The sequence below is a fragment of the Strongylocentrotus purpuratus genome, unplaced genomic scaffold (genome assembly GCF_000002235.5).
Source record: "Strongylocentrotus purpuratus isolate Spur 01 unplaced genomic scaffold, Spur_5.0 spur5_scaffold_17, whole genome shotgun sequence".
Lineage (NCBI taxonomy): Eukaryota > Metazoa > Echinodermata > Echinoidea > Camarodonta > Strongylocentrotidae > Strongylocentrotus > Strongylocentrotus purpuratus.
The window spans coordinates 19,465,998-19,610,176 of NW_022145602.1; the positions used below are offsets into that span (position 1 = coordinate 19,465,998).

The following is a 144,179-nucleotide window of genomic DNA, read 5'->3' on the forward strand; positions in this document are numbered from 1 at the left end:
TATTCATGAAGTGACTTTTACACTTTCTTCCTTCATCAGGTGGTCATATAGATGTCATTTAGAGGACAAAAAAGACGTAAAGATCATGTAAGGATAAAAGGTACATCGAAATGACCAGTAAGATATCACGTCAAAATTTGATGTCCATACAACGTATACACGACGTCTGTAGGACGTCTTTCTTGGGTAAAAGTTGACGTCTTAAAGACGTCTTTCTTGGACCAATAAGACCAGAAAAATATATGACGTCCATACGACGTCTTCCATGGTACAAGTTGACGTCTTAAAGATGTCTTTCTTTGACTAATAAGACGTTAAAATCACGACAAAATATGACGTCCATACGATGTCTTTCTGTAGTACAAGGTGACGTCTTAAAGACGTCTTTCTTTGACCAAAAGATGTAAATATGACGTCCATACGACGTCTTTCTATGGCACAAGTTGACGTCTTAAAGACGTCTTTCTTTAACTTATAAGACGTAAAAATCACGTCAAAATATGACGTCCTCACGACGACGTACGCGGGTGCAAGTTTACGTCTTTTTGACGTAAAGTTATGTCGTCTTAAAGACGTCTTTCTTTAACTAAAAGACGTAAATATGACGTTCATATGACGTCTTCCTATGGTACAAGTTGACGTCTTAAAGACGTCTTTCTTTGACTAGTAAGACGTAAATATGACGTCAAAATATGACGTCCTCATGACGACGTGCGCGGGTGCAAAATCATGTCTTTTTGACGTTGTGTTATGTCGTCTTAAAGACGTCTTTCTTTAACTAAAAGACGTAAATATGACGTTCATATGACGTCTTCCTATGGTACAAGTTGACGTCTTAAAGACGTCTTTCTTTGACTAGTAAGACGTAAATATGACGTCCATACGACGTCTTCCTTAGGTACAAGTTGACGTCTTAAAGACGTCTTTCTTTGACTACTAAGACGTAAAAATCACGTCAAAATATGACGTCCTCATGACGACGTGCGCGGGTGCAAAATCATGTCTTTTTGACGTCGTGTTATGTCGTCTTAAAGACGTAGTACAAGACGTAAATATGACGTGATATTTACCAGTCTCTGCTATCAGGGTACCAATCCCATTCCCATAACTTCTGCTTTAGCCTTTTGACAAGGCCTCGTGACTCTGGCTAAGCGGCTGAGATGAGTCTAGATACCCCGGGTGAACGCGCGACCGAGTGACGAATGTCACGAGGCCTTTTGCAAAGTGGGTTTCACTGCTCCGCATGAATTATTCATAGATACATATTAGCAGGCCAATACGCCTACTTTGGATTTATTGACCTATCAGAACGGCGATCTCCCAGTTGGCTTTGTTCGTTCCCTGTAGAGGTCAGTGGTCTTAGCACGTACGTATAGTAGGCATGTAGGTCCATATTCGCACTGCGTAGAGTTTACTGTGTGTGTGTGTGCGTGTGTGTGATGGATACTATATGCTGACGTCGTGCGAGGATACGTACGCTGATTGGACACTACGTTTTCTGAAGCGAGTTCCAGTCGGAAACAACGGTTAACATAAGAAATCCAAACCAGATTGATAAAAGCCACAGGTCTGGCCAGTTTCGTAATGTATTCAGAGACCTTTAAATCGCATAACGTAATCGGAAGGTCGGACAAGCAAAGAACTCGCGGTGCGTAGCAGACTACACTTTGCGTGCATACCATACATGACTGTGTTCGCTAGGTATGATTGTATCGTTTGTTTTCGCTATTTTGAGAGAGAGAGAGAGAGAGAGAGAAGAAAAAGGAGGCAGTTTCAAACTTGAATAATAAATATCTTTGAGATGTGATTTTGTTCTTCATACATTTGATCTTTAAAATCGCTGAGTCTTAGGCAAGAATAATAGAAAAGCATTGCTGGTACAGAACTAGCGATTCACATCTTGCAGCTAAACCTGTTCGGCCAAGTCCCCGGTACAGGCAGCGCACGATACCCCCTCAAAAAGAAGAAAAACGAGGTCGATGATACAAGCGATATTGGCTTGAAAGCCAGTGATAAGACAGAAAGCGAAGCACCAAAATATAAGTTAGCTAGCCGATATCGGTAATTTCCATTCAATTTTGCATTTACCTTAGCTTGAATCTGAGTACAAATTAGGACGTAGAAATGAAAGAAGTGATGAACTATTTTCCACTCGTTCGCACACACAGTCACCTCTGCTTGCAGACGCGTGCGCGCGGACCACGTGTTCGTGTAGGCGCGATTCACATTTTCAAAATGAAAACAATTTTACGGATTAAAAAATGTTTGTGAAACGCCTCGATACGGACTATTTCAAGGGGGACGAGAAACGGCTAACGAGATCGAACCAAGCACTGACCGCAGAATCAATATTATTAACAAAAGCAACGAGAAATAATGACAATAAAGGTAATAATATAATATATAAGGTCTTTGTTAATAAAATAATATTTATAAAATAATATCGTCCGATGACAGAGAGCTAGAATAAGAATGATGAATAATGATAAACAAATAATTTTGAACGGAAAAAATGAAGAAAAACAATGAACAAGGAAAAAGAATGTTAGAGCAATGGAAAAAGGGAATAATAAAAGTAATAAAAAAAAAAACTTATGATGGCAAGGAAGAAGAATCAGGATGATGAATAATTTTATTGTTTAGAATAAGATTAGGAATTAAGTTTGATTTTCATAAAATAAAAGTTAATAGTCTAGCATTAGACTACAATTATGCCGAACCTTTGTTATTCAACTTCAAGAAGCAATTATTATTATTTTAAAAAAAAACATTTAAAAATAAAACTGTTATTACATTTTCTATTAGATCTAGACTAGTCTAGACTTCTACTTTTTATTTGTTTATTATTTATATATTTGTTCTTTTTGTTCAAGTTGGTATGTTCTGTCTTTTTGCGTCGGTTTGACCTGTATAATCTAGTCACAAGTCGCTATCATAAGCTGCCGAGAGCTAACTAGAGGGAGGATTGTACTCGAGCTTTTCTAGGCCACATAATATGGCCATCGGGAAATATCAATCGAAAGTCTTCAAAACCTTTAAAAGCCTTCAGTTTTCGACGATCATAAATGCATGGTCCGCCATATTCTCTATTAGATAATTGAATACGTCATAGGTCCCAAAGTCAGGAATATCGTCAAACTTAAGGGAGGTATGTAACTAGTTCACTTAACGAAAATCCTGCCCGTTGTAATTTCCCGATACAGTCACGTCTACCGAGTGACACGGAGCCCGTGGGTCATGGGCTACGGGCGGGCTAGTCCGCTACTGCGGACGCTAATTTAACGAGTCTTTTCTCGGGTGTATACCGTAGTCGAAACTCCTCTTTTTCTTAGAAAATATTGCAGCTGCCTGAAACTCAGCTTGATGAATGGCAAGTTGGAAGACATTTCCGGCCAAAACAGAAATTCATATATATACACGCAGTTTTTATAGAAAGATATGAATGCAATTTAACGGCAAGAACCGACAGTCTAATACACAATGCACAGATTCAAAATGGTGATTTGACAAAGCTTGTCGGGCTTGGTTACAGTAACCGCGCATTACGTAACCGCCGAAACTGGCCTATTCCGTGCGTTCATTCAGGTTTTCGCGATTAGTCTCTTTTTAGTCGCTCGGCGTCTATCAGGCATGTGGCCTTGTTTAAAGGCTACTTCTGCTTTCGCTTAAAAACGGGGTAAAGCAGAAACATGGATACTTCTCTGCAGTTTGATAATGTCACAATACAAATCCCAATCTGCTATTCTTGATATGAGATTGTTAACAAAGTGTGACTGTACCCACAGCTAGTCACGTGTTATTCACCTTCTAAATATGTTTGTTTTGTTTGATATGATTTCTCTCCTCTTTGTAGTTAACTGTACTGGTGACCCATGCATGAACGGAGGTACCTGTGAGAACAGAGCATGTACATGTCCTGCTCCTTTTACTGGATCGTTGTGTCACGAAGGTATGACAATATATCATTATCACTGTCGGATCCAAGTGGGCACTAATCGGCACCCAAACCCTTTTTCACGGCCTAAAAAGGGGTCGGAGCCAGAGAGAATGACAAAAGAAAATAAAGAGAAAATGATATTTTAAGGCCACAGAGACAATAAGAGGAAAAGCACCGCAGAGCGATAGAAAGACAAAAAAGAAAAGAACGATTAAAACAATCCCAACTCTAAGATTCGGGTCGGCAAACGTATTGGAAGCCACTGCAAGCTTTGCGTGATAGTATAACAACTAGACATTAAATTCGTCACGGAGACGAATTGGGTGATCTGCTTCTTTGATCGAGACACAATACATGTAGAAACTCGGTGGGAAATTTGGCCTTTAAGAACAAATCCACCCTCTACTCATATAACACACCTAGGCCTATGTACAAGCTTTCTTGTGGTACTGCGAGATAGGTATTTTGTATAGTCACGCAACTGATACCAGACTGATTTGGAGACGTATTGAATTTGTTGAGTTGAAAAGCACACCGAGGTTACGAAAGATATGAATAAACAGCAATAATATGGCTAGCACGGGTGATCGAAGTAATATTTGAATGAATCTTGGAAGTCCTAATTGGTACAATACAAACATGTTGTAAGATAAATTTTCAAGGAAGTGTGAGTTGAATAGATTATGAACATCCTGTAGACAATGGATTATAGATTGCTTTGGTAAGTTTGAATGAAGTGAGTGGTCAGGTTTGGATGAAGTTTTAAGAATGGTATAAGTACATCATGAAACTTACGATTAATTAAACATCCTTTACAATTTGACAGTCCAGACATTCAAAACTGCGTAATCCGAACGACGTAACCTGAACATTATCTGAACAAGTTTTAATTATTTGAGTTATCAACGGTCAACATCTTTTCTTTCAACGTTCATGAATCATCCGTAAGATCGTTTTGACGCTCAACTAATTTTGATTTATTTGTACTTGAGAGATTTCTGACCGATGTATTTACTGTACGAAACAGAAATCTTAAAAATTAAAAGACTAATGTTTGCAATTCTCCAATTTTCGATCACCTAATTTCTGGACCAACGTCAGGAACTTGTTACCTTTGTTATACTAGGGAAGTTTGACATAAGAAATCAAACAACATTAAACGACAGTGATGAAAAATAAAAAGAGAGCAACTGGAGATATATGCCGAAATATTAAAAAGTAAAGAAGAGTAATCATAGTGATAGCAGTGTAGAATAAATCACACTTAAAAAGAGAACGTTCTATCTATTAAAATATCAACAATAAAAACAAAGGTACACTGTCGCTCATAAAGTTGGAATATTTTTGTTTTTCCCCAATTTGTGGAATTATTTAAAAAATAATTTAAAAATAATAGATCTACATAATAGTATACATTCTTTAATGCCCTACAAAAGGGCACTAATAAAGCACATCGACACAAATCCTCTTGGCGGCCATGCATTACGGCTAAAGGCATGGGCAAACCGAGGATTTTTTATGTTGGGGACAGAGGTAAAGTGCAATGAATTATTGAAAAGTTATTACATTTTCTGTTTTGTTTTTTTTAATTATGGAAACTGCCCCCTACCCTAGCCCCCACTGCGCACAGTCATGGTTCAGTGACAAAGCAATGGCCTCGTAACTGTGAGGCCCCAGGATCAAAACCGTGTCGATGTGCTTTATTAGTGCCCTTTTGTGGGGCATTAATCCTCATTACTGCCATTTATGAATTAAGGGCGTAGGTCCCCTAGTTGATAAGCATAGTAGCATACACATGCTTTAGCAGTCACGCAAAACACACATTGTCAAATTATTATTCAATTAAATCTAAGAATGTATACTATTATCTAGATCTATTATTTTAAATTATTTTTAAAACAATTCCATTAATTGAGGAAAAACAAAAATATTCCAACTTTATGAGCGACAGTGTATGTGCAACTAGTGATTGGAGATGCATTCTGAGATAACAATAAAAGGTGTGGTAGGAACAGGTGCCAGTAACCGATCCCGATATAGGGACACCGAGGAAGAACATATCAATGTTGTTGGTTGATCTGAAGGGGTTGATCTCTCGATCTTCATTTTATTTTTTTCTTGAATAGTCTTTGTATGACATTTGAGTGTTTTGTTCTTATATGTTTAAGATGTTAGTATTCGTATTTAATGATCGTAAATAAAACCAAATCAAACCATATACCAATCCCATTCCCATCACCACTGGCCCCGCGTAAAAACGGGGTAAAGCAGAACATGGATACTTCTCTGTAGTTTGATAATGTCACAATACAAATCCCAATCTGCTATTCTTGATATGAGATTGTTAACAAAGTGTGACTGTACCCACAGCTAGTCACGTGTTATTCACCTTCTAAATATGTTTGTTTTGTTTGATATGATTTCTCTCCTCTTTGTAGTTAATTGTACTGGTGACGACCCATGCATGAACGGAGGTACCTGTGAGAACAGAGCATGTACATGTCCTGCTCCTTTTACTGGATCGTTGTGTGACGAAGGTATGACAATATATCATTATCACTGTCGGATCCAAGTGGGCACGAATCGGCACCCCAACCCTTCTTCACGGCCTAAAAAGGGGTCGGAGCCAGAGAGAATGACAAAAGAAAAGAAGAGAAAATAAAGAGAAAATAATATTTTAAGGCCACAGAGAAAATAAGAGGAAAAGCACGGCAGAGCGATAGAAAGACAAAAAAAAGAAGAAAAGAACGATTAAAACAATCGCCACTCTAAGATACGGGTCGGCAAACGTATCGGAAGCCACTGCAAGCTTTGCGTGATAGTATAATAACTAGACATTAAATTCGTCACGGAGACGAATTGGGTGATCTGCTTCTTTATTCGAGTCACAATACATGTAGAAACTCGGTGGGAAATTTGGCCTTTAAATACAAATCCACCCTCTACTCATATAACACACCTCAAGCTCATTTGGTAATCAAGGATGTAGAAAGAGTAGAAATGATTTCGCTGACTGTTGTTTGGTACAACATTGTTACCATCAACTTAATGACAGGAATAGACGAACAAACAACAAAATAACGTGTCGTTAATAAACTTTTAGTACTGTCCTGTACTAAATATGTATTATAGGAATAGGTCGGATCGTACAGAGCAGCAAGAAAGGAAATGAACCGATTGGGAATAGTAAGAACCAAGAGGCATTCATCGAATCTGACCATTAAAAACACAAAGGCAAGACTGCATGTCTAGATTTACGACCCAGCCAAGTATCATGTTTTGACGGCAGTTTGGGTGGGTTGGTGAAAAGAATAGTGAGTAGAGTGAGTGTTAATCGGCCGACTACCTAATAACACAGAGTCAATGAGAAAGCAGAACATATATGTGAAGTGCCAGCTCTGATGACAACTGGCCAATCAGTGCGCAGTCACAATGAGCCTTGCCCAAGAATGTTTGTTCTTCACAATATGACATTCAAGTAAGATATGGGTACCTGATTCTTACAAATTTACAATTATTTTTCCATTTCCTGGGTTTGGGTTTGGGTTTTGGTTTAGCGTTTGGTAAACTGTTTGGGCCATAGTTGAAGTAATCTGAACGACGTAATTTTGAACATTATTTGAACAAGTTTTAAGTTATTTGAGTTATCAACGATCAACATTTTTTCTTTCAACGTTCATGAAATGATCCGTCAGATCGCTTTGACGTTCACTTAACTTTTGATTCATTTTAACTCGAGAGGTTTCTGACCAATGTATTTGCGAAACAGAAAAATTAAAAATTAAAAGACTATTAAATGTTTGCGAGTCACCTAATTTCACGATCAACGTCAGGAACGTGTTACCTTTGTCATACTCGGGAAGTTTGACATAAGAAATCAAACAACATTAAACGACAGTGATGCAAAATAAAAAAGATAGCAACCGGAGGTACATTCCAAAATATTGAAAAGTAAAGAAGAGTAATCATGGTGATAGCAGTGTAGAATAAACCACACTTAAAAAGAGAACGTTCAATTGAAATATCAACAATCAAAGCAAAAGTATGTGCAATTAGGGATGGGGAGCATTCTGAATGTAAAGGAGATAACAATGAAGGGTGTAATAGAAACGGGTTTAACCGATCCCGACTCATATATGGACCCCGAGGAAGAACATATCGTATGATCGGAAGTGGTTGATCTCTCGATCCTCATTTTAATTTTTGTTTTCTGGAATAGTCTTAGATGATATTTGAGTGTTTTGTTCTTATATGTTTAAGATGTTAGTATTTCATATTTAACGATCGTAAATAAAACCAAATCAAACCATATACCAATCCCATACCCATCAACCCTGCCTCCGCGTAAAAACGGGGTAAAGCAGAACATGGATCCTTCTCTCTAGTTTGATAATGTCACAATACATATCTCAATCTGCTATTCTTGATATAAGATTGTTAACAAAGTGTGACTGTACTCACAGCTAGTCGCGTGTTATTCACCATCTTAATATGTTTGTTTTGTTTGGTATGATTTCTCTCCTCTTTGTAGTTAACTGTACTGGTGACCCATGCATGAACGGAGGTACCTGTGAGAACGATAGATGTATATGTCCTGCTCCTTTTACTGGATCGTTGTGTGACGAAGGTATGACAATATATCATTATCACTGTCGGATCCAAGTGGGCCCGAATCGGCACCCAAACCCTTTTTCGCGGCCTAAAGAGGGGTCGGAGCCAGAGTTCAAGGTCGAGAATCGTGAGGAGACAATGTGCAGATGAGTTTTTAAAGGCCATCTGTCCTACTTGTAGCTACTTGCTCCCTTTATATAGAAAACTTCCCCAATCGGTGCCTGTTGGTCCCCCATGATCCGCTTTTTCTTATGTTAAATGAGAGCTGAGTTAATGAGATAGCCAAGTGTCACAGTGACCTCGCTGGCTGGCTGTGTGGTCTAATCCCTTCTGGCTGAAGAAGTAAAGCCTACCTTTAAAAGAAAGAAAATGAACCGATGGGGAATAGTAAGATGTTTTTTTTTTTCGTATTTAATGATCGTAAATGAAACCAAATCAAACCATATACCAATCCCATTTCCATCACCACTGGCCCCGCGTAAAAACGGGGTAAAGCAGAACATGGATCCTTCTCTGTAGTTTGATAATGTCACAATACAAATCCCAATCTGCTATTCTTGATATGAGATTGTTAACAAAGTGTGACTGTACCCACAGCTAGTCGCGTGTTATGCACCTTCTAAATATGTTTGTTTTGTTTGATATGATTTCTCTCCTCTTTGTAGTTAACTGTACTGGTGACCCATGCATGAACGGAGGTACCTGTGAGAACGGAGCATGTTCATGTCCTGCTCCTTTTACTGGATCGTTGTGTGACGAAGGTATGACAATATAACATTATCACTGTCGGATCCAAGTGGGCACGAATCGGCACCCAAACCCTTTTCAAGGCCTAAAAGGGGTCGGAGCCAGGGAGAATGACAAAAGAAAAGAAGAGAAAAAGATATTTTAAGGCCACAGAGACAATAAGAGGAAAAGCACCGCAGAGCGATAGAAAGACAAAAAAGAAAAGAATGATTAAAACAATCCCAACTCTAAGATTCGGGTAGGCAAACATATTGGAAGCCACTGCAAGCTATGCGTGATAGTATAACAACTAGACATTAAATTCGTCACGGAGACGAATTGGGTGATCTGCTTCTTTGATCGAGACACAATACATGTAGAAACTCGGTGGGAAATTTGGCCTTTAAGAACAAATCCACCCTCTACTCATATAACACACCTAGGCCTATGTACAAGCTTTCTTGTGGTACTGCGAGATAGGTATTTTGTATAGTCACGCAACTGATACCAGACTGATTTGGAGACGTATTGAATTTGTGAGTTAAAAAGCACACCGAGGTTACGAAAGATATGAATAAACAGCAATAATATGGCTAGCAAGGGTGATCGAAGTAATAGATATTTTATTTGAATGAATCTTGGAAGTCCTAATTGGTACAATACAAACATGTTGTAAGATAAATTTTCAAGGAAGTGTGAGTTTAATAGATTATGAACATCCTGTAGACAATGGATTATAGATTGCTTTGGTAAGTTTGAATGAAGTGAGTGGTCAGGTTTGGATGAAGTTTTAAGAATGGTATAAGTACATCATGAAACTTACGATTAATTAAACATCCTTTACAATTTGACAGTCCAGACATTCAAAACTGCGTAATCTGAATGACGTAACCTGAACATTATCTGAACAAGTTTTAATTATTTGAGTTATCAACGGTCAACATCTTTTCTTTCAACGTTCATGAATCATCCGTAAGATCGTTTTGACGTTCAACCAATTTTGATTTATTTGTACTTGAGAGATTTCTGACCGATGTATTAACTGTACGAAACAGAAATCTTAATAATTAAAAGGCTAATGTTTGCAATTCTCCAATTTTCGATCACCTAATTTCATGACCAACGTCAGGAACTTGTTACCTTTGTTATACTCGGGAAGTTTGACATAAGAAATCAAACAACATTAAACGACAGTGATGAAAAATAAAAAAGAGAGCAAATGGAGATATATGCCGAAATATTGAAAAGTAAAGAAGAGTAATCATGGTGATAGCAGTGTAGAATAAACCACACTTAAAAAGAGAACGTTCTATCTATTAAAATATCAACAATCAAAACAAAGGTACACTGTCGCTCATAAAGTTGGAATATTTTTGTTTTTCCCCAATTTGTGGAATTATTTAAAAAATAATTTAAAAATAATAGATCTACATAATAGTATACATTCTTTAATGCCCTACAAAAGGGCACTAATATAGCACATCGACACAAATCCTCTTGGCGGCCATGCATTATGGCTAAAGGCATGGGCAAACCGAGGATTTTTTTATGTTGGGAACCAAGGTAAAGTGCAATGAATTATTGAAAATTTATTGCATTTTCTGTTTTTTTTTAAATTTATGGAAACTGCCCCCTACCCTAGCCCCCACTGCGTACAGTCATGGTTCAGTGACAAAGCAATGACCTCGTAACTGTGAGGCCCCAGGATCAAAACCGTGTCAATGTGCTATATTAGTGCCCTTTTGTGGGGCTTTAATCCTCATTACTGCCATTTAAGACTTAAGGGCGTAGGTCCTCTAGTTGATAAGCATAGTAGCATACACATGCTTTAGCAGTCACGCAAAACACACATTGTCAAATTATTATTCAATAAAATCTAAGAATGTATACTATTATCTAGATCTATTATTTTAAATTATTTTTAAAACAATTCCATGAATTGAGGAAAAACAAAAATATTCCAACTTTATGAGCGACAGTGTATGTGCAACTAGTGATTGGATGCATTCTGAGATAACAATAAAAGGTGTGGTAGGAACGGGTGCCAGTAACCGATCCCGATATAGGGACACCGAGGAAGAACATATCAATGTTTTTGGTTGATCTGAAGGGGTTGATCTCTCGATCTTCATTTTATTTTTTTCTTGAATAGTCTTTGTATGACATTTGAGTGTTTTGTTCTTATATGTTTAAGATGTTAGTATTTCATATTTAACGATCGTAAATGAAACCAAATCAAACCATATACCAATCCCATTGCCATCACCCCTGCCTCCGCGTAAAAACGGGGTAAAGCAGAACATGGATCCTTCTCTCTAGTTTGATAATGTCACAATACATATCTCAATCTGCTATTCTTGATATAAGATTGTTAACAAAGCGTGACTGTACTCACAGCTAGTCAATTGTTATTCACCATCTTAATATGTTTGTTTTGTTTGGTATGATTTCTCTCCTCTTTGTAGTTAATTGTACTGGTGACGACCCATGCATGAACGGAGGTACCTGTGAGAACAGTGCATGTACATGTGCTGCTCATTTTACTGGATCGTTGTGTGACAAAGGTATGACAATAGGGGCTGTTAGATTTGCATGTCGACAGCAACGTGTGACGTCATTTTAAGGCACTGCGCATGCTTTACGTCGTCTCAGTCGGCGATCGAGAATGCATCAACTTTGATTTTCCTAAATCTAGTACATACATAATGATATTTATATAGCGCCTTTACATGCTCAATGTACTAGTTGGTTGATCTGAAGGGGTTGATCTCTCGATCTTCATTTTATTTTTTTCTTGTATAGTCTTTGTATGACAATTTTGAGTGTTTTGTTCTCATATGTTTAAGATGTTAGTATTTCATATTTAACTATCGTAAATAAAACCAAATCAAACCATATACCAATCCCATTCCAATCACCCCTGCCTCCGCGTAAAAACGGGGTAAAAAAAAAAAAAAAAAAAAAGAGATTAAAACAATCGCCACTCTAAGATACGGGTCGGCAAACGTATTGGAAGCCACTGCAAGCTTTGCGTGATAGTATAATAACTAGACATTAAATTCGTCACAGAGACGAATTGGGTGATCTGCTTCCTTGATCGAGTCACAATACATGTAGAAACTCGGTGGGAAATTTGGCCTTTAAATACAAATCCACCCTCTACTCATATAACACACCTAGGCCTATGGTAATCAAGGATGTAGAAAGAGTAGAAATGATTTCGCTGACTGTTGTTTGGTACAACATTGTTACCATTAAATTAATGACAGAAATAGGCCCCGAAATAGGCGAACAAACAACAAAATAACGTGTCGTTAATAAAGTTTAAGTCCTATCCTATACTAAATATGTATTATATGAATAGGTCGGATCGTACAGAGCAGCAAGAAAAGCGATGTTTAAGGTCGGGAATCGTGAGGAGACAATGTGCAGATGAGTTTTTAAAAGAAAGAACATGAACCGATAAGGAATAGTAAGAACCAAGAGGCATTAATCGAATCTGACCATTAAAAACACACAGGCTAGACTGCATGTTTAGATTTACGACCCAGCCAAGTATCATGTTTTGACGGCAGTTTGGGTGGGTTGGTGAAAAGAATAATGAGTAGAATGAGTGTTAATCGGCCGACTACCTAATAACACAGAGTCAATGAGAAATCAGAACATGTATGTGTCAGTTCTGATGACAACTGGCCAATCAGTGCGCAGTCACAATGAGCCTTGCCCAAGAATTTTTGTTCTTCACAATATGACATTCACATAAGATATGGGTACCTGATTCTTACAAATTTACAATTATTTTTCCATTTCCTGGGTTTTGGTTTTGGTTTTGGTTTAGCGTTTGGTAAACTGTTTGGGCCATAGTTGAAGTAATCTGAACGACGTAATTTTGAACATTATCTGAACAAGTTTTAAGTTATTTGAGTTATCAACGATCAACATTTTTTCTTTCAACGTTCATGAAATGATCCGTCAGATCGTTTTGACGTTCACCTGACTTTTGATTCATTTTAACTTGAGAGGTTTCTGACCAATGTATTTACTATACGAAAAAGAAAACTTAAAAATTAAAAGACTAATATTTGCGAGTCTTAAATTTATCTAATTTCATGACCAACGTCAGGAACGTTTTACCGTTGTTATACTCGGGAAGTTTGACATCAGAAATCAAACGCCATTAAACGACAGTGATGCAAAATACAAGAGAGAGCAACCGGAGATATATGCCGAAATATTGAAAAGTAAAGAAGAGTAATCATGGTGATAGCAGTGTAGAATAAACCACACTTAAAAAGAGAACGTTCAATTGAAGTATCAACAATCAAAGCAAAAGTATGTGCAATTAGGGATGGGGTGCATTCTGAATGTAAAGGAGATAACAATGAAGGGTGTAATAGAAACGGGTGTAACCGATCCCGACTCATATATGGACCCCGAAGAAGAACATATCGTATGATCGGAAGTGGTTTATCTCTCGATCCTCATTTTAATTTTTGTTTTCTGGAATAGTCTTAGATGATATTTGAGTGTTTTGTTCTGATATGTTTTAAGATGTTTGTATTTCGTGTTTAATGATCGTAAATAAAACCAATTCAAACCATATACCAATCCCATTCCTATCACTTCTGCTTTCGCGTAAAAACGGGGTAAAGCAGAACATGGATACTTCTCTGTAGTTTGATAATTTCACAAAACAAATCCCAATCTGCTATTCTTGATATAAGATTGTTAACAAAGTGTGACTGTACTCACAGCTAGTCACGTGTTATTCAGCTTTTAAATATGCATGTTTTGTTTGGTATGCTTTCTCTCCTCTTTGTAGTTAACTGTACTGGTGACGACCCATGCATGAACGGAGGTACCTGTGAGAACAGGACATGTACATGTGCTCCGAAATTTACTGGACCTTTGTGTGCCGAAGGTAGGACAATATATCATTTTCACTGTCAGATCCGCCTTTTTGGGCGGCCTTAAAAGAGTTGAGGCCAGAGAGTGACGGAAGAAAAAAAAAAAGAGAACTAAATATTTTAGGCCACAGAGAAAAAAACATTAAAAGCACAGAGTGATAGAAAGAGACAAAAAAAAAATGATTAAAAAAAAGAAATCGGTACCTGGCACCGCGTTAGAAGACACTGTAAGCTATGTGTAATGTAATAATTGGGGTGGGGTGGGCCTGTCAAGAATACCCCTACATATCCTCTGAGTGTCGTAAAAGGCGACTAAAAGGGGACCATTCAGCATAAGGGGGCTGGTGGTGGTACTGGGTGGCACCAGTAGGACCAACAAAAACTTGCATCCCGTAAGACGTTGAACTGGGAAGGCGAGTTTAGGCCGCCTTTAAATAAGCCTAGCTTGCTCTGCATTGGGCAGCAGCGATGCAGTTGGAGTGTTTCAGCGGAAGATCCTTTTAGGACAACCCTCTATTCATATAACACATCTAGGCCTATGCACAAGCTCATTTGGTAATCAAGGATGTAGAAAGAGTAGAAATGATTTTGCTGACTGTTGTTTGGTAAAACATTGTTACCATTAAATTAATGACAGGTGTAAGCGAACAAACAACAAAATAACGTGTCGTTAATAAAGTTTTAGTACTGTCCTGTACTAAATATGTATTATAGGAATAGGTCGGATCGTACAGAGCAGCAAGAAAGGAAATGAACCGATTGGGAATAGTAAGAACCAAGAGGCATTCATCGAATCTGACCATTAAAAACACAAAGGCTAGACTGCATGTCTAGATTTACGACCCAGTCAAGTATCATGTTTTGACGGCAGTTTGGGTGGGTTGGTGAAAAGAATAGTGAGTAGAGTGAGTGTTAATCGGCCGACTACCTAACACAGAGTCAATGAGAAATCAGAACATGTATGTGTCAGTTCTGATGACAACTGGCCAATCAGTGCGCAGTCACAATGAGCCTTGCCCAAGAATTTTTGTTCTTCACAATATGACATTCACATAAGATATGGGTACCTGATTCTTACAAATTTACAATTATTTTTCCATTTCCTGGGTTTGGGTTTGGGTTTTGGTTTAGCGTTTGGTAAACTGTTTGGGCCATAGTTGAAGTAATCTGAACGACGTAATTTTGAACATTATCTGAACACGTTTTAAGTTATTTGAGTTTTCAACGATCAACATTTTTTCTTTCAACGTTCATGAAATGATCCATCAGATCGCTTTGACGTTCACTTAACTTTTGATTCATTTTAACTTGAGAGGTTTCTGACCAATGTATTTACGAAACAGAAAAATTAAAAATTAAAAGACTATTAAATGTTTGAGAGTCTTAATTCACCTAATTTCATGACCAACGTCAGGAACGTGTTACCATTGTTATACTCGGGAAGTTTGACATAAGAAATCAAACAACATTAAACGACAGTGATGCAAAATAAAAAAAAGAGAGCAACCGGAGGTACATTACGAAATATTGAAAAGTAAAGAAGAGTAATCATGGTGATAGCAGTGTAGAATAAACCACACTTAAAAAGAGAACGTTCAATTGAAATATCAACAATCAAAGCAAAAGTATGTGCATTTAGGGATGGGGAGCATTCTGAATGTAAAGGAGATAACAATGAAGGGTGTAATAGAAACGGGTGTAACCGATCCCGACTCATATATGGACCCCGAAGAAGAACATATCGTATGATCGGAAGTGGTTTATCTCTCGATCCTCATTTTAATTTTTGTTTTCTGGAATAGTCTTAGATGATATTTGAGTGTTTTGTTCTGATATGCTTTAAGATGTTTGTATTTCGTATTCAATGATCATAAATAAACCTAAATCAAACCATATACCAATCCCATTCCCATCACCCCTGTCTCCGCGTAAAAACGGGGGAAAGCAGAGCATGGATCCTTCTCTGTAGTTTGATAATGTCACAAAACAAATCCCAATCTGCTTTTCTTGATATAAGATTGTTAACAAAGCGTGACTGTACTCACAGCTAGTCACGTGTTATTAACCTTCTTAATATATTTGTTTTGTTTGGTATGCTTTCTCTCCTCTTTGTAGTTAACTGTACTGGTGACGACCCATGCATGAACGGAGGTACCTGCGAGAACAGGACATGTATATGTGCTACGGGATTTACTGGACCTTTGTGTGCCGAAGGTATGAAATATATCATCACTGTCAGATCCGCCTTGGGGGGGGGGGGGGGGCGGGTTTAAAAGGGGATTGAGGCCAGAGAGTGACGGAAGAAAAGAAGAAAAAAAAAGAACAAAATATTTGAGGCCACAGAGAAGAAAACAGGAAAAGCACAGAGTGATAGAAAGAGACAAAAAAAAATGATAAAAAAAAGAAATCGGTACCTGGCACCGCGTTAGAAGACACTGTAAGCTATGTGTAATGTAATAATTGGGGTGGGGTGGGCCTGTCAAGAATACCCCTACTTATCCTCTGCGTGTCGTAAAAGGCGACTAAAAGGGGACCATTCAGCATCAGGGGGCTGGTGGTGGTACTGGGTGGCACCAGTAGGACCAATAAAAACTTGCATCCCCTAAGACGTTGAATTGGGAAGGCGAGTTTAGGCCGCCTTTAAATAATGCTCTCCGATCGGGGTTAATTACAAGGAATTAGATCTTCGCCTTTTAATGAATTTGAGAAAATTAAGGACGGGTTCATGACTATTTATAGCAAGACTGTTTGAATATTTTTAAAGGCACTCATGGTTTGTCTGATTCTTTTCATTATTAACTCAGTAATAACGTGCACCGTACCTGAATTTGACGAATTGGTATCTTCTCGGACGTGTTCAACCGATGAATATGTGATCTACAATCAACAATGCAGCTTCTCTTGTCCGACTGGTTATAGCCGAGCGGGTCCGTCGTTTGTTATCTGCACGGGCTCAGGAAGTTTCTCGCAAATGTTTCCTCGTTGTGTGAGTAAGTGTAATTTCGGAGCACTGTGGTATATTCCTAAAAGTTCGATCCTTGCTCGGTGCTTACATCCTTGGACAAGCTGTTTAGCCTCCATTTCGACCTCACTGCTCAGGTGAAAATGAATACCTGTCATTGTTGGGTAATTAAAAATTAATACTGATATGGCTACCCTTAGTAATTAAGAAACAATCAATATTTCTTTCCTTATTATTTTCGAAAAACAGTCAGGATGACAAATATGGTCCGACCATGCAATGCGGTGTGTGTATTGGGATTTTACAGACGTGTATCAATTAGATATGATTATGTAAGTCTGGGGGACCGACCTTTTAAACGACACCATCCGAAAGACGTGACTTAGTTTCGAACCTGCGTCCTCGGCTGAATCAGTTTGTAACTTCCATTGTTAGCTGGATTACATTTTAAAGTGAAATTACTGACCAGTGTATTTACAATACGAAACAGAAATCTTAATAAGAGTCATGTTCGCGAGTTCTCAAATTTTCTATCACCTCATTTCATCTTTTCATGACCATCGTCAGTAACTGAAGTATATAAATAAACGTAATAATTTGTATAATATGAAGGTTAGACATATATACGAACTCAAACAACGTAAGGATATTAATGCATACTACAAAAGAGAGCCAAGATATTGAAAAGTAAAGAAGGATAGTGATGATGATACGAGTGTAGAATAAACCACAATAAAACATGGACACTGACCAGTGTATAACATATTTTATATATTATTTTGCAGAGTGTGATCCCAACGGCAGCGTTTGTCCAAAAACAGGTATGTTCCTCTCTAACATAAGTTAAACCGCGGATAGTCATTGTCCGACATGTTCATGTTCGCGATTTACCCATGATTTAACTTTTAATATGGCCCATAAATAATCTCTCTGTGTCTCTTAAAGGTATTATGTCCCATTTGCAGGCCAAAAAATGAAAAAGCTAAATTCCAACTGCATTTGAAAGATAATACTAATTTAGAACTTTAGAATATTTGTCATGGGATATTTATACTTCAGGCTTCAATTTTATTTAGCCGTTGACCTAGAAAACTATGATATATATATATATCTATCTGTCCATATGTCCCATAGCTTGAGTTTAAGCTGTTGGGGCGACAATGAAATTAAATGGACCTTGAGAGACAATGTTCTCTTTAACTTTCTTTCTTCAGCCGCTCTTGATAGCTGCTCAAATGACATTCCCGGCCTGTCCATAAAGGTGTTTAAAAAAGTAGAACGGAGCTAACCAAAGATTGTTAATTCCGCAAAGCCATTGTGTTGCATAAAGCGATCCCTCCGTCAGTTGGTACATAGACTTGTACCGGTTTGCACGTAATGGCGAACGAGCGATCGTGGCGATAAGCGCTGATGACAAATACCAGACTCGAGTGGGTTCGCCTTGCACGCTAAGGGACGGCTTTTTTCGGTATATTTTATAGTTATTATTTCTGCACAGGTTTGGGAGTCAGGTGGGAAGGAGAGAACCCTATAACTTTTTCTTTTTTTCTCTCTGTTTATTCTGAAAAAAATCCACTTTAACCGTTTATCGGTAGGCTTATAATATAACATTGTGTGGTTGTACGAAACTTGCTCCTGCGACAATTAACATAATTCGTTTGAGGTCCTTCTTTGCTTTAATTTTGTACACGTGTTCTCGATTAAATTAATTTATAATCTTTATATCTTTGTATACTCGAATATATATATTTTTTCTTTCGTGGGCGTCTTTCGCTGGTCATTGACAGAAATATGTTGACTTTATAAAGTTGTTTTTGGTAGTATCCTCCAGACCTCTACTGTTATTCATTTTCGAATTATTTACTTAATCCATAGCTCAGGGCATGAATATGAAATCATGCTCTCCGATCGGGGTTTATTACAAGGAATGAGGTCTTCGCCTTTCAATGAATTTGAGAAATTTAAGGTCGGGTTTATGAATATTAGTAGCAAGACTGTTTGAATATTTCGAAAGGCACTCATGGTTTGTCTGATTCTTTTCATTATTAACACAGTAATAACGTGCACCGTACCTATATTTGACGAATTGGTATCTTCTCCGACGTGTTCAACCGATGAATATGTGATCTACAATCAACAATGCAACTTCTCTTGTCCGACTGGTTATAGCCTAGACGGTCCGTCATCTGTTAACTGCACGGCCTCAGGAAGTTTCTCGCAAATGTTTCCTCGTTGTGTGGGTAAGTGTAATATGGGAGCACTGTGGAATATTCATGAAAGTTCTTGATTCTCCTATGAAAGGTTCTGGGTTCGATCTGTAATCGGCGCTTACATCCTTGGACAAGCCGTTTGGCCTCCATACCTCTTTGCTCAGGTGTACCTGTCATTGATGGGTAACAAACACTTTCAGGGTCCACAGGAAGAGTACTATTACGACTGATATGGCTACCTTGGGTGAATAAGACACAATGAATATATTTTTCTTATAATTGTCGAAAAATGTCAGGGTCATTAAATTGGGCCGATCAAGCAATGACAAATATATCCAACTATTAAAGGCTTAATTTCCGTAAAATAAAATGCTGTTTTTGTTCTTAAAGATACACTTGAGTACTGGTAAAAAAAAGAAAATGAATTCTCACAGAATCAAACGGAACTTACACTAAATGTTGAAGATTACAAATAAATGTCATTTGCCAAACAATTTTGGTAGAAAATGTATACTGGCTGAGTAATGAGCATAGAAAGATAAAGAAATCAAAATGAGTAACCCCGACACGATTTGTGTATTCCCGCATACATCTTCCTGTATGCAGTGCTTGTTACTTTACCAAGACTGGGCCAAATTTATTATGATTTTGATGGCTCCAGCACCTTGCAGAACTCACCTTTATCTTTAAATTCAGTTCGGGGGAGAACGATGGTACGTGCATCCTCTAAAATGTTAAATGCGTTTTGCAGGATTTTTTCTTGTGTAGCCTGATTTTTTTTCTCGATAATATTAAATATTCTTATCTGATGGTGACATCTTGGAAATTCCATAATCTATAATAAACTGTTCATTCAGGATCGAGCTTCCTAGCCCCACCCCCTCCCTAAGAATTTTAGATAACACAGAGGTTTGCAATGAATCGCTAATGGCATAATCATTATTGCATGCACATATTGTTAAAAACAGTCGACAACTTACCAATCAAAAACCTTGTTTCAAATTTGAATTGACCTGAAATATTTTTGTTACGGGGTCCTGTTGTGTTTCTTTGTTTTGAAAAATCCAGTATCGATTGAATTTATCGTGAGCAAACCAATTGAGAATGACAATCGAAGAAAACGTGCAGATGTTCCCATCGGGTCAACAGTGGTACAGAACCTGCTGGATTCAGTAAGTGTTACATTGGTCATTTCTCAAAATAAAACCTTGAGTTTGGGAAACTCTCTATTTTGTTCATAAATAGATTAGTGAAACGATATACCGTCTTAGCAGCAGTGAACCAATTTGATTTGCACTGCTGGTGTGACCAACTGTCAACAGCTATATGTTGATGATACCTAAATTTGTTACGTTTTGCAAGCGCGCAAAAAATGCTTTGAAACTATTTCTTTTTAATATGTCAAGTGTTGTTATGTTTGTATAATTTTTAAAAAATTGAATAACTGCATCATGAAATGTATAATTAATTTATCTTTCTAGATCTTGATTGCTGTTAACAGCCTTCCAGAAGTAAATAGCGTAAATGGAAGAGCCATTTCAGCGGATGATGACGTCATTGACCTAATCACAGCAAGGGTCAGACTGAACGTGACCTTTAGGACTGACATCACGATTCAACAGTTGACATCACTCGTGATAGCCTCTATCAACAACATCCATGGAGTCGACGTTCAAAGTGAGTCACTACATTCGCCACTCTCCACCCAGGTGTTAATGGGTCTGGTAGGAAGCGTGGTGGATATGTGCGCTATAACAAATACCCATTTTTTTTTCTTCTTCATCTTATTTTTCTTCTCCCCCTTTTCTTCATTTTTTCTTCTCTTTCTTCATTTCTTCATGGCTCAAGTAAAGCCTCGGTTATAAATGCCATTACGAACTGCTACCGAACGCCGTACGAACGATTTTCAGACAATGGAAATTCAGAAAGACAATGGAAAAACAGGGAGATTCGTACGAACCTTTGTGACCGTAGCATAAGTTATTACGATCGCTCTTTGTCCGACGTCCATTGTCGGTAAACCTTTTCATATTTTCAACTTTCAAATTTTCGGATTTTAACCAGACTTGGAAGGAATCTTCCTCAGACGATTGTGATCAACATCTGTTCAAATGGCGTACGTATCCCACAGGGAGGCCTGGAGCAGCGCCCCCAAAGTTCATCAGTGACATTAATTGCACATTTTCTTCTTAAAAACACATGGCTGGATTCTAATCAACTTGTAAAGGATTCATCTGCAGGAAAGGGAATTCCAACGTTGTTCAAATGAGTTCTTGAGCCCAGCGCGATGTAACAGACCCATCGCCATATTATAAGTAATAAGTATCAGTTCTTCTGCACTGCGCCTAAATTGATAAAATAATTCACAGAAATGTTTCATTTTATGTTCGTATTCCCACATACCCGTTATTGTTCCTATCCATTTGAGGTTTTTTAATTTTGTTATTTGACTGCTAAGAAATCATCATGTGTATGCTTGTAAGTAAGCAACCAATTGAACGACGAACGCATCGACTTGGTTTCTAACCCTGGACATCCCGGTTACGAGACCACTGCTCTACCACTCAGCCACCGCGCCTCCTAGTGCTCTAACACGTTTAGCATATACAATTGTTAACATTTCATGAAGCAAGGCAAACGTTCCGAATCATTTTTATCCGCAGGTTTTGAGTTGCTGCCTGACCCATGTTCATTGGACAATCCTTGTGGTAATGAAGATACATGTGAAAGGGTCGATCCCTACTCTGCGAATGTCACCTGCATGTGAGTTTCTTCTGTTTTTATATTCTTTAAATAAGCCTACATTTTCTATACATCAGCAGGACAGGGGCGTTACGTGAGTCTATCCATTTAGGGTGCCTGTGACAGGGGAGGGGTGTGGGGACACGGTCATACATGTACTTATTAGATGTAAATTAGATGTGAATTAACAAGGCTATTTGATGGGGAAAGGGTGTGGGATATGGTACAGGCGCGTTCTTTGCCCGTCATTTTCTCTTATTCCTTTTCCTTTCTCTATTTTGTTTTGTTTCTTCTTTCGTTTTAATGTTTTGAACCCCTCCTCCCACCACGTGCCCCCTTCCCCCATAGCTACGTCACTACAACGGGCAAGTATCTGTAAAAGACGACCCACATGCTTTGGTAGTATAGTTTTTCCCTGAGTCCCTTAATTCATGTATGTATCACTTTCTAGTTTTCTCTATATTTTGTATACATCATTTCACGTTTCAACGGTTTCGAAGAAATTATAGTTCTTTCGATGGAGTCTAATCTAAGTAATTAAACATCGTGTTTTTCATTTAATTTCTCTTATGTTTCGATAGCTGGAAACTTTATTCCTGAACAAAAGTAACTCGATGTTTTGTGAACATTGATTATTCCAAAAGCTCACAATATACACCACTTCCTATGTGCTACATAATCAGCCTTTTCAAATGCTTTCAGATAGTTTCATTTATATTCGATCACGTGACCTTTACTCAACTTTGTCTTAAACCTTAGTCCTGACGATGACGATGACGATGACGATGACGATGACGATGACATAACAACCACTCTCGCCATCGCCCTGCCCATTGCCTTTCTACTTCTTGTTGCCATTGGTTTTCTTGCATTCGTCTACCACCGCTATGGAGTGATCCGCGGTCGGAAAGGACGTGTTATTACGCCCGAGCCCTTGGTGCAGGTTAGTCCTCAGGAGCGCTTTCACGATTTACACAAGCAGGGGAAAAAAAAGGATTACACCCTTACAAAAAAGTACCATGGTTACTATGGCTTTTTTGTCCAAATTACCATCCACCATGGAAACCATGGTAATCATGATACCAAACAATGAAATACACTGTTTGATGACCCTATGCTTATCATTGTTTGACAAAAAACCATGGTTATTATGGTACTTTTTTTATAAGAGTAATACGGGAGCGTGTGGGGCACGATTTATCGTTATAGTGAGCGTTTTCGTAATGGATGAAACCTGACCAGACCTTGAAAGTAAAATTGCTTAATCAAATTGATATCTTTTCTAGTTTCTGGGCATGCTACCTAAATTCCTAAAACCATTGCTATATGAACAACATGCATTTGATAATGTGGGATTAATATTTTTGTTAAAGTGCATAAAAGACCGACTCGTCTGTTTGGAGCCAGAAGGGCCTTATTAAACCCATATACTTTAACACAGAAATAACGCCATTCTGGCTCTAAACAGACGAACTCAAACTCGTTCATAACTCACAAGTATTCAAAGCTGGTGATATTTTGATTAGAAAGTAGAAGAACCTGATGATGATTTCCAAAGGGGCGCATGTTGTACAACCCACTGCATCAACTAATGTACGCGAACATTACAATGATGTATTACAATATCCGAACGTCGTTTCCAAGGGATATACAAAAGGGTATTGAAATTGCCTTTAAGGTGATTCCTTGACAAACATTGTATATAGTTTTTGGGACCAACACCCTTGTTTTATACCATGCATTCGACATTCACAGTGTGATTAGTTGATATGCTTCTGAAGGCTCGTTCTAATTTGACGTATAACCACCTGAAAAAACAAACGTCCGTTCTTTATTCATTTTTTTTTTTCTTCAAACGTGTAAATGAAGGCAAATGCACACAAGCTAGGAAGTACGTGTATTCACTGTGCTACGTCTTATAAGATACAGATATGTAAAGCTTATATGTACTTTATGTCATGATATTATAAAACCACCATTCTTTATCCATCTGACTTATCAGGAAGGCACTTCGGGAGCAGGACTACAGCAGAGCAGCAGTGTCGGCCAACTGCCTTCAGGAGACATCAACCCTCCATTGGCGCACGAGTTCAACGATGGGCTAGAGATGGACTCTAGATTGAATAGTGATGAGGTGGATCGCCATGATGCCGAAGTCAAGGGCCTGCCCTATCGGCAGACAGTAGATGAACATCGAGCATCCAGTGGTAACCGGGCAAAAGAGTCCGACTTAAATGAGGTCCCCCAAAAGGAATTGCGAGTATAAAGTCTCCCATGGATCTCTTGACACCTACTTCTAAACGATTCTGTAAACCAGACATGGAGATTCTGCCGTTTTTATATTTGGGGTGGAGTGTGGAAGTGACCTTTAAATGCATGCAGTAGCTTATCCAGGGTAGAATTGGGCTAGCAGAGCCCCCCTCCTAAGCTGTTTAGGTTCTTTGACACACAAAGAAATACTTCTTCTTGCCGTCAGGCCTATGTCTTTCTCATGCTGGGTTTCCATTCCCTTTCGCCTGTCCCTCTGGTGGGGATGCCCCCACCATTGCTGGATACGCCAATGTGCTTATCTATTCTTATGCTGTCACCTAGCTCTTTTGCTATGGTTTCTTTTATGTCTTTCATCGACTACTGTTCACGGTATAAATATAAGCTTTATAATCAACCTTGCTACCATTTGTATGTTGAACTACACAAGATGATAGCCGGGATTACGCCCGTGGTTCGATTTGTTACATCACTGGATGCAGCTGATTCGAGATTATTTTCACAATGAATTAACTTACGATAACATGATATCAAGAATTTTGTGTACACAGTATTGTAAGAAAAAGCCTTAACCTTAATGTTACTAAAAGTGCCGGCTTCTACTTTCTATTCTTACATTATTCATAGCTTATATTTCTGGATGTTTTGTTAGAATATACGTTTACACGTTGCATACATTTTATTTTAGAGTCAGGGTAATCTATTGACAGTACTTCAGATTTACGGATATATATTATATAGTATGGATGAGTGTGTTTGAATATATGTATTTTTGTTTTGTTTGTTATAGTATGTTTTTATTGTATTTTTTATTTAATTGTATGTTAATGGGCCCCATTTACAAGCTTTGCTTCTCAGGGGTCCGTACCAGTACCAGTGTGATTGTTAATTGTTTTTAATGATTGGCTGAATAAATTGAAGTGAATTTTACAATGAATTTTACCAAAACAAATTATCATATATTCTTGTTAATTCGGATGAATAAAATAATTTAATTGAATTGAATCTATTGCTCACTATGTCCCGACGTGTCGACAGCCGTGTCCCATAATGCATCACCAACTGCAGAAAACGTGCATGATGATGCGTGGGTACAGGAACCAGAACTCGTTCCATGTACGCAATTGAAAATATATTACAGCAGTGGTAGCAGTGTCAGTCAATCATCCTGCCTTTGAAAAGGGATTTTTTTTGTGTGTGTGTTTTTTTTTTGGTGGTGGTCTTTCTACTGTCTCAAATTTAATGGAGGCATATCTTAGCTAAACTTGACATTTACTTTAGGACCGCTACCATGAAATCCCACATGTCGCATATAACCCGCTCGACTTCACTTCTGGAAGCTTGTGAACATTACAATGACGTATTGCGTAATTTGGAAAAAAATTAACGTGTACATAGGCAATACTACATGGTGTATTGAAAACGCTCTTAAACTGATTTATTGAAATAATGTTAGCAGTTAGGGTATTCGTTATTATTATTGTTGTTGTTATTATTATAATTATTTCAAATATCAATATTATCATCATCAAAATCAATGTTATCATCGTATATTGTTTATTCAGTACTATTTTAATATTCTATTCATATTAAGGTGTGATTGTTATAAATGGGGCGTATACTTCGTTTTTGTATTAAAATGAAATGAAAAAGATTCTAGTAATATTATTTTCATCATTTCACTCAGTCATGAACGTAAACGATAGATTATTAAGAAATAATACTCGGTCATGATACAACATTGTATCCTACGCTACCAATAGCAAAAATTATTAAAATCAAATGTGGTATTCTCATAAGTTAAGCCGAGACTAAGTCCAGACTAAACAAGAATTTTAGTTCACACTTCTATGGAATGCTAGGTGTCATCTTCCTCCTTCAATATTCATGACAAAGATAATCTACCAAAGACTTTTTGGAAATTCAGTTCATACTTATATTATCTTTTTCTTCCCATTTCATTGCAAAATTAATTTTTTGGAGACTTTTCATTGAAGGATTAAAATAATCTGTACAGGATAAATGAGTTGACAACAGGCACTCCATAAAAGTGTGGACTAACTTAGTGCGCGCTAACTTAGTACGCGCTACCAGAATACCACCCATCCCTGTGCCTCACTTTTCGAAATGTGCAAACATTACAATAACGTGCACTGCCTTATATATTGGGTCTTTATATATTTACATAGAGCTGAAATAAACATAACTGTGTCTAGTCATACTGTTGTCCAAATGAAGTCAACATGTGGAGAATTACGTCTTTCAAAATTGAAAACGACATTCATTTTCATTGCCTTTTGTGGGCAGTGAATTTCGGAGTAGGTTACCTGTTAATGTCAGATTGCCAAGGTCTAGAAATAGGTTTTGGGAGTTCATTTACATTTGTTGATCAAATCATGAATGAAACTCTTTGTAAATAGTGTGTATATATACAAGAATTATATTTCATTTTTATAAGGTTGTATATTGTTAGACATTGTTAAGTATTTTTTAAAGCCCCACTGCACTTTTTATAGCTACTGCGCCCTCTATATAGCAATTAATTCCTAATCGGTGACCATTGGTCCCCAATGATCCCCTTTTCCTTATGTTACTTGAGAGCTGATTTGATGATAACCACCTGTCAGTGACCATGCAGGGAGGTCTAATCTCTCCTGGCCAAACTAGTGCAGTGGGGCCTAAAAGTATCGATTGTAATAGTAATTTCATTTTTTTGTTTTGTTTTGTTTTCTGAAATTCACTTGTAACAAAATACTTTGTGTAGCTGTAAGGGCCCTAGTGGTTAGGCTTGACTAGCACAACCATGTGCTTTAATCTGGCCCCTTTTACCCCCAAAATGGTTTCTCTTCGTGTGTATGTAAATATCATTGTATAACATGTTGAGCTCAAATTGCTGAATTGTTGTTGGTAATTAAATCAAACCAAACAAAAATATAGCCATCATGTCAGAAAGAAAACATTGCTTTTGAATGCATTATGATTTTAGTCTATAATATAATTGATAATTACATTCAGAATGTAACGGAATGTAATTAATGCAGTCATGATTACCATGTAATCGTATAATTACGTTCATCACGTGGTCATGATTACCATGTTACATGTGATTATGATTATCATGTGATCTTAAAATCATGATAATCTTGTAATTGCGTAATCATGATGACATGTGGTCGTGTAATCATAATCATGTGATCATATCATGTACATTTATATAGCGTGGCCGCGACACAAAATACCCTACTATGCCAATACAGAGTATACTTTTACTACCGGCTGTAGCACAGTCGCCATGATAAGGCGGTAAAACAGTTTATGATTTTTTTTCCCCCTATCTGGTACCCATTAGCTTCACCTGAATGGAGAGTGGGAAATGTAACTCGATGTCTTGTCAAAGTACATTAGTACCGCGGTGGGATTGGAACCGCGAATCACGTAATCTTGTTTACATGATCATCCTGTGATCGGGTAATCATGATGATTCATAGTTATAATTATCGTCGATATTATCATTTGATCGCTGATAATAGTTAATACAATGATTTGGCTACACTTAAAACAATGTGCTTAAAACTCCGGTCGGTTTCTTGAAAAGTTATACGGAATACACAAAGAGACAAGGATATTCCTACCGTGGACACCACTAATGTACAATGAGTGATATTTAAATATAAGACTTAAGCATGAAGTGTGAAAATAAAGGTATGACATCCACCGAGTGACATTATTATGGCTCGTTAGTATTAGGCGACACACGCCACCTCTCGACCGGTTTCTGGCTGCTTTCTGTTTTATGTAAGCCCCCATTGACAGCGAACTGCATCAGTGTTTTACAAAATACAATTATACACAGAGCTTCCATATTGCAAAGCTATTCACGTACTTAGGCAAGGAAAACCCGATGTCGGATATTCATGCAGAGGAAAAGAGATGTAGTAACTAAATCCCTTTTCTTCTGCATGTATTGTTAATATTACAAACTGTTTGTAATATTTACAATACAAAACTTAATTTAAAAAAAGTTATACGATCATTATGCGGAACCCCTGATATGAATTCAGTGTAATGTTAGATGATAATGATGATGATTACGACAATGATGGTGATGGTGATATTGATGATGATGACGATGATGATGGTGACGATGACATTATTAAATTTGACAATGAGAACACTGATGCTGCAAACTCAGCAACATTGCCTACATTCTTCCTAGAGTTTCGAAGCACTTCTAAAAATCTACCTGATATGAATAAAACGGGAAGCGAAGGTTTTTATATTCATAAATATATGGGCACCAATCTTGCCATTCAGGGATGGGACGGCGATGATGATGATGATGATGGTGATGGTGGTGGAGGTAGGTGTATTGATGCTAACGGTGGGGTTGTTGATGATGATGATGATGATGGTGGTGATGGAGTTGGGTGTATTGATGATAACGGTGGGGTTGTTGATGATGATGATGATGGTGGTGGTGGTGGAGTTGGGTATATTGATGATAACGGTGGGGTTGTTGATGATGATGATGGTGATGGTGGTGATGGAGTTGGGTGTATTGATGATAACGGTGGGGTTGTTGATGATGATGATGGTGATGGTGGTGGTGGAGGTGGGTATATTGATGATAACGGTGGGGTTGTTGATGATGATGATGGTGATGGTGGTGATGGAGTTGGGTGTATTGATGATAACGGTGGGGTTGTTGATGATGATGATGATGGTGGTGGTGGTGGAGTTGGGTATATTGATGATAACGGTGGGGTTGTTGATGATGATGATGGTGATGGTGGTGATGGAGTTGGGTATATTGATGATAACGGTGGGGTTGTTGATGATGATGATGGTGATGGTGGTGGTGGAGTTGGGTGTATTGATGATAACGGTGGGGTTGTTGATGATGATGATGGTGATGGTGGTGATTGAGTTGGGTGTATTGATGATAACGGTGGGGTTGTTGATGATGATGATGGTGATGGTGGTGATTGAGTTGGGTGTATTGATGATAACGGTGGGGTTGTTGATGATGATGATGGTGATGGTGGTGATGGAGTTGGGTGTATTGATGATAACGGTGGGGTTGTTGATGATGATGATGATGATGGTGGTGATGGAGTTGGGTGTATTGATGATAACGGTGGGGTTGTTGATGATGATGATGGTGATGGTGGTGATGGAGTTGGGTGTATTGATGATAACGGTGGGGTTGTTGATGATGATGATGGTGATGGTGGTGATGGAGTTGGGTGTATTGATGATAACGGTGGGGTTGTTGATGATGATGATGGTGATGGTGGTGATGGAGTTGAGTGTATTGATGATAACGGTGGGGTTGTTGATGATGATGATGGTGATGGTGGTGATGGAGTTGGGTGTATTGATGATAACGGTGGGGTTGTTGATGATGATGATGGTGATGGTGGTGATGGAGTTGGGTGTATTGATGATAACGGTGGGGTTGTTGATGATGATGATGGTGATGGTGGTGATGGAGTTGGGTGTATTGATGATAACGGTGGGGTTGTTGATGATGATGATGGTGATGGTGGTGATGGTGGTGGTGGAGGTGGGTGTATTGATGCTAACGGTGGGGTTGTTGATGATGATGATGGTGATGGTGGTGATGGAGTTGGGTGTATTGATGATAACGGTGGGGTTGTTGATGATGATGATGGTGATGGTGGTGATGGTGGTGGTGGAGGTGGGTGTATTGATGCTAACGGTGGGGTTGTTGATGATGATGATGGTGATGGTGGTGATGGAGTTGGGTGTATTGATGATAACGGTGGGGTTGTTGATGATGATGATGCTGATGATGGTGATGGTGGTGGTGGAGGTGGGTGTATTGATGCTAACGGTGGGGTTGTTGATGATGATGATGGTGATGGTGGTGATGGAGTTGGGTGTATTGATGATAACGGTGGGGTTGTTGATGATGATGATGGTGATGGTGGTGATTGAGTTGGGTGTATTGATGATAACGGTGGGGTTGTTGATGATGATGATGGTGATGGTGGTGATTGAGTTGGGTGTATTGATGATAACGGTGGGGTTGTTGATGATGATGATGATGATGGTGGTGATGGAGTTGGGTGTATTGATGATAACGGTGGGGTTGTTGATGATGATGATGGTGATGGTGGTGATGGAGTTGGGTGTATTGATGATAACGGTGGGGTTGTTGATGATGATGATGGTGATGGTGGTGATTGAGTTGGGTGTATTGATGATAACGGTGGGGTTGTTGATGATGATGATGGTGATGGTGGTGATTGAGTTGGGTGTATTGATGATAACGGTGGGGTTGTTGATGATGATGATGATGATGGTGGTGATGGAGTTGGGTGTATTGATGATAACGGTGGGGTTGTTGATGATGATGATGGTGATGGTGGTGATGGAGTTGGGTGTATTGATGATAACGGTGGGGTTGTTGATGATGATGATGGTGATGGTGGTGATGGAGTTGGGTATATTGATGATAACGGTGGGGTTGTTGTTGATGATGATGATGGTGAATATGAAGTTGACGATGAGGGCACCCTTTCTATGTTATTCGATAAAACCGGAAAAAATTATTCCTCAAAATCTCAGTAACCGGACCATAAACAATTATTGAAAGGATTGCAGATTTTTCGTTTACAACTTTAGATTGCTTTGAAAAAAATTGTGAAGGAAAGTTCTTCACCACAGTACATTAGCGGCTAACTGAGCTTCAAAGCAGATAATTGAAATGGCGACCAGCAAGGGCCTTGCGCAAGGTTCACACGCTATAGCACCGTCAGATCGGGCATACCGGAACAACACCGTGACGCTAATGAACATTCCTGACCCGGAGACAAGCCTGTCATGATAACAAAATCGAGAAGTACCTCTTTCGAAAAAAAAACATTGTAACGAGACCAGAAATGTATCAGGTTGTAGTAAATTCAATCTCTACTACGAAAGTTCGAGGTATTCAGAAAATGTCGTCGCCAATTTCGACGTGAATAATTCGCTATTTCGTCTATTCGCGATGTCCCTTCAGGGCTACCATATGTACGTGGCCTTTTAACTGTGTTTTGTATAGTGTATCTTTCATCGCGTCTCAAATTGCTCCTATTTCTATTATCCATCGGTCTAAGGAGATGTTTTTTTTATTCCCCAAAAAGCTTCCGGATTTCTTCTTAAATTTAAGCATGATGGATTGTGAAAGACCCCTCCCGCCGGTAGCCATTAAATACGAAATGTGAACATACCAGTGTCAGTGTCACTTATTAAAGTAAACAACTGGGAAAATATATTAAACATTTTTACAAACTTGAATCATTATAATGAAGGAGATAATTAGTATTGCTCTCTCGTATTATAAAGCAACCTATATAGGCCTAAACATAAATTTCGGAATGGTTTAATAATATATGGTTACTAATTGAAAAAATGCATTAAATGCTCTACATTGTTGTCCAAAATGCTTTTTTTTTACAGTACTAAATTTGTTATCGCTATGGATGGAGGATTCGATCTAGTTCATGTTAAAGTTCTGTTTGAAAACAAATTTGTAAAGATGATATTAAGTGTACATAAATAATTTATATGAATAAAAACGTAAATCTATTTAATAGATTTTGTTTTAAATTAGATAAAATGCACGGAAATCTAAAATCTTTCTTCAGTACAGACCGAAATGGGAGAGGTCTTTGAGGTCATCTTACTACTTCCTGCTCTGATGTATCCCAATTGTATAACTTTTTTCCCTCTGTTTTGTTCTATAAGCAAATATATTAGTTGCTACTTGCCATTAATATTCTTGAATTTTGGTTCAGTTCCTAATTATTAGGTGGTGTTTTTTTTACTTTCATGCTCGCGTCCTGTTTCGAAATTCATCAGTATGCTCTTCTTTTTCTATACAATATTCGTTTAAATGTTAGTTGAACAGTCTGCCGTAAACGTCATCCTTTTTTCGTGCTATAACTTTCAATACCCAAGATATTATCTTTCAAGCGAGAATTCTTGAAATATGAAACTCCCGGATGTCGAGACAGATGTTTGACGTGATTTGAAATGAGGATATGAACCTCTGGGTCAGACTGTCGTCAATCATGCGACCTCACCGTTCATCATTTATAAGAAACGTTCATCTCAAGAGAAATGTGTCCGAATTCTATCAAGTCAAACGGCTGGAACTCGTCTGGTTAGGGTTGTGGTAGGGGTGGTAACGACCGATTAAACAGAGAAGATCTCCCAAGTAAAGAGAAAAAGAACGTTGTTTTTAAATAAGTGCGGAAAATATAATAGATGAGATGTTCCCCGAAAAGAGGAACTCTTAAAACTGCCCTCACATTAAAAATGTAATGGGAAATAGCTGAAGAATGGTCGGGGCACTTACTCCCCCTCTCTTTCATCATTTATGTTGCCATTCAATGAATGCTGGGTGGGAGGGGACTTGCCCCTTGTGCCCTCTCCGTAGTAAGCTACCCCTAACCCTCACCTGTTTATGAGGTAATTTATGATAGACTACCTCGAAGTAACAAGGCTTTAATGTTTAATACAACATCAATAGGGTCATATCCGCCCCTATCTGTTACATCGCCGAGATAATTCATGGTATCAGGGGACTTCCCCGTCTAGTGCTCCAAAGATATCCACACACTCGTGCCGTTCATAGCTGGTTGAGAGAGATAGTTATGCGAGTGGAAGTTGCTCGTGGTTGGACAGTCGTTTCATGGGAGCTCGAAGATTAAAGGTACTATGTCCTATTTGCAGACCAAAACAAAAATTAAAGTTTAAATTCCAACCGCATTTGAAAGATAATACTAATCAAGAACTTCCCTCAAAACGAAAGGCCTTGAAAATGTCTTTCAAGGGAAAATAACGACCATTAGATGTTGAATCAACTTAAGTAATTGTGATCCATTTAGTAATAGTCTGATTTTCAGAACATTGTACAGAATGGTCGTATGCTTTGTGCTGCGCAAAGATTTAATCAGTATTAATTTTGGCCATTACAGAAGTGGGTTATTGATGTAGAAAAATGCTCATGAATCCATTTCAGCTCATTTTCTGTATGTTATTACCAAATATAAAAAAAGAAGTCAGTCAGTCACTCAATAGTATCTGACAGTGAAGCTTAGAGAGTAAACGGGTTCCCTTGCATGATTGGAATATTAGGACACTGCTAACGTTTAAATTTCACAGAGAGGACATACGTGACATATTCATAATTCCTGCAAAGTTCTACAGAATTTAATGTTGGCTGCAAATGGGACTTTAAACCTATAACAGCGCTCGTGTATCTCTTTTTATAAGTATCTTACTCAATGCGCTATGATCCTAGTCCGCAATCACATGCTCTAATTTAACAACATACCACAATTCCTAACGCCTTGAGCAGCGCCTAACTCTGTTAGTTTCTGGAAATGCAGAATCAGAAATGCATATTCTCATAGTACAGACTTAACACAACGACTTAAGGGTTGCTCCTGCAAAATATAATGATTCCTTTAAAGGATCATAACTCAATCAGCCCAGGGAGAAATCGCTTTCGAGAGAAATATCAACAACCATCAGATGTTACCGGGAGATAAGGACCTCCCGGGTCTTCCAAGAAACTGACATGCCCAAGAATTCTGCCATTTATCAGTTCCCCTTTCCGTTCAAGTTCACACAGGGTCACATTAAAGATAAACTTTAGTACTGGTAATGCGATTGCATTGTGAAAGAAAAGGTGTGGAATGGATCAGAAAAGTTGATCATATAGCATGTAAGTAATGGTGTGCACTGCAAGGTTCTGGAGTCATCAAAATCATTATAAATTTGACCGAGTCTTGGTAAAGTAACAAGCACTCACATAGAAAGCTATATATGGGACAACACACATGGTGTCGGGGCTAGTACTACCTTGATTTCCTTGTCTTTCTATGCTCATTACTCAGCCAGTATATATTTTCTTCCAAAATTGTTTGGCACATGTCATTTATTTGTAATCTTGAACATTCAGTGTAAGTTTCGTTTGATTCTGTGAGAATTTTTTTTTTTTTACCAGTACTGGAGTTTATCTTTAAGGACCGAGGGGCTATTCCAGAAATACCCCTTTTGGATCTCGTCAAACAACTAGTCATATCTATCAGCTTTCTGGTAGAAGATTAAAGTTGTGAAATACTGCTTATAAGATTATATTTCTTTAGTAGGTGATACGAACGTAGTTATGTATTACCTATTGATTTCGTCAAGATTTTTCTATTTTCATTATTTATTATTCTGCCATATTTTGTTCGCAGGATATCTCAAGAATGAATAAAGCCATCATCATGAAACTTACCATGATGATAGATATGAGTGTACGTCATCTAGGCGCCATTTTGTGAAAATCAACTCATGATCATATCTTCATAACGGAAAGTCATTTCTCCATTCATATTGCATGTTTCTCTATCTCTACAAATCATTTTTTAATATTCCTTGATATGAAATTATTGCATCATCGGCGTATGTGTTTTTTGGGGGGGAAGTGCTGGGAGATTGCGCGGTAACGTATTCATATACATGATAAACATCAAGTGGCCAATTATTGACCCTATGTGGCACCCCATACTTTAAGTGACTCGGTAACATTGTTGAAGGTTGATGTAAAAATTGCGTAATTTGTGTATGAAATGTTAGTTGTTACCTTATATATTCCTTCTACTGTACTAATCCTCTAACATGCAAATAATCCTGAAAAATCTTTTAAATCACATAGATATTTATGTTTTTCTTTGACTGTGCAAGCTATCTAACAGTTAATTCTCCCAACCATTTTTAAATTTTCCAACATATTGCTCCGATTGTCTCATTTTCGCTCGCGTGAACATTGCCAGCACAAACCACTGACCTCTACCTCCTGGATGGATCATCGCCCATTCCCATTCACTATACGTTACGTACTAAAAGGCTGTATTGTCTGACCGTTCATGAATATTCATGTTTTGGCTAAACTCGGCAAAATGTTAGCTTTTACTAAATGGAAAAATTACGGTGGGGGGTTGGATGAAATGGACATAATGAACATAGCAGAAGTGATAATTGATAATTCATGCTCCTTATCCTTATCGTGCTTGACCTATAATCTTATAATCGCTTGGCAGACTGAGTCCAAAGTTCGACTTGTTTCACATGTGTATTATAGGCAATGGCGAGCTTGCAACCTATTTTGAAAAATTACGGTGGGTGAACTTTCAAAAGTCAATGAGACATGAGGGGTCCAATGAAAGAGCTAGTGATAACGTACGTCGGGGTGGATGTGCTTTTCGTTTAAACAAAAAATGAATTTTTAACGATTTAAAAAAAAAAAAAAAGCCATAGGCTAACATGTTAGGCTGCTGACTCTGACGATAGGGGGCGTTGCGAAATGAGACTAAACGGAGCAATATGACGATTTTTCCATGAAATAAGACATAAGACAGACTTTAAACAAAATATGTCAACACTTAAATGTCTAGAATGGTACATGTATATAAAGCCGATTCATTGCCATGTGACGATTTACATTCACCTATAAGATGTAATTTAATTGTAATAATATAGTTGGGAGAATTAACGAATCGATCAAATCAGTTTTTCCCAATTTTTATCATTAATAATGGTCTGTTTTCCCTCAAACTTTCAGATTATCTTTAATTGTACATCTAGCATTGAAGTCACTACCTTAGCACCATTTCCTCTCATCTGAACAAAGTTACCAAGTCCGTGTAAGAGTCTACACAACCTGATCTTATCACAAAGCTACAAAAGAGAGCAGCAAGAAATATTCTTAATTCCAGATACCCTCGAAAAATGTTTTTACACTATGAGTTGAAATGGATGCCCTTTAAAGGTAATACAAAGTTTTGGGAAATTTTGAAAATGGGGGGGGGGGGGGTAGTGATTCTTTACAATTCTTTACAATATTTGGATGCCCCTGTGGATGCATTATAAGCACTAGAAAGTTTAGCCCTTAAAACACTTCTGCTTTCGAGAAAAACTGAATATAAATTTTTACCTGTGCTTCCGGTAAATTTTGATACATTTCGATTAGCGTCTACGGCCGTACAATGGTAGCTGCAATCATGAAAATCTCAAAATATGTAGTTATGATATATGATTTCCAAACAGGAATAGCTAATCGGTCGATTTTAGTCAAGAAACATTGTTTTATAGCTTAATTAATACCTGGACCTTGAGAGGGAGCTATACATCATAAAGAGTTTATTATTTACAAGTTCATGACTTTAGACTCGATTTCAACCGCGACAACGATCACTGAATATTGTAGGATCGCATATGCTTCCAATAATTATGTTCATTTGAAACAAATTCACGACCCCATACCAAAACTTTGTATTACCTTTGATTAATGGACGTGTCAGAGAGTTTCGATGTGTGTTTAATCTATAAATGTATTCATGGTTTATCCGCTGATTATTATTCCAATTTATTTCATGAATTAGGTGACGTATTCAATAAGCATACAAGAACATTTGTCAGACGTGACCTTCTACTCCTAAATGCCGCACTGAGTATCTAAAGTATTAATTATGCTCCAACAACCCTATATTATTATTACTAATTCAGTTAAACCCGACCTTGGGTCTGAGATCACGTTTAACAAAGAAAAACTAACCCCCTTTGTCGAACAGAGGAAAAGAGACAAACAAAATAAATGCTCATTATATCATGTTTTTTATGATTCTTTGCACGTGACTAACATGAGATTACCATGCAATAGAATAAAGTATACATTCCTGCAAACAGCTTTAAAGAGAAGGTTGAGTTCTGGGAAGAGGTGAAAAATAATTTGTGAGCATTACTCATTCTTATTATGCAAGTGTGGATGTACATCAGTTAAGACATGTTCCCTGAAAAGCATGGCTCTTCAAATGCCTTCATATTCTAAATGCATGTAACATCGTAAAAATCGGGGGCCGGCTTTTTACGCCACGTGTTCGTGTAGTCCCATATACATCTTTCTGTGCAAGTGTGTGTAACTGTACCAAGACTTGGCCACATTTCTTATCATTTTGATGATTCCAGAACCTTGCAATACACACAAATTCTTATATGCTAGATGATCAACCTTTTCTGGTCGGTTCCACACCGTTTCTTTCACCATGCAATCGCATGACTAGAACTCAATTTCATCTTTAAACACTTTTTTTAGGTTGTATTTCCCATGTTAATAATTCGTATACTACACGTCTAACCGTAAACTCTAGACGAATATAAATGGTTATCAAAGGATCGTCCCGTACCAGACTACATGGCAAATACGATTGTAGACATAGTCAACTGTTATTTGTTGTCGGCAAAATATCCAGACATCTTTACAAAGCGCATGAACGTGATGATTTCAGCATTCTCTCTTATCTTCCGAAGTCACAGACTAGATGCATGATTTATTACCAGAGAACAGACAGTAGCAAATCAGTGTACATGACTTTTGTATATTTAAAAAATCATGGAGCCAAAATGAGGGGATTTTTTTTTAGGGATAATATTTGACCTTCTTGAGATCTCCTTTCACTGTTGTTAAAGAATATAGAATTAATTAATGACGGAACTTATAACCGAACTTACTGTTCAATTTGAAAGAAATGTGCAAGACGCACGTAATACATACAGAAAATTGGAAATAATAACAAATTGGAAGAGACTTGAAGGCTACGTCTTGGTCTTCTTTGAAGAAATGGAAATTGGGGCGAGAGGTGATGAATGTAGACTCAAGGCTTTAGGTGTTATGTGTGAATGCGAGGTCAGATTCGGGGTAATGATTGATGGGCATGAGCAAAGCAAACTCTTCTGGCATCTTTTGTTATTTGCTATGGTTGGAAGGATTAATATTGGAAAAGAGCGCAACATGTATTTAGAATAGTAAGATAAGAACATGGAAGAACATTACTTCTACTTCTACTTCTACGACGATACTCAGCAGGATCCATAAGTCAGGATGTAAAGTGCTGAGGAATAAACTATCAGACTCACATTATAAACATTACAGACTCACTTAAAGGTACTATGTCCCATTTGCAGGCGAAAAAAATGAAAAGGTTAAATTCCAACTGCATTTGAAAGATAATACTAATTTAGAACTTCCCTAAAAAAGGTGGGGCTTGGAAATGTCTTCAAGTGGGAAAATAACGACTATTAGTTGACAAATCGACTTTAGGGCTATAGAGCCCAAAAGTAATAGTCTTGATTTTCAGACAATTGTACCGAATGGTCATACGTTTTATGCTGCGAAAAGATTCAATCAGTTTAATCTTGGCCATCACAAGAAGTGGGTTATTGATGTAGACAAATGCTCATGTACCCTTTACAAGTCTTTTCATGTATGTTATTACCAAAGAAGAAAAAAAAAGCCAGTCAGTCACTCAATAGTGTCTAACAGTGAAGTCTAGCAAGTAAACGGGTTTCCTTGCATAATTTGAATATGAGGACACTGCTAATGTATAAATTTCACAGATAGGAAATACATTCCGTATTCATAATTCCTGCAAAGTTCTACGGAATTTGAGGTTGGCTGCAAAAGGGACATAGTACCTTTAACTTATTATTTGATCAACATTTTACCCAGGCTTCTCACAATTTATCTTACATGTTTAAATTATGAGTTGTTAATGCTGATATGTATTCTGCTATTAAATATTCCATGATTTCCATTTATTATTGAATCTTTGTATTGTTTCTTACGTTTTGTATTCTATGATGCATCGCACAAACCTGCCTTGAACCCGAATAGGTCCATTCATTAGAGCACTTTGCAAATGTTTGTTTTGCTAAACTTTCTTTTGAAGTATGAAAATAGTTAATTCAACCATTAAAGACTGCAATTTATTCTGATACCTTCTGCTTTATAGATGTGATTGGCACACAGCGAGTCACGTGATATCGATTGCGAGGATTGAAATCCTTATACTTTCCTGGCCAGTCACATTGGGTGGTTATAATGACCAGCTGGTCATTACAAATGAATATATTTTTAATCAATGCATGCATGTCGCCCTCTTGAGGACTGTATGTCACCAATTACATTTTCTTGTTTTTATAACTTTTCTGTTTTTTACATAAATATCATTGTTGAACATTATATTTGTACTATTCAACTGTATTTCTTCCATGTCTTAGTAAACAATAGAAATAGAATGAATAAGACAGTGCGATCACGTAAACGAGTTATTTTCCCATGTTGATAGTCCAGTACCAAATAATCAAGCAAAACCCGAGCCAGATGCAAATAAGGGTAAACCTAATGACAATAGTTAACAACATATTGTCTTTTGTCATGAGTTTATTCTCTTCTTTATTCTTCTTCATGTATTAATTTTAAAAAAATTCGAATGTTTCCTTTTTTTGTCTTGACAATATTTCAGCAACGAATCGAGAGTTTGGGTAGACATCTTGAATGTGGGATAGCAATAAATCCTTGGCAAACGACGTATTGCAAAAGATTGTCAGGATAATAAGGACCAGAATGTTACCACTAGACATACTACTAGATGTACTGCTAAACTACTACCAAATTTATTTACCCGCCGGTACTAATGGTCATTTATTTGCCGAACACCGTCTGGATGCCATGGAGGGACACAATAACTTTTCCCCCCTCCAATACGTTAGGAAATATTTAGCGGCGAATCAGCCAGCCAGTTAATAAGGGGGGGGGGGGGGGGGGTAAAGGCACTATTTTTTTTCTTCAATATTTGTTTGCCAATTCGTGAGATTCTGTATACAAAATCGTTGCTCCCTGGTGGTCCCCCTTCTTTTCTGAACATTGGGGGGGGGGGGGACATTTGATATGATGTCCCCTTTGGAAAAATCGTGGGGGGGGGGGGACGTGTCCCTTTGTCCCCCCGGATTGACACTTAAGCATTTAACGCTAACAACGCTAAAAGAACAAAGTACTACAGCGACGTTCATTGTCTTCAAAATATTCAAAAAGCATTGTAGAGACGTTGAACAAATAAGAATGAGAATAGGTCTTCGTTAACCGCTAGAATATTCCTTTCATCTATGCCTCTCTGCTTAATCATCCGAACAGTGCAACCAACCGCGTGTAATTCAGCTGTAAAACGAATCATTGGTTGGGTGGTTACGTTATATACACGGCCTTTCGTGAAATGAACGCGGAAGATCATGTAAAGACGGTTCATAGATTTGCCCAGGGGCGGAGATCTCCCCCCCGGAAAAAAATGAAAAAGTGCATTAAAAAAAAATGTACAGCAAATACTGACTGAAGACTGCAACACACTTTTAGGCTCTGGAGGGCCCAAGAATGCAGCGTTTAGACTAATGAAAAATGCAAAAATCTTCTCGCTCGGTCGCTACACTCCCTCGCATAATATCCTTCAAAATGTGCAAGTAAATAATGTAGATCTGTATTCCGTTGGTATCACGTAAGCACAGTTAACACTGTATGTATGCCCAAGCTCCCTACTTACTAAAATGTACCTATGTGATATTTACAACCCTTCGGATTGCACACTAATTATCGGTAAAGTAAAAGTGAAGTGTGAAAAAAAGTTTAATGTTTTTTTATACTACAGTTTTGCTAAGGAATGTATTTTTTTGATCAATCCTTCACAAATCTGTGAGGAGGTAGTCACTTCCGTTACCTCCGCCCCTCTCGTTCACTATGCTCCCTGGACAAAGGCACGTTCATTTCCCCAATCATATTGCTACAGAAGTCCGGGGTTCATGCCTTGTGACGCTACATACAAGAGCACCACAATGTTGTTAATTGTTGTTGTCAAAATGTTTTGACTTGCACTAGATTAGGATTACGTGCTCAATCTTGTAATTGAAAAAAAAAAACTGAAAAAAATCTTGGACCCAACAGGATCTACCAGGTGCAAGCCATACATGTCTTAACAACAATTGAAACTCCTCTCAGGAAGCCTAATATTATTTTGTTGTGTTTATTAAAATAGCTTTGTAGAGATGATGAACAAATACAATTAATACAACGTCGTTATCGTGAGAATGTTCAATGCTATCTCTCTCGGTTTAATTCAAGCGAACAGTGGAATCATGCAAGTGGAATCAACTGTAAAACGAATTTATCTCGAGTCCCGAAATATTAAATTGCTCATCCATTTCATGGATGTATTAAAGGGCGATGGCGAATAATTGTTGCTTAAAGATAAACTTTAGCACTGTTAATGCGATTGCATTGTGAAAGAAAAGGTGTGGAAAGGATCAGAAACAGTTGATCATGTAGCATATAAGTATTGGTGTGCACTGCAAGGTTCTGGAGTCATCAAAATCATAATAAATTTGACCGAGTTTTGGTAAAGTAACAAGCACTCACATAGAAAGCTATATATGGGACACCACACATGGTGTCGGGGCTAGTACTACCTTGATTTCCTTGTCTTTCAATGCTCATTACTCAGCCAGTACACGTTTTCTTCCAAAATTGTTTGGCACATGTCATTTATTTGTAATCTTGAACATTCAGTTTAAGTTTCGTTTAATTCTGTGAGAATTATTTTTTTTTTTTACCAGTACTGGAGTTTATCTTTAACATCAGCAACAATCATCGTTAAGATTCCTTTTAGGCCATAAAGCTAGAAAAAACTTTGATCGACAAAAATGATTTTGTCTTGAACACGTTTAGAAAACATTGGAAAAGAATGAATAAGACATACATGTGATCTTGGCAGCTGAGGATGACGCACTTGATTAGAGTTTGACGAAAACGAGTGCGAAATGATGAAATTGATTCGACAAAGTTCCAAAAATGAACGAACAAGGACGTAATTGACTATGAGATGTGCAAAATTAGGAATGTCCGGGACGAAAGTGAACAAAAATGTATGACATTGATTGAAAAGGTGTTAAAATGGACGAGGAATCTTAATATACATGGTTGTTAATCCTGAAAATATTAACTAAGAACTCTTTCCCTCTTTGCTAAATCCTCCGAACACAAGTTAGGAATATTTTAGAACGAATTTCCCTTCATTATGAACGTTGAAGAGAATTTAGATACTAGAAGGGTAAGAGCATTGACATATTTACCAGCTTCTGAATATCCAGATAACATTATAGAGCACTGTGGTATATTGGTGAGGACTCTTGACTCTCATACAAAAGGTTCGTTCTGTATCAGTGCTACTGGTTACATCCTTGGGCAAGGTGTTTTGGCCACATATTAGGGACTTTTAGATTTGCGTGGACTGATACGTGTGACGTCCAGTCAAGGCAGTGCATTAAAAGGACGTCGATCGTAGCAAATCCCATTGTCTTCGTGCGAATCTAAAAGTCCCTATTCCTTCTCGACCCAGGTGTAGCCTACTTGGTAACGATGGAGTATAATAACAATTGCAAGGCCCGCAGAAAGAGCAGTATTAATAATGATGTGACTATACCCTTGGTAAAGTAGACAACATGTTCACATGATCACAATTGTCTGTTTATTTTGCAGGCAAGAGTCGGGAACAATAATAGCGACTGATCAATAGCGCATGTAGATATATCACTCGGTATGAAAACAGAGTATGATATTATCATTGCATCGTGTTTTTCATGTGATATTGACCCATCCTAGATTTCACTGATAAGGCAAGTATATACAGTGTAAGAAAATATCAATCTAGTCTCTTGTCGTGAAGAATTTACAAAGATATCGGACAACGTTTCTACATGCAAACGTTTTATTCTCCCCGATTAATTTCACGTTGTGGCAACCAAAGACAATTCTAACGTTACTGAAAATCAACGAATCATAATTCCTGTCTAATCTTCTTTCTATATAAAGGATCCCTTGATATAAATTAGAAATATTGGAATTCACTCTCGAAAGAGTATTTGAAACCACCACTTTGTGTAGATTCCACTTCAATTCGGAGGGAAGCCAACACTATAACAAAGTGATCCCTAATTATGAGTCCTGAAAGAGTGAATAGCCACCCCATATCATAGTTGTATCAAAGAGCAGCAATGGCAAACGATTGTTGCTCAAATTCAGCAACAACCGTTGTTAAGATTTTTTTTTCCTAAATATTATACCACATTATAATCAAGGACATTTATGGCCGGAGAATGATGCGTGATTCTTGTGTGTAATTGTCTTCTCAGTGACTATTTACATTTATTTTGTCAGCATCTGCGTCAAGTCAAGTACCAATATTGCTCGTGTTGTACAATGGTATTAAAATAATAATTCGTTTTTATATAGCGCTTAATACGAATGTCTCTAAGCGCTTTACACATATTACCCCGGTCATTGGATTCAGTGCTTGCCCGCACACACTGTTTGCACAATCTCCACTCCCTGGGGAGCATTCCAGCCATGCGTTACTTGACGGGTACCGGGTACCCATTTAACGCATGGGTGGAGAGTAGCAAGTGCAGGTTAATATCTTGCCAAAGGATATTAATGCCGTGTCGGAATTCGAACCCATGACCTTCGCATTTCCAGTCAAGCTCCTTAAACCACTCGACCACGACACTCCCGATATTAGATTACGACGTTAACCAACACTTCGTACATCAGATAGCGGTATATACGGAAGTACTCAAAACGTGATTACGTGAGTAATCGTTACAAGCCCTTTAAAGATACAATGACCCTTTTGCAGCCAACATCAAATTCTGTAGAACTTTGCAGGAATTATGAATTATGTCATGTATGTCCTATCTGTGAACTGTAAATGTTAGCAGTGTCCTAATATATTATATTCAAATTATGCAAGGAAACCCGTTTACTTGTAAGACTACACTGTCAGACTCTATTGAGTGACTGACTGGCTTTTTTGTTCTTGTTTGGTAATAATATACATAAGATGAGCTGTAAAGAGTACAAAGTATTTGTCTACATCAATAACCCACTTCTTGTAATGGCTAAAATTAAAGTGATTCAATTTTTGTGCAGCATAAAACGTACGGCCATTCGGCACAATGGTCTGTAAATCAGACTATTACTTACTGGCTCTATAGCTGTTAAGTCGATTCAACATCTAATAGTCGACTTAAAGACATTTTCAAGCCCCCAATGTTTAGGAAAGTTCTTAATTAGTTTCATCTTTCAAATGCCGTTGGAATTTAACCTTTTAATTTTTTGACCTACTTTAAGACTCAGTTTAATTTTCGCTATGTATTGTGAGCGTGGATCAATTTCATGCTTGAATTGTGCTATGAATGCAGCGTAATGCGATATAAATCACTGATGATGAAAAGACACCTCGTTAAAAATGCCTGTGATGGATTAGAAACATTCTCCAGAGTTGTGTAAGGTTTTTCTTTTCAATCTCATTCCGAATCTCATGTTGTCAATTGTTGGAACCCTTCGACTTTAAACAGCATTATGAATTCTTCTTCTTCCATACAGAGTATTATCGTATTGTAGAGACGATGAACAAACACAAATGATAATACATCGTCGTTATCATGCGAATGTTCAATGCTATCTCTCTCTGTTAGTTTATGCGAAGAGTAGAATCAACCAAGTGGAATCAACTGTAAAACGAATGCATCTCGAGTCCCGAAATATTAAATTGCCAATCCATGTCATGGATGTATTAAAGAGTAGTAATGACGAATAATTGTTGCTTAAATTCAGCATTGTTAAGACTTCTTTTAGGACATTAAGCTAGATAAAACTTGGTCGACAAAAATGACGATGTATTGAACACTTTTAGAAAACATTGGAAATAGAATGAATAGACATAGATGTGATCACGGCAGCCGAGGACGCCGAACTTGATTTGACTTTGACAAAATCGGATGCGAAATGATGAAAACGATTCGACAAAGTTACAAAAATGAATGACCAAGGACGAAATTGACTATTAAATGTGCAAGATTAGGAATGTCCGGGACGAAAGTGAATGAAAAGGTATCAAATTGATTGGAAAAGTGTTAAAATGGACGAGAAAATCTTAATAAACATGGTCGTCAATCCTGAAAATATTTACTAAGAACTCTTTCCCTCTTTGCTAAATCCTCCGAACACAAGTTAGGAATATTTTAGAACAAAATTCCCTTCATTATGAACGTTGAAGAGAATTTAGATACTAGAAGGGTAAGATCATTGACATATTTACCAGCTTCTGAATATCCAGATAACATTATAGAGCACTGTGGTATATTGGTGAGGACTCTTGACTCTCATACAAAACGTTGGTTCTGTATCAGTGCTACTGGTTACATCCTTGGGCAAGGTGTTTTGGCCACATATTAGGGACTTTTAGATTTGCGTGGGCTGATACGTGTGACGTCCATTCAAGGCAGTGCATTAAAAGGACGTCGATCGTAGCAAATCCCATTGTCTTCGTGCGAATCTAAAAGTCCCTATTCCTTCTCGACCCAGGTGTAGCCTACTTGGTAACGATGGAGTAATAACAATTGCAAGGCCCGCAGAAAGAGCAGTATTAATAATGATGTGACTATACCCTTGGTAAAGTAGACAACATGTTCACATGATCACAATTGTCTGTTTATTTTGCAGGCAAGAGTCGGGAACAATAATAGCGACTGATCAATAGCGCATGTAGATATATCAGTATCGGTATGAAAACAGAGTATGATATTATCATTGCATCGTGTTTTTCATGTGATATTGACCCATCCTAGATTTCACTGATAAGGCAAGCATATACAGACATTTTCAAGCCCCCAATGTTTAGGAAAGTTCTAAATTAGTTTCATCTTTCAAATGCCGTTGGAATTTAACCTTTTAATTTTTTGGCCTACCTTGAGACTCAGTTTAATTTTCGCTATGTATTGTGAGCGTGCAACAATTTCATGCCTGAGTTGTGCTATGAATGCAGCGTTATGCGATATAAATCACTGATGATGAAAAGACACCTCGTTAAACATGCATGCGATTGATTAGAAACATTCTCCAGAGTTGTGTAAGGTTTTTCTTTTCAATCTCATTCCGAATCTCATATTGTCAATTGTTGGAACCCTTCGACTTTAAACAGCATTATGAATTCTTCTTCTTCCATTTTGAGTACATACCTCTTTACAGAGTGTTATCGTACTGTACTGGGGAGTGCAGGTAGACCACTACACCGGGGTTCCCCCTATACTCATATACGAATAGTGCAAAGGTAGTGAATGTGACCATACTTAAACCTAAAAATGAGAGGGAGCGAGAGAAAAAGGAAAATGCTTCGAAACTGAATCCAGACAACATACTACAGTTTATATCATGTTATATTACGGCCCGACCCCCCCCCCCCCCCCCCCCCCCCACTCAGAGGTCGGAATGACCGCATGCGTGTTGCCAAAATGTCCGGTAAAGGGGTACTTTTCGTGCGACAAAGTCCGGCCCGAGAATTGTAAAAAAAAAAGGGTGTATTTGATTTGACTTTTCACCCGGAGATTTCTTTAAAAAGGGGGTGTTTTTCTTTTTTTCTCTCATATCTTTAGACTCCTGAGAAATTTAGGGGGGTACATTGAGCATTTTTCCTGATTTAGGGGGGTCTCCAAGGCAGGAAAAGCCCGCGAAAAGCCCGCGAAAGGGGGGTTGGGAAATGTTGGCAGTCCTCAGATAGGGGGTGCTTTCAAAAAGAGGGTACGAGCATATGCGTACCCTAAATAACACTGAGTTGGGGGGGGGGGGGGGGGCGGGTATTACGGCCATACATGTAATGCAAGGCAAGCGAATCAGTGGCTGAGCGATTTTACTCAAATAGACTACGAAACTTTAGAGACCTGCTATATATAAAGACAAGCGGGTCCCAATTCCGATCATTTATAACATCAGTCGCCGCAGTGAATGAACGGAAACTTGCAACTGAAACTGTAACTCCACTTCGAAGTTATATCAATGTGTATTATCTCATGCTTCAAGTTGATAAGGATGAGTGGATAAAGAAGAATAGATTATTTTATCTCTTTCTGTATGTTCTAAATAGTGAAAACTTTGACAAAGGAGCTCGTGGGCGAACCACTCGGAGTTGCTCGCATTCTTACCGGTGGTTAGGTGGTACATGTATACCTGTACAGCAAGTCGAGCGCACAACGGGCAGAGATCACGCCACACTGCACTGCTTGGAATCTCCTGCCTGCGAGAGCTAGAAGTTACCATTTTAATTTAATCAAAGAGCTGAGTGAAGAAAGTTTATATATTTTATGGCAATTTTAGTAAAATGTTCTTATTCTTTTTTTAATGTAAACGTGACGCTGTGAGTTTAGCAAGATTAAGTTTGCCTGTACAAGGTGTGCGTCTAAATTCACACTGCATGTACTCTCATCCAAGGAGTCGTTTTTCAGAAGTGTGTACGCTATCGTCACTCGTGGAACTCGTAAGGTCGTCGATCAATTCAATGCATGTTTGTTATACAAGAAATCGTGAATTCTCTTCATAATTCTACGAGTTTCTTTTGCATGAAGTCGCATCTTTTCAACGACATACCGAAGTGTCTGCTTTCGAATTTGCTTGACTTAGAACAAAGTCTGATTTCTCCTGCTTTCATCCAGCTACCCGAAAGAGTTGTAACATTTTTAGCCTCACCTTAAATTTGGACATCTATTTCTTTAGCCATTGCTGTGATTTATAAAGACATAGAAAGATCAGAGCTGTCGGTTTGGATTCTAAGCCACCTTGAAGTTTTATTTTGGACAAATATATTTGAAGTCGAAGAAACAGAAAATGGCAACATCGTCGATAGCCGTTGTTGTAATCCTCTTCGTGGTCGTATGCCAACTCGGGACAGTTCACTCATCAGGAGGTAAGTCAACTCTTTCCAGTTTTATCTCTCTCAAATCTCACATTTGTACTAGTAGTACTATATATCAACGGCTCAACCATACCATATTATATATATATATAGTCATAGTTATATCAATTTCCCGTCATGATAAAGAGAGCAATATTGTGCATATCTTTTTGTTTTAGTATATACTTTAAAAAGAGAGCCACAAAGGCGCTAGAGTCATGTGTATTAACGCCTTTCTTGCTCTTTGCAAACGGATATTCTTTATTTTATTAATACGTCATGCTAGTACAATTGCAAAGTTGATCAGCTCAATACTTACATCTTAAATAAAAACTATCAAATATACTTAGAAAGGGCGGATGGTCAAGCGTCGACTAAGTGGTTAATGGTGTGAATATCACTCTTCAACTCTTTTTAATCATGTTAATATGTCATGATAACATATGAATTTATCTTTTTTAAAAAGAAAACGCGCATTTCATCGGAGGGATATCAGTTACGTCATTTTGTAGTAAAAATACTGATAAATGAAAGGGCTGTCAACCTGCCGGCACCTGTATGTCATTTATTATTGCTTATGAATAGATTGGTTGTTGAGTACAAGGTAATCGTCTTACTCTAAACCTTTTTGTCTGTACGTGTATCCTTGTTGCACTCTCAATACTGACATGTTTTAAAGAATAACCCTGAATTAAACGGGAGAATGTTCGTCGTTGCAGACATGTGGACTCGCAAAACGTTATTAACGGTATTTGTCAACCTTCACTGTTATAAGATACATATAAATCATGGCTCGGAATTGCTGGGTTGGATTCGGTGTGGAGTCGGTCTCGCGGTGTGACTGAGGTGTTTTATACATTCCTCAATCACACAAACGAAACCGAGAACAGTCCGACTGAAGACCGTGTGGACTGTGGAGTCGGTCTTTCGGTGTGACTGAGGTGTTTAATACATACCTCAATCACACAAACGAAACCAACAACAGTCCGATAGCAGACCGTGTGGACTGTGGAGTCGGTCTTACGGTGTGACTGAGGTGTTTAATACATACCTCAATCACACAAACGAAACCAGGAACAGTCCGATAGCAGACCGTGCGGACTGTGGAGTCGGTCTTTCGGTGTGACTGAGGTGTTTTATACAAACTTCAATCACACAAACGAAACCAAGAACAGTCCGATAGCAGACCGTGTGGACTGTGGAGTCCGTCTTACGGTGTGACTGAGGTGTTTTATACATACCTCAATCACACAAACGAAACCAAGAACAGACCGACTGCAGACCGTGTGGACTGTGGAGTCGGTCTTTCGGTGTGACTGAGGGGTTTTATACAAACCTCAATCACACAAACGAAACCAAGAACAGTCCGATAGCAGACCGTGTGGACTGTGGAGTCGGTCTTTCGGTGTGACTGAGGTGTTTTATACAAACCTCAATCACACAAACGAAACCAAGAACAGTCCTACTGCAGACCGAACAAACAATGACATTACCCCCCCCCCCCCCCCCGAATGATCGAAGATTCGGCGGTTTGGGGTCGATGTGGGGTCGGTTTGGCGGTCTGTCTGAGGTATCAACCACTCGTCGTATTCAAGCTGAATACATCAGCCGCAAACTCAACTGGATTCTGGAACAACTGAAGAAGAACAAAAGATTATGTATTCTTCCAGGACAGTATAATTTCAGCAACCTCTAAACAAAATGTTTTAGGGGCCAGAACCCATATTCATAAAATCTTACCAAGCTAGTTGTCAACTCAATACATAGGCTATTGTAGTTGACAATAGGGCTTAGTAAGGTTTTTTGTATATCGGCACTTGGCTCTACATTACTTGCATGTGCAATATCAGAAGGTATAAAGTGACGCAAAATCTAGGTTGAAGGTCTTAATGTTAGTCAGGATTCAATCATTTTATAAAACATTGTTTCTTAGAGAGCGCGTTATCAGACACAGACCAAAGCGTATTTCATTATTACCCTTACCTTTGAATTCAGTGACTATTATGCACTATACAATGCACACCCTCCACTCTATTGGGAGCATTTTATCCTGTTGCCTTTACGGACAATGCACATGTATGCTAATAATAAAAGCTTTACCAATACCATGCAGGAACGTTTTGACATTATTTAATCCTAACTGGCGTTGCATGCCTTCGTCCTAAGCCTCATTGAGCCACTTAATCATCCTTAAAGAGAAAATAAACCACAGTGAAAAATTATTGTCGGGTTATAAGAATAATGATAATAATGTTGGCTTCTTATAAAGTGCAACAGCTCCGCCAGGCATGACTCTCATGGCGCCTCACATACAAATACGAAAACAAAAGAAGGTACAATATATCTATACAACAAACTCGGTAACAAAAATCCTGGATTTAGCTCATACTGCAATCATAATTTAACCTTTAGGTCAATCAGGAATCCCATGACTTTTACAAGCCGATCGCCAGTCTGATTATCAAGATAATTACGATTGGAAATCGAAATTTCATTTTTCCTTTTCCTAACGTGTTTTTTTGTCACATTACAGTCTGTTGAGGAAATGAGTATGGTAATACCGGTCACTCAAAGATTGTTACTTTTTTGAGGCACTTGATGATCATTTTGAGGCGCAATTTTGTTTGGGCTTCAATATTACATCATATCACAGACACTGATAACACGTTGGGCCGTGCATCTCAGATTTAACATTGTTAAATGATGCCTTTCCATATTGAACTTAAAACATTAAACTATAAAGAGCATATTATCAAACACAGAATCATGAATAGAACTCACTTTTCATCAAGTTTATGACGAAAGTTTGTTATTTTGGAGGGGTATATTTGTAGACAAAGTTCATACTAAGCCCAAGTTTGCGAACAACTATACAAATTGTCCAGCAAGCAAGATATCAAGCTGAAGAAAAAGGTTTTCAAAGTGCATAGAACTGGCAACAAACAATTAGGACAAAAATTGAGTTCTGGTGGGGGTTTTGGAATCATCACATTGATAAAAAAATAAATCAGTCGTTCTAACATGTATGCGTACTTTACACTGGAATTGGTAGATGGGACTACACACAATAATGTGGTATGAGTCCTGCGCGACTGTCTGGTCCGAACTTGTAACCGTTTCTTGTTATATTTAAGCTATTGTTCATTTGAAGAGCACTTCTTTCTTGGGGTTATTTCTACAATTATATTTTTCCGCGCATGAAAAAGAACGAGAAATATCACGAATTATTGGTCCATATTTCCAAGAATCAACTTTCTCTTAAAAAACTTGTTGACGGAAATTATTGAGGCATAGGTTAATTCTATTCTGACTTTACTAACGTCCCCTGAGCAATATAAAATGCTTTTACCCATCCCAAATGTTAAAAGGCGCCATTTCATGTTCTGACGGTTCACCCGATCTTGCGTGAAATTTGGGAAGGATAAAACCTAAGCCTGACGACAGCATGCATAGATGCATTTAAAATGTTTAATGAACGAGGTTCATTTAGATGACATTTCCCCCTTTTATTTACAGGAATTGCCGTTGGCGCCGAGAACATAATGTAAACCTAGCATTGAATATAAGGGCGCACAAAAGTAATTTATCCACTCCCAATGCATGCCAATGAGGCGTAGGAAAAAATACGTGTAATGGATATGAAGTCATTAGAGAAATTATAAACTCGATTATTCTCTTGCGTTTTAAGAACGTTAACATGTTCAATGATGTTTTATAGCAATAGGCTTCTAGATTTTAGCCTTGGGCTGAGGTTAGCTTTTTTTGACAGGAATCATTATTTCAGTGTTTTTCCACTGTTTCAGGCTGTTGGTGAAAGTTGTTGAAGACTTCTATGTATTTGACGCAGTTAGTTTAAACACCATCGCAAAGGCTTTCAATACACTATCAAACTCATGTACGGATTACATGGTAACCTATTTGTAACTTTTCACATTTCGATAGGCGATGATCAAGGCCGCTGAAATTGGATAAAGGTAAATATTCTCCCAAACCTTTTCCCCTATAAACTCTTTGCTAAATTTAAATGACGAAGAATCATGTGTGGCGATTGATGCCATGGATTTGGAATTCGGGCATTGGTATGTTCGCAGTGGTAGGCGTACATCGGTATTAGGGACTTTTAGATTTGCGTGGACTTAAACGTGTGACGTCCATGCAAGGCAGTGTATTAAAAGGACGTCGATCGTAGCAATCCACGTTGTCGTTGTGCAAATCTAAAAGTCCCTAGTGATTGCTTCTTGACCAGAACTTGCGGATAAAACCATGGACCTATACTAAGTAGGTCCATGATAAAACACCCACTGATCAGTTCTTCTCATGCGTGCAAGCTTCATTCACTCGACTCGCAAGGCTGTAGCAAAGTGTATCCAGGCATATGATTGACGTGTATGCCTAATAATGGTGTAATTATTGATAAGTGCTTCAGGATCCTCGGTTCTTGCGCACGAAAAGGCGAAACTGAAAAGGATATTTAGACGTAGACATAGAACAATCAGACCATGTAATTCATAATTGACCAACCTCAACCCCCTTCCCTACTGACCTTGCCCTTGACCATTTTGACCTTGGGTGTTTTGATGGTTTACCTGATTGCTAAGAAAACATCTCTCAATTCCTTCACAAAAATATCTAAAAACTCACCTCTTCTGTTAACAATATCATCGTAAAGCGCATTTGAACATGTAACTGGAAAATGTGCTATATAAATACATTATTATATATTAAGGTATTATCATGATGATTATTACTTTTATGTGTATACTTGACGAGCTTGTACGTGATCAACCAGTAGACTGTACGTGATCAACCAGTGGACTGATGCCTTTAGGTCACCTCCGAGGGACTTAGTAGGTCTAACGAGGCAGTTGCGCATCGATTTCGTAACGAACCTGGGACCTGGGAACAAAAAGAAAGCGAAGCAAAATAATGGGAATACCGTTCAAGACAGTGTGATCACATCCGGATGACATTGAATGATGAGAAAAGTGCGTCTACAGTAAATTGTCAGACCGGGGAAAATGCTACCTGTCTCTTGGCAAACAATAATCATTACCGGTCCAAGGCCCTCCAACCGAAATTTCAGATTTTACACTAATATAAAAGTATTTCCTTAGTTTAACAAGGTGGAAGTAAGCGCTTCACATGTAGTTATCATTGTCATAATTCTTGGGGTTTACGTTTGGATTAAAGCTTCTGGTCGAATGCCCTCCTTTCATGTAAACTGTCACAGTGGTATAGCTAAGGATGTGCATGGGGGCAAAGTTGCCTCTATCGAATCGCGGAAGTAAAAAAAGAAAGAGAGAGAGAGAGAGATCATTTTAAGGATACACTCTAAGAAAAAAGGGTGCAAAATAAAAGTTTGCATATTGCATGCATATTCATGATTACTGTCCACGTGTTCACTTAAAAATACATTTATCATATGATTTGTTAAGCAAATTATGACAATGCACATCAATTTTGTGATTTGTATTTTCCTTCGGCAATCATTAACCAATAGATTATTTTGTCTGATCATGTTACAATTACATTCACGTTTTAGCAATATATATATTGATTATAATTATGATTACTAACCAAGAAACATCATGTATGTTTATTTTGTGTACGAGCAAATGTCACGAGTATTCCTCGATGATGGGTGCAGGATTGCACCTTTTAAAGGGTGCAGGGTTGAACCCCTTAAGGTGCTGCTATTGTATCGGTTTGCACCCCTAAAGGAGCAGGATTGAACCATTAAGGGTACCTATGTCCCCTAAAAGGTTCAATCTGGCACCCTTTTAAAGGGTGCAGGATTGCACCTTTAAAAGGGGTGCAGGATTTAACCCCTAAAGGCGCTGCTATTGTTGCATCGGTTTGAACCCCTAAAGGTGCAGGATTGAACCATAAAGGGTACCCATGTCCCCTAAAAGGTTCAATCTGGCACCCTTTTAAAGGGTGCAGGATTGCACCTTTAAAAAGGGTGCAGGATTTAACCCTAAAGGTGCTGCTATTGTTGCATCGGTTTGAACCCCTAAAGGTGCATACAGTAGTTGCACCATTTTCCTAGTGTGTAGATAGAAAGAAGAGAGGAAGAAAGGACAAATAAAAGGCAAATGATTTGATTAGGCCCTATGTTCCCCTCTAGTCCACCTAACCACAGCCTTGTTTTTCTCATTTCAACGAATAAGAGCAGTGCCCGGGTGCTCACAAAGACGTCGCACAGTGGGCCAGGGAGGAACCAAAGTGCGCCCAAACTCATTTTGGGGGATTTATTTTTTATAAATCCAGAGGAAATGTTTAGATTTCCAGGTATTTCCGCTTAAATGTTATTGTTGATACCAGACTTGGCTGTCTGAATCTGCCCGTTATTATGTTAGAGCCGTTTTCCTTGCAACATTGCCCCAAAAATGTGTTCATTTCAGAACAAGTGTCACGCGCCCCACGCGTCGTGATTTATGACCGCGAATCCTTCATGATTCAGCCGCCGACCAAAATAAACTCATTTTTCGGGGCAATGTTGCAAGGCAAATCGGCTTTAACAGAATAAAACGCAAACAATCCGCAGCCAAATCTGGTATCAACTTTATGCTTAGACATCAGAGAAAATGTTGGTAATCCAAACATTTCCTCTGGATTTATTAAAACAACATGGATGATTAATCCATTTTTCAGTGAATTATCCTATAATATGTTATGAAGATTGTGTTTCTATCCATTTTAACCCATGAATGCAGTGAAATGAACTATCAGGAGAATGTGAGAGAAATTTCATACCAATAACTTCAAAACTTCATGTTAAATTGTAAGATGTATAAAATAAGTCACTTTTGAACTAAAACTGTGAATAGGCCTATGTAAGATTTTGTTGTTTGAAGGAGTACATTTATACCTTCATTGTGCATACTGGAATTCAATATTTTACTGAAGTATTCTTTCAACTGGGCAAGAAAAAAAATTTAAAAAATAAATCACCCAAAAAGAGTTTTGGCGCACTGTGCGCCGGTGCCCCCCAAATTTCTAGACCCAGGCCACGCCATAATCCGTAATGATTTATAATTGCCATGGTCGCTGGAAGTAAAGATTTATATTGCCCGAACAAGCAAACTGAATGTCAATCATTTTCCACATGGAATGACAGACCTTAGATTTAGATTTAGGATAATGATCATGAATTTGAAAAAAAAAGTATGATTGGAACAAAAAACATAAGCAACAGAGACGAGATAATTTCATATATATTAGATCAGTGCGTGGTCATAAAATATGTATTACGAAGCTAGGTGAGCTAGGAACAAATGAACGTGTTAAGAAGGTGACATACCTATCATTAACAAACTGATTTACAGACCGTCAAATCTTGTTAAACCATAATTTCAAATGACAGAGAAGAGTACGTTTGTATGTATTGAATTGAATTTGAATTGCAACATGAAAATTACATCGTCATCGTCATCATCATCATCATCAACAACAACAACAAAAACAAACTTATCAACAACAAAAGAAAGAAGAACATATGAGTTGAATTAATTTGAAACATAATTATAACAAAAGAAACAACAAACGCAAACTGAAACTTGTTCATAATACAATATGGTTTATTACAGTGTTACCATTAGTAAAACCACGCACCACTTAAAGAAATACTTTATATTAAAGATGTCTTTGATAAAGTATGTACCTGATAACTTGTATTTTTTTTACGTACTTAGAAAAACATAGATAACATCCGTGACTAAAATGATGTGATTGCTTTCTCCTCCTGCAAATACCAATCAAACCCTTCTACTTTTTACTTACAATGTACACTTTAAAAGCTTTAAAAAATATTATTGCAAATGCTATGATATGACACGGGTTAAAAGTTGTGTAATGCCGTGGTCTTGGTAGCTTATCCTCGATTAATTCCCCGGTTTTAACGTCTATTTAATCGTCGCGTACCTTAATTACTGTTTGGATGTTAAGAAATTGACCTGCGTTGCACTACAGTGGGCCAAGTGTCGTACTATATATACCAATTAGGAAGACAGATGGTACGTGAATTGATGAGCCTCTTTAATACAAAAAGATTAAATGAACCGAATGTCATTAGAACAGACGCTTTTGTAATCAGTGTAAATATTTATCCTCAAGTTCATGTATTCGTGCATTGCATTCCTCTGACAGGTTTCGTCTATTTCCTGTTATTTTACTCGCCCTCTTGACTACACTTTCCATTTTCCTAAAGTCATCATTCCTACATGCACAAAACCAAACAACACAGTTGAAAATAAAAATACCCTCGGAGTGTAATATCCTTTTGTACACTATAAATGTGGGTAATATATATCTGTAAAGCGCTCAGACACGTCGTTGTGTCGATGTATTTGGCGCTATATAAAAGCGGATTATTATTATTATTATTATTATAAAGTGACCGTCAAGTCATTTGTAACCAAACTCAGTCGGTAGATTCCCTTTGCCCATTACTGAATATTTTGAATCAACCTTGTTTGATACTTATCTCGTATTGTGATGTTATCGTTCGTTTTAAAATTGAATGAAAAGTGAATTGTATGGAAATAAATAATATTCTCAATTTAAACGACTCAATAATACCATAAACACAAAGCCTATAAATGCCCTAAAGGTTTAGGACTAGGTACCATGCCTACGCTTCCTATACCGATCTGTCGCTATTCTTTGAATTTGTTAAATGCTTGTTGAACTTGTTATTTCCTCCCACGCAAAATCGGTGAAAAAGATTTGCACCCGCCTTAGGAATGGTAAAATCTAAAAGGCCTATGACCAAGCATCATACTCGAAGGAGTTTAATATTGGAGTAATATAGACGTCAGTTATCAAGAATATACATTCAGTACACGCAGAAATCAAAATATAGTTACACAAAATCTTCGATTCATCAAAGCCTCATCAACTACAGGTAGGTAAAATATATACTCCCCCAAAAAAGAATTGTGATTAGACGTTTTGTACTGCCGATTTTTCTTTTCCTATTGCATCACATTCTTTCATGTTACTCAAAGTAAAACCATTAATAAGTGATGGGGAACAACCATTACCAAAGGTAGCTAATTTATTCAAGAGAGAAAGTGATTGAGATTTATCGAATGCACGATGCAAACCTACAAAGGCTACTTCATTAAAATTTCCGTTGTCCACATTTTCCGACTATTTATTAACCATGCATAAAAGGGCTGTTTTCGGAAGCAATCCAAATTGTGTCTTATGAAATAAAACTTAATGCGATAGATATTGGAATGCATTTAAATAAACCTTTTCTTTAATTATTCTCGATAAAAATGGCAATAAAGAAACAGATCTATAGTTGTTTTTTTAGTGGTTGTATCCCCTCCTTTAGGAATTGGTATTTTCCAGGCATCGGGATGTACTGATGTTTGTAGAGATAGATCGAGTGTATAATCTAAACTTTTTATTATCTTAGGAGTTTTACAAAATATGTTTTGCTAACCACACAGTGAGGTAATGATATCCAGTTTCGTTCTTACAAGAAAACGGTTTTATCTGTTTAATAACGAAATCGGCTTAGATATTTAAAAACAAAATAAAGGAAATTGTTTTTTTGTAGATTTATATTTATTTTCTTGTGGGTTTTACATACATACCACTTACAGTTTCTCTATCGAGTTCAATTTCTTCAGTGAGCTTCGTAAAGGAGTCAATTAAAATGTATTAAAACATTCCACTCATTCTCTTGCATGTGATTTTTCAACATGAACAACAAGAATTTGAAATCTTCTACTAAAACATGATAGGGAATCTTTGACAATTTTGGTAGAACCATGTTTCTTTATTACAAACTAGAACAGAAGAAAGGCAATACGAAGCTAACTGCTGGTACCAAAAACGTTATAGCTCGCTTACCAAATTACAATACACACGTTGTCTGACATCAGAATTGTTCAAAGCCAATCGATATATATCAAACGTATAGAAAAAGCATACCTTAAGTCCATGGTCGTTATTTCTGATTTCGGAATTCACACTCTTACCAATGACTAACTAGGCGGAAACTAGCGATGTCAAATCAAAGGCCACCTAAAGTTGATTGCTAGTTTCTCGTCCGGGTTCTATGAGGAGGAGGGAGTTCCATAGTTTATAATTTCCCTGTATATAATAATGCAATTCAAGTCAATTTGTACAAAAAACATATCAATTACATTTCATTTTAAAACAAGGTGTAATTGCATTAGGCTATATTATTTTTTTTATTTTTATAGACACACTTTTCACAGCCACACTCCATATTGCCGAAGGTTACAACAGCTGCCTTGCATTGAAATTTCGCGATAACATTGGATCGAAAAAAGGAGAGAGGAGGGGACGAGAAACTATAATTTCATCTTATTTGGCTTAACATTGATTTTGATAAAAACTCACTTACCCAAGTATTTTGTGCTCATTATCTGCTTGGCGGTCGAAACGTATTGATATAATTGACCTTCAACGTACAAAAAAAAAAATGTCCTTGACCTTGATCAGTGTCCACTGCACCGTGAACAAATGTTGGCGTTAACACGTGATAGTAAGAACACGTGTCTATATATTTTGTTGATCAGGAAGAGGGTACCGGAAAATATAAGTGTTTTCATTGACATTGGTATGACATGTGGTTAAAGGTATATAATATGCTGCGTCTATATACTCAACTACTGGTTTTATAACCAGTCAAAGGCCAGCTGAGCCGGATGCGAAAGTTAATGTGGTTAGATCAAATAAGGTGCGCTTATAAAAATGACGCCCGGCTGGAATGCTCACCAGGGAGTGGAGAACGTGCATACATTGTGTGCGGGTAAGCCTGATTCCGATGACCGGGGTAATAATATATCTGCGTTTTGAGAGGGCCCGCGATCCTGAAATGCGCTATAAAAGAACGAACTATTATGTCCCTTTTGCAGCCAACATCAAATTCTGTAGAACTTTGTAGGAATTATGAATAAGTCATGTATGTCCCATCTGTGAAATTTAAATATTAGCAGTGTCGTGATATTCAAATTATGCAAGGAAACCCGTTTACCTTCTAGAGTCAGTGTCACTGTCAGACACTATTTTCGCCTTTAAACCACATCCCGGAGACCTGTGTGTGTTGCGTTTGACGTTTACACCATACCAAAGTGTATTAAAGGAAATGATCTTTCCCGGTTAGTATTTTTTTGCCCTACAATCATAGGGATGGCATGTCAGAAACTGTTGCAATATTCTTGCTATGTTTTAATACTGTTAAAGGTGAAAGACCGGTAGTGGTAAAATTGCGGTTCAAGGGTTTTGGGTGCAAAATATCCATTCAATATTGTTTAAATATTGCCTTCAGAGGTTTAGATGGCAATACAAAAATATGCCAAATGTGTTAAATGTTCAAGTGCATTCGCGATATCTATCCAGGCCGGATCGATATGATAATCTACCAAATATATCAATTAGTAGGTGGTTTTCCGGCAAAATTTGTATAATCACGTATTAGAAAACATATCCTTTCACATGATAGGTGATAAGAGCTTCCATTTCATTTTTTGAGGGGGGCGTTCCAAAAACTGGTCTATACATTTAAGACTGAATTCGCCTTAAAGTCTTCAATGTAAAATAGTGAAATATAGGTCAGGAATCTGAGAGAACCCAACTTGACGTAAATACATTTAGGTCATTCCCAAAAGTCTAAAGATATAATCAATATAACATATTAAATAAGGCATATCATTAATTTCTAATTTTTATTATCATTATTATCTTTATCACATTATTACTAAGATTGTCATATTTCAAATATTAACATTCCAACATGCTCAAGGCTCTTTGGAAATGCAGATGGAACATATATCATTATGTCCATGTATTATAAAGCCTTTTGATTGATCGTAAGGTTAATATTGAGCGTAAGTCTATGGCTCATCTTGTATTTATCAAATGTAAGATCTTTCGTAACTCTTTATAATACACGGCCTATGTGATATGAGCTGTACAAGAACGAAATGTTATAGTTTTTAAAGATTATTTACCCTAATCAAGGCATGATCCTAGGATCTTTCATTCATGAATTTGTTTCCCATTCAGATGTTCGACTAGAGGTAACAGTTTTTTTTTCCAGGCCTTAAGATAACATAAAGTTGAGTTCATACCCTTCACATTTTTGTATCATTAAACACATGGCTATGTGAATGAGGACGTAGGGCCTTTCTATCAAGCAGTTTCCAGTCACTTTAAAGATAAAGGTGAGTTCTGGTCATGCGATTGCATTGTGAAAGAAAAGGTGTGGAATGGATCAGAAAAAAGTTGATCATGTAGCATGTAAGTATTGGTGTGTACTGTAAGGTTCTGGAATCATCAAAATCATAATCAATTTGGCCCAGTCTTAGTAAAGTAACAAGCACTGTACACAGAAAGATGTATATGGGACTACACACATGGTGTCGGGCCTACTTACTTTGATTTCCTTATCTTTCTATGCTCATTATTTGGCCACGACGGCCAGTATACATTTTCTACCAAACTTGTTTGGCAAATGACATTTATTTATAATCTTGAACATTCCGTGTAAGTTTCGTTTGATTCTGTGAGAATACGTGTTTTTTTTTTTTTTTTTTACCAGAACTCAAGTTTATCTTTAATATGAATTCAATTCATTTTGTTTGGTTTACGCTCTCAATAAACGAGGTAGACCTTTAACCCATTCCCACTGTAAATATCCACCTTGCCATTTAATGGACTCGTGATGTGAGAATCTCACTCATATTTAAATGACTATGCTTCCAATAACTTCCGATTGGACAATCGGTCAATGCCATTGGTGCGTTATGTCACTTATGTGCCTTGATATCGATGCCTATCAAGGATATCGTATCGGACGATCGACTGGAGGGTAAGAAAACTTCAACAACAAAAACCTTTCCTATTTTTTCGAATTATCCGAAAATGTCAGTGGTCTCTTTCTCTTATTTTACCGCTTCTTTGAAAGGGGAAGTCCACCTTGATGTTCAGTTTACTTTAATATAAGAGTTAACATGAGAGGAACAGGTCAGTGAAAGTCTGAGCAAAAATCGAATAAAATTAAGAAAGTTAGGCTTTTTTTTCAACTCAATGACACTTTTATACCCTATATGTATTTTATGTCCCATAGATATCATGTTCAGATTTCGTAGTACGTCATTGTCATGATCACATGTTTCAATAGATGATGCAAAGAGCAGATCAAATTGCCTCGGGTTGATTTTTTCAAAAGTAGTTGCAATCGTGTTATTAGATTTTCACCGAACGGTCCAAAAAATGTGAGTACTTTGTAGCGATTTATACAAGCCTACAGGGGCGGATCTAGCTTTTTGCCAAAGGGGGGGAGGGGGGTTCTGACCCAGTGACAGATCCAGGATTTTCCAAAAATCGCGCCGGTTTACTGTTTTACTTTCTTTCTTCTTTTTTTCTTCTTCTTTTCTCCCCTTTTTTTCTCCACTTGGCGGCCCAAGGGGGGTTTAAACCGCCGAACCCCCCCCCCCTAGATCTGCCCCTGGCTTATGTAGCGATTTATACAAGCCTAGTCTACAACAAACCGATATTCACTGTGCAAAATCAACATGCCGATCAAAACATCCATAGTCGACGGGATCCGTTGGTTTACTAAACGCTTTTAAAGTACCATGATTTGTGTGAATTTGTACAAGCTTAATTAAAATCGGTAATAAAAGATCAGCATACAAAACGTTATTATTGTAATCTCCGGTCAACACACAAACTAAATCAATTTATGACGCTATTTTTAAAAAAAATTTTGTGTGTAAAAAGGCAAAGTTCTTTTCAAAGGTTTCCTCCAACTTTTATAGGTCTTTTAAAACTTTTTTTAGAGTCGGTTTACAAATCGTAAGGTAAGATTTATTTTCAATATAAAAATGGCAAGGCTTTGACCATATAGAGTATTGATTACGGAGAGTTCCCGCCGACTCACGAAATTAAGAGGTTTCTTATTTCCCATTTCTTCTTTCTTTACTGCTGGTTTACACCGTTAAAGGGCCACTCTAACCAAAACGGGCTAAAAAAATTTAAAAAAAAGACATTCAGAGCTGTATTGCGCAACTATTTATGACGTCACTGCAGGCGCCTCTCCGGTGAAAAGGATTTAAATGTCTTTAAAAAGGCAAACTATGATATTATTTGGAACAAAAAAGACATTTATCCGAAAAATGATATGCACTTGAAAATCCCAATACGTTTCTGGCAATTTCGTCATTCCTAATGTAAAGTCGTTAGTTGTATAGGTCAAATCGGACATGCCCGCAATGACGTCTAATGTGTCATCACATTAGGGCCCAACAAGCGTGAGAACTGTGACAAATGGATGGTTATTATCATTTTGGAAAAATCAGAGGCTGGAATATTAATCAGTAGAGGTGTATTCATGTTTTGAAAGGCTATGCACCATATGGAAACGTTTGCTTGTATTTGTCTCATAAAAGAATTTGACCACAAACTGACTCCCACACGGTGTTGAGTGCTCAGGGGTCACAGGCCACTGGCTTCATCGGGCAGGTAGTTCCATTATGTGAATGGGTAAATTAACTATTACAAAATGAGGGGACACATCACATTGTACAATAGGGACACACATTGTTTTTATTGTGCAGAACATACTCTTTTATTGACTTATTGCATGAAACTATAAAACCAAAATGCATTTTGTATTCTAACAATTGGAGTACAAAGAATAATAACAGGTGAATGAAAGGCATTACACATCACAAACACCTGGGGAGGAAGCATTCATAAATTTGAATACATTATAGTTGATAAACGACTCCGATGAAACTATAAAACCAAAAAGAAATTTGCGTTCTGGCAATTGGAGTACAAAGAATGATAGCAGGTGAATAAAATGCTTTAACAGCAACACAAACACCTGGGAAGCTAGGAAGCATCCATAAATTTGAATAATTTAGTTGATAAACGACTCCGCATGTGAACGTTTGTTGGAGCAGAAAGCAGTGGATTCTTAACAACACGAACCCATTTAACAGAATGTCGGAACGTAAATTAAATTTGGCGCGGTTGAAAATGCATCTTTATACACTGCGATTTTAATGGTACGATCCAGTAAATTAAAACAGTAAAATGGCTCTTATTTTAAAAATACTCATTAAATAAAACCCAAAACTTCAGTGATATCAGAAAAAATATGTTATATCCTACTAATAATTAAAAAAGATGTATAAACATTGTGAAAGTGTCGCATTTTACGATAAAAGACACCGATTTAGCCAAGATGACCTCATTAGTGCGCTTGCATCAGGGAATTCAAGGTCAAAAGGTCAATTCAGACGCTGATAAGTTATTGGTCGAGCCTTTTTGTTTCCTTTATTCTGACATAATTATACAATCAATCAAAACAAGTTAAATACCAGAAGAAAGCTAACGATTAGTATTTTCATTAACCGCTTGCCCCAAAGTCGCTTGACCACAGTGAAACGAGTGAGAGCTTGCGAGAGCGGCCAAAGTGTGATTGAAACTCGCTATTTGTTATTCTTCAACGTAAAAAGAGACGACATTGTGCTGGATAAATGTATTTTTCCGACGAAAGTACAGAAAATTTGCATATGGTCTTTTTATATTATACTTTATGAAATGTTACCCGAGTGACTTCCGGGCGCCCCAATGCTGGAAAGAAACGCACATTTTAGAAAACTTCACTTTTTCATGGAAAAATGCTTATTTGTTCTATGCACGCAAGTCAGATTGAGCGGATGATAAAACGTTTCCATATGTACGTCTGAAAGTGGACTGAGGCCGGCCCCGGAGGCGGCTCGACGTATGTGTAACACCAACTTTTTTTGAAAAGCCAGACTGAGGCCAGGTGGACTCAGTCCACCTCTGGATGTGGTTTGAGGCCGGCCTCAGTCCCGCAATCAGTAGGTGTAACACCAAAGTGGACTCGGGGCCGGCTTATAGGCGGAAGTGACGTGACCTGTCATCATAATCAACATAATACATCGGGCGCCCTTTGCCACCTTCTCTTATGTTATTCTTTGTTTTTATCATTCTATCACTTTCTCTTTCTATCTTTCCTTATGTTATTCTTTGTTTCTTCCTTCTATCACCTTCTCTTATGTTATTCTTTGTTTTTATCATTCTATCCATTTCTCTTTCCGTCTTTCCTTATGTTATTCTTTGTTTTTATCATTCCATCACTTTCTCTTTCTGCCTTTCCTTATCTTATTCTTTGTTTCTTCCTTCTATCACCTTCTCTTATGTTATTCTTTGTTTTTATCATTCTATCCCTTTCTCTTTCTGTCTTTCTGAAGTCCGCCCCAACTTCAGCTCGTGAAAAGGCGATGTGAGGCCGGTCTATGTGTAGCCTTTTGACAAGGCCTCGTGACTCTAAGCGGCTGAGATGAGTCTAGATACCCGGAGTGAACGCGCGACCGAGTGACGGAACGTCACGAGGCCTTTTGGAAAGTGGGTTTCACTGCTGCGCATGAATTATTCATAGATACATATTAACATGCCAATACGCCTACTTTGGATTTATTGACCAATCAGAACGGCGATCTCCCAGTTGGCTTCGTTCGTGATTCGTTCCATGTAGAGGTCAGTGGTCTTAGCACGTAGAGTTTACTGTGTGTGTGTGTGTGTGTGTGTGTGTGATGGATACTACTATGCTGACGTCGTGCGAGGATACGTTCGCTGATTGAACGCTCCATTTTCTGGAGCGAATTCTAGTCGGAAACAAGGGTTAACATAAGAAATCCAAATCAGATTGATAAAGGCCACTAGGATGGGCTCCTCGCTCTCGCGTTCACTTGGGTTTTCGCGATTAGTCTCGTTTTAGTCGCTCGGCGTCTATCAGACAAGTGGCCTTGTTTAAAGGCTAGTCTATGTGTAGACGCAAAATTGCGGGCCCGAGATCATGGTTTGATGATCTCGAGGCGGCTTCAAATCGCAGGTGTGAGGCCGCCTCCGGGGCCCGCTTTAAAAGCCGACGCATGTGTAACAGTTGGGTTAGACTGGCCCTTTAACTATAAAGGGTATTGTGACATAATCCGCTCGAATACAAAATTACGTGCCAAAGCAGACATTAAGAAACTCTAACTGCACAAGGTCTATGTGACGGGTGTTAGGGAGGGGGTCCAGATCTGCCGTCCCTGCTTTATTGAGCTTGAATGTGTTGATCGATCGCTGCAATGTTTGGCAGGTATTTCAGGAATCATAACATTATGCCATCTTCTTTGTTCTTTTCTTCTCAATCAATATCTTCAATTTAAAAATAAAAGAAGTAAATAATATGTTTAAATATAGTCTGTATATGATATGGCAGTCAAATTCAGACTCTATATAGAAAGGACTTCAAATGTACCAAAAATATTGAATCTTTAAAGTTCACGCAAACTAAGGGATCTAGGATCCACAAAACAATTGAAAGAAGAAAACACATTGAAATTGTCATTGGATTTGTTAAAGGTGTACACTTTTTAAGCAAGCAAGCAAGCGAAAACACATAACAAACGAAACAAAATTAAATAATTTAATCAGGGGCTGGCATTAACAAAAAGACCCTTGAAAAAAGGGGTACCTTCAAAGGGAAACCACAGGGAAAAAAATATATAATATTTTAGACATTGGCATATGTGTTTATATAAACCCCCTGCATTGTGATTAATAAATTTAATACCAGGGTCATGGTCCAAGATACTGCTTAAAGGGATCCGGTAACTTTGTCTCAGATTCTGAAACAAAATTATGGATTTAGCTCATGATGCAATGATAATTATAAACCTTTAGGTCAGTCAGGAACCCCATGACTTTTACAAGCCGATCGCCTGACTGATTATCAAGATATTTATGATTAGAATTACAAATTTTGAAAACCGTTCGCCTGACGGTTTTCATTACACTACAGTCTATTGGGGAAAACGAGTATGGTAAAACCGGTCACTCAACGATTTTTACTTTTTGAGGCACTTCTTGATCATTTTGAAGCGCAATTTTTTTAGGGCTTCAATATTACACCATATCACAGACACTGATAACACGTAGGGCCGTGTATCTCAGATTTAACATTGTTAAACAATCCCTTTAAAGGGACTATGTCCCATTTGCAGGCCAAAAAAATGAAAAAGTTAAATTCCAACTGCATTTGAAAGATAACACTAATTTAGAACTTCCCTAAAAAAAGGTGGGGCTTGAAAATGTCTTCAAGTGGGAAAATAACGACTATTAGTTGTCAAATCGACTTTAGGGCTATAGAGCCCAAAAGTAATAGTCTTGATATTCAGACAATTGTACCGAATGGTCATACGTTTTATGCTGCGCAAAGATTCAATCAGTTTAATCTTGGCCATCACAAGAAGTAGGTTATTGATGTAGACAAATGCTCATGTATCCTTTACAACTCTTTTCATGTATTTTATTACCAAAGAAGAAAAAAGCCAGTCAGTCACTCAATAGTGTCTAAAAGTGAAGTTTAGCAAGTAAACGGTTTTCCTTGCATAATTTGAATATGAGGACACTGCTAACGTTTAAATTTCACAGATAGGACATACATGACATATTCATAATTCCTGCAAAGTTCTACAGCATTTGAGGTTGGCTGCAAAAGGGACATAGTACCTTTAAGCAGGGAGGTGAGACTTTAACTCACATGCCCTGCTTTAAGCATAATAGTTTGAAGGTGCGTGTGTTTGTCTTAATTATTATTTACGAGCGAGTGAAGCGTTGTTAGCGAGCATAACGAGCGAGATTTGAGGGAAATTCGAGAAAAAAAAAGTTGCACTTTTGAAGGCCAAAAGCAGCCATGATATTGCTGTTAATATATGCAAGGTCTTTCCAGCTTTTGTTTATTTTATGGTACTTCATGTCTTCAAATTTCATATGAGTCACATTGAAGCAATTTCAATGTCATACTAGGGGAATAACTACCTTTCTCAAGAACCTTGTTTTCCTGCATTAACCTATATATGTTTTTTTTTTTTTACAGGAGTGTCTTGTTTATCTAAGATCTTTGGCTTTGCTAGGCTAGCCCTCTGTCCCGGGATCCCGATCTCTCTCTCTCTCTCTCTCTCTCTCTCTCTCCCTGTCTTTCCCCCTCTCTCTCTCTCTCTCTCTGCCTTTCCATCTCTATCAATCTCTCGCTCTCACTCTGTATCCCATTTTCTCATTCCCTCTTCCTTACCCTTTCCTTATCTTTCACATTTATTCCCTCCCTTTGTCTCTTTCAGTTTCTCTCTAAAAAAAAATCCATTATTACCCCATTATTGCCGAGTTGGGGGGGGGGGGGGTGGGGGGTCCCTCCATATCGTGGTGGATGGTCTATTCACAGTCAGTTCGCTTTCCCTCCCTGTTTCACATAAGCTGACAATTACGTATTGTGTCTTCAATATCTCTTCAATAAGTCTCGATGACAAAATATTTAACATCCAAATATCCATAAATATTATAAGGGTTTTAACGATTAATAGGGGGAAATACATTAAAAAAAAAAAAAAAAAAAAAAAAAAAATCAATTTATTTTTTAGTTAAAACAAAAAGACCAAATTTTGGGTGAAATATGACGCACGCCTAACCTCCAGATTTCCGTATGGTCTCTGATCACCATTGTGTGCATTTTGTTCATTGATAAAAAATCTCTTTTCTGAAGATACCGAAGTACCATCGTCATATTCGGAACTCGTCCAGGTTACGGGTTCTAAACAACAGAACCTGCGCATGAGGTTCTCCGCGGAATCAATCAAGCAAGGGGCTGAATCAGAGCAGATTCATTTTTTGGCGCTGTTATGATCGCCACACCATTGTTCAGCACATGTCTGTAACTAGTGCAGCCGTGACAACTTGGCCGGTATGACGTCACACTTCGGTACTCTTATAGACCAACCCTGCAAATGAAAGAAATGGCTTACTTTTTTAAAACTTTTAAACTTGTAACAATATTTTCCGGTAGAACGCTTCATCGATGACCCAAAAGCAGTAAATTAGGCCAAGGCGAAAGCTTAATTTCAAATGAATAGTTTGTACACAAAGTATGGCTTGTGTAACTTTACAGCTGGGTCAATATAGACGAATTCAGTAACAATTATGTATTTTAAAAAACAAAGGGGAAGGTTACAATAAGCGAAGTGCAATTAGGCTACCTGAATGCATCCCTTAATTTATGTGTGTCATTTAAGGATTTCTCCCTCCGTTAATACCCCTCCCCCCTCTTTCTATCTTTATGTACTTATGATAATTGCGAAGACAATCAACATATCGACACTGGCGATTTCAATATTCATATGTGTCATTCCCTGTCAAGTGTTAACATTAAGAGATATTAAATATTGAAATGAATATGAATTGTATAGGAAATAAAATAGGGTGTTGAAAGAGAATCGAATATAAATATTTTCCTTTTATTAGTATATAGGTCCGGCTCTCAACGTGTTTACCAGCCGATTTATTCCAAATCTGGTTGCACAATTACATTAAAGGATGTTAATATGTAGTCAGTTCGGGTTAAGTTTAGCGAAGTGACTGGTGATCAGAAGGCGGAATGTTGATAGTACAGCAATGTAGTATCAAAACCAAATGTAACATGTAACAGAATCAAAATGTAACATCCATTGCTTTAATTCGAAGTCATGTCAGCGCATGAAAAGTATGAATCTACTCTCGCTGCTGTATATTGATATTGTCAGATAATAGGTGATTTAAGATTATCTGTGTTTGTATAGACAATACGGATGTTAAACAAGGTTAAGTCTAGTGTTGTAATTAGGCTGCCTGTTACAGCACTTCACATGATTAATGATATAAACATGATAACATTCGGAAGTTGCAACTTAAAACGAAACCACTTGAGGATTTAATGAGAGAGAGAGTGAATTAGCATTATTGTGGTTCAGATTGAAAAAATAAATCTCCTTGTACAATGTTTATAATTAGTTGCTGGGTATACCGGCTTTTGTTTCAGATTACACCAGTTTGAATTTATTTAAAGCTAGATTTAAGGATGAGAGAATGTAATCTCAGTTTGTAAATGTAAAGATAAAACGACGACAATGAATTACAAATTATACAAATACCTTATATTTCATATATATTGATTATTTTTTATAGATCTGTTTCAATCTTTTACATCGTTTATAGGTCATCCCCTGCTTGGTTGTTTATTTACTTGTATTTTATTGTAAGTCCTCTTAGTATACCTTGCATATGATTTATTATTGTCTACAGAACATGATGAAAGTATGAAGGGTGTTGCTCAATAACATTCATGTATAACAAGTGTATTCCTCTTTTGGACCAGTTTTGGAAACGCCCTCTTCTCAAAAAATGAAAAGGAAGCTCTTATTACCAATCATGTGAAAGAATATGTTTTGACTAAAACGTGATGATACAAATTTTGCTGGGAAACCGCCTTCTAATTGACATATGTGGTAGATTATTATATCTATCCAGACTGGATTGATATCGGGTAGTCCCATATACATCTTTCTGTGTACAGTGCTTGTAACTTTACCAAGACTGGGCCAAATTTCTTATTATTTTGATGATTCCAGAACCTTGCAGTACACACCAATACTTTTATATGCTAGATGATCAACCTTTTATGATTGGTTCCACAACGTTTCTCTCACAATGCAATCGCATGACCAGAACTGGTCTACACCTACGAATTTCGAATGATCTGATTTTTCCCAGGTTTACTGTCGAAACCAAAATGAAGGATTGTTTACCTAAATGCAAATAGCAAATTATATTACCAGATAACAATCCGACATTTTGTTTGCTCCAAGAATCAATGTTCACCTAATTCGCACGGATCACATAATGGATTTGAACTGAAACCGGTCGCCCAAGAGGTCACTTTCCTGTAAACGGATGGGCCTGAATGTCACAGTGGCGTAGAAACAGAATATATTTCGTGGGGGGGGGGGGGGGCCCATGTCTCTTGATAAATGAGAGAGGGAGAGAGAGAGAGAAAGATAGATAGAGAGGGAGAGAGAGAGAGAGAGAGAGAGAGGGAGAGAGAGAGAGAGAGAGAGAGAGAGAGAGGGATCGTACATTGAAAAGAAATGAAAACAGGAGACGGAATTTGACGTGAAGATCATGAAACGACCGCTCTCCCTGGTACAAACCCTCGTCTGTCGCTGCGCTAATAGTAATAGTGTCTGCACTGTGAGAATAAGCGTACAGGGGAGGGGGGGGGGGGGGTGTTTCACAAAACTGGTCATCAGTGACAAAATGAGCTACTGAGATCCTTGCTTCTGATTGGTAATCAGCACATTTTTTCACAATTTTTTGTCAGTTGTCATTGTAAAAAGACTTTGTGAAACACCCACCAGGTCACTGCATATAGGCTCCGTACTTAAACTGGTCTGGATACAGCCATAGACTGACAGGGCTAGGCTCTGTTCAAGGCTGTAGGAATTCCGGTAAAGTGTCAAATTGAAGTACGTGTCTGCATGACAACTCCCTTCCCACAGTCTCATCCAGGCGCGGATCCACGGGGGGGGGGGGGGGTGCCAGGGACCCCTGGCAAAAACAGTTAAAAAAAACGGGCCCCCAACCCTGGCAAAAAAAAAATGTGGGAAAAGTTTATTACCACAATTTTACCTTTAAAAAGATTAAACAAATTAAGTGCCCCCCCCCCCCCCCAGTTGCTATGGATTTGAATCGACCACATCACTGCGAGACTGTGAGCCCCTGGCGGTTTAACATCAAAATGATATAGGAAATAAATTGTAGATTAGATGTTGTTGCAAGTATTGTTTAAAATCACATGGCTATTATTATATTTTTTGTCATTATTATCAATATTATTATCGTTATTATTATCCTTTTTATCATTAGAAGTAGCATTATTATTAATATTATTATTATTACTCTTGATTATTATTACTGTTCATATTACTTCCACAGCCACCATTATTAAAAGCCCTGGTGGATGGTCATCCGTGGAAGGGTCAAATTTCACTCTTGGATGCTGGGTAAGCCTCACAAATAACAACATGAATGCCGACACCGTATGCCGAACCAGAATCCGATTCACGAAGAACTCGACGAGCATTGCCGAAGGCCCGAGGCACATCCGTTCGGGTTCTACTCGGGATGTAAATACCAACCGTATCAACTGCACCATGACGATATTTCGGCTACGTTTGGAAGACTCCGGGTTGTACGGGTGCTGCTGGCCTGACGTCGCGGGGATGTGTTCCCGTCATCCGACCAAGATGCTTACAGTCATGCCAGCTTTAACTGGAGGTGGGTATATTGATTGATGCTGTATAATACATGTACACTGACTGTAAACAATATTACGAAAAATAAGTGGGGGATGCCGGGGGGGGTGGAGGCTGTATGACTAATTAGTAACTGTGCCCATAATCATCAGGGGCGGGGCACGATTTACCTATTTACGAGTCTACGACGCATACAAGAACACCGACCCTGTTTAAAACTTCACGTACATGAACAAAAAGCTAAACAATGAAAAACAAACATCAACAAAACAAGACAAAAAATAAATCAAAATTACCAAACAATGTTAGAAGTGACATTTTATTCTCTCAGAACGGATATAAAAAAGATGTCCAGCTGCCAAAGTGGTCGAACTTAAAGCAGCTCCTTGTTCACTTGACCCTTAAAGGCCCACTGTACTACTTGTAGCTACTTGCGCCCTCTATATAACAAACAATGCCTAATCGGTGACCATTGGTCCCCCATGATCCTCTTTTTCTTATGTTAACTGAGAGCTGGGTTGATGAGATAACCACCTGTCCAGTGACCTTGCAGGGCAGTCTAATCCCTCCTGTAAACTACGGCAGATAAGCTGAAGTTTTGCCCCAGCATGTTTTACTTTTCTGGCATCGCCTTCTTCTGCTTTGTTGTGACTATTTGTTACTTTATTAGAGTAAATTGAACTGTTTCTATTAAATAGAAATGTGACTATATTCAAGTCGTTATAATAACTTCCATTTTTGTCGTCAAGTTTTTATGTCTGGTTTTATCATTTGCTTCATCATTTTATTTTCGTGCTGCTTTTTTGTCCAGCTCCGACCACTACTCCAGAGTCACCGACTACATCATTAGACAGGCTGCTGACAGGGAGTAGAGCACCCAGTGAACACAACGAAGTAGTCTACCGAACAATCTCAATGAGGAGCAGTACAGCATCATCAGGTGTGTAGCCCTAAGGGGGAGTAGGGGGGGGGGGGGGTATCCGGCTTTTGCAATGTGACCCATTTTGAAACCCAAATACCTTGAATGCTCACGACAAATTGTCCTTTTAATTCAGGAATCTTTCCAGATTGTGCCCCTGTTTTAATACAAAATACCTGATCCACGTCCTTTGCTATAAATGTGATAATGAGATAGATTTAATGAAAGCAGTCTGTAGCTCATTCCAGAACTTGGTAATGTGTGTATAGTAAGTATAATATTTATAAGAGCGGTTATGGTTGAAAATATGATGTCACTCACTGAGCACGAACAAAATGAAACTCTCAATAGTAAATGAGACCGCCGGGATAGTTCATCGTCCCGTCAACGTACCCTGCAAACATCCGCAATAACAAGAATGTCCTCGGCATGTCGAAGAAAAGAAGTCGTCTTCTGAGATGGAGTAAACGTCCTGATCAGACGAAATAAGGAGGGAGTAAAGAGCAAACAGGGTCATGGCCATACCTCTCTGATTCCTTCTATCTTGAATTTTGATTGTAGAGTGCATGGAAGGAATTTCAGATCGGAATGCAAATAGAGAGGTCATTTGTGATTTCACATTTGGGTCAAAGGTCAAAGTGAACAATACATTACAGTTTCACTTTAAGAAGCCGTGTCGTATGTCGCACCCTGGGGGTAGTTCCAGGATTTCAAGAAAGAGATCAGAGGGGGAGGAGAGGGATTAATCTCCCCAAAATTTAAAAAGCAGGGATTCTAGGTAAGGAGATATTTACAAAAGAGTTTGAATATTTGTTCGATAAATATATCTCATTCCCTTTTAATGCACCAGTGCTCATTTCCAAAATGTGTTGTTATTCTTGCTACATGTAATAAAACAATCGCGAAGGCTTTCACAAAAAGATCAATTAAAAGGCGATTTTAATATCCCATTGTCATTTGAGCTGCTCACAAAAATGATGTTCGGGTTATATGATATGTAAGTGTACTGTTCACAAACTTGATAAGGTGATACTTTGGGGCTATTACACTTGCCTCAGGTTATATTGCTTGCTTGAAAGTCTTCGTGATTGTGAACAATTTGTCTCCTTGTTATTCTCTTTGTCTCTCTCTATATACATTTCTCTCTTTCTTTATCTCTCTATGTAATTATATAACCCTACCTATCTCTGTTTCTAGCTGCATCTCTCTCTCTCTCTCTCTCTTTTTTTTCTCTCTCTCTCTCTCTCTCTCTCACTATATATATATATATATATATATATATATATATATATATATCTTTCTATCTCTCTATATCTCGCTATCTCTCCTCTTTTCGTCTCCTTGTCTCTCTATCTGGCTCCCGTCAATACATACGAATTTTCCATGAAACTCAGAAATTCAATTTCGATGAAGATTTATATTCTTCATTTGATATCTTTTTTAAAACTATATTTTCACCTTGAATTCATGACCCCCCCCCCCCCCCCCCCCCATTTTGTTGTTGTTGATAAGCCAGTGCTTCACAGATTGCTAAACTTTGTCTTCATTTTCGATTTCAACTTACAGGTAATACAAAGTTTTGGGGAATTTTGGAAATTGGGTGGATAGTGATTCTTAACAATTTTGATATATTTGGATGCCCCTGTGGATGTATTATAAGCACAAGAAAATTTAGCCCCTAAACACTTCTGCTTTCGAGAAAAATGGAATATAACAATTTATCGGTGCTCCCTGTAAATTTTGATAAATTTTAAAAAGCGCCTACGGCTGTACAATGGTAGCTGCGACCATGAAAATCTCAGAATATGCAGTTGTGATATATAATTTCCAAACGGGAATAGCTAATCGGTCGATTTTAGTCTAGAAATACTGTTTTATAGCTTAATAATATCTTGACCTTCAGAGGTAGCTATACAACATAATGAGTTTATTATTTACAGTTTCATAACTTTAGACTCGATTTCAACCGCGACAACGATCACTGATTATTGTAGGATCGCATATGCTTCCAAAATGTCCATTTGAACCAAATTTATGACCCTATACCAAAACTTTGTAATACCTTTAATACCATCAGCTCTGTGACCCACCGTGTTATGAGGTCAGTGTTGACTTGCTCTTGATCGACGACGTCCAAAAAGCAAACACAAATTGCCCTTGTTGACATGTCTAGACATAAATCATATCATACAATTTATATTTGTGTACGGGGATGACCTATAAACTGTGTGACCTTTGTGTGGCATTTCACCATACACCACAATATACTAAGAACTTTATGTTTTTTCTAGCCCCCCTATATATACAATATGAATTTGCATGTACTATCTCTATCGTCAACTATATAGTTTATATAAGTAATGACATTGCGATATATTGACAAAGCTTTTCATCCAAATTATCTGTTCATTTCGTGTAAAGGTATTTTTTTGCGATAATGGATACTCTTGTCTAGGTACTCGTATCAAATATGTTTAAAGAATTCGTTAAACTGATCACCATTTTTGTTTTTACCTTGGACTTTAACTATGGGAAATCCTTTTTTAGAGAGCCAACGGGTTATGAGACCTTGCTTTTGAACATCTAAACCATTTATTTATTTTTCAATTTCAAATTTAAAGTGACTCAGTGACATTGTTGAAGGTTGATGAAAAAATTTAATTTTTGTGTGGAATGTTACTTATTATATTCCTTCTACTGTACTTACCCTCTAACATGCAAATATTCCTAATGAAATTCTCAAACCACACAGGTGTTTATGGTTTTCTTTGAAGGCGTCACTGTGCTACACCCTCTAACAGTGATTAACAGTAAATTCTCCCAACCATTTTTGAAATTATCCAACCGTTTTTCCTTGAAAATAAGACATAAGATAGGCTTTTAAAAATATGTCAACACTTAAATGTCTGGAATGGTATAAAAAGCCAATTTATTGCTCTGTGATGATTTTCATTCACCTAAAATGTAATTAAAATAGTTCTGTTCAGTGGGAGAATCGATCAGATCAGTTTTTCCCTATTTTTATCAATAATAATATTCTGTTTTCACTCAAACTTTCTGATTATCTTTAATTGTACATTTAGCACCGAAGTCACTACCTTAGCACCATTTTCTCTCATCTGAACAATGTTACAAAGTCCCTTTAATTCCTATTTACTTTATCTCGATTTGCTGTTCATACAGCAGTGCTAAATTTACCATAACAAAGCGCAATTTCATATAAACATGTGAACAACACAAAATGATTGAGTGAGGTGTAACCTTGTATTGACACGCAAATGAAACAAATTTCCAATCATTGGAAATAAATTTGAAAATGAATATGAATATGAATAATAATAATAATACATAAGATTTATAACATTTATTGACAGTCAAATGCTCAAGGCGCAGCTTGTGCAAAAGATGAAATACATACATGGTACATTTATACAGAGTGCAATAGGAAAGGTACAGACATGAAAGGTTATGGTAATCAATTATAAGCTACATTAAAGATAAACTTGAGTTCTGGTAATGCGATTGCATTGTGAAAGAAAAGGTGTGGAATGGATCAGAAAAGTTGATCATAAAGCATGTAAGTAATGGTGTGTAATGCAAGGTTCTGGAGTCATCAAAATCATCATTAATTTGGCAGAGTCTTGGTAAAGTAACAATCACTTACACAGAAAGATGTATAGGAGACAACACACATGGTGTCGGGGCTAGTACTACCCTGATTTCCTTATCTTTCTATGCTCATTACTCAGCCAGTATACATTTTCTTCCAAAATTGTTTGGCACATGACATTTATTTGTAATCTTGAACATTCAGTGTAAGTTTCGTTAGATTCTGTGAGAATTCATTTTCTTTTTTTTACCAGAACTCAAGTTTATCTTTAAACAGATCTTAATGTCCAAAAGATGTCATATAAAATCATATTATACACGCGACTTATTTTATATCTACTCATTTTACTTTCTTTTCCCTCGGCAACATGAGGAAGTGGTTAGTCCTATTGTACCATTCTCTTACATTTAAATTACCCATGGGAAAATGACGGCATCTCTGTTTATACAGTCAAGTACCATGAAATAAAAGAGTGTGAGAAAACGCGTTCTAATAGGTCAAATCGGATTGCACAATCCTTTGCATCCTTTATGATTATAGACTTCTCGTTTTTAATACTTTTTCTCTTTTCTTTTGATTATTTTCACATTCAGGAGGAGAAAATGAAGCCTACAATCAGAAATCGAGATCCTCTATTCATAAGACAATCTGGCCGCTTCTTCTTGTGATAGCAGTTCTTGTGGTAAGTTCGCAGACTTGGAAGCTGTATATCTAGGCGCGGATCCGGGGGGGGGGGGGGGAGGCGAGCGAGCCTTGCCTTCCAGGCTGTTGCCCCCCTCCCCATCAAAAAAATAAGAGAGAAGATAGGAAAGGGAAAGAAAAAAGGAAAAGAGGGGGGGGGGCGAAAGGTCGAAAGGGCCTTGCCTTCCAGGCTGTTGCCCCCCCCCCCCCCTCCCCATAAAAAAGTAAGAGAGAAGGAAGGAAAGGGAAAGAAAAAAGGGAAAGAGGCGGGCGGGGGCGAAAGGTCGAAAGGTCCTTGCCTTCCAGGCTGTTGCCCCCTCCCCCCATAAAAAAAAAATAAGAGAGAAGGAAGGAAAGGGAAAGAAAAAGGAAAAGAGGAGATAAAGGGAAGGGAAAAGAAGAAAAGCTTTCGGGGCTCTGCCCCTGGACCCCACCAGGGGGTCTAAGGCAGGCCCCTGAATGCTTATCTGACCGTTATAAAATGCTACAAAATGTTACAGGGGGCTCAGCCCCTGGACCCCATGCCAATTAGTGACCTGACAGTGTCATGAATAAGGTATCAAAATATGCTTATCTGACCCGACTTAAATGCCCATATCCCCTTGACCCCTACCAGGGCTTTGCCCTTAGACCCCACGTCAATATACGCTACGCTCTACCTGATCGTAAATACTTTAGCCTCCCCCACTATCTTTGAAAAACGTTCAGCGGGGCATGTAAGAGTGGGGGTGAGGCAGATTTTTTGTCTGCCCCCCTCCAAACATTTTGCTCATTACGCCACTGCTGGTCACCATTACGTACTAATATTTGGCTCGCATAATTTCAAATTAGCCCCCCAAGAAAGAAATCCTGGATCCGCCCATACTGATACCTTCATATTGTCAACCGAAGGTCGTTCACACGACGACTGAATAGTAAGACTAAACTGCTTGAGCGGCTGTCATTGAAATTCTGTTCCTTTTCTTTCTTGTTTTCAGTATGCTTTTTAACTTTGATAGATTTTGTCTTTTTTCTTTATTTGTTTTGTTTTTCTTTTGTATTTGTTTGCCATGTATCGTCTGCCCTTAACAAGCTTTAATACCCCCCCCCCCCCCAACAAACAAAAAAATGTCCTTTTTCTAATAACCGTGTGGACGCCAGGTGAATGTCACATACTGTTTATTTTCCAACTATCAAAACATTACGCGAACCCTCCTCATCAGCTGCGTTCAAAAATTGGTAAAGTTTCGAAATTCTAGGCACCCCCACCACCCGCGCATCATGTACTTATGGTGGTGATGATATAAATACATATGCATACATGCCAACATTTGAAAATCAGAAATCTGTACAAATTATGCTATTTTTAAAAAAAAAGAGGAACAATCCTAACTCTCCTATTCAATACTACAGACAAATTTGTACAGGAAGAGGAACACCTGCATTAAAATGATAATTATCTTCTCCCAAAAAGAGGAATGTTCCTCTTTAATCTGAACAGTTGGCATGTATGCATATGGTTATTATGATAATCAAATTTGTAAGCACAATACAATTACTTACGACAAATTACCTTCGGGAATACAATGATGTATTATTTGGGTAAATCAGTTACTGTGATTCCCACGAGGTTAGCTGAAATACGTGACATTTTCCAGCCGATGTGAATTACATAAAAAAGTGGAGCAGTAACCCCCGAGGCATTTACCTCGTATAAAGTCCAACTTGACCTTTTATATCAAGATTTATTTCCAATTCATGGGCCGACGGCATCAACGTTGCAATATTTGTTGTCATCAATATGTCGGTTTTGCACAGGCCAAACAAGGATGATGGGTCTTCCTGCCATTATTTTCTTGTCTTGGGGTCAAATGTTTTTATCTGAAACAACGATATTAAAATTAGTGGTATGTCTGAAATTTGAAATAGTTTAACGAAAATAGAGAACCTGTTCAGTTTCTTTCCGATCTAATTTGCCTGTTTTCTATGTATGAGTTTGCCGTAATTCATTTATGTCTGGAAAACACTATAAACTATGTTAAAGGAAATATTCTTCTTTTTCGTCTTCTCCTTTTTCTTCTTCATTTTCTTCTTCTTCTTCTTCTTCTTCTTTTTCTTCTTCTTCTTCTTCTTCTTCTTCTTCTTCTTCTTCTTCTTCTCCTTCTTCTTCGTCTTCTTCTTCTTCTTCTTCTTCTTCTTCTTCTCCTTGTTCTTCTCCTACCCTCCTCTCCCCTTCTTCCTCTTTTCGCTCTTCACTCTTTTTTCCTCACCTCTTTCTCTTCCTTTTTCTTTGCTTCTTCTACTTCCATCTTCTCTTTCTTCATTCCTCTTCTTATTTTCCATTCCTACGACCACCATCACCACAATCTTTTACCATCTGTATTGTGCCTGCAGTTGATGATTTATAAAGTATTTTTTTATTTCTCTGATTTCGTTTGTTTGGTATACGTATTCAGATCCTCATCGTACTTGGCAAGCGATACGTGAAGAGGAAATCGTCCGACGGACACTCATCAGTTACGTCCAGAGACCCGGAGAGTCCGGACCATGTATCAACGGTCCTCGACCACAGTTTTACATACGATACAGACAGTGGGGTTGCTACCACCACTACCACAACCACCACAACAGTGCTCAATCGATTACAGGATGAAGATTCGCAGAGATGATCTCGAAGTTTACATATTTGAGGAGTTGACACCTATTGAAGTAAAGACTAGTAAAAGACTAGAGACTGAAAACAATGAAATATAATCCTAAGCTTCAAGCTGAAACCTTGTGCAAGATGGTTTAGATTGTTTGTAGAAAAAGTGGGATGTATTGATTGAAAGGCTAACGAGAGACTGAAAAGAGACATGAATTAAATCTCGTCCGTTTGAAGTCGTTTGACCCCGTTTGACCTTTTATTCGGTTCAAAGGTTATTGGCATGCCTATATAATGAACACTAAAGATGTGCCAATAGTCACAATGGTGGTGCTGTCCGTGCAAGAGTGAAGAAATGCAAAGAAAATGTAGGCCTAATGAGACTGAATGTGCTGATTTCTTCACTGTTTTCAAAATTGTATTTTTAAATAATTATATAGCATTAACAATTAGCAAACATTTATCGAACTTGAGAAAAATGAGTGAATATACATGAGTAGGCCTACTAAGAGTGATTCAACACTACGAAGATCTCACTTTACATATTGATGGCAGGTCAAGTCACCAACATGCATAAGAGAGAGAGAGAGAGAGAGAGAGAGAGAGAGAGAAATAAGGGATGAGACAAACACAGAGAGAGAGAGAGGGGCATATATTATATGATGAAACAAATTTGAATGTCTGTACGAGCTGTGCCAATCTGTTTAAAATATATATTGTGATAGGCCTAATATTATACATGTATATACTAGAATCGATGTATCCATTCGCACTTGCATTATTCTTATATTTTGCCCATCTAAAAGTACTTATTACTACATTTCTGTACACTGTATTGAATTTTGTACTAAATACCATGAACATTATTTTTATGATGCATTTTGAAAAGAAACGTCGTGTATTACTGAAAGAATGGAAAGTCGGACTACTTGTGTTTTTCATTATTCCCGGTATGCAAACGCTTCCTTTGTGAGAGCGTACGACTCCCGGGTACGACTTGAAGGTTTTGCGCAAGGGCGTATCCAGGATTTTATAAGGGAGGTTTTTTTCTTCTTCCCAATTCGTGAGAATATATTTAGCGGCGAATCAGCTAGCCGGTAGATAAGGAGGGGGATGGGGGGGGGGGGGGGGTGGTGTTTGAACACCCAAAACGCCTCCCTCGATACGCCAATGGCTTTGTTTCATGGACACAACAAAACTGCTGTCAAAGTAAACTTCTATAAGATTTGGAGTATTAGCATAGCCAGATATTCGCACGTTTTGATGGATATGAACGTTCGAAAATTGAACAAAGGTGTAGGCATAGTCTCACAATTACTGCTAGAATAGAATAGTATTTACATGTACCAGTGATTTACTGTTACATATCCAATCAAATATTCAAATTTTGTGACAAAACGTAATTTCAAGATATTGCTTAATATCTATAATGGGGTATAAGGGAGAATGAATGAGATATCGAACAACATATTCTGTTTCTGTATACATTGTAAACCTTGTATAATACTGTACTACATTGTTTTCCGTGCTGAATGTAACGCTTTATGCAATTACCTATTTATCTTTTTGTGTGTATGCAATTCTTAAATAAGCTGCTATCGCAATGCCTGTAGTAGAGTGGGTTAACTTTCAGTTTACAGTGGTGTTTTGTACTTCGAGTCTTTGAAACCAACATTATTTATGAGCTATTGATGCAAGAACTTGGATTGATAACGCGATCATAATGACTTCCGAGAAATAAAATCGCCCTGTCCATCAGCCATTGAAATGTGTGAACATTGGAATGTCGCATATTACGAATCTAAACATGATTTATGTGGGATATACACACTATGAATATGACGGACAAAGAAAGAGGACAAAATATGCAGTTCCTTATTCTACCCTCAACAATTGCTGTGGTAGACAAAGGAACATCCCTTCACTGCTATTATGTAAAAATGTGTATTCACATGTATATTCACCTGTTCTACACATTTTTACAGAATAGCAGTGAAGTGATGTTCCTTTGTCTACCACAGCAATTGTTGAGGGTAGAATGAGGAACTGTATATTTTGTCCTCTTTCTTTGTCCGTCATATTCATAGTGACAATAGGGTATTGTAATCTAGCTTCCGTTCATTACTTGAAAGTCTTTGTGATCTTGTTACAATTGTAAATTTCTTCAACATTTCATCAAGCAATATTGAAACAGTAATAATATGTGTGAGGTTAAAACCTCTATGCACGCTATAAATATATATAATGATATATATTTTGAATTGTTGATGTTGGGTCCAAATGTTGGCTTATATGTATATGAATAATTAACAAAGTGCTGAAATAAATACATCTTTTTATATATATTTCTACTTCAAAATGTGTGTTGTCTGCATTTGTTCTCGAATATTTTGTTTTGCCATCTATATCTGTATTTCGTATCTCGGGGGAATGATCTGTAGAGGTGTCGTGGTCGAGTGGAAACGTCCCCGGACTGTCGAACACAAGGTCCGCGGTACGAGTACCGCCGCTGCACTAATGCCCTTTGGCAAGGCATTGATCTACATTTGCCACACTCGACCCAGGTGATGTAAATGGGTACCTGGCAGGAATTAATTCCTTGAATTGCTGGAGCGCTGTAGGCCTTTAATGGCAGCTAGGCTAAAGCTGGGGTAATAACAAATGCGCCTCGGAATAGAATTTCTAGATAGACAGCGCTATAGAAATACCTTTTATTATTAATATTATTATTATTATTAAAGAAAAAAGAGAAACAAATCGAGTAAGAGATGTGAGAGAGAACGGGGTGAAATAAAAAGATAAGTAGGAGGTCAGGAACACTTAAAAATTTGATATACGTTAATTTTTACATGTTTTATGTAATTTTAGGACGATGTGAAATGTGGGTATCAAAAGAAAGACAAAGAGAGATGAGAGAAGGACAAAGAGAGAGAGAGAGAGAGAGAGCGAGAGAGAGGGAAAAATAGAGAGAGAGAGAGAAAGGGGGGAGCTAGTGTGGGAAAGAGAAAAACAAGAGGGAGAGAGAGAGAGAGAGAGAGAACGACAGATCGAGACAGACAGAGAGAGGCAGAGACAGACAGAGGGGTAGAGATCGATCGAGACAGGGAGACTGAGAGGGGGAAGAGGGGAAAGAGGTGTGGATGGGTGAAAAGGTAAGAAAAAAGAAGACGCCAAGACCCACTGCCATCAGGGACGTTGCTAGACCTTATTCAGTGGGGGGGGGGGGGGGGGGGGGGGGGGGGTGTAGAGGCCAACGATTACCGACAAAACTAGCCACCAATTACCGACAAAATTAAATGTCCCAATATCTACAAATTTAACCCTATAAATCCGGGGCCGAAGGCTGAATTATTTTTCCTATGGACTATCTATAGTACTTGCGTATGCGCAAAGGGTCATTTTCCTCGACGACATGAATATACGAATTATTTCGTCAATTTATTCAGCATTATAGCTATATATTTTAATGCAGGCGCGGAGCTAGGATCTTATTTTAGGGAGGGGCGGTAGTGAGCAAGCGAATCACCTTAAGAGCGCGCGGAAGCTTAGACGTTTCCTTAAATTATTAGGAAAAGAAGACGATTTATCGTACCGTTCTCGACTGTTAATCCTTTTCTGAATGAATTCCCCCCCCCTCCCCTCCTCCTCCTCCTCCCGCGCGAAGCGCGAAAGCTTTGACGTTTCATTAAATAATAGAGAAAGAAGGCGATTCTTTGAACCGTGCTCCACTCTTAATCCTTGTCTGGATGAAGTTTCCCCCTCCCGCACAAAGCGTGGAAGTTTTGACGTTTCATTGAATTATTAGAGAAAGAAGACGATTCGTATACCGTTTTCGACTCTTAATAAGCCCTAATTGTCTGAATAAAGTTTCCCCTTTCGCGCGAAGCGCGGAAGCTTTGACGTTCCTTAAATTATTAGAAAAAGCAGACGATTCGTCGTACCGTTTTCGACTCTTAATCCTTATCTGAATTCAGTTTTCCTCCGCCCGCGCGAAGCGCGGAAGCTTAGACGTTTCCTTAAATTATTAAAGAAAGAAGACGATTCGACGTACAGTTTTCGACTCGTCTAAATGAAGTTTCCCCTCCCGCGCGAAGCGCGGTCGCTTTGACGTTTCATTAAATTATTAGAGAAAGAAGACGATTCGTATACCGTTTTCGACTCTTAATAAGCCCTAATTGTCTGAATAAAGTTTCCCCTTTCGCGCGAATATACTGGTAGCGATATACTTCTTTATTGCTTGCAGCGAGGAGCCATTGCGGTCCTTCAACTCGGTGATTGCTGTAGCAATCACCGTGTGGTGGACTGTTGCTAAAATCGATTTTGATTCGTCATTATTGATTTACCAACAGAAGCCATTGGACCGCGAAGCGCGGAAGCTTTGACGTTCCTTAAATTATTAGAAAAAGCAGACGATTCGTTGTACCGTTTTCGACTCTTAATCCTTAGCTGAATTTAGTTTTCCTCCGCCCGCGCGAAGCGCGGAAGCTTAGACGTTTCCTTAAATTATTAAAGAAAGAAGACGATTCGACGTACAGTTTTCGACTCGTCTAAATGAAGTTTCCCCCTCCCGCGCGAAGCGCGGTCGCTTTGACGTTTCATTAAATTATTAGAGAAAGAAGACGATTCGTTGTACCGTTTTCGACTCTTAATAAGCCCCAATTGTCTGAATTCAGTTTCCCACTTTAGCGCGAAGCGCGGAAGCTTTGACCTTTCCTTAAATTATTAGAAAAAGCAGACGATTCGTTGTACCGTTCGCGACTCTTAAACCTAATTTGTCTGAATTCAGTTTCCCCCCTCTCGCGCGAAGTGCGGAAGCTTTGACGTTTCCTTAAATTATTAGAGAAAGCAGACGATTCGTTGTACCGTTCGCGACTCGTCTGAATGAATATTCCCCTCCCGCGCGAAGCGCGGAATTTTGGGCGTTTCATCAAAATATAGAGAAAGAAAGACGATTAGTCGTACCGTTGTTGAATCTTTATCCTTGTTTGAATTTAGTATCCACGAAAATGTCAACTATCTGATTTCTTTAGCTGATATTATAGGAAAGTAAAACTTCTAGAAAATACAAGTATTGTAGTTGTAGTCACTCTCGAAGTCGTCACAGCGGATAAAAAGTCACAGTTCGTAGGGAAAAAAACTTGTCGGCCGACCGACAATATATACATCTCACCGACTTTAAACTTCTGTATTGATATAGTACACGAGGATCGAGCAAGAATACCGACATAGCTGACCCGACAAAGCAACATATTTACCCGTGTCTAATTTCTTGACGAGACGACTCCACCAAACAACCACCCTCTCTCTTTTACTCCCACTCCTTCTCTCTCAGGCTCTTACCTCCCCCTCTCTGAGACTTAATTTATCAAAAATGTAAATTAATCAGCCTAATCACACATTTTTGTAATGAATATCCGGACAATTCTATGTAAATTTGTCGCCTATTTTACTCCAAGAGAGTCGCTAGGTCAGCATGCAAAATGTCCTTTGCCTTCCCAGATCAGACACATACACGCTGAAGTGCCCTCAGAATATGTGATTATTTTTCCGATTTTTATGTTCAAATGTGACGGAAAAAATATAAAAATCAAACAAACATTAATTTGTAGAAAGTATCATTTATTCAGTGGATCTCATTCAAAATGCCAAAAATAGAGGAAATATCACCACTGGCCATGGGCGGTAAATATACAAACAACGTTAACCCATATCTGAAAATTGCAATGGGTATCCAACATTGTCCCGAATGTGTGATGCAGGTTGTTCATATTGTGACGTCATCGTTTCGCATGTAAAATAACGCCGTCAATTTACTTAGTGAGTGGGTTCAGGAAAGGGTAACAAAATTGCATTTAATCTATTCCTCACAACAGTGAGGGCTTCAAAAGTACTTTGCTCAGAGGCAAAGGCCTTTCTCCGCGATCCACATCTTGTTTGCAAGAAAATTGCAACGGATATCCCTTCTTTTCTTTTCTTCTTTTCTTTCTTTTCCTTTCCTTCCTTCTCTCTTAATTTTTTTTGCGGGGGAGGGGGGGGGGGGGGGGGAGGGGCAACAGCATGGGCGGCAAGGCCCTGTCGGCCCCACGATCTCCTTCTTTCCCCTTTTTTCTTTTCGTCTTCCTTTCCTCTTCTCTCTTCTTTCCCTTTCCCTTCTTTTCCTTCCTTCTCTCTCTCTCTCTTTGTTTGCTGAGGGGGAGGGCAGGCGAAGGCCCCTATCCACACCGCGTTGGTAGGAAGAATCACAATCGATCTCCCGTACCTTTCTTTTCTTTCCCTTTCCCTTCTCTTCCTTTCTCTCTCTTTTAAGTTTGCTGTAGAAGGGGGGGGGGGGGGGTAGACGAGGGCCATTTGCACCCCCGATCCCCAGCTTGTTGGCGGGAAAACTGCAACTGATATCCCCCCTTCTTTTCTTTCCTTCCCTTTATCTCCTCTTTTCCCTTTTTTCTTTTCCTTCTCTTCCTTCTCTCTTTCTTTTTGCTGGGGGGGGGGGGGGGCAACAGCCTGGGAGGCAAAGCCCTTTCGGCCCCCCCCCCGATCTCCTTCTCTTCCCTTTTCAATTCTTCTTCCTTTCCCCTTGTCTCTTCTTTCCCGTTTCCCTTATTTTTCCTTCCTTCTTTCTGTCTCTCTCTCTACTCTCTCTCTCTCTCTCTCTCTCTCTCTCTCTCTTTTGCTGAGGGGGGGGGGGGGTGGCGAAGGCCTTTCGCCCCCGATCTCCTTCTTTTTCCTCTTTTCTTTTCTTTTTCCTCTTCTTCCTTTCCCTTACTCTCCGCTTTACCTTCACTCTCTCTATCTCTCTCTCTCTCTCTTCATTTTTTGTTGGCGGTTGGGGGGTCAAGGCCTTCTCGACCCCCCCCCCCCCACCCCTCCCCTGGATCCGCGCCGGGAAGACCTGATGTGTCATCCCTAGCTAGCTGACAAAGCTGAATATGGCTTATCCAGTCGTTTCATTCATTAAGTATAATTATATTGTTTTGACTATGTATACGTGTGGACTAGAGTACGGACATTCGGTGCGGCAGGCGGACTATTGGTGCGGGACCTCTTCCACACAGATTGTCCGTCAGACATTTGAGGCGCGCACGGAATGTCCGACACGGACATTCTGCGCGGATAAAATCCGCACCGATCGTCCGATCTCGAATACTCGGACGATCGGTGCGGGTTACATTCTACGCGGTCACAGCGGCTAGGCGGACACGAACGTTTGTAACACCGAGGCGAGTCAAAACAAGAAATCTAGACCCTACTGCACTGACTGTTGTTTGATGGCTTACATTCATGTTTAAGAATCAACAGATTAATTTAAGGTACTATAATCGAGATAATTCATATACGGTATTCACTATTTGCATAGCCTAGTCTGCATATAGGGTGTTAAGACAATCGGGGAATCTTTTACATCTTCATTTCCAGATCTTAACAAGTTAATTTTACACATTGTCCCACTCGTACATTTTTGCGTTGTACGGTTGTGGTTTATACTTTGTATACAGTATAGGCGGAGCGTATAGGCCTCCCTGGCATGCCTGGGCCACACATAGATCTAGATTTAGCTGCATTACTATTCTGGCGCTGGCTGTGTATTAAACGCTGTGCTATTGATTCTCAACATTTCAAACACCACAGTTAGACTGTACAAAACTCAACTGATTACACTCAAAATCGGTAGATCTAGGCCTAGATCTAGATTAAGTTAGTGACGATTAATTACACAGGTCTAGGCCTAGATCTAGATCTAACTTGTTAGATCTAACAAAAATTACATAGATTCTAGGCCTATAGACTAGACCTAAACGGGTTCGCGTTTAAGACATTTCCTATCTGCAGACGTGTTAAAATTGCATTTTTCATCATGGCACTGTGGCTACATTTCACAAGATTTTCACTAAATTTGTGTCTCTAGATCTAGGCCTAGACCCTACTCTATATTCTCTAGACCCTATATTAAAATTTGAGAAATCAACAATTCACTTCCTGAAATGATCGCGAAACCTGCATTTGATGTTATTTTTCCAGAGCGTCAATTCACACTGAGCATCCCATGGACGTCACCATCTTGAAAAAAGTGACCCTAAATCATGGTCAACTTTCGGTTCAATTTTTCACTCTAACCTTGTCATTATGACGTAGAGTCTATTACCAAACAAAATTTTGCACAGGTCAGCTGTATATAGTACTACATGCAATTCAAGAAGACCAATCAAAACCTCATCAGCAGTTTGCATTTACTTTTTTAAACATTTTTAATCATCCATCTTCGAAAAAAGAGCCACTGATTTTGTTACTTTGGACCCAGTTTTTTAAGGTAAGTTCTTACTCTTAGGCACCATTCAAAATCCGGTTTTTATTCCTGTCACAATGTGACTGGGATTTCTTTTTTAGACAGAGAATGTAATGGACAGCAGGGCGCGACAAACCCGCTTGCCCGACGTCCCGGGGCAACCAAATTGAGCCGTCGGGCAAGTAAATCAAATTATCACTTGCCCGATTCGGGCAAGTGATACTTTTACAGTAATTTCCTAGTGTCCAAGAACTCTACCATTCACCCGTCAACTTCTTACCCGTCGTCAAAATCCAGAAGCAAAAAAGCGATCGTTCCGATTTCGAAAAAACTTCACAGACAGCTAGCCAGCTCAGCTAGCTCAGCGCGCATGCAACAGTGACACTTCAAGCCATGAATGCCGCTCCGCCTCCCACGCACGGCCGGCCGTGAGCTAGCTAGAGACAGCTAGCGCGATCGTACCAGCTGCGAGCTTATTCGCGCTCTCTCTCTCTAGCTCTGCAGGCCGCACCGACAGGCCTTTGCTATTCTCTGATTGCCGATTGGTTGAATCACGCCAAATATGACGTCATTATTCTAGGGAAATGAACACGTGCGAATCGGAATGGAATAAACAACAGGGATTTTCTAGTAAGTACAAAAAGTCAAATGTTTGATATTTATTCATAATGACTGTTAATGATTGTGAACATATTATTTAAAACTCGCTGCTCATATAAATCAGATGAATGTTTTTGTCTCGTTTTCAATTTATTACTGCGGTCTCAAGATCCGACCGAGCGAGTCATTTTGATAATAGTATCGAGACCCCCAGAATATAAGCCGTTGTTGTTGAACCATTCTACCTTGCCGAGATTCATGTGAATCTGATTATTTATGGAGAATCAATAAAATGCGTTTTTTAAACCTTCAACCATCCTTTGTTGACCATTTTCTTTGACATATTAGGTTATTATTCAGTACAGTTACACTGTACATGTATGTGCATTAATTTGCTATCTAAAACACTAACTTATCATTACGAGATAATAAATGCTTTAACCTCGAGTCCTTTTTCGCTTTAAAGTTTTGGGCAAGTGGAAATATTGTTTGGGCAAGTAAATTGAAAACCCACTTGCCCGACAGGGCAAGTGGTGAAAAAAATTCTTGTAGCACCCTGGACAGGTGTTAGATGAATAGATGTTGTTGGTAGCAATTTACTAGGTCAACTAGCTTGGATTTACTAGGTCAACTAACTTGGGTCTCTAGTAGAGCAGGTGTCTGTCTTTGTCTGTGTGTGGGGAAAGGATGAGGAGAATGTTAATAGGAAAGTTTTGTATAGAGGATTCAGTAAAAGGAATTTGGATGGACAGTTTTGGCATGAGAGGAATACAAAGAATGTTAAAGAGGTTACTATTGAGAGAGCCAACGTGGATTAGAGATTTAGGGTAGTTTAATCAGATTGCACATGAGATCTCGAGAGGAGCAGACCTTTCAGAATTTGGTCTGATTTTGGGGAGTGAATGAGGGGTGTTGGCCACGAAGGTAAAAGTTACAGCCACAGGCTATAAGCATGCAGTTGCTGGCATAGACTTTCCCTATACTATGGGACCAGGCAAGAACCAGGCAGCACAGGCCGACGTGGTAGAAGCCTCATCAGCCCTCGCCTCAACTTGAATCATCATTTGAACATCTGAACTGTAAGTTACAGAAATAAATGTATTACCTTATTTGTAATTATCTGGAAGGAAGGTTAATTTCATACATTTCATAAAGAGAAAGATATTTTCTATGTACTACGAGATAATGGATTTTTGTGTTGTATCTTGCTTGTTGAATAAGGAAGACTTAACCTTGATTATTTTGTTTGCTTAGAATATATGAGGTTTAAGAAATTGTATTGCACTGAAAAGTTATACATGTATAACTATATGTAAAGACATAGGTGTTATTCTATAATTTCTAGGTGAAAGATACCGTACATGGTCATTTATAAATGTCGCCTATTTTAGTGGTTTATGTCAGTGAAGCCAAGCTCTAGAGATTGTAAATGATTGTTGTAAATTGTTAGGATTTACATCGCTATAGCTATCGTGTTTATTTTTGTAGATGGTTGGCTATTTGGTTTCCATTTAATTCTTTTAGGGACAAGCTGGGCTCGTAGCCATAACCCTAGGCACCATCAGTGAATGGACATGTGTTCGTAGTCGACACGCTCAGGCAACCTACTCGCGTCAAGTCGTAGAGTCAACGCCCAGTGCTGTCGTACACCGGTCTGGCTTAGCAGGTCATGCATCATATCGCACCGGGTTACTACATACACCAGAGCATTTCGTTCCGCCTATTCAGAAACAGGAAGAGGTGGTATTTACGAACTCTAAATCGGGACTCTTTAACCCACAGCAGTTCACTTTATATATATAAAGACCGGGCTAGAGTCGGTGGGTGATTAATTGTACGTTATACAATCGAAGGATGACCTGGTCATCAGGTAATCTATTTTCTTTTGGAAATATGGAGAATTATATTGTGATATAATTGAGTACCGATAAGACGACATGAACAGTGATAGGATATACTCCTATCTAAGTTCACAGTGATTCTGAAACATTTTATTTTTGTCAACTATTTGCATGTTTAATTATATTGAGCCGATGGCTCTTAAATAAACTGTTTGTACCCTATACTCTTACTCTTGAAATTGCTTGATTTTCTTGTGATACATACTCATTTCATCAGAACCTAATTTATCGTCAGACCATAATAATTTACAGTATTTAAATCTGACAATTCCATTCTTTGAGATGTTTTCTTCATAGAAACACCTTCCTTTCATGCTGAAACTTTGTCTCATTTTGTCGCAACAGGGCTCTCTCAGTGGTGCCTATGCAGGTTCGCAAGTGCTCTTTAATTCAAGGCCACCTTACTTTTCCCTCCCGTTAAGTGAAATTTTAAGTGATACAGCTTCTACTAGGTCTAGAAACTTTCTATAACATATTTTTTTTGCCACTGTATTCCTCATAGGAAAAGCTTAGATTTGATGAATAATAAGTGTATTTTTTTATTTGGAAACCCTGATGAAAGATTAGAGAGTAAGATCCCAGTTATTTCCAGAAGGTGCAGCAGAAGACATAGGGGGAATTGACACCTTTGACAAGCCATAACTCAGTGAAAGAACCTCTGATTCAAATTATCTCTACACCATTGGATTGTTCCCATCAAAAGCTTTAATTTGATGCATGGTTTGCCCAGATTTGAAGAAGAAAAAAATTTGGTGCAATATACTTGGTGTAATTTAGCTACATAACTGGCAGGAAAATACAATTTTTTCAACTTTCCGATGTTATTGTTACTTAGAAAGAATAATTTAACAATTCAAATTTTAGATTAAGTCTACTGTCAAACTTGCCGATCAGCCGCATCGGCATGATTGCGTGCATTTGTGTGTTGTGAGTGTATTGACTATTCATGTATTCAAATGCTGCCTATTAACACGTAGTGCAGTGCTAGAGGTCAATATGCATTAGCATTGACTCTCTATACTCTGGAGTCACTGACAGTAGACTTTCTAGGCGGGGTGTGTGCGTGTGTGCGTGCGTGCGTGCGTGCGTGAAGTTAGTGACTGTATTCTCAGATCCTCATTAAATTCATGCAAGTAATTCACATTATGAAGTGATGATAATCATTACAGTTGCCAACTTCAAGCACGCGCGCTTGCACCCCGGCCAACTGTCGGTAGGCCTATGCACTTGTATCGTGTAGCGGTTTGCCGTGAAACCTGTGAGAAAGTGTATAGTAATTTTATAATCGTTTTTAGACAGCAAAGTCAAATCCCTCATTGCCATTGACATTACACTGTCTTTACATGAATGCCATCTCCATCATCTGACCTAGTTTAAAATGTTTATATTTCTTAAAATCCTACAAAGCACTTTCATTCTTTCTTTACTGAGGAAAAGGAGATGAGTTACAATGAATGACACACTAGCTACCATCAACGTTGAGCAACTAAGTAGTGCAGTCAACGCAGTCGTCCAGTCCACTGCGATAGGACAGGTACCCCTGGACCCCTCCCCACCCCCTGCTGCTGGTGTACCCCGATCCCATCAGGAAGGGGGCAGCTTGACCCTTCCTCATGGTGGTACGACTCAGATGGTGCAGCCATGCACCACCCATTGCGGTAGACCGACAGGGCTGAGGACAGCGGTTCCAGTACCGACAGAGATGAGCATTCCAGTGACTGCCGTACCCTCTCCTCCGGTCACTGGCTCACTACCAACCACTCACCAACCTGCCACCCTGCCAATTCTTCATACCCAGGTGAGGTAAAGAAGTAAATTTAATGTACATATAAACAAACTTGACAAAACACATCAATTTCCTCACAAAAAATTGTGAGGATATGAATATTTTTGAGAACAACTGAACGTGTACATCAGGCACACCTACAAACTGACTCAAAATCCCCCAATTTTTTTTACATTTAGTTTTTTATTTTCTTCTGGGTATATTGTCAAGCTGGTGTCTTTCTCCTAGCTGTGACTTGGGTATTGTACATAATCTAAATCCTGGGTTATGACCCACACTCCAGATTCGGCCTATCAAAGGATTTGCTCAGGTTATCAGAACATTTTGGAATTCAAATTTTTATAAAAATGCATTCTATTCTGATGCAATGAATGGATGCTTGCTATCTTAGTCTCATTCGTCAAACATTATTAAGAAGACAATATTGCAAGAAATGGGAACATAGTTTGGCATTGAGGGATTAGACCTCCCTGCAAGGTCACTGGCATCAGCTCTCAATTAACATAAAAAATTGGCATCATGGGGGATCAACAGGTACTGCTTAGGCATTGTTGGCTGTATAGAGGGTGCAAGTAGCTACAAGTAGGACAGTGGGGTTTAATTAATACTCATTTACTAGTCATCTTCTTTCCCTTTCTTGTGCAAATGCAGACCGTACCCCCTTCTGGACCGGTTGTTCTTGTACCTAATGCAGGGGTTCAGGCAGGGCAGAGAATGGCCTTACTTCAGCGTAGCACATTGAACATCCAGCCACAGGTACCGGCTAAGAAGCTCTACACGCTGAAACAGATAGGTAAACAGTGGTACATGTAGAAGTACATGTACGGGGAGTTACATAAGGTAGATTAGAGAAATGAAGTGGCACTACCTTGGGCCTGGCTAATACTTACATTAATGAAGTCATAACAAAATAATAATGGATGGACAATTTTTAGATGGATGGTTTTAGATGGATGTAAAATAAAAATCAGATCTACACTGTACCACCCAGTGTCCACTATACAGCTATTTTTTTAATTTATTACTATCCAATTATTTTTAAAGTATTGTCAGAAGATAATCATTTCAATAATTCCAGAGTTCAACCTTCCCGTAAGTATTATTATCTAAATCATGAAATATGTAAAACAATGAACAGTGACACCATGATTCTTTTGTTTTATTGACGCTGCCTATTCCTAGGTTCTAACTGGGTTCTTGTTCCAACACAATCACAACCAGCACCAGCTCCTGCATTCATCAACAATGCTGGTCTATTGAAGCCAGTCACAGGCAATCCTGAGACTGTTGTCTACCAATCATCCACTGGTATTATACAAGGCACTCACATCAATGCTACTCAACCAGTATCTTCACAAAGGTAGAGTTTTGATGTTGCTGTTTTGACATGTTATGTACCTGTATATATAAATGCAAATCAGTCTGCTTAACCAATGATGCTGTTAACAGGTTCACCTATCTTACGTGCGTACATAAGTTGTTCATACAATGAATGGTTAAAACCCATTGCCAGCAGGATCGGGCAATTCCTTTATTAAGCCTATGAAGTATGACATGAGAGAAATAATGTTCAATGGGTAAATGAATAAATAAAGCAAACAAGAGGCAGGCAAAAGCAAAATAATGATATTAATAAAAAAAAAAGTGGATTAGGAAAAAGTAAAAGGTAACTGTTTTTGTTGGCTTTCTTATTTCACAGATTTTTTTACAAACTATTATTGCTCTTCATGCGATTCATTCTCCAGGTCCAATTCATCATCTTTGACTAGACAGCAGCCACCTCATGTAAATATGAACATCGCCATCCACCTACCAAACAATGGACTGGCCCACCCTGCATCTGGGGTCACTCAGGTCAATAGGTGTGGCCAGCAGCCAGCCCATCCACCAATCAGGACACAGACGTCACAGGACTCCGCCCATCTCCTCTCCCAAATTTGCAATCTCATTACCTCGACTGCATCCCCAGCATCGGTCGTTCAGCCAGCGCAGACCAATCCACCCCAGCAGATCATGATTGTTCCAAACCAACTTGGTTCATCTCAGCTCCAAAGCCAACCTTTCACCCCTCAGGTGACCTCATTATCTTCCCAGTTCAACGTACTGCCCTCGGGTGGTCAAAGTGGTCAATCTGAAGCAATGCCATTGGCCTCGAGCACAAGCATTTCAGTACCTTCTGTCCTAACAAACAGTATTTCAAACATCAACTTGTTCTCCCCTCCCCTCAACTTTGGGTCACAGACCCAGCTGCTGTCACCTTTGACCTCACAGAAAGGTTTCCATGACAATAACAGCTTCTCAGGTTTTACCAACTCTATGGATTTACAACCAGCTTTGTTGAACCAAGGCCCTGATGTTTTCAACTTACAACCCCAGCAGGTTTCTCCGGGGTTGGTGAAACTCTCATCCCTACCGTCCTTGATCACGCCTCCACAGGAGAGGTCAAGGGTCATGACCTGTGGGGTCGGGGTCAAATCAAGCGGTGGGATAGTGCAGCATAACATCAATCATGAGGTTAAAAAACAGCAGGAATCATGTGAGTATATTCCTTACATTTTTTTGGTTTTATTTGATACATGTTGCATATTCATGAATTAAAATCTATAGAAATGTTGGGCAAGAGTAAAGGTTTGTTTATGAAAGTAATTAATAATAATAATAATAATAGTGGGTTCTTGTATTGCGCTCATCTCTAGCATACGTGACACTCCTGGTGCTCCCATTGTAAGCTTTAAAGCCCCAAAGCCCCACTACACTACTTATAGCTACTTGCGCCCTCTATATAGCAAACAATGCCTAATCGGTGCCTGTTGGTCCCCCATGACCCTCTTTTTCTTATGTTAATTGAGAGCTGATTTGATGAGATAACCACCTGTCAGTGACCTTGCAGGGAGGTCTAAATGTCTTGAGTCTTGACTCATTTCCCATGTGGGGGAAAGGCCTGTAGCAGCTAAAATGGGAGAGCATTCTCTTAATATGTTGTATTAAACTATGAATGTTAATGATATTAATGTTATTCACTGTACCGGTACTCCAAAGGCTCATCCACCAAAGACCAAAATGAGTCCTAGAAAACCATATTGAAGATACCCTCAGCGTGTGTGTCATATGACAATTGTTTGACAGGTATCTCCACTTACATACAGTGTACAGCAAGTGATAACATTCACTGAGCAAAATACCATGACAATGGCTTTTGATGCATGTGGTGGTTCAATCTGTAAAATTGATAGATAAAATTGACAATAATAAATCTCTTGGTTACAAACCATAAAATCTGTAACATTGTTCAATCTCATTTATAATACAAATACATTATTTACTAACTTGAAACGAATGCGTGTTTACCTAACAATTTCTTATCATATCACCAAATTTTGCTACATGATAGAATGTTTATTCCCTACGTATCTCAGTCATCTATAGTATTAAAGTATGCAGGTACATTTTATTTGATTTGATTTTAGCTAATAAAAGCATAATAACACCAATAAAAATACACTTATCAGTGCATTAATGGTTGCCTAACCTTTGTATCAAATGATAATCTGCAAAAATGTACTTCATGCCTAAATCTTACCGTAAACATACATTTAGTGCCTTCCGTAACATACTTGTTCATCATTATGCAGTAGTGGCACATACAGTCATGCAAGCCTTAAATTTGACAATACACACATAGGGATTGTACAACAGGACCAAATAATTATTGAAAATACTGTTTATTTTCATGCAATACTTGATCTTTTATATTTAATGCAATCATTACAAATCATACTTCATACTATTATTTAGTGCCTTTGAAGGTAATACAAAGTTTTGGGAAATTTTGAAAAATGGGTGGATAGTGAATCTTTACAATTTTGTTTTATTTGGATGCCCCTGTGGATGTACATGTATTATAAGCACTAAAAAAATTAGCCCCTAAAACACTTCTGTTTTCGAGAAAAATTGAATATAAAATTTACCGGTGCTCCCGGTAAATTTTGATAAATTTCAAATAGCGCCTATGGCCGTACAATGGTAGTTGCGACCATGAAAATCTCAGAATATGTAGTTGTAATATATAATTTCCACTCGGGATTAGCTAATCAGTTGATTTTAGTCAAGAAAAATTGTTTCATAGCTAAATTAATATCTTGACCTTGAGAAGGAGCTATACAACATAAAGAGTTTATTATTTATAATTTCATAACTTTAGACTAGATTTCAACCGCAACAACGATTAATGAATATTGTAGGAATGCATATGCTTCCGAAATTGTTAATTTGAACCAAATTCATGACCCCATACCAAAACATTGTAATACCTTTAACTTCAAGATAAGATGTCAATTAACACTTACAACATTGGGCTTGGTACAGGATTAATGAAAATTGTTGGTGATCAGGGAAAAAAATACTTTACAAATTTTGGGGGCTACTTTTCAAGCTTGCTTGCATGAAAATGACACTCTCTATTTTTTTTGCATTGAACTCTATGCTATTTTGAGGGGCTCTTTTATGACTTTTTGGGGGCTCTTTTTGGCGTTTCAGGGGCTAATTTGCCCCAAGCCCCCGTGTATTTTTTCCCTGTTGGTGATTCTGGCATTCTTCAAACTTCCCTCAAGGAAGAAATTTGGAAGAAATGGGAGTCTGTTGACTTTGATAATGTACACATCTGAAGTTCTGATATCAAAAATGAATTAAATTAAATGACACAATAACTGAATTTTGAAGTGTCTGTGACAATGATGAGAAACAGTAATACATGGGATTTCTTTCCTGCAACTCTTTAACAAATTCTTTAGTTTTTCCTTCACTATCTGTCATGTTCATGTAGCTAGCTAAAGACAAACATGTATTAAATTTACCAGCAGTACAGTGTAGCAGTTTTAGAAGAAAAATTTTGGGAGGCTTTTAGGGGAGATGGGGGGTTCTTGCATTCATTCATACATGCGCCTCGGTATGTTCTTTTGAGGACTTGAGCCCCCCCCCCCCCCCCCCCCCAAAAAAAAAAAAAAAAAAAAAAAAATAATAATAATAATAATAATAATAATAATAATAATAATAATAAAAAAAAAAATATAAAAAAAACAAACTAGAATTTAATTCGTCACGAAGACGAATAAGGTGGTCTGTCTAAGTTTTATGATAGATTTGAGAATGGGAGAAGTTATATAGACATGTAAACAATGATGATCATGATAAACATGATGATGATCATGATAGTAAAGGTGATGATCATGATAATGGTAATGTTATATGATGATAAAAACGATAATGTTACTGATGATGATGATAATGATCATGATCATGGTGATGTTGATGATCATCATCTTCAGACCATGATGATGATGATGGTGACATTGATGATGATGATAATGATGATGATATTGATGATGATGATGACGATGATGAGTATGAGCATGATCCTGACATCTGATTGAAAAAAATGAGGAAATATTTAGATAGCAAAAAGTCTCAGCTACGACATACTAAAATTTGGGAGAAAACTGTTAAATAACAACTGAGATACTGGTCAAAACACATTGTCATGCAGATTCATGTTTTGAAAAAAGTGACCTCCCATAGACATAACACGCAAATATGACAAATTATGCATTGTCGCATTTAATCGAATATTTAACTATAATGACGTCATCCAAATGTGAAATAAATTGCATATTTCTGATAGAGAATTATCTCAGCTACAACATATCGAAATCTGGGAGAAAATCGATCACTGATAAGCGAGATAATCTCAATTAAACAAAGACAAAAATGACGTCATCAACAAAATACATTTTCTTTAGTTTAGATGCAAATATGAAGATTTTGTTTCACTTTGTACGAGTCAGGGTGGTATGAAATCATATCTCCAACTCATGCTCTTTCCAACCATGATATAAAAATTGGGGGTCGACTGACTATCTGAAGAGCTATTTCGATCTATAAAGTAGCATGTTTTTGATCAAATTTACATTATATTGCCCATAGCAGCACGCGCGGAATTTGAACTTTGACGCGCGCTCACGGCCTTATGAAAGGTCAAGAGTGACTGAAATTAATGTAAATTGTCATTTACGGTAAGAGGAATCTAAATCATATAAACAAATTGAATTTAATCTTTTCCGCGCGTTGTGAGCGCGCGCATCGCGCGCGGGGACAAGTACGGACGGAAAATTTTGAAATGCTTCAAATGACCTGATTCGTACTCTCCTTTAGTAGTTAAGTAATTTTGAGCAATTTTAAAATTTGACGCGCACATACGCGCGCGTCATGACCTTTTTGTGACCTTTGATGACATGACCTGTTGACCCTTGACCTGAAGTATATGTGATATGAATATGAATGAACTTTGAGTACGCATCATGAAGATATGATGGATAATGTGATTACACAAAATGGCGTCTGGATGACGTCACGATGACATGATGACCTTGAAAATGTTCCTGTCACGTGTCATGACAATGACCTATGACTGTGCTAAAATTGAATCAAATTGACTAAACCAAACTTGAGTTATCCAGGGCACAAAAAACGGGAAGAAATAAAAATAAATAATAATAATAATAATAATAAAGAAAATTCTGACGAAATCAATAGGTGGTCTGTTGATAACAGACCACCTAACTAGAAATTTAATTCGTCACGAAGACGAATAAGGTGGTCTGTCTAAGTCTTATGATAGAATTGAGAATGGGAGAAGTTATATAGACATGTAAACAATGATGATCATGATGACCATGATGATGATCATGATAGTAAAGGTGATGATAATGATGATAATGATAATGTTATATGATGATAAAAACGATAATGTTAATGATGATGACGAGCATTAGCATGATCCTGACATCTGATTGAAAAAAATGAGGAAATATTTAAATAGCAAATAGTCTCAGCTACAACATACTAAAATTTGGGAGAAAACTGTTAAATAACAACCGAGATACTGGTCAAAACACCTTGTCACGCAGATTCATGTTTTGAAAAAAGTGACCTCCCATAGACATAACACGCAAATATGACAAATTATGCATTGTCACCTTTAATCGAATATATCACTATGATGATGTCATCTAAATGAAAAATAAATACCATGGGTGGTATTCTCATAAGTTAAGCCAGGACTAAGTCCAGACTAAACAAGAATTTTAGTTCACACTTCTATGGAATGCTAGGTTTCATCTTCCTCCTTCAATATTCATGACAAAGAAAATATACCAAAGACTTTGTTAAAAATTTAGTTCATACTCATATTATCTTTTTCTTCCCATTTCATTGCAAAATTAATTTTTTTGGCACTTTGCATTGAAGGATTAAAATAATCTGTACAGGGTAAATTAGTTTGCAACAGGCACTCCATAAAAGTGTGAACTAACTAAGTACGCGCTAACTTAGTACGCGCTATCAGAATACCACCCCATATTTCTGATAGAGAATTATCTCAGCTACATCATATCAAAATCTGGGAGAAAATTGATCACTAATAAGTGAGATAATCTCAAATAAACAAAGACAAAAATGACGTCATCAACAAAATACATTTGTTTGAGTTTAGATGCCAATATGATGACTTTATTTCACTTTGTACGAGTCAGGGTGGTATGAAATCATATCTCCAACTCATGCTCTTTCCAACCATGATATACAAATTGGGGGTCGACGGACTATCTGAAGAGCTATTTCGATTTATAAAGTAGCATGTTTTTGATCAAATTTACATTATATTGCCCATAGCAGCACGCGCGGAATTTGAACTTTGACGCGCGCTCACGGCCTTATGAAATATGAAGAGTGACTGAAATTCATGTAAATTGTCATTTACGGTATGAGGAATCTAAATCATGTAAACAAATTGAATTTGACCTTTTCCGCGCGTTGTGAGCGCGCGCACCGCGCGCGGGGACAAGTACGGACGGAAATTTTTGAAATGCTTAAAATGACCTGATTCGTACTCTCGTTTAATAGTTAAGTGATTTTGAACATTTTAAAATTTTGACGCGCGCGTACGTGCGCGTCATGACCTTTTTGTGACCTTTGATGACATGACTTGTTGACCCTTGACCTGAAGTATATGTGATATGAATATGAATGACCTTTGTTTATGCATCATAAAGATATGATGGATAATGTGATTTCACAAAATGGCGCCTGGATGACGTCATGATGACCTGATGACCTTGAAAAGGTTACTGTCACGTCTTATGGCAATGACCTATGACTGTGCCAAAATTGAATGAAATTGACGGAACCGAACTTGAGTTATCTATGGCACAAAAAAGTGTAGGAAATAAAAATAAATAATAATAATAATAATAATAATAATAATAATAAAGAAAGAAAATTCTGACGAAAACAATAGGTGATCTGTCGTTGACAGACCACCTAATAATAAATTTGAAAAAAAAATAAAAATAAAACCACCCCCAAAAACAAACAAAAAAATCCCATAGAACTGCTATTGTGTAGCAGTATTTCTTCTAACCTACTTGATCAAGGATAGTGGGGAAAAAATGTTTAATTGGTCAGAGACGGTCCTTTGTTTGAAACATGCAGCACACGCAGATCACCAGGTCTCATTGCCATTTTGGTCTTTATCATTTTGTAGGGTGTAGTTCCTGTAAATCTATTGTGAAATGCTGCCCTCATCAGAAACCCAGTGTGATGGTTCTAGACAAAGTAGTTGAAACCAGAGCAAGGCAGTCTTTACCAGATCTGTTGATGTTTAAACCCTCCTCTGTTATTCCAGGCGAGACAGGTATGGTATTAGAATTTCTAACCATTTGGTTTTAGTTCAATCATAATGGTGTATTTTTGATGTGCTCAAATAATACCCTGGCTATTTAAAACGAATGTGCACATGTAGGCAATAGATTTTGGTGCTCACAGGATTAAAAAATACACCATTATGATTGAACACACTCATCTATTTCGGCATGGCCTAGATGAATGGATTCTAAATTTTGAACTATAAACTTTTGGTGTGAAGGGGGAGGGGGAGGGGATGGTAACGGTCATATTCATAATATGATATAGAAGGTTTGGGAGGGGTTTTTGGATAGTGCGTATGTAATATCTTTGTTATATTTTATGTTTTATTTCTGTGTTTAATTATCTATTTCTGGACCTCTAGGAAGAACAGAGCCATTTTAATAATTGCTCTGAATAGAGCATTCCAGCCGTTATTAATTCTTGATTTTTATTATATTTGTTAATTGTATTCTTGTATTATTTGAATTTTTATACGGAAAATAAAACCAAACCAAACCAAGAAATTCCTTCATACCAGTACACTGACATTTAACAAAGTCTGGCCAAAGAGTGGTAATGTAGGTTACTGTCTTGCAAACGGATGTGCAATGCGGTATTCAATCAAGTAACAGCTAGACTTTACTCTACAGTAGACCACATGGTGACAAAAATCAACAAACACTCGACCTTGGCTGAGTTTACTTGGCTTTAGAATTAGCTTTAAACATAGACTTTGAACTCTTCAGTAGTCTTGTACGGGATTGGAATCAGACCCAGGTTGTCTTAAAGCCACAATGCACTACTTATAACCCCTTGCTTCCTCTATATAATAATGCATAATCGGTGACCATTGGTCCCCATGATCCTCTTTTTCTTATGTTAATTGAGAGCTGATTTGATGAGATAACCACCTGTCCAGTGACCTTGCTGGGTAGTCTAATCCCTCCTGTTCACTAGTATTGATGGGCTAATAAGTTGTCTTTTTGAACAGACTTGACACAGTCTGTTTACAATTCTTGAATATACTCCAGTCCCTTCTCTTACATTTTCTTTTGTTATATTTTCCTAAAGGAGTTTTTGCCAAGCATGAGATTCAGATGAACACCCGTTTTGGTCCTGTCGTTGGGAAACTTGCTGACATCAATTCGTCCACAGACCTAGATGCTATCGGACAAAAAGCATGGAGGGTGAGATATTGTTTTATTATAACTACTGGGTCCAGCTGAAAAATGCAGTTACGTGACCTGTTGGCTGAATACTACCAATAAGTCTTAAGAATTCCTGTTTATGTTTTGGGGTTGTCAGTCCGTACATCCCCTTCTCGTTTTAATATGTTATTTTAAATTAAAACAAAAACAAAAACAGTTTGCTCTACTTCCCCCTGACATTGTACCCAATTTGCTCTGCTGTCAGATTTATGACAGATTACCCTAACAAGATCATCAGATAAACCACTTTTTGCTGTTAATCACTTTCATAAGCTCTAAATTTCTGTTACATGTTTACAACATGAAGAAGTAGATCCGAATCAAATGATTGGTTGACAGTGGCCATATTACTACACTGTAGGCATAACTGGTCATTAGAATTTTCTGATGACTGGCCCTTAGTCGTGTTAGATCTACAGTTTTCATTTGATAAGGTTTATTGTTGAAAGGGTCATTCATATTCTTCCTTATTCTTCCTATGGCAGATTTTCTCTGATGGAAAGCTGTGCCAGCTCCTGTTTACCAACGATGAGAGTTGTTCCAATTGGATGATGTTCATTAAGATTGCCAAAAAACATAACCTGATGGCTTTTCAGAGTGGAGCCCACATCTATTTTACTTCGTTTCAAAACATTCTACCGGGTGAGGAGCTCATAGTCTGGTATTCCAAGGAGTATGGCCGACTCAGAGGTAACAAACTAGTGATCGTATAATAATAATAATAATAATTACATTTATAGGGTGCTATATACAGGCATTTCTATGCGCACGGGTGGTACTGTCTAACTTAGTATAATTATTCAACATGTTAAATACCTTAAAAGCAACAAAATAAAATATAATATTACTAATACAATACAATACAATTGAGTTGAATGGAATTAACTACCTGTGTGCGCCTCCAGTAAACTATAACTGATTAAAAAGGTGGGTTTTGAGAAGGGTTTTGAATGATTCAGTGGATGGGGCATTTTGATTATGGGGTGGGAGTTTGTTCCAGAGGGCAGGGGCAATCGATGAAAAGGCACGGTCACCATTATTTTGGATATATCTGATGTTGGATAGCAGTTATGCCCATGAAAAATCCCTTTTAGAAAAGGAGCATTGTCGGTGAAACTTGGTAGAGAAAATCTAGGGGTGGGAGGTAGGGGTCTGTCAAGGTATGATACTTCCTTCAAAGGTTGTTTTAGAGTACATGCTATTTCAAGGAATATGTATCATGTTTATTCTTCTGTGTATGGGTACCTCGGTGATAACATTACACCTTGTGTGCTACACCATTCATATACATGATTATACAAATAAAACTGTTTTTGTGTTTCCAGTTTACAAATAATATAAATTTAATTCATATTAGTAGATGTCAAAATAAAGTAGAATATATATAATCCTTGTGATGAACATGGTCGATGTGGAATATTAAAATAGTATGTAAACCCATTGCCTACTGAAACTGGTGGCTCCTGTGTCAAAGGCTATGGGAATGGGAAAAATCAGTTGTCAATGCATTATGCACTATCCTTGTGATCATCATCGACTTCAACATCATCATTATCTTCATTATTAATGTTAACAGCACATTATCATTGTCATCGTCACCATTATCATCATCACCATCATAATCATTGATCACCATGATCATTATCCTTCTTGTCATTACTCTCATCATCACTGTTATTATCACTGTCGATCATAATAACTTTCTTAATCATAATCATCACCAAAATCATTACTTTTATAATCATTGGTTATTTTCCTATCCCAATTGTTATGGTTCAGGGATCAAAGATCGCAAGGGCACTCTGGATTGTCAGAAATGTGACCGTAGTTTCCTGGATAAGACTCAGCTGCGACACCACCTAAAGGAGGCCCACCCCTCTCTGCGATGCCCAGATAAGATGCACAAGTGTAACGTGTGTTCCCACGTGTTCTCCTCATCGTCCAAGCTGCGTACCCACCTGCTAACCCACCTAGGGGTGAAGCCTCATCGTTGTAAGATCTGCCATAAGGGTTTCACAGACCGCAGCAACCTCAGGGCTCACTCACTTATACACACAGGTATGATATTCATTTCCACAGTGTGGGAAGCAAAATCTTGCACAAGGTTTCGAGTGTTGAAGGCTGTTTTTATTTTTAATATTTAATAGCCATGTTATTCTCTGTACATAGAAATGTTCCTGTAGGTTGGCCTCTTGTAATGGCTTTTCCTGTGTGGCTTCTTTCCTTTTTGGCAGAATGTGAATATTTTAATCCATGTTTCTGTTATAATACCATTTATTGTACTTCAAACAATTTGTTTGAATTTGTTTTGTATTTTTATTGCAAAGTGAATAAAAAGTTTAACTGAATGTCTTTACATTGATAGTGTACATCTCTCGGCCAGAAACAGACAAAGTTAGCTCAGTATCCGTATACCATTCGCTGTCAATATTATTATTTGTTATGTCATTTTTGTCTCGCCTGCGTAGCAAAAAGCGAGACATAGGCGCCGCTTTTCCGGTGACGGCGACGGCGACGGCGTCAACATCAAAAACTTAACCTAAGGTTAAGTTTTTGAATTTTTGGTATAATTTTTAAAGTATAAGTTCTTAGTCAATGAAACTTTGACTATAGGGTAATCAAGTATCCCCAATCATGTGAGTAGAATTTCAGATCACAAAGTCAAGGTCAAAGGTCATTTAAGGTCAACAGACTTGCACTATGTTGTAGCATCATCATCGAAAACTTAACCTAAGGTTAAGTTTTTGAATTTTTGATATAATCTTGAAAGTATAAGTTCTTAGTCAATGAAACTTGGACTATAGGGTTATCAAGTCTCCCCAATCATGTGAGTAGAATTTCAGGTCACTAAGTTAAGGTCAAAGGCCATTTAAGGTCAACAAACTTAGACTTTGTTGTGGCATCAACATTAAGATTTTCAAAATGCTTCTTCTTCGTTATTTTTCAACCGATTTTGATTCTGATTGTTTCATATGATGGGCTAGGAGGGGATTTAAAATTTCTACACAGAATCGTGAAATTCATTATCTATACTACTAATGTATGCAAATTTATTCGAAATCACAAAAAAGGCTTCTTCTCCTTCATTTCTCGACCGATTTTGATTTGGTTTGCTTTATATCGTAGAGCTAACTTTGGTACACTAAACTTCTACACAGAATTTTGAAATTGTTCTCCATTAATTAATTTTGGTAATTTATGCAAATTTATTCCAAAAATAACAAAAATTGCTTCTTTTCCCTCATTTCTTGACCGAGTTTGCCTTATCTGGTAGAGCTAAATTTGGAACAATAAACTTCTACACAGAATTGTGAGATTTTGCTCCATTGATTATTTATGGTACTTTATGCAAATGAAATGAAATTATGTCCCTTCCAGGGCATCAAATTTCTATTTTTTGACCAGTTCAAAAGTGTACCACATAAAATTTACGATATTTGTTGTTATGAGATGCGGATGAGCGCTACGTCATTGACGTTCTGGTTTATCATATTGAATTGCGTTATGCAGGCGAGACCGCCGAGAGCGTTTCCCTTGTTACTGTTATTTCTTTTCCTCACTGTTCTAGGAGTGAAACAATTCACCTGCCAAGCCTGCAACAAGTCTTTCCGGCAGAAGATCCATCTGGTATCTCATCAGGTCACCCATACAGGGAAAAGGGACCTTCAATGCTTTGTCTGTGAGAAGATGTTTGCCAGACACAGCGACCTCAGCTATCACATGAAACAACACAGAGAAGTCAAGAAAGTGAGTTACATTATCATCTTCTGGTTGGTTAATTGAGGTTTAGTTGGGGTTGGAGATTATGTTTTCCTTCTTCATCCCATTGTCTATCAAACTCATACTGTATCCCACTTGAGGTATTACGGCTATTTCCGTATCGTTTATTCAATCTGTCCTCTTTATGTGATCAGCCTCTCTGTCTCCTTTTCCTCTTATGCTTCTTTACTTAACAAGTCATTGAACTCTCTCCTCTCTTCTCTACATTGATAATAATAATAGTAATAATAATAATATTTCATTTGTATATAGTGCTTAATACAAATGTCTCTAAGCGCTTTACAAATATACTATTATAGTTATAGATGAGTTGTCCTGTATGTGAAAGAAGATATTGGAATGACTTTGAGCTGATGGACAATGACTGTTCGGAGCTCAACATTCACATAAGTAGTCAACAAATATTCTCTGGGTACCTGGTAGGATTATTCCTTGAAATGCACTGTGTGCTGATAAGGCGGCCATAGCTAAAGCTAGGGTAATAATTTCCAAAGCTCTTTGGAAGAACATAGAGATGTTATTTTATGACGTATTATGCACTATACAAGAACTGAACTATTGTTAGGTGATACGTATGAAATATACGTATCACCTTTTGATTTCGTCAAGATTTTTCTTTATTATTTATTATTTATTATTATTATTATTTATTTTTATTATTATTCTTCCTCAAATTTGTTCGCAAGATATCTCAAGAATGAATAAAGCTATAATCATAAAACTTGGCATGATGATAGATCTTAGTCTAACTTAGAACTGCATGACTTTTCAATGACTCAAGGTCATCGTGACGTCATCTAGGCGCCATTTTGTGAAAATCAACTTATGATCATATCTTCATAACGGAAAGGAATTTCTCATTTATAATTATCAGGATTAAGATCAATATCCGTCCGGTCAATTTCAGGTCAATAAATGCGCGCAAAAATGCGCGTACGCGTTTGTGCGCGCGACAACGCGTGCGTAAAATTTTAAATTGCTCAAAATCGTCTTAAATTTTGTTTGCATACGTTTTAGGCCATTATAAGCGTTTCATAAAAAATCGTGCAAAACATGCATTTTTGCGCGTTTTTGTTCGTCACGGCCGAACGAAAAAAAATTACCTCTCAATTTTTTTTGACAGGATATTCCTCATATTTTTCTGAACAATTTGATACCATGTTCATCTTTTTATCACTATTAATAACGGAATGAGCGTCCGTTGAAGATAAATATCCGTGCGTGTGAGCTCATGTATTACATAGCATATATGGGCAAAAACATGCCTATAAAAAGTACATCGGGATGAATAAGGACTGCCAATTTTGTTTCATATTTAGATACAGTATGAGTCGGAGATATGATTTCATATCTTATTAGGCCATTAAATACATCTTGACGTCATCATAATGGCCTTGAAAGTCAAAATACAAAATTGCATATTATGACGTCACTATATTTATGGAAAATTTAGTGTATTTCTCATAATATTGACTGATTTTCTTCCAAATTTCGGTATCTTGTAGTTGAGGCAATTGCCTTCAAGGTAAATAAACACTCCTTTTTATTTCATTGACGTCATCATAGTACAAAATTCAATTAAAGGCCACATTTCAGAATTTTCTTAATTTGCGTGTTATGCCTAAGGAAGGTGAATTTCGTTCAAATCATGAATCTTCATGACATTGATCTTTGAGCACTATCTAGCTTATTTGTACTCTATGTTCTCCCAAATTCTGATACGGTGTAGCTAATAAATTATCTACAATATTGACGTACATCATTTATCATTTCGATGACATCATCATAGTGAAAATTTCAATTAAAGGCGACATGTCAGAATTTTCTTAGTTAGCGTGTTAGGCGACTTTTTCTGAAATCCTGATTCTACAAATCTCTATCGAATACCTGAAGGGGGCGCTATACCTCTCTTAATGATGGTCTTTATCGTATTTATGATCATTATCATTATATCATCATCGGCACACTTTCATGATAACAAAATAGCACGTATCACCTAATTCGTCAAAGTGACGAATTAAAGTCTAGTTATTATTATTATTTTTATTTTATGTCGTTACAGGTGAGTTGTCCTGTTTGTGATAGGAGATTTTACAAGGACTCCCAGCTGATGAGGCATATGAAGATCCATAGCGGACAGAGGGACCACCAGTGCCATCTCTGCGGCAAAGGCTTCATCACCAAGTACCACCTTAGCAGGCACCTGAAGTCATGTGAGCGGTATGAACGATTCAGACGGAAGCCGTGGCCCGGAAGCAACAGCTTGGACAGCATGACTGGAGTGGTTAGCAGTACAAGTGATGAAAGACATCTTGTGAGACCCTTGGCACCTGAAGAGGCTGTTGAACAGCAAGAGTACATTCCTGCTAGGAGAAGACATCAAATGGAGGAGGTTCAGGAAGCGACATCTTCTAGGGTTTTGAGAAGCTCTCGTGGAAGACCTATCAGACCAAAGCCTGTTCCGACATTTATGGCTGAGTTGGTAAGTCCACCTTCGAGAGGACAGGGCAGCGCAAAGAGAAAGAAGAGAGTGCCAAGGAAAGTCAGCCGGCTGCCTGATGCTGATGCTGATTCTGGTTCTATGGCAACCCACACTGTTTCTGTGACGTTGTATGAAGTGCAAAGTGATAGTTCCCAAGCGATTGGGCAAGCTATAGGCCAACCAACATCTAGTCTGCGACGGTTGGTGCATGACACCATTTCAGAAGAGACCAAGGAGACAATACCTTCTGATCATTCTGCATCCATTTCTGTTTATGGTGTCCGAGGTGAGAGGACAGAAGGAAGTACTGATCCAAGCTCTGATCAGCAGCAGCCATGCAGTACCCTGTCTCAGCTTGCCATTTCCGTTCCTCAGGAGTCACCTATAGTTCTTGACTGTGACAACTTTGTCTCGTCCTCATCGGTCACACGATCCCACCTGGAGTCATCCTATGCCTACACCTCGAGTGATGCTCCAGGAGATGATGAGATCCATGATGGCTCCCTGACGACACCACTCTTTGACCTTGGTGAGAGTCCATCAATGTCTTCTGCTGTCCAGTCTATGCCGGCGTACAACTCTCAAACCTTCTCACTTGAGGAGGAGGATGACAGCCATTCGGATGCCTTTGCTGGATCTCAAGAACACTGCAGTTCTGCTCGCTCTTTGTTCATGACAGATGCTGCCATTTCAGACTCTGTGGCAAGGAGCTCCTCGCAGAGCCTGGACCACCAGACACATGTGGACTCTCTAGCTGAAGACAACCATGCAGATGCCTTCTCGGGAGGGTCTCGGGAGCACTGTCCTTCGGCCCAATCTCTATTCATGACTGATTCTACGATGCCCGACTCTGTCGCCAGCACATCATCCCAGAGCCTGGGTCATCAGGCTCATGGAAGCTCCCTGGCAGAAGATTCCCTCTTCTCCATGGACCCCTCTGATGAGGCTGGGACATCACTACCCCAACACGCTGGAGACAGTATGAATGACATCGGTGTAGACTTGAGAGCCATTGAACGGGTGCTAGACTCAGATGATGAAGAACAATGCACTGACGAAAGAAGGGGAGATTCCCCATCAGAGAACATTGAGGAATGAACATTATTATTATTTGTTTAGTATTATACAGGTTTGTTTCTAAGACAGATTCCTTTAAAAGATGAGAGCTCAAGCTTTGTGGTAAGCTACAGTATATGACCATGTGATATGATGCAATTACCTGAATTGCAGATTTACAAACAATACTGTTTTTTTGTTGGGGGAGGGGGGGGGGGCATGTGGGGTTGCATTAACACTTGATGTTTTATATAAATGTTCCAGTGCAATTAGACCAACACAGACAAATTAATGGTCTCTCCCTGAAAATTCTGAAGTTTCCAGAAATAAAAGCCAAACTGTCAGTTCTTGCCACTGATTATTATCAAAAACCATAATGCTTCTGTTCACAATCCATATTATATATTAAAATTTATATCCTGCATCAAAAATTTGTTGGCTTTTGATTGGTTGAGAGCTCGTCACATGACCAGAAATTTTTGAACAATTTTTAGAAAGTATTATATCCTGCATCAAAAATATTTGTATACTATATGAGAGTACTATTTTGGAGTACTATTTGGGGGTTGAAAACAAAATGTGAATTTTCTTTTTTTAATTGATTTTTTTTTTCTTCCAATCTTAATTCAATGAAAACAAAATATTCTAAATCTTTTTTTTCTTCCCAATTTTTTTTTTTTTTTTTTTTTTTTTTATAAAATAAATTTTTGATGCAAGATATAAAACAAATATACCACGCCTTCTATTCGAGGTACTGGTTAAAACTATGGGCCTCGGTGACTCAAAAAGTACCATTTGCTGCGCCCCTCAGCAAATAGTACTATTGGAGTCACCTCTTGCGCATAGTTTTACCGTAACCAGAACCTCTCAAGACAGTGTATATTTGTATAATATTTTATCGACCATTTATATGAAAATTTTGTACAATAAAGAATGTCCTTTTGCTGAGTGTATTGTATACAGTAAAACTGCAATGTTGTCAATGTCCATCTAATGTGCCCATTGTAAAAAAAATGTACAAGTCTACGATTCTTCACATCCCATGGAAAATATGACATCATTCATCTTATGGTAACATAGTAACCTGGGTGCTATTGATATATTAACCAATTTCCTTAGGGAATACACTGGTTCCATGTTTTTTCCTTTTTTTTCTTTGCCTCATCAGAGGATTTATTTGGTAAACATGGTTTACATTCAAAGATACAATGATACAAATCAAACTTACATAATCACAAAAGCATCATACCTGGCATAACAAAGAATTGAAATTAAGTTTGTGCAAAGCATTTGATTATCATTAACACAAGAAATATACTGACGACTCTAAGTTTCTTCTTTTGTGGGTGTACGACTCCATGGTGTGGTAGATACCTAACACGGCCATCATGATCATCCCTATTTGTTTCATGTTCCGGCACCTTCTCCATATAACCTTTGTTCTGCATCTTGTTCACGAATTCAGTGTAGTCCTGTCTGAAATCTGGCTGCCTCTCAAACCTTTTCTTTGAGTGAGCGGCCCTCTGCGTTGCCTGACTCCGATTGTTAGGAAGGTTTACTTTAATGTCCGTCATCTTGCTGCTTCATTGACTTCTCAATTTTCTTGATGAAGGACAAGTCCTCTTGCGACTTCTCTTGTTTGTCCTTGATAATCCTCTCATTAAAGTCCTGATTAAACAGACTTTCGAGTTGTTGATCTATGTTTGTCTTGGCCTTTACTCTGTGAGAATGAACTGTATGTTGCCTGGCCTCATCCTTAGTTGCTCCATATTCTATCCAGCCGAAAGGGCCGTTAGGCTATTCCTGACCTCGACTGTTTCATGGCCCTTAGAATATTACTTCCTATTAACAGACCAACATGCGTATCTTCATCTGAGGTCGGTAGCTGGATGTCTTGAAGGTATGGCTATTTCACGAGGTCTCCTTCTCTTGGTATGTCATCTTCTGACGTTGGTATTTGCTCTTGAGCATATACTTCAGGAAGGTTTATGCTGTTCTGTCCATGAAAATCAGTAATTTCCAGATTGCTTATGATATGGCTTGACACCACCTTCTCATCGGTCATGGTTGACATGTGAATGTTCATCTTTTCCCCTTTAACCTTCAGGTGTCTTGCCAATTCATCCGTGCAAAATACTGCATTGCTTACTGAATCAATCAATGCATTTGTCTTCAGTTGGACCTGTGTGTCATGAGAACGAATCAGCACTGGGACTATTCCTGGGGGGTGTTTCACAAAGATCCCAAGTCTAAGTTGGACTTAAATATTATGGAGAGCCATTTGTAACCTTAAAATAAACTGTATTAAAAAATGAAAATGCAAGTATTTTAGACAAATTATACATCAAAATATTTTCATAGATGCTAACGGCTTTCCATAATTTTTAAGTCCATCTTAGAGATAAGTCCAACTTTGGATCTTTGTGAAACACCCCCAGGTAGTATGTCAGCTGACTCAGCTCTGGAATCAATATAACTGCTCTTGATATTCCTTGCCGTTGCTTGTTGGCGGTCATCTACATTTCCATCATCATTTTCATGATTGTTTATCTATGTCTCTACTGAAGGGGTGAACGATGCTTCTGCCTCTTGGGGCTGCAGTCTGACATGCTGCCTGTCAGCATTGTTGCTATCTTGAATGTTATTGTTAGAATTACCCTTCCAGTCTCTGTGTAACGCTGTCGGATGTAGTCGGTTGTATTTGCTGCATTTTAGTTTCCTTCTGCAATCTTTGGCATATGCCTGGCCGCCTTTCGACAGCTGAAATATAGCCCAGTTTTCTTACAGAAGGTTATCCTGTCATCATAAGGCTTTGATGATAACACCTTACATTCCTCGATTTGATGGCTCTCATCATTACAGAAAGTGCAGATTTCTTTTCCTCCTTCCATTTCCATGTTCAAATCTATCGCCATGTTATACAGCTCTGTTATGAATGTGGAGTACTTGTGAAGCTCCTCTCCAAACTATACATGAACAAACACTTACAGATCAATATATCTAAATTTGTGTGACAGCTGGTTTAGGTTACAACTAATACTAAACTTGTATACACTGTGCAACAACAACAAAATCATGGCATTTTGTCAAAACAGGTCAAAACTGGAGTCCATATAACCAAGTCTTTTCTGACACTTGAAGTGGCTCTTTGTTGAATGTTTATGTTTCAAAAGTTTGAATCACTTAACCCTCGTGAGTTCTTCCTTGATAGACTCAAGCATCTCTTCTTCATTTGTGATGTATCGTTCGGTGGTCCTCGTGAGGGTCTTTGGCTGCCTCATGGTTGACAGGACGGCCACCTGACATATCGTTGGCCGCCTCGTCAACTGCTAAGCCAGTACCTGGTGGATCTCTAGTTAACGCATCACCGGCTAGATGATCGACATCTGTGGGAAGCAATCAACAGGCTTTTTGTCTGTCAGGTCATCATTTGACAACCCTGTATCTGCATCGTCGACTGCTAGGTTGTTGTCCTGTGGGTCTCCAGTTACTTTGTCTTCTGTTTGGATAGCCTCTGCCGTCCCTCCAAGTGCATCATCATTTGTCGAATCCTCATCCGGTGAGTCTCCTGCTGCCCTCTCTTCTTCACTAGGCTTGGTTGTTGAAGCTTCCGCCTGTAACACGGGACCGACATCCTTCTCTCCTTTCTGTAGCTCGCCAAAGTTGCTTGCAGTCCCAGGAAATGGATATAACCTGCCTTTCAAATCCTTCACACGGAATAGATTGCCAAGGCGTTCATAGCTCCATCCTACGGCAGTCTAGCTCAGCTTGCATCTGAATCAACAGATCTAGGCCAATGATCCCTTCATTCTTTAAGGCAGCTATACGGTCATTTCGACAATGAAAAGCAAACCTCCAATCTGCAACTCCATGGCAGCCTTCCCCAGGGAGTCCAAATGTGAGCCATCAGCTTGGTGTATGGTATTTACTACCCTCTGCAAGACCGGTTGCCTCCCTTCACCAATCTTATTGAAGACACTGTCCGCGATGAACGACTGTGTAGACCCAGTGTCAATCAGGAATGTTACCGGCTGCCCGTCGACTTTAGCCACGATGAAAAGACCTTGCCGTTTCTGACATCTCCTGAAGTGCCCACTCGAATTTGCCCAGCCTCTGGTTGTCTTGATTTTGCTATAACCTATTGTATAGATTGTACTTCTGGCAATAAAAGTCCTAATGGAAAGTCATTACTTTTTATAACTTATGATCACTAATTGATTATAACCAGTTAAAATTGTATAGCACCTAATATGAGTGGGCCCTGTTTTCATTTTTTATTCAGTGCTCTGAATTTTAGACAAGTTTGAAATTCATCAAACCTAAGAACTGTTTTTCAGCTTCCTAATTAGAATCCTGTTCATCACCCTCCAATTAATAGCAAAAATGAGTTTACAAAATCCTTGAAATATTAATAATTTGTAAAGACTTTGATGGAAAGTCTATTTCCAAAATTGAACGGGTTTGGCTGGGTAAAGTTAAAGATGAAGTTGAGTTCTGGTCATGCGATTGCATTGTGAAAGAAACGGTGTGGAACCGACCAGAAAAGGTTGATCATCTAGCATATAAGAATTTGTGTGTATTGCAAGGTTCTGGAATCATCAAAATGATAAGAAATGTGGCCAAGTCTTGGTAAAGTTACAAACACTTGCACAGAAAGATGTATATGGGACTACACGAACACGTGGCGTAAAAAGCCGGCCCCCGATTTTTACGATGTTACATGTATATTTAGAATATGAAGGCATTTGAAGAGCCAAGCTTTTCAGGGAACATGTCTTAACTGATGTTCTTCCACACTTGCATAATAAGAATGAGTAATGCTCACAAATTATTTTTCACCTCTTCCCAGAACTCAACCTTCTCTTTAAGGGAAACAAATATTCAGTGTGTCATAAATGATATATATATATATATATATATATAAATATATTTATAACTTATCACTTATTGATTATAACCAGGTAAAATTGTATCGCACCTATATGAGTCAATATCGTCTCTGCAGCTTCTACACACATTGAACAAGGATACCAATACAACATAAGTACAGCAACATAATATTAATTGTTCCAATCACAAAAACTATAATTTTAACACTTTGGGATTGACCAACAACAATCAATAGAACTTGAGATGTTTTTTGAAGAGATCTACTGAGGGAACTAGTTTTAGGGCCGACTTAATGTTATTCCTTGGGAGCGTTTCACAAGACTAAGATCGACTTTAAGTTGGACTTCACTATGACAGGCCATTTATGCCGTTGGTTGCTCTCACCATTGGTCTCTCCATTATGATCTTTATATAACATCTTTTCCTTCAATGATGAACTGTCAAAAAAGCTAAATTCTGAAAAGGGTACATTTCATTAGAGTATAATACGAGAACCAGGGGAATATATGCTTGCCACTATTCAAATATAATTTTTCAAGAATCACTATAACATGTTTTGGAACGAAATGCTGGAATACTGTCCCAAATGATTTGAAGCTGTGTCCAACGTTAAATTTCAAAAAGAAATACAAATCTTATCTGCTGTGCAATAGTATTTAAAAACCCATGCATGTAAACTGTATCTTTCTCTTACATGATTTTTCTAGTATTACTTTACACGGGGATAGCTATTAGCTAAGCCTTTATTTGGCTGCTATAGTGATCCCCCACATTCAAATATCCAAGTGTACAGGTAAATATTACCTTCCCCTTTTCGTATGTTATTTCATTGTTTGATTGTTGAATATTATGTATATATATATATATATATATATATACATATATATATAGTTTGTTTGTCTGTAATTTGAATATCATGTATTTTTCTATGGATAACATGTAAAAAAAAATCTTGTTTTTTATCTTTAAATGTGGAAATCAATAAAGAAATTAAATGAAATTTTGCAAATATACATATTTCAGTAGAAGAAAGAGTTTCCTGGGGGGTGTTTCACAAAGATCCTAATTTGAACTTATCTCTAAGTTGGACTTTACAATTATGGAAAGCCGTTAGCATCTTTGAAAATACTTTGTAAAAATTATTTTAAAAGGCATAAAATGTTGCTTCAAAACTGGAATTTATGAAAAGTCTTAAGTACTTCAACTTTCGCTTTTGAATATATTTATTTTAAGGTTACAAATGGCTCTCCATAATGTTTGAGTCCAACTTAGAGTTAGGTTTGACTTAAAATCTTTGTAAAACACCCCCTGGTCTTTCTCTGCCTACCTCATTGCGTTTATATGTAGAAATCTGCCAAGAAAAGAAATATCAGTACTGTAAAATACACAAAGGGTAACTACGACACATCAGAGAAAGAACAACTGCCTGTGTTTAAGCAACATACAAAAACAAGAACAAAAATATATGGAAGATTTCCAAAGTTTTCGATCGGAAACCATATTTTCACTGACAACTTTGACCTAGAGAAACCATTGTTTAACTTTCAGGTTGTCTGTCCCTGCGTCCATCTGTTGGCAGATTTTGTTACCAACTTTTGATACATGTATATCCTAACTTGGCATATGCAGTGGTCAATGAGAGAGGGGATGGTGAGACAATTTTGGGGTAACTGTCAAAAGTTATAGGTCAAGTATTGATGCCATTTAGATTATAAGATTTGTATATCAATAGAACAATATGATGAGGTCGTTCACTTAAATTGAATGACCACAAGGACTATGATGACATTTAGGGGATTAAAGGACAAGGGTCATAGGTCAAGTTTTAGTTCCCAGAGCAGTTTCCATATCAAACCTTGAAATTAATCTTAATGGCAGGCTTTACTACTTCAGCTAGAAGGGATTGGACCACCCAGCGAGCCAGCGAGGTCACTGTGACAGGTGGCTATCTCATTAACTCAGCTCTCATTTAACATAAGAAAAAGAGGATCATGGGGGACCAACAGGCACCGATTGGGGCAGTTTTCTATATAGAGGGAGCAAGTAGTTACAAGTAGGACAGTGTGCCTTTAAGTTCTCCATGGCATCTTGCAATCGCATTTCAACCATAAATATATCTCGTTAAAAAATGTGCTTTTTTAAAGTTTTGAAATGTTACCTTCTCTGAACTGTTCACAATCGATCGTCATTTAGGGTCGTTGCCAACACATCTTTTGCAAGTTTAAAAAGTTCTTGCCTCTTGTGTGTGATTATTCTAACGCTTGAAGAGTTTTATAATTCTCTAATCTAATTTCCCCCTTATATTATTGTGTTTAGCAATTTTTTGCTGCCAGTTACCAGAGCAACGGCATTATTCCCAGATTTTGGATCTGTGAACCCGAATGCCCCCCTCCAACCCCCCCCCCCCAAAAAAAAAAGTTGTTTTATAAGTTTTCTCTCATGCAGATATTACGTAATATTTGCATGAGAGAAAACTTATAATGTGTCTGAAAGGGTAATAATTTTTTTTGTTTTTTGTCTAGGGCAAAACCTTGGGGAACTCAAATCGACTTAAACGCAGTGTACTCAAATAATTCACGTGGTAGGGCACACAGGCGCATTTATACTGTCAAATACCTCATTTTGAAAAGTCGCGAAATTTTGCGCACCCGTTTACACTTGTGCGGATTTTTTTTTTAATTATTCTATCACTTTCTCTTTCTGTATTTCCTTATGTTATTCTTTGTTTCTTCCTTCTATCACTTTCTCTTTCTGTGTTTCCTTCTGTTATTCTTTGTGTCTTCCTTCTATCACTTCCTCTTTCTGTGTTTCCTTATGTCATTCTTTGTTTCTTCCTTCTATCACCTTCTCTTATGTTATTCTTTGTTTTTTTTATCATTCTATCACTTCCTCTTTCTGTGTTTCCTTATGTTATTCTTTGTTTCTTCCTTCTATCACCTTCTCTTATGTTATACTTTTTTTTTTACATCGTTCAATCATTTTCTTCAAGGACGCCAGCTAGCTCCGCTCCTAATGTCACGTGACCTAACATCGCGATGTTACAACTGCGAGCGTTCATACTTGCCAAACACGCCAAAACACGCCAAAAGATCACACTTCGTTTTGGGATGTTTCGGGCTTGGCATTTCTGCCGGTAAGCGTAGTTGCCCTTGGTAACATCGCGGTCAGGCTCCGGTTTGGCATTTTTTGGCGTGTTTGGAAGACAGTGTCTCTCGAACATCTAACTATTGCTTGCCTCAGGCTCACATGTCTCGTATTAGGCATTTCTCTGTTATTTCTTTTCCTCATTAGTATCGAAGACGATACTCGATACAGCCACGTGCTTACAATAAAACCTGTTTTGAGACTAGTTTCAATGTATCCAGATAATTTTTTTTCCATTGTATTTTAATGCTTCAATCATTTACTTTTGTGAATAATCCCACCATATTTTATAATTTACAGAGTACATTTCAACACAAGTTTACTTACTGGATTTTCTAAAGATAGAGATGTTTTTATTTTCAAAATGAGCTGTTCCAATGTTTCTGGCACCTATAGGAAAGTTTAAACATTGTGTAAAATTACTGTCTAAGTAAATAATAAATAAATACCTACATCTTAGATAATGTAAATTACAAAATGAAAGTTCCCGAAATTATCTACTCCTTTTGTGAAAATTAGAAAAAAAATCGTAAGCCCGTAGACATCTCATTTGATACATTTAATTCTCTTTAATACTTTTGCGCAAGGCGATTTTTGCTCTCTCGCAAACAATGCCTCATGTTCATCCAAGCATGAACACATACCACACAAAAATGGTACCAAACGATTCGGGATATAACACTCTTTTAAAACATGTATGACAACCTTTCGTTCATATTGCTGACTTTTGAAATAAATTACAATTTTCTGAGTGTAATTTTCTTTTTTTTTGGACTCACGGTACAAGGGGGGTTATAAATTAAACAAACAATAACATTCTGACTGTTTTCATTGTTAATCTCGACAAAGGGAGAATTAAATACTTTATTATTTCAGATATCATCATTTCGTTGAGTGAATAACAATATTATCTCAACGTTAATTGTGTATTCTGTTCTTACACAAAGAGGAATAACCAGGCAGGTATGGCAAAGTGCCGTGTTCAGTTAACCCCGTTTGGATTACCCGAACACATCAAATTAATTAGGCGAGGGTACAATCGACATTTCTTTGTAGGCTTCTTGAATTGAAATTAATAACATAAAATGTTGGATCATTTGGCTCACCTTCATGACTAAATTGACATCACTTTTTAATTCAGCTTTTCTTGAGAACGTGAAAATTTTGTTCTTCATCCTTGATTTGTAATCATCCTTAGTTGTTGTTATTCTAATTAGTACTTGCTTGTAGTGTGCTTGGTGATAACGTTAAATAATCATACGAGTACGTGACATAATGGAATCTCTCTAAAAAAAAGAAAAAAATGATGGAGATGGAGAGGGTGAGAGAGAGAGAGAGAGAGAGAGAGATAGAGGGAGAGAGAGAGAAGGGGAGGGAAGGAGGAATAATGAGAGAGAGAGAGCGAGAGAGAGAAAGAGAGAGAGAGAGAGAGGGGGGGCTATAGTGAGAGAGATAGAGAGGGAAGGAGGAAGAATGAAAGAGAGAGAGAGAGAGAGAGGGGGGGGCTATAATGAGAGAGATAGAGAGGTGAGGAGGAAGAATGAGAGAAAGAGAGAGAGAGAGAGAGAGATGAGGAGAAAGAATGAGAGAGTGAGAGAAAGAGAGAGAGGGGGCTATAGTGAGAGAGATAGAGAGGGAAGGAGGAAGAATGAAAGAGAGAGAGGGATAGAGAGAGAGAGAGGGGGGCTATAATGAGAGAGATAGAGAGGTGAGGAGGAAGAATGAGAGAGTGAGAGAGAAAGAGAGAGAGATAGGGGGCTATAGTGAGAGAGATGGAGAGAGTGAGAGAGAGAGAGAGAGAGAGAGAGAAGGGGAGGGTAGGAGGAAGAATGAGAAAGTGTGTGAGTGAAAGAGAAAGGGGGGGCTATAGTGAGAGAGATAGAGAGGGAAGGAGGAAGAATGAGAGAGAGAGAGAGAGAGGGAGGAGGGGAGAGAGAGATAGAATGCAATTGATGAGACCTCTTGTCATGCCAAGTATAATTCAGAATTATAATTCACTTGAAAAGAAGTTGAATCAAAAGGGGATTAACGCAATAGCGCATATGATTTTGACGTCAAGTTAATTCAAAGGACGATGAACTATTTGATATACTTGAAGAAAACCTCTAATATTAATCACTCTTCAAATTGAAAGGACTGAAAGCTTTGATCTCATTTGAGATGGACCTCCATGAATGTTTTGGATAACAAAAAGTATTAATAATATTCATTTGTGCATTATTTTGTAGAACGTAATTTTTAATTGATCTATTTCTTTTTTTGTTCTTTATAAAAAAAAATCTTTCATAACTGACAATAGTACAATTAATATTTTATCGCAGTTTACATGAACTGCATATATTTTTTCTAGATTTTTGGAAATACCCTGTTGAAAACCAATGAAAACACAAACAAACAAAATCAACAAAACAAAAACAGAAACAAAGGCAAAAGGGGAAAAAAAGATCAAAAGAACAAACTGAGCAAAACAAAAACAAAAGAAATCCAAGAAAAAACCCTGTAAAAAAAATGCTGACAATGTTTAGTAATGATGATGATAATAAATAACAATAATAGTAACAGAGCATAGTAATAATGATAATTATAATTATAATTATACTTCTACTAATAATAATGATGAAAATGATACATGTTATATATGCAAGTACAACAACATTGCCCTATTCATGTATTTTCGGCAATGTATCACTTCCCCTGTCTGGTTCCGATCCCGGGCGTAACTCCTTGTATTACGTTCAATTGGGACTAGGAATTCATTTGGAGTAACAATATCCTAACCCTAACCTTTGCCCATAGTGGAGCCCACATGCTGCTTACAATGACAGTCCTTCTTCCGCAAATAATTTTATAATGTTTTATAATGTTTGAGGAAATTTAGTATTTATGACAGTTTATCATTTCGTTTTTTGAAAATAACGATTTATATTTATATGTATTTGCTTATTTATGATTCATTGTCAGAAAAATACTTATTGTACTTTACATAATTTATTGTTATCGAAAAATTGTATACTTACATGAATGCAGAAGAAAATAAATTCAAATCAAAAATAAAATCAATGCCGCGACCTTTCAAAACAAACAAGGCAACCAAGCTACAAACACAAAACATGTTAGCTAAGAACCAATGTCATCTGTAAGACAAAAATCACTCCTCGGAAGAGCAAACACACATAACACACACACACACGAACACTTTTTTTTTGGGGGGGTTCATGTTTTCTTCCTCCAAATAAACAGAACAAAAAACATAAATAAAGAAATTACACATACATCTCGTAATTATGAACTACGTACGAATAATGAAAATTGGAGGTTGTTATGCCAATATGAAAAAACTCCCCCCCCCCCCCCTCCCCATTCACACTGACACAAAGCGTTACGTATTTGTGTATGTGAAGGAATAGTATACATTTCGGATGCATACTTTATTCGTGTGTGTACGTCATGGCAGTGTGTACGGTACCTAGCATACGCAATATATAAAGAGCTGTTGGGATGACCGTACTGTCATTCGAAGATGTTTTTCCATTTCACTCGGAGTTGGAGGTAAGTTTTCTTTAATCATTATGTTATGTTGCATTCTCTATCACTTTCTTACACTGAACATGGTTATTTTATGTTTTTCAATGTCTTATCACGGATATATATATATATTTAGGTGCACATATAAGAAACGAAATGAGCAGATTAAATACCAAATAAAAGTATGGCACATAGACTCTACTTCGGGGACCACACCGACAACTCTTTATTTTGGAAGCCTGTATGTGAAGCTCAGGTGTTGGAAATCAAGAAGGCTTGTGGTCATTAAACAATATTTGCACGATTGCAACAAAAAAGGGGATCGTACTATTTATATAATGTTTCCTGGCATCAGGTTTGTGATCAGTAGAAATGTCGTAGTCGAGTGGTCTAAGCACTTCACTTGTAATTCAATGGTCAATCATCCTATTTATAAATGTCATAAATAACATGAGCGAGGAATAATTAAAAAAATGTTACTTATAACTAAGATAATAATGTTCAAAATTAAAAACTCTGCTTTTTTATTACAGCCAAGGATTTTTAAAGTTGCAAGAATTATGCAAAAAGGTTGCTAGATTGAATTTATCGGGATGTCAAAGTAACAGTTTCGCCAAAATAAATATTGTTGTTATTTGTTTGCTTTGCTCGCTTCGCTCGCCCATGTAGTTTCTTATGACTTCTTTCTCTAATCATAATTCATTCATTGATTTAGGGTCATTATTTTGTCCTTTCCTTTCTCCCTTTTTTTAAATTATTTCTTACAGGGTACATGTAAAACTATTATAAAATTATAGACAACTTATCTGTTATACAATCATTATTTCGCAAATAATAACCATTATTAAAATAAAATGTAAGTAAAAATACATTTTTTTTTTTTAGGGGGGGGTGAATAATTCTTAACCAATTTTCATTATTTATGAATAATTACAATTCACATTTCCGATATTTATAAATAAAGAAAAATTACGTGTCATTATTTATACAGTGCGACCCAGAAAAAACAAAACCGAGAATTATCGATGTTTTATCATAACTTAATCACAATTATAATTAATAAATGACACATATTTGTAAAGCTTAGATCCTTCTCTTTCATTTGGTGCTACTCATATTTCATGCATGAGTGATTAAAAGCAATTTGATGGAAGGAAACCAAAAAGTCATTTGGCGGGCGGTGTCTGAATTTCGAAGAAAAATTCACATTTCTAGAAAGTTCAGTTTTTCATATGACACATCAATCAGGCAAAATGAGCAAGGAATAACAAAGTTATGTATGTTTAATTTGATGCTTGCATTTCCATAATTTGATTTAAAAAGTTCGTTTTCACTTGCTGCCTATCGTAGCAAAAAGCAGAATTGACAAAAGACTTAACTCCGTTTCATTGACAATCAGCCATACATGAGCACTTTCGTCTATGTCTGATCGTCAACGAAACGGAGTTAAGTCTTTGGTCAATTCTGTTTGTTGCTACGGCAGGCAACCAGTGAAAACGAATTCGTTTCATCAAATTATGAAAATGCAAGCATTAATTTAAACAAACAGAACTTTGTTATTCCTGACTCATTTTTCCTGATTGAGGAGTCATATGAAAGAGCAGAAAATGAACTTTCTAGAAATGTGAATTTTTTTTCCGAAATTCAGATACCGCCCGCCAAATGACTTTTTGTTTTCCTTCCCTCAAATTGCTTTTAATCACTCATGTGTGAAATATGCATCATATGAGTTGCATGAAATGAAATAGGAGGATCTAAGCTATACGAATATGTGTCATTTATTAATTATAATTGTGATTAAATTATGATAAAACATCGACAATTCTCGGTTTTGTTTTTTCTGGGTCGCACTGTATATAATTGCTATTATCTATAAATAATTACAAATCACAAGTTCATTAATTACATATAATCAAAAAACACATTGTCATTATTCATATTTTAATTGATTTTATTTATAAATAATTACATTCACATTTTCATTTATTTATAAATAATTACAATACGAAATGTATTCATTTATAAATAATTAAATTCCCATTTTCATTGTTTATGAATAATTGCAATTAACTTCTCCATTTGTATTTATAAAAAAATAACGATTCCCCTCTGCATTACTTATAAATGACAACAATCCACGAACCTATCATATATATATATATATATATATATATATATATATATAATGAAAAGCGCTATATAATAGAAATGCGATTCTCATTATTTCACGGCGCCTCATATTCAAGTGCCGCCCGGGGTTGTGCGACTCGGCCATCTCTAGGCCTGATATATGTCATAAATATCTCTTTTGGATTGAAGTTGTACTAATGATGAAATATAATGAAATCGAGATTTAAAAAAAAAAATCACATTGCAGAAATGGTTAAGGAAAAGGTTTATAAAAATACGTGAAAGCTTACCTTGTCAGTGTACTGACAGTTTAGGCTCACATGTATGTTTGTTGTAATATTTAAACCAAGCAGCTTTTCCAACCATGTCACGGCAACTTTTAACGAAATATCAAAGTTTTGCGGCAACCCAATCCCAATTTCATTTACAGAAGATTATTTTTACATCACTCTGACACTCTTCAAGTGCCATGTTACACATGGGCATATTTTTATTTATAACTTTGCGAGCGAGCAAAGCTAGCCATTCCCAAAACAGACAATTTTAATATAACAAAAATGTTACTGTTGAGCTCAATTTTAAACATGGGCATATTTTTAGTTATAACTTTGGGAGCGAGCAAAGCTAGCCATTCCCAAAACAGACAATTGTAATATAACAAAATGTTACTGTTGAGCTAAATTTAAAACAGAACATTGTACTGTATCAGGTAAATAACTATCCTATCTTCCCATTTGTCTCTTTGACCGAAGGCTCGCGAGGCCGTACGTGTAAATATTATGCCGCAAGCTTTCTATCTGGGCAGAATTTCGGCTGCGTATGGTTGAAAAAATAGACATCAGTTCTGGTCACAAAACAATGAATGTATAATTATCAAGACCCTAAGGCACACATATTAATCAGGACACTTAGTTATGAAAGCAACGTTACAGCTGTGAAAGTGTTGTTGTCATCAAGTTCACTGATGTCAAAGATGCCCTATAAAAGAATGCTCTTATTAGTGATAAAGATGTGTATACAGTAGGCTTGCGGTTGCACTACGCATCTCCCTGCACCATGTGAGAGAGAGGGAGGATTGGGAGACCTGGGGCGTTTCACAAAGATTCTAAGTCGAACTTAACTCTAAGTTGGACTTAAATATTATGGAGAGCCATGTGTAGCCTTATAATGAAATATATTCAACAGCAAAAATTAAAGTATTTTAAACTTTTCAAGAATTCCACATCAAGAACATGAAATCTCCCATGGCAATAGAAAATATGAATGATTTGAATCAACATTTTATGCCTTTTAAATGACTTTTACAAAATATTTTGAAGGATGCTAATGGCTTTCCATAATTGTTAAGTCCAACTTAGGATCTTTGTGAAACACCCCCTGGAAAGGACTCTCGGTAATATTTCTTTCGTGAGTGTGTGTAGTCCTGAAAAGGACTGTTGGTTTTCTTTCTTAAGCCTATAGTTGAGCTTATACTGTAAACGTTGTAAAACAGGATGGGAGTTGATTGTGAGAATATTTATACATAAAAATGTTTGTCTGAAAAAGAAATGAGTGTCTTGTATATTCAATGTCTTTAAACGGTGAAATAAAGGTTACGTGTAGGAAAAATAATCTGAACTAATCGTACGAATCGCTCTCTGTTTAAGCAAAAACAAAGAATAAAGGGTGATTGGTTGGAAGATACCTGTTGAGAAGTTGAGTACAGCTGTCATTGAGGCAAACAAAAAAGGGCACATTTCTAATGAAATTTAGGGCATTGTGCCTCTATCCCGGTTTCATTGCCTTTCATCGCGGCGGTAGCCATAGGGTACCTGTTACTAAACAAAGCTGCTCCCATTTGACAAATCTAGATATGGCTATATATGACGGCAAATGGCCAACTTCGTACGCGACAGAGGGCAATATTTGTAAGAGGACAATTATTAGAAACGAAAATGGACACTTTATATCAAAAGTAACAAGGGGAACTTATCATATTTGAAGGGGGTCATTAGTAAGAACAGGGAAGGGATTCTGTCTTATTATTGATGAAAAAGGGGCGTATAACAGTAGGGGATACGCCACTTATCAGAGGTGAAAAGCGGGTACTTTTTATACCTAAATAGATGCACTCAGCAGATATAAAAAAGGCATTTACTTCAAAGGAATAGGGGAACTTATTATAAAGGAAAGGGACATTTGTCGAAGTAACATGAGCATTTATCCGCGCTTCTACATGAAAAAGGGGCACTCATTAGATGTGAAAACGGGCAATTCTGAAAAGAGGAAAGGTGCATTTATATTTTAAAGTAAAGGTGGCACTACGGTCAAAGTAAAAGGGGCATCCATCAGATTTAAATAGGGGCACTAATCGGAGGTGCAGAGGGGTACTTATGAGAAATGGAAAGGGGCACTTATTAGAAAGTAAGAGGAACAATTACCTGTAGGAAAAGGAGGCAATTCATCAACGTGAAAAGGGGGCACTTGGGTGCGGGGCGCCTTTAACAAATATCAGTTGGTGTTTGGGGATGACCCCATAATTTGTAAATGGTTAGTGCTGTTGTTATTACACTGTTATACTTTTATCTAACTTGGTTGTTTATTAACCGACGTCGGAAGGTAGAGTTCCCAAAACTGATTGATAAGATAGTATAGAGTAGATATTTTTAAAAGGCAATTAACAGTTGCAAAAATGTATACATTAATATTGTGTTAAGATATAAGCTCATTTTATTTTGAAAGATATATGATATATGATTCCTCTTTCTGATTAACGTTTTGAGTAATCCGCGATGCTTTTAATGTAGGCCAGTAATGACTTTGTAGTTTGTACTATCGATATATTTTTTTTTTTTTTGCGTACTTATAATTTGTTTTTGTTTGCTTATTTCAATCAGATCCATCGAAGAGGTACAACGATAGCTTATTCTTCAAAAGCAACTTAAATGTATCCGACTTGAACATAATATTATGTTTGAAGCCCGGTACGTTTCAACAAGAGATTTCTCCTTGTTCCCTTGCTGTATTTAGAGCCAGGTCTATTGAATTTGTAACTGTACAATAATTTATTATCCTCGCTCTCTCTGAGAAAAAGCCTGAAGCCAGCGACAAACATGACGAAGTTTGCTAAACATAGTGTCGGTCGCACAATGTTTCGTACAATGGTGATTTCCATGACAATCATTGCTAATTCAGCTAGTTATACCACAGATACTACAGGGCAAACGACATGGATCATGACTGACGCAGATGGTCCAAGTGTACGGCCATCTTCATCGGAAATGATCTTGGGCAACTTTGCTCCGACCGATGCAACGCAGAAGACATCACCGTTGTCCACTGGCATGGTGGAAACCTCTATGCTACCATCGCAGAAGGACTTTGTGACGTCGTATCAAAGATCACACCAAACAGAAGACGTACCAGACTTCGTCAGCGAGCTTACCACTATTACTTTCAATTACATATCGACAGAGACAGTTTCCATGGAAACAGGTGGATGGCAATGGGAATTCTTTTGGGATTGGAACATCATCATGCAACTGATCCTATCACTGGTGGGTGTCTTTGGTAATCTCCTTGTGGTCATTGTACTGATAACCCGCAAGTTCACCTCGAATTCGACAGACATTCTCATAATGGCTCTCACAGTCTCTGACTTGCTGACATCAATTTGTAATATCCCAATTCCACAGGCATCGCAATTACCTGCTTCGATACTTGGAGCCTTGTACTGCCGAATAATTCATTACAAATATCACACTTGGGTGTGTGTCATTACTTCAAGCTTCATCCTCATGGCATTGTCCGTCGAGCGGCTTGTTGCGGTCCACCGTCCTCTCCATTTTCGGAAAATCTTCACCAACCGCCGAGTTTACATTTTCATCCTCTTAACATGGTTGTTTTCCATTCTTTCCTGCAGCTACTACTTCATCGATATCAAGGCCATGTTGCAGGAAAGCTTCTCCAATGAAAGAAATTGTGAAGCATCTGCATCTGTTCCAGCAAGAATAAAGGCACTGAAAGTGTTTACCGTGATAAATTTTGTAATACGTTTGGTTTGGACCGTTGTGATGATAGTTACCCAGATAGCAATGGCTTCTATACTGCATCTCAAATCCCGTCATCTTCATGGGCCCGGGTCGCAGCAGTCAGGTCAGTCCTACCACATCGTTGCCAGGAATCGCATCATCAAGATCATGCTCATTGTGGTGGTCGTCTTCATTCTCTGCTGGGCTCCAAGCCAGATCACATGGGTAATCATCTCTTTTCAAGGATCAGCCAAAGACTACCGCCACAGCACTCTCCGTCAGATCCTGAACCTAGCCACCTTCTTCAACTCCTCCATTAACCCTTTCATCTACACATCGCAGTATCCCAAGTTCCGTTCTGCCCTCAAGGATATTCTAATAGGTAAAACGCAGAAAAATGCGCCAATGTTCGGATCCAACTAATAATATACAAATAATAGTAATAATCTTTTTTAAAGTCCACTCCAAATTTTATTAAACTGAAACGGAAATTCTTTTTGCCCAATTGATCGTGATCCCGGCAGCCACTGAGCAGCGCCAGATCGACGTTGCTCTATCCCTTAGTGTTGAACGCAAAACAAGCTAGCAGCAACTCCCATCTTTTTAACGTCTTTTGGTATGACGCGGCCGGGGTTCGAACCAACGACCTCCCGGTTGTGAGGCGGACGCTCTACTGACTGAGCCAACACTCCGGTGTATATACCCTGTCTTGAGAGGTTCTGGTTGAAACTATGAGCAAGACATGACTCCAATAGCACTATTGTGCTGAGGGGCGCAGCCCCGAAGTAAATGGTACTGTCGTAGTCACCGAGGCCCATACTTTTAACCAGTACCTCAACCAAAAAGGCATGGTATACTTGTTTTATATCCTGAATCAACAGCAAAAACATAAAGAATTATTTTAAAAATCGTTTTTTGAACATTTTAGATTTCATTATATTTATTTAAAAAAAAAAAACATTGTATACAAAAATTAACATTTGAACGTTTGAAAAATCTTAATAACATTTAAGAATTAAAAAAAAATATCATACACAATTTTCACTCCAAAATAGTTCTCCCAAATAGTACTCCCAAATAGTACGTTTTTCAGAGCAACCTTAAAATGGTTGAAATATTTCTTGTCACGTGAAAAGTTCTCAACCAGTCAAAAACAATACATTTTTGATGCAGGATATAATATTAACTATGTAACTTTCCCGACCCGGAAACGAAATTCTTGTGGCCGTGATTGTGTAACTTCTTGCTCTTCTGCACTATAACAGATGCCTGTGAGCAGAAGGTGACACTCCCGCCCCCACTCAAGTGTAATTTAGGGTACGCATATGCGTGTTCCCTCCTTTTGAAGACACCCCCCTAAGTCCGGTGTGTAAAGTCAATACGGGCCGGATTTGTGTGTACTACGAGCCGGACTTTGGTGCGTGAAAAGTACCCCTTCACCGGACATTTTGGGAACACGCATGCGGTACTTCCGACCCCGTAGTGGGTAAAGGGGGGGGGGGGCGGGGTGGCACTGTGGGTAGAATATACCACAATTTAGTAGTCACTATCCTATTCTAGTGGGGAAAATATGATACTAGATTAAGCTATCCTCCTCTCACGAGCCATACATGAGATCACAGCGGATAGAATATATACTATCATGTACGCTATCATGCTTTCACGACTCACAGAAGAGATTATAGTGGGTAAAATGTGCCAGTAACTATCCTACTATTACGATCGCGACCTATAATATAATTATTTTTACTTCATGATCATCGTAGTGATGATTGCTTCTGCTAAAAAACATTTCTCCATTCTATTCTCAAACCTTTTAATTAAAAGTTTTTTTTTCTTGTTATTATTATTATCTTTATTTTTATTAATACTTTTTATTGTTATCATAATTTTTTCGTAATGTATTGAATACTTTAGATGATACTGTAAAAATGTAAAAATGCCAAAATGTAAAAATGTAAAAATGTAAAAATGTAAAAATGTAAAACTGTAAAAATGCCAGAGGTAAACATTTCAGAAGTACAAATGGTAAGGGTGAACTCTATACAATCATTGGGCATGATTACATTTGGCTTTCACCTTTCCTCTCGATAGATCAACTTATTCAGCTGTATTTAATAATTATGAGCCTGCATCCATGCTTTGTTCGGGAATACTCAATAGGGGAGGGGGAGGGGTTCTAGGGTTGCTGCTCAAAACTTGAGCGACCATTAGGGTGTGTGGGAGTGTCAATAGAGCTTTTTATAAAAATCTTGAAACGATGCTACTCTACGGAAAACGAATTATAATCTGTTTTTAGGACAGTGCCCCATGGGCTACAGTAGGCTCGTGACATCTGATGTTGTTGCCTCTGACCTTTTCACCTGATACCGTTTTATAGTGTATATTTGTACATGTATATTCAAATTCAAAGGATAAACTTTGACATGGAGAATTAAAAGAGGAGTATAAAATGTTGCCTGAGACCGGAGCTGGGTGTGAACGACATTTTTACTAACTTCTAGTTCCCATCAGCAACTTCACCTCGAGATGATGCGTTTACCACGTAGGCCTATATTTAAACGAACTTTGAACGAACTTTGAACGAACTTTGAACGAACGAACTCTATGTCTATGTCTATTGTCTATGTCTATTGTCTATTGTCTTTGTACGAACTCTATGTCTATTGTTAATCCATGTATTAATTACAAATATATATATATATATATATATATATATATATACATACATGTATATAACCCTACATGTTTTATTAACAGGACATCTATATAAAACCATCAAAGGTACATTAACAAGACATCATAAAAACTGGTGTATTACCCTAACCCTAACCCTAAACCTATAATCCTAAATTTAAAAAAATGTAACTAATTAAACTCATAACTAATGATTAAACCTATTGTTTCTTGGGAGGCCTTTAAGTTTCCCCTGTCTGCAAACGTACGTAAAGGACAGTAATTCTATTGTTCAATCGTTAACAGGACATCACGAAAATGTCCTACTTATGACCATGTCCACTTTATAATGACTCATTTGTTCACTACATATATTCGTCTAATGACGCTGGATGTATTACTTTCACTCTTTAATGTATGTAGTTATGTATCACCAGGGTCCCGTCTTATAAACAGTTGCGATTAATCGCAAGTTATTTGCGACTGTCAGTCGCAACCATGTACCCAATTCAGAGACAGAAGACTGCAAACTTGCGATTGATTCGGATCAATCGCAACTCTTTAGAAGACGGGACCCAGTATTGTCAAATTCATTTTGGAAATAACCTGTCGTTATTGTAATGTGTTCTTCATAAATTTAAATAAATTTCGATGTACAAGTAAGGGCTTTTATTTTTCTCATGTCATTTATTTGATCATTTCTTATTATCAACATGAAGCAAGAAACAAAAAACAAAACAAAACACATACACACACTCACTCACCCATACACTCACAAATTGAAATAGATAAATACATACTGCCGGCTCTAAATGGGCATCATTTCCTTTTCTCCATTACAAGAGAATGAAGGATATGTTCCAACACTTCAATAACTGTAATGTCTGAGGATATTTGAAGAGTTCATTTCCAAAACAGGCTATATTATGTCAGTTATTTTCCCCACCTTAATGAACTAATTGACAGTATCAAAATACATTGATCAACACATTTTGAAAATTAATTTTCTCTGAAAAAGACAAACAAAAAACAAACCAACAAACAACGAAAATAAACAACAAAACAAATTACCCAAAACAAAATTTATCGCCTTGATATTGATAAGTATCAAATATCCATTAAAGTTTGGTTTAAAACCATAAAACATCCACAAATATTTGTTTAAAGGTAAATAATTACGAGGAAAAAAAAGGACCTGGATATTTTATAAAGATCAAATATACTATCACGTTGCAGAGTATTAAAATAGGACCTAGTTTCATTGATACCAAGAGAAGATTAAATTCACACCTCTTTTTAACAGTGAGAAAATAGAAAAACAAAATGGAAGAAGACGAAAAATAGCTGGAAGAAGAAGAAGAAATTGTTGAGAGAGAGAGAGAGAGAGAGAGAGAGAGAGAGAGAGAGAGGGGGGGGGGGGGGGGGGGGGGGGGGGGGGGAGAGGGGGAGGGGGGGGGGGGGGGGAGGAGGTCGGCAGAGCGCCTTTTTTTCCTTACCTAGTCATCCTACCGCTGCATTTGATTGGCTCAATAGGAACTTATACGTCATGCGCTAGTATGATACGCACGCACACAAAATCTAATGCGATAATTTATCAAAATGAGATTTCATACGAAAATTACAAATGCAAAGCTGTGTTTACTTTAAATAAATGACATTGCGAGAAATTCGGGAGGTTTACCGTAAACGAATGACTCGCTCAGAAGCCCCCCCCCCCCCCCCCAACTCAATGTTATTTAGGATACGCATAATTATGCGTGTTCCCAGCACCCCTTTCCCCCTTTTCAGTATAAGTCCGGTGTGTAAAGTCAATACGGATAGACCTTTTTCTTTGTAAGAGATGGGGACAGAAAAGGGGGGAGATGTCGGTCGAGAGGATCGAGGATCGAGTATTAAAAGGGGAAGAGACTAGACAATAATGAGTACGAAAGAAACACCAGAGAGAGAGAGAGAGAGAGAGAATAGACAATAAGGAGAAGATGGATGAGCCTAAAGTAAAAGAGTTTGATGGAGAGAGAATGAAGAAGACAAAACAAGAAAAGGTTTCAGAATAACCAGTGGCATATTTAGGGTTCTTTTTCAGGTAGAGAGAGAGACAGAGAGGAAAAAGAGAGAAAACAAATATTAACAAAAAAGGTCATAAGCTCTCTCTCTCTCTCTTTCTTGCCCCCCCCTTTTGTGTGTGTGTGGGGGGGGGGGGGGCAATTGAGCCAGAGAGGTTAATAGACAGAGAAAGAGCTGCGAGAAAAAAGTCCATACATTTACAAAGGAATTAAAATGTAAAATTAGAACAGCATGGGTTCGGGTTTTTACAGTAGCGGAAGTGTACAGAAAATAATGTAAAAGGAATTTACCCATCCATCATAATTATGCTAATTTTCTTCCGTACAGCTGCGACACTAATGCTCGAATTCTACTTACTATAAACCTCGGCTTAAACCTCGGCTTAAAGAGAAGGTTGAGTTCTGGGAAGAGGTGAAAAATAATTTGAGAGCATTAATACTCATTCTTATTATGCAAGTGTGGAAGAACATCAGTTAAGACATGTTCCCTGAAAAGCATGGCTCTTCAAATGCCTTCATATTCTAAATATGCATGTAACATCGTAAAAATCGGGGGCCGGCTTTTTACGCCACGTGTTCGTGTAGTCCCATATATATCTTTCTGTGCAGTGTTTGTAACTTTACCAAGACTTGGCTAAATTTCTTATCATTTTGATGATTCCAGAACCTTGCAATATACACAAATTCTTATATGCTAGATGATCAACCTTTTCTGGTCGGTTCCACACCGTTTCTTTCACAATTCAATCGCATGACCAGAACTCAACTTCATCTTTAAACCGGGCTCTTGGTGGCACACTAATTGCCCTTTCTACTTTGACACGTGTTTTTCAATCATCTCCATTAGCTCCCCATGGAACGACGTATACCGTCAGCCGGATGACAGAAGGGCGTTAGCGCGTGAGCGACTCGAAAACTACCTTTTGAATTATTCGCATTTAAATATTTGTGTCATTTTTAAACTGCTTTCCGTCCCGAAAATTGGTTTAAACATTAAAGACTAATAGGAATGTTGTAGTAGAACACGGCCACAATTTTTTCTCGGAAATAAGTCAGTTTTATAAAAGTTTGAGGCGATTTAGTGCTTACGCCCTTCTGCTTAAATTTTCATTATTGACCTGAAATTTGAGCTAACGCCCTTCTGCCAGCCAGGCGATTTCCAAATCCTGACTTTAACATACTAATGTCTCCTCAATTAAAGATAATATGTCCCTTTTGCAGCCAACATCAAATTCTGCAGCACTTTGCAGGAATTATGAATATGTCATGTATGTCCTATTTGTGAAATTTAAATTTTTAGCAGTGTCTTAGTATTTAAATTATGCAAGGAAACCCGTTTACCTTTTATACTCCACTGTCAGACACTATTGAGTGACTGACTGACATTTTCTTCTGTGGTAATAACGTACATTAAATGAGCTGTAACAGGTACATGAGCATTGTGTCTACATCAATAACCCACTATAGTTGTAATGGCCAAAAGTAAACTGATTGAATCTTTGTGCAGCACAAAACGTACGACCATTAGGTAAAAAGGGTCTGAAAATCAGACTATTACTTAGGTGATTGCAATCACTTAAGTCGATTCGACAACTAACGGTCGTTATTTTCCCATTAAAGCCATTTTCAAGCCCTTTCGTTTTGAGGGAAGTTCTAAATTAGTATTGTCTTTCAAATACCGTTGGAATTTAACGTTTTCATTTTTTTAGCATGCAAATGGGACATATTCCCTTCAACGTCCCATCTCAATTCAGCACTCTTCTCTCACCTTACCACTACTTACCATCATGAAAAGGAAAAGTTATTGTGATGTATCATACTACACTCACTTCATAGAATGTGTAAAGATGTCAGAGTTTAAGTTATACAAGAACAAACAAGTGGATATATGTCTTGACCTTCAACATTCATCCATCAGCGTATCATCCCACAAAACGTGGAGAAAATGAATAACTATTGACAGACAAGATAAATCTTAAAAGTAGGGGTAAATTAAAATGACTGCATATGAAGAAAATTGAAGATAATTGCTAGTCCGATCTGTGGGGATTATGGCACAAGTAACATCCAGTCCGTAAGTGAATTTGATTGGGAACATAACCCGTCGGCATTACAGGTGTACTGTAAACTGAACCAGGGGGCTCCTTCCGAAATTAATTTGTCATGTTATCATATTGTCTCATTACTTATATTTCGTTATACTTGGTAAATAAAATAAATCCATCAATCAATCAAATAAAAAGCAAAGCCAAACAAAGATATAACAAAAAACCAATCAGCCATCCAAACAAATAGACAAAATAAAAGATAAAGAAAACAAACAAGGAAGCAAATTTTTTTTTTTTAAATTATAAAAAAAAACGAAACAACAAAACAAATAAGCAAAACATTGAATGATATGAAAATCGCTTCAGAGAAATTGGGTAATTGGTCTAGCTAGAGCGACTACTTATCATAAGTTTTGTTCGTATATTTTTTTCCCAGATTATGATTAACCTTTCCCCTTGTCTGAAAGTATGCCGATGGTGACATGTAAATGCATAGTGCAGCGATATAATTCAATATTTATATCATAAACATAACAAGACGGGATGATACCTTCTTAACATATGTGTATCTATAAACATTTACTTTGTGTATAGCTCCATACAAAAATATATTCGATCGACGACCTTATCATAACAAGACCCAAATTATTATATTTAAATAATAAGTTTGTTATCATATTTCCTTCGATGTCACATTAAATACAAACATTCATTCAATCCAACATCACCCAACATACGCATACCTGTAAAACATATATATATAAAGAGAGGGGAAGAGAGAGAACAAAATAGACTGCGAGATTGAAGTAAAACATACAACACAACGATGCAAATAAAATATGATTTTACAATTCTTGCAGACATTTTAGACCGGTAAACGCTCTCGACATGGAATCGATAGAATTCTGACTTAGGTCTCTGTTAATTTAATGACCAAAAAATACAAGAACTAAAACTTAACATGCAGAACAAGAACAACATGACGAGTAAAGGATTAAAGTATTGCCATTCTTTATGGGGATGTTGAACCAAACAGGCGGGGTAATTAAAATATATTAATCTCCTCAGTTTCATAAGATAAAGAGCAGCATATTTCAGAACGATAAAGTCTATTATTGTCTTCTGACACGTCGTTAAATTAATGTCAAGCTCTTATAATAAGTAGATTTTCATGAGATAAATGTTATTAGACAGGAGATTGAGATGAAATCCGGTCGGGAGCTTTTACCACTCCTTTACTAATGTTATATACTCTCTTTTGTTACCACTCGTTATGAATGTGTGGTTTTAATAATAATCCAGCAGATCTCTTTCATAGTTGTCAATATTTTCCCCAAACACGTTTCTCCTGTTTATCTATTCAATCTAATCGACACAATATCATAGAATACCCCTTCCTTTACAATGATTGAACACGTTTTGGTTCTTTCACGGATTTAGTATGGTGAACATTTTCAAAATTCCGGCTATGTTCACATTTTACGTTCCCCAGGAGGTATTGGTTCATTTTGGGTGGGTAACGTTTGCTTAATTGGATTTGTTCCTAAGTGGTATAAATTCAAGATTCTAATTTCACTTACTACCCCCTTCCTCCCCCAGGTAATAATAAATTACAATAATAATAATAATTTAAACATAAATAAATAAAGAATCGCAGAGAGAAATGGAAGATTTAAAATTATGTAACAAAAATGCATTTTCCCCTTTTCATTTCAATGTGTCTGTTTCCTTCTGTAGTGGTATTGCTCATGTAACTAAATTTGAGTGTTAAGCAACTGCCTATACATTACACAGACTTGTTCTGAACCACACAAGCATTATAACTAACTTGCAAATATAACAGACTGGTCAGACAATCAACTGTTGTTTCCAGATATCCCCTGATATAATTCATGCTTAGAGACCTGAAATCATGTGAATGAAAAATCATTACTGAGCATTACAGTACAATACAATAAATACAATACGATACAATGCGCTCTTACAAACTAACTGTTGTTTCACAGCGCTTTACATAAACGTTATCAAAGAATCTATTGTTGATCATGGTCAAAGAGGAGAGTTTTTAGACATTTTCGGAAGACATAACATAGTAATAACAATGACAATGATAATAATAATGATAATGAATTAGAATAATAATAACAATAGTTTTAATAATGAAAATAACAATAATAAGAAGAATAAGAAGAATAAGAATAATAATGGCAGTGCCTGGTACATTTATATTGAGCACCCAATCATGCATTCAAGGAATAACTTTTTACGTACCAGCTGCATTTAACAACACTCGGGGATTTTCAGTTCAGAAAAATATCGCCTTTATATACTAACATAACAACAAAAAAACATACCAAGTGCTCGTAAATGAAAAGTACGCATCAAGTGATTTTAACATAGAACATAATAAACATGATAATGATAGTGATATTTCAAACCAACGACACTATTTTTGGTATGGTAAAATGCTAGGACATGAAAAGTAGAGATGGTTTTATTTTCATATAGGTAATACCCTTTATATATCATAAATGTGCACAGTATTAAGAGCTATATATTAAAAGATAACCAAATCTGACCACAAACTTGTAAAAAAAAGCATTATGCCCTGTAAAGAATCTCATTTTTGCAAGCACTTAAGAAGAACATATTATGTAATGGGTCTTCCTATCAGATAATTTGATCTTGAGATCTTTACACGACTATATTCATAAATGTGCTAACAAATATATTTGTAAACAACCGCATCAACAACAAAAACAAAAACATAAGTATAACACGATTGCAACTACATCAGGGGCGGATCTAGGGGGGGGGGGGGTTCGGCGGTTTAACCCCCCCCCCCCCTCTTGGGAGGCCAAGTGAAGAAAAAAAAGGGGGAAAAGAAGAAGAAGAAAAAAGTAAAAAAGTAAAACAGTAAAACGGCGCGATTTTTGGAAAATCCTGGATCCGCCACTGGGTCAACCCCCCTCCCCCCCCCCCTTGGCAAAAAGCTAGATCCGCCCCTGTACATCCAACAAATCAAAGGCAATTTCAATGCTTTGTTCGTCACATATTGAAATTTGCGAACATGACAATAACGTATTACGTAATCTGAATATGATTTACATTGGATGCACAAAAGGTATTGAAATTGCTTTTGAAATTGATTGTTCAAAAAGAGCTGCGATCGTATTATATTGAGATTTAAACTTCCGTTAGACGGTATTGTGCTTGATAGCAATGAACCAATTTGCTGTTAGCTTTCATTTATATGTGCCTTTGTTAAAGGTAAAGACCAGTTTTGGAAACGCCCCCTCTCAAAAAATGAAATGGAAGCTCTTATTACCAATCATGTGAAAGAATATGTTTTGACTAATACATGATGACACAAATTTGGCCGGGAAACCGCCTACTAATTGATATATTTGGTAAATATTATATCTGTCCGGACTGGATAGATATAGGGTAGTCTCATATACATCTTTCTGTGTACAGTGCGTGTAACTTTACCAAGACTGAGCCAAATTCTTATCATTTTGATGATTTCAGAACCTTGCAGTAGTAGGCCTATACACCAATACTTATGCTAGATGATCAACTTTCTCTGATCGATTCCACAACGTTTCTTCACAATGCAATCGGATGACGAGAACTGGTCTATACCTTTAAACTAAATAAAAAAAACTTACAAATAATTATGTCAGGTTTGACAGTCAAGCGAAAGATAAGTCAACATCTTCAGAACCTCGATGATTCGAGGGAATTGCTACGTAAATCCCTTTTGAAAAATAATGTAAAAAAAATAAATTTAAAAAGATTGGATTATATTTTTAATAGATTTATATAAAATCTACCAAACATAAGCATATAGTTATGCGCATTAACATGTGAATGTGACTTTGACTTTGATATATTTTCCCCCAAATCCAGTACTATAAGAAATGAAGTTATATGACGAATTCATAATTACAATTTTTCCAATGTTACAGTTAATTGAATTCAAGTATCTGTATACATTTTATTTGTTTATATGTCAACATTTATTCATTTTTGCTAGCAATATTTCATATCTTGTATTTTTTTGTAAAAATCTTTTTTTGTTGTTTTGTTTTTTTGTTACTACTTTAATGTTTTTAACTTAAAAATGTATTCATTGTTATATATTTGTCCTCATTTACTAGGTTATCTTTATGTTTTTGAATGTTTTTTATATTGATGTAAACTTGCATTTTTAGTCTTCGGACTTGTTGACAAGTAATGAATAAAACCTTATTTGAACTTGAACTTGAACTTGAACTCATAATCAATATGAAATAGATATGCTTGATATATATAGGAGGGCTATCGCGTTAGCATGAAGTTCGGTGTGCTTGCAGCCAACTAAGAAAGACCTATGAAAGGAGGGAGTGACTTGCAAACAAGATTTGAGAGAAGGTCAACCGGAGAAGTACATTGGTTTTCTAACTACAAAGGTAAGGTAAGATAAGGTATTTTTCATCAACATATCGCAGCCAATGGATGAATTGCATGCATGATTTACAGATATTTGGTTTAAATATATTTTTTTTTTTAAACATCATATTTACAATTCTTTATTTAACAATAATTGGACGAAACGACTCTGTAAAACTCAGAAAGGGAAGAAAGGAATAAAGGAAAAATGTAGAGCAGGAAAATAAGGAGAAAAGGAAAGGAAAGTTGAGGGAGAGGGAACGGTGAGAGAAGGGGAGAAGAGAAGGTAGAGTGAGGGAGAGAGAGAGAGAGAGAAAGAGAGAGAAAGAGAGAGAATGAGAGAAAGAGAGAGAGAGCGAGAGAGAGAGAGAGAGATGGAGAGAGAGAGAGAGAGAGAGAGAGGGTGAAAGTGGAACAAAGAGAGAGAGATGAACACGAACACAGAGCTGGTATAATATAATACAAACTAAAAATGTAATTTAAAAAGTTATATTATCCAAGTTATCGGGAATCCACTTCAAAGGAATTGATTTACAAAAAAGGTAATTTTGTAAACTGTACAACAATAATAACAATAGTTCGACTTGTTATTCATGTTATGTGGATGAATCCTTCGTATAGTATGTAGATTTAGATCAAGGGTATTAATCATTGCAACTATGGAACAAACTTCTTATTAATATTAAAGAATGTTCTTCTCCTGATATATTCAAGCCTCTGTTAAAGTCTTACCTTTTTCAAACGTAATTGTGTACTATTCTTTATACAATACAATGTATTATACATGTACATGTGGTTTCCAGTTTTGATATTCATCATGCTATTATGTTCTTATCATTTCATTTCTTCTGTACTAACTTATTGATTTTTTTTCTTCTATTTCCATAGCGCTTAGAGATTTAATTGTAATTTCCGCTATATAAAAACTGAGTATTATTATTAGTATTAATGTTGCAATAATACATAGTATAGAAACAAGACAGTATACATTTCGGAGAAAAAAAATTATTCCGTGGAAAAAGTATTGAAGCGGAGCCGAGTCATAAAGAGAATTTGAAATAACTATAGAAAGTCTTCATATCACTTGGAGAGAGAAAAGCACTCTAAAACCACCTTTAGACTTGTCGTTAAGTTTTGCATAAGAAGAATAGCGGTACAGTAACAAAATGTGTACAACAAGACGAATACGTACGCACGATCGTTCACTTAATAAATTATACTTGAATGAAATAATCAATGTGTGTCACGTCAGGTTACATTGGTTTGTAACAATCTGAAAAAAGTTCTTAATACTTACAAGAACTGCAGGGTTTGTAGATCCAAATCCCCACACACCATGAAAAATTGAAAGAAAAAGTTAAAAGCGTGCAAAACACGTTCCAAACAATTACTGTACAATTTGATATAAATCAGAAGAAATGTTCAAACGAAAGGAAAAACTATTTAAAAAAAAGACGGTATAAATAATACATCATCTTGATAAGCAATACAATACAATGCAATAAAGTCATTTCTATATCGCTCTTACAAACTAACTGTTGTTTCACAGCACTTTACATAAAAATTATCCAAGAATCTATTGTTGATCATGGTCAAAGAGGAGAGTTTTGAGACATTTTCGGAAGACATCCAGCGAAGGTGCTAATCGAATAAAACGTGGAAGCTCATTCCAGAGTCGAGGAGCACATGCATGGAGAGCATTGTCGCCAGCTTTGGTTGTATGTTCGATATCACTTTTCAAACAGCATTGCGTCAGCTTATTCACTTTTGATGCGGATTTAAAGGTTCGGGATACAAGCAGCCCAAGCCCCCCCCCCCCCCAACCCCCACCTCCACTTAAATCCCAGTTGCAAAATTTAAGTATTAACCATAATTTATTTATTATGATATTGCTAATACTATAGGTTTTCCCGGCCAATTTCGTAAAAGCAGCAATCAATATCATTAACGTGCATCCATGTTCGAGCAAATTTTCTCAACTCGTTCCTCCCCTGTTTCATTTTTAAACTTGTTGCACTCAATTTCGTTTTAGAGTCACCGAATTTTCTAAACATGCACATTCAAATCAAAACTTGGTTCAGTCAATTTGGAAATGCGTAAGGGTCATACAATTTTGCCAATGTTGAATGGCAGGTGAGTTCTTTGGCGAATTGCGGTTTCATTTTTGTCTATGGGCAACCTCTTTCGCAATCGAGTCATTCAAATTAAAACTAGACCTCATAATTATAGTATGAGGCTCGATGCTCATTCGGATATTCAGTATTTCATGTTCATTTATTTATTCTTTTTCTCTATGATCTTTTCTGACATGATTTCACATTATACAATGTTCTTATTTGTCTGATATATTTATATTGCATTTTATGTTTTCTCTTTCTTTCGACATTCTTTTTTGTTGTTGAAACATCTCTTTATTCATATCTTCATATTTTTCATTACAAATGCCTTAGGGGTTATTTTGTTAATGTTTTTCTGTTGATCAATCTTGATTGAGTAGGTGATCTTTCTTTCTTTTCATTTAACATCTTTTTCTTTATTCATCATTGTATTTTGTTTCCATCATGTCCATGTCTATTAAACCTGGACTCTACCTCTGTCCAAGATCTGTTTATATATAGCTTGTGCGTAAAAAGGAGAGAAGTCACAAACTGTGCACCTTCTCTGGGGACAGTTACCTGTGTAATGACAGAACGAATACGCAGGTCATTCCTCCAAGTAAACTTTGCATGAAATTATTCAAACAGAAGTATATTAAGTGACAAATTAACATCAAATGAAAAGCAATGCACAAATGTCACATAATGTATACCTAATCACGAAATTGAATGCACGAAGACATACCACCGTCTGTCCAGCGCGAATTTAATGCTCGTTTTGCACGTCTCCGTGACAAGAGTATGAAATCGCATGCTACTAAATCAAATTGAATGACGCAATTAGCTTTTTGAATGTTGATCTACAAAGTCATTCAATTTCGCACGAACTTGAATGAACGTAACGTTAATTCGGATGCTCAGTTTACGAAGTTGGGCGGGAAAACCTATTATTATGTTTATCATTATCATTATTGTTTTTGTATATTGTTTTTGTACTATATGGTCATTTCAACATCTCATTGTACTGCCTATAGAAATTTAGTTTGTAATAAAAGTAATTACAACGGAAGTCTCATCATGACTACTGATACTCCGAGTCTTTTAATTGCCCTAGAGTGCATTTACTGAAAATCTTTTCAATTGTTGTTTTACTCTGATCAATGATATATTACGTAATGACGAAAATCACTGAAGATTTTTTTTTTTAAAGTAGTTTTTAATGGCACTCTAAAAACAAAAATTAAAAAGTGACCAAACTTCCAACCATTCTATTCACAATGCTGAAATTTAGTTTGATACAAATTTCTATCATCTTTAATTGCATCCTTTTATGCAAGGGTCCCGACTACTCTACAAGCATTCTCTTTTCAATGGACTTGGAGTGCCTTGTATATATAATTCGATTTTGTAATGTCAATTGTGTCAATCAACTCTTGATAGTGAGTGGAAGTGACATTCAGGAGATCCCCTCGAGGGAAATTCAAAGAAGGGCTTTGCGCATCGCCTATCATCGAGTGGTTCTTTCCATCACACTTTATATAATGCCTACACAATTGCTTTAGGCATTACAATAAGATGATGAATAAACCTAAATTGGTTTCTTGAAATTCTATGCATAATTCGTTCAAGTGATTTCTTAATTGAAGAAAAAGTACTTGACACGTTGAAAAAATGAAAGGAGAGACAATGAGTAAACCAATTGCAAAGACTTATAAGGAATATCAAAAATGTATTGCTATTCATAATTATATTGTATAAGTTTAATATATAATTTTATTGCAAATATGGTAATACAATTCGAATTTCTGTATATGTACCAAGCAATTTGCCAAGGTCGTTGAAGCACAATTATATATATCATATGTACAAAATAATTCCAATATTACTACCATAATGCTACCATGCATAATGTTTTACATGTAATTTTACTTTGTCACTGATGTATACCTTGTAAAAGAAACTGCAATTCGGCTCTCGGGCCGCGAATGTTTTTTAATGAAATAAACCATTTTAAATAAATAAATTTTAAAAAAATAACAAATCGACTCTAGGGCCAAGCGCAATGATAATGATGGGAATAAAATAGAGATATTTACAAGACGAGGCGGGTTGGCTCAGTCAAGCGTCTGATTGTCGAACCAAAGATCTCGGCTTCGTAACCCACCCAGGCGGATGACTGAAGCCTGCGTTGTGTGTTAACGTGTTCCTCCCCTTGTTTCATAGACGCAGGCTGTTAAGTGGAAAACACTCCGTCCCTCGGGTAGGACGTTAAATGGAGGTCCCGTGTAGAGAATTGTCACTACCTTTGCACGTTAAGAATCCACTGCACTACTCATATAAGCACTGGTGTAATGATGGGAGGGGGGGGGCAGTTGAGCACCTTTGCTTTTCTAATAACTGGCCTTTTCCCTTTTGATAAGTGCCTACTTTTCCTTTCTCCATAACATGCACCCCTAATTTAAGGCGACTTAGAGTCCCTTTTTCTTTAATTTTCAGTTGATCTAACTCGCTACGCTCGCTCGCATTTATAGATGTTATAATTATGTTACTTACGAAAGAAATTTTCAGTCTTTCTTCATAAGATTGTGCTTAATAATCATCAGGTTTTGTTGGTCTTCTTTAAAAGATGTAATTTTTCGCACTGGGACCTCACAAATCTTAAAATTTTTGCTCGCTCGCTCGAAAATAAATATTCAGACCATCAGTATCTTGTCTAGATAAGCAGTATCTTGTACTACGTAAAGAAAGAAACACATATTGATATCATCACAAAGATGTAGGGGTATATACCAATGTTTAAAATGGTGTAGGTTTTATTGATGTTTCCCTTTGTAGGTGCCCCTTTTTTCCAGAAAGTGCCCTTTATTGTTGGTGCCCCCTCCCTATTTTGGAAGACGCTCCGCCACCCCTGCATTATGCTATTTGGTGGTGGTAAGGATTTTGTTCTGACCCCCAAAAGATTTTGCTCACTACGCCACTGCGTATAAGAGTACATGGGGAAACCCCGGTGAAGTCCTGCACATCCCAGTATACGACAATACTCTGTAAAGAGGGATGTACTCAAATGCAAGAAGGAGCTCTTATACAATATGAACGCAATTATAAAAGCAGTACAATTATGCTACTGAAGTGGCCCTTAAGTAGGTTTATTGAAAATCTAGAAATTAAGGTGTGTTAATTTTTACTTCGAGTACTTTCTTGATGAATCGACTTGAAAGACAACAAATAAAATGATTGCGAAAGCGTAAACTAGGTCAACTTAAAAAGGCAAGCACCCCAATAAACAGAACACCAAAAAGTAACCTCTTTTGGGAGTGTATTTTAAGTGATTTTAAAGTATAGTGCCTTTTCAACTAGATTTAAACGTTATCGACACGTGCCTTCATTTAAACAAAAAAGGTACTCATGTTCACGTTTTCATCTAACCTAAAAACCACCAGTTTATCACGCGACTGGAGTAACGTGATTCCACTTACCTCTGTAAATCAAATGTTTATGACCAAATAACCACTTGACCAAGCAACGAGTTTTTTGTCAGTTTACCGATGGTGGCGATAAATACGTAATTATTTGGTCTTGTAAGCACCTTTATTGATTGGTTTCACAGGTTATCCAAGGTTGATGGTAATAATCACGTTACTTACACCGGCTAATCGTCTTATTGTTCTGTCCGTGAATCTCTGGTTATATTCAACTAGTAATTCTGAGGTGTCTTACACACCTCTTCAAAAGGTTTCAAAGTTACCATAAATTTCTTGGTTATGATAACGTGGCTCAAGCCAGGCGCGGATCCAGGATTTCTTAGGGGAGGGGGCCCAACTTTTTTTTTTTTTTGCTCCCGAAAATTTGAAAATCGCGCCGGCCGAAAAGTCGCTCAGTGGGGGGGGGGGGGGGGGGGAAAGAGCACAATTTTTTTTTTTTTTTTTGCTCCCGAAAATTGGAAAAACGCGCCGGCCAAAAATTCGCTCAGTGGTGGGGGGGGGGGGGGGGGGGGGGGGGGGGGGGGGGGGTAGTAGTGAGCACATTTTTTTTTTTTGATCCTCAAAAAAAATTCAATTTGTACCCCCCCCCCCCTTGAGCGCCAGGGGGGGGGGGGGCCCAAAAAAAAAATCACGTGATTTTACATGATTTTTTTTCTCAAGGGGGGGACCCGGGCCCCCCGGCCCCCCCCCCCCCTGGATCCGCCACTGGCTCAAGCTGATTACTAATCTAAGCTGTGAAAACGTGATATGTAGGTGTGAAAATTAGTAATTATTAAGTGTTTTAAAACACCTTTTTA

The 144,179-nt window shown here is 37.6% G+C and overlaps 5 protein-coding genes and 2 long non-coding RNA genes across 7 annotated transcripts; 6 read left to right on the plus strand and 1 right to left on the minus strand.

Annotated features, from left to right (window-relative positions):
• Positions 1-6,393: 6,393 nt before the first annotated feature.
• On the plus strand, positions 6,394-9,303 carry LOC115925059. The gene is made up of 3 exons (XR_004064539.1): positions 6,394-6,474; positions 8,469-8,564; positions 9,214-9,303. It is a non-coding gene; the product is annotated as an uncharacterized LOC115925059 (long non-coding RNA).
• Positions 9,304-11,746: 2,443 nt separating this feature from the next.
• On the plus strand, positions 11,747-16,379 carry LOC115925060. Its single transcript, XR_004064540.1, has 3 exons — positions 11,747-11,838; positions 14,097-14,195; positions 16,297-16,379. It is a non-coding gene; the product is annotated as an uncharacterized LOC115925060 (long non-coding RNA).
• A 3,205-nt stretch (positions 16,380-19,584) lies between these two features.
• On the plus strand, positions 19,585-26,218 carry LOC105442380. Its single transcript, XM_030988288.1, has 6 exons — positions 19,585-19,597; positions 20,422-20,525; positions 20,835-21,030; positions 22,017-22,116; positions 22,855-23,038; positions 24,098-26,218. Exons 1-6 carry the CDS (start codon positions 19,585-19,587, stop codon positions 24,359-24,361), a joined length of 861 nt encoding a protein of 286 aa, XP_030844148.1. The 3' UTR covers positions 24,362-26,218.
• A 2,435-nt stretch (positions 26,219-28,653) lies between these two features.
• LOC115925097 (prostatic spermine-binding protein-like) lies at positions 28,654-29,289 on the plus strand. The gene has a single exon (XM_030988289.1). It carries the CDS (start codon positions 28,654-28,656, stop codon positions 29,287-29,289), a length of 636 nt encoding a protein of 211 aa, XP_030844149.1.
• Positions 29,290-30,079: 790 nt separating this feature from the next.
• Positions 30,080-32,446, minus strand: LOC115925098 (phospholipase D C-like). The gene is made up of 3 exons (XM_030988290.1): positions 32,421-32,446; positions 30,220-30,910; positions 30,080-30,172 (listed from the first exon to the last, which is right to left on the minus strand). Exons 1-3 carry the CDS (start codon positions 32,444-32,446, stop codon positions 30,080-30,082), a joined length of 810 nt encoding a protein of 269 aa, XP_030844150.1.
• A 14,631-nt stretch (positions 32,447-47,077) lies between these two features.
• LOC100893999 lies at positions 47,078-79,662 on the plus strand. Its single transcript, XM_003725674.3, has 5 exons — positions 47,078-48,041; positions 70,899-71,240; positions 72,030-72,158; positions 76,341-76,429; positions 78,864-79,662. The coding sequence occupies exons 1-5, from the start codon at positions 47,963-47,965 to the stop codon at positions 79,074-79,076; spliced, it is 852 nt and encodes a 283-aa protein (XP_003725722.2). The 5' UTR covers positions 47,078-47,962; the 3' UTR covers positions 79,077-79,662.
• A 6,633-nt stretch (positions 79,663-86,295) lies between these two features.
• On the plus strand, positions 86,296-109,369 carry LOC115924933. The gene is made up of 11 exons (XM_030987845.1): positions 86,296-86,358; positions 91,271-91,631; positions 92,271-92,412; positions 92,802-92,979; positions 93,365-94,155; positions 100,216-100,365; positions 101,430-101,545; positions 102,052-102,256; positions 103,346-103,624; positions 105,135-105,313; positions 107,409-109,369. Exons 2-11 carry the CDS (start codon positions 91,284-91,286, stop codon positions 108,924-108,926), a joined length of 3,906 nt encoding a protein of 1,301 aa, XP_030843705.1. The 5' UTR covers positions 86,296-86,358; positions 91,271-91,283; the 3' UTR covers positions 108,927-109,369.
• The last annotated feature ends 34,810 nt before the right edge of the window (positions 109,370-144,179 follow it).

What these genes read in the sequence shown, in the direction of transcription:
- LOC100893999 (XM_003725674.3), top strand. Translation starts at nt 47,963, where the DNA reads ATGGCAACATCGTCGATAGCCGTTGTTGTAATCCTCTTCGTGGTCGTA. An exon ending in CATGCCAGCTTTAACTGGAG is followed by an intron (nt 71,241 to 72,029) that starts GTGGGTATATTG and finishes TTTTTTGTCCAG; the next exon opens with CTCCGACCACTACTCCAGAG. An exon ending in GAGCAGTACAGCATCATCAG is followed by an intron (nt 72,159 to 76,340) that starts GTGTGTAGCCCT and finishes TTTCACATTCAG; the next exon opens with GAGGAGAAAATGAAGCCTAC.
- LOC115925098 (XM_030988290.1), bottom strand. Translation starts at nt 32,446, where the DNA reads ATGATTGACGACAGTCTGACCCAGAG. An exon ending in GACGACAGTCTGACCCAGAG is followed by an intron (nt 30,911 to 32,420) that starts GTTCATATCCTC and finishes CGAATAACATAG; the next exon opens with AAAGGGTGCCCTCATCGTCA. An exon ending in TCATCATCAACAACCCCACC is followed by an intron (nt 30,173 to 30,219) that starts GTTAGCATCAAT and finishes CACCATCATCAG; the next exon opens with CATCATCATCATCAACAACC.
- LOC115924933 (XM_030987845.1), top strand. Translation starts at nt 91,284, where the DNA reads ATGAATGACACACTAGCTACCATCAACGTTGAGCAACTAAGTAGTGCA. An exon ending in CAACCAGTATCTTCACAAAG is followed by an intron (nt 92,980 to 93,364) that starts GTAGAGTTTTGA and finishes TTCATTCTCCAG; the next exon opens with GTCCAATTCATCATCTTTGA. An exon ending in TAAAAAACAGCAGGAATCAT is followed by an intron (nt 94,156 to 100,215) that starts GTGAGTATATTC and finishes ATCATTTTGTAG; the next exon opens with GGTGTAGTTCCTGTAAATCT.
- LOC115925097 (XM_030988289.1), top strand. Translation starts at nt 28,654, where the DNA reads ATGGGCACCAATCTTGCCATTCAGGGATGGGACGGCGATGATGATGAT.
- LOC105442380 (XM_030988288.1), top strand. An exon ending in TACAGAACCTGCTGGATTCA is followed by an intron (nt 20,526 to 20,834) that starts GTAAGTGTTACA and finishes TTATCTTTCTAG; the next exon opens with ATCTTGATTGCTGTTAACAG. An exon ending in TCTGCGAATGTCACCTGCAT is followed by an intron (nt 22,117 to 22,854) that starts GTGAGTTTCTTC and finishes CTTAAACCTTAG; the next exon opens with TCCTGACGATGACGATGACG.